The sequence below is a fragment of the Notamacropus eugenii genome, chromosome 1 (assembly GCF_028372415.1).
Source record: "Notamacropus eugenii isolate mMacEug1 chromosome 1, mMacEug1.pri_v2, whole genome shotgun sequence".
Classification (NCBI taxonomy): Eukaryota; Metazoa; Chordata; class Mammalia; order Diprotodontia; family Macropodidae; genus Notamacropus; species Notamacropus eugenii.
The window spans coordinates 5,751,222-5,893,346 of NC_092872.1; the positions used below are offsets into that span (position 1 = coordinate 5,751,222).

At 45.3% G+C, this 142,125-nt stretch overlaps 4 protein-coding genes and 1 long non-coding RNA gene across 15 annotated transcripts in view; 4 read left to right on the top strand and 1 right to left on the bottom strand.

The window, feature by feature from the left end:
* Positions 1-12,554: 12,554 nt before the first annotated feature.
* Positions 12,555-47,225, top strand: MST1R (macrophage stimulating 1 receptor). 4 transcript variants are annotated; one of them, XR_011976453.1, is made up of 21 exons: positions 12,555-14,109; positions 14,455-15,749; positions 22,392-22,580; positions 23,130-23,255; positions 23,441-23,611; positions 24,308-24,468; positions 27,384-27,543; positions 27,678-27,814; positions 32,575-32,739; positions 33,040-33,133; positions 33,383-33,595; positions 34,158-34,304; positions 34,843-35,005; positions 41,638-41,739; positions 41,827-42,024; positions 42,424-42,532; positions 42,764-42,945; positions 43,424-43,533; positions 44,052-44,217; positions 45,272-45,408; positions 46,080-47,225. XR_011976453.1 is itself a non-coding variant. In XM_072650695.1 (21 exons), the coding sequence occupies exons 1-21, from the start codon at positions 13,503-13,505 to the stop codon at positions 46,408-46,410; spliced, it is 4,935 nt and encodes a 1,644-aa protein (XP_072506796.1). In that variant the 5' UTR covers positions 13,195-13,502; the 3' UTR covers positions 46,411-47,225. The 4 variants fall into 4 exon arrangements, 3 of the variants coding, with proteins under 3 accessions (XP_072506797.1, XP_072506796.1, XP_072506798.1); XM_072650695.1 differs by having other exon boundaries at positions 13,195-14,109; positions 42,452-42,532; XM_072650697.1 differs by having other exon boundaries at positions 14,018-14,109; positions 14,460-15,749; positions 42,452-42,532.
* Positions 44,167-87,637, bottom strand: LOC140532295 (uncharacterized). The gene is made up of 3 exons (XR_011976454.1): positions 87,520-87,637; positions 84,393-84,578; positions 44,167-44,319 (listed from the first exon to the last, which is right to left on the bottom strand). It is a non-coding gene; the product is annotated as an uncharacterized lncRNA (long non-coding RNA).
* A 148-nt stretch (positions 87,638-87,785) lies between these two features.
* On the top strand, positions 87,786-91,453 carry LOC140532302 (uncharacterized). 3 transcript variants are annotated; one of them, XM_072650703.1, is made up of 2 exons: positions 87,786-90,957; positions 91,207-91,453. In XM_072650703.1, exon 1 carries the CDS (start codon positions 88,101-88,103, stop codon positions 90,420-90,422), a length of 2,322 nt encoding a protein of 773 aa, XP_072506804.1. In that variant the 5' UTR covers positions 87,786-88,100; the 3' UTR covers positions 90,423-90,957; positions 91,207-91,453. The 3 variants fall into 3 exon arrangements, with proteins under 3 accessions (XP_072506804.1, XP_072506807.1, XP_072506811.1); XM_072650706.1 differs by having other exon boundaries at positions 87,786-90,508; XM_072650710.1 differs by having other exon boundaries at positions 87,786-90,012.
* Positions 91,454-115,369: 23,916 nt separating this feature from the next.
* CAMKV (CaM kinase like vesicle associated) lies at positions 115,370-121,851 on the top strand. Its single transcript, XM_072637676.1, has 10 exons — positions 115,370-115,532; positions 116,138-116,269; positions 116,829-116,903; positions 117,517-117,655; positions 118,421-118,541; positions 118,875-118,950; positions 119,063-119,199; positions 119,473-119,551; positions 120,885-120,972; positions 121,285-121,851. The coding sequence occupies exons 1-10, from the start codon at positions 115,438-115,440 to the stop codon at positions 121,849-121,851; spliced, it is 1,509 nt and encodes a 502-aa protein (XP_072493777.1). The 5' UTR covers positions 115,370-115,437.
* A 4,585-nt stretch (positions 121,852-126,436) lies between these two features.
* The window catches only part of TRAIP (TRAF interacting protein), a 47,157-nt gene continuing 31,468 nt past the window's right edge, over positions 126,437-142,125 (top strand). For 3 of the 6 annotated variants that reach the window (XM_072650722.1, XM_072650717.1, XM_072650732.1), the window contains exons 1-6: positions 126,444-126,726; positions 132,968-133,025; positions 133,851-133,934; positions 136,109-136,148; positions 136,992-137,119; positions 139,976-140,070. In XM_072650722.1, the coding sequence (XP_072506823.1) occupies positions 126,629-126,726; positions 132,968-133,025; positions 133,851-133,934; positions 136,109-136,148; positions 136,992-137,119; positions 139,976-140,070 (503 nt within the window). In that variant the 5' untranslated portion in view covers positions 126,444-126,628. Of the gene's footprint in view, positions 126,727-126,843; positions 127,023-127,188; positions 127,267-132,967; positions 133,026-133,850; positions 133,935-136,108; positions 136,149-136,991; positions 137,120-139,975; positions 140,071-142,125 lie in introns of those variants that run through there. The other 3 variants (XM_072650740.1, XM_072650747.1, XM_072650753.1) reach the window with 3 other exon arrangements.

The following is a 142,125-nucleotide window of genomic DNA, read 5'->3' on the forward strand; positions in this document are numbered from 1 at the left end:
GGTTAAGTGACTTTCCTAGGGCCACACAGCTAATAAATATCTGAGGATAAATTTGAACTCAGGTCTTCCTGGCTCCAAGCCTCACCAACGAACCTTTCTCCACTATGCCCCCTGATGGTCTCTCCAGGCCTAGCAGGGCTGCCACTTTCTTAGTTCTGGTAACCCTACCCCTAACCCCAAATGTGTCAAAAGGCAGCCTAAGATTGCATTAGTTTTTTTTTTACTGCTATTTCAAATGAATGACCATCAGTTGATAAGCAAGCCTTTACTAAGTCCCTAGGATCAATAGATCATAGATTTAAATCTAGAGGAGACCTCAGTGCTGCCTAGTGCCATTTTACATATGAACAAATTCAGGCCTATTATGTGTCACCCCCCTATGATAGGCAAGAGGATCCACAAGCAGTCTCTGTGCACAAGGAACTTATATTCTATTTGAGGAAACAACATGTTGGCCATACCTGCCTCATCTTGGACTTGTGAGGCTGAATTTTGAGCCTCAGCTGTAATGCCATTTATTCATTCATCTCCCATCTTTCCTGGGATGACTTCCCCTCCAGCTTTTAGGTGCAGGGCCAGGCTTCCTCTCCTCTATCACAGACTCTAAGAAGGAGTGATCATTCCCCACCAAGGTTACCTTCATTTGTGCCCCAGCCACTACTTTCTCCTCTTTAGTGAGCATAACACAGGGAATAGAATTCCTTCTGCTGGTTTCTCCATTTTTGAAGGATGGGATTATCACCAAGGCAAGTCAAGAAGTTATTGGCCCTTCTGCTTTTCTGACAGAGAAAGAGAGAGGGAGGATGGGATAGGAGAGGGGAACAGAAAGAGAGAGAAAGGAAGAGGAAGGGAGAGAAAAGAGAGAGGAGAAGGAGACAGAGGAAGATGGAAAAGAGAGAAGAGAAAGGGAGGAAGAAAGAAGAGAGAATGAGAAGGAAAGAGAAGAGAGAGGGAGGAAGAGAAAAAGAGCTTCAGCAGAGGTCTGGATCCTTGTGTGTGTTCGTCCTTTGTTGCTGAAGAAGACCATGACATCAGAGAAATATGATTTGCACTTGACTTTGTTTGGAGGGAGGGAGGGCTGTGCAGGTCACCAGCCTCACTTCTCCTCCAAAGCCATCTGAATCCACTCACCAGATATTCATCAGGATGACTGGAGATGACCCAGGATGAGGCAGTTGGGGTTAAGTGAGTTGCCCAAGGTCACACAGCTACTGAGTGTCAAGTGTCTGAGGTGAGATTTGAACTCAGGTCCTCCTGACTCCTGCACTGGTGCTCTATCCACTGTACCACCTAGCTGTACCTTCTGGATCATTAGTTTTCCCCTCTTATCAGTACATGAAGCCTCTGCTCTAGGCTTGTGATCTGATCTTTCCCCAAACTCCTTCTCTGTTTCCTTTCTTTACAGAGGATCTATTGTATTCTCAGATATAAAATCACCTTTGTTTTTTCCTCCTTTGACCTTTGACCAAATATCATATATATTACTGGACTTGTTCCACTTGACCCCAGAGAGCAGAACTAAGAATAATGAGTAAAAGTTACAGAGAATCAGACTTTTGTGGAATAGGATGAAGAATTTCCTAATAATTAAAGCTGTCCAACATGGAATGGGCTACCTTAGGAGAAAAGAAGTCACCTATCCATCAGAGGTTACAGAATCCAAGAACCTCAGAACTGTGAAGAACCTTAAAAGTTGGTTTGTCTAGTCCCTGTCTGAAGTACACGCTGTCCTCAGCCAATAGTCATCAAGCCTCTATTCAGTGGCAGAAGGGAGGATGGATTGGAGTTGTTCTGTTTGTCTTCATTCTCAACAGGACCGTGACATCAAGATGATGACATGACTTGCAATTGACTTTGATTTGAGTGAGGGAGGACTGTGCAAGGTCATTGGCCTCACCTTCTTCTCCTGAGCCATCTGGATCCAGTGGCCTGATATTCATCAGGATGGCTGGAGATGGCCCAGGATGCAATGGGAGACCCTGGCCCTTTCAGGCTAAGGTCTTTGAGTGAGATATATCCATTCAATGAATAGGCTTCTTTAAGTAGTTGCTCAAGGGATGGCCTCTTTAATAAAAAAAAAAAAAATCAAACTAGGAGGAGAAGAACCTCCGAGTTCCTGGGTAAAAGAGAAACAATTGCTACTTAGTATTTTAAAAATTTATTGAGGTCTCCCTACTTTGTTTATATGGCATGATATGTCTATCATGGCAGCTGTGTGGCGCAGTGGAGAGAGTGCCAGATCTGAAGTCAAAAAGACCTGAGTTTAAATCTGACATCCCATACTAGATGGGTGACCCTGAGCAAGTCACTTAGCTCTGCTTGCCTCAGTTTTGTTGTCTGTAAAATGATCTGGAGAAGGAAATGGCAAACCACTCCAGTATCTTTGCCAAGAAAATTCTAAGTCGGGTCATAAAGAATCTGACATAACTGAAAACATGAAAATCTCAATCAACAATTTTTAGGAATTAAAATATCTTAGTTGTATTATAAAAATAGTTCTGACTTGGTAGACTCCTCAAAATGATCATACTTTGAGAACCTATGGGTCTAAGATGTTGGGATAGGGGGAAAGGCCTTCTGAACACAGGCTGGTGACCAGATCTCATGATGTGGTCAGACACCCAACCGTAGAAATTTACTTTCCACCAATTTTACCACACTGCCTGAGTGATTAGTGAATCATCTCTTTATGTTGGTGAAGGGGGATAGGGCATTTTAATAAGAATTTTAATGGAAGGGTGGCCAAGATTGAGCATCTACAACAAAAAAGAACTGGGGATTGGGGGGGTAGGGGAGAGAAAAAAGGAAGTGGAGACACTGGTTTTCTTTTTTGCAATGGCCAAGAATGACCACAAGAGGGCAGCATAGGCCAGATGGCTCCATGGGGTCTCTGGATGGGTGGGGAGTCAAGAAGTCACAGAATATTCATTCATCATAATTGGAAAGGACCTCAGAGGCCACCTACTCCAACCTGTACCTGAACAAGGATCTCCTCTAGACCCTACCTGACAGGTTTTTGGTTTTTGGTTTTCACAACAATAATCTGTCCTGGTTACCAAGCGTTCTTCCTGAGCAGGACTTGCCCTTATTCTCCATCTCCCATCCAATGGGAGTGGCCTCTTCCTTCTCCAAATAGATATTCCTCAAGCCTAAATCTCTCAAACTCCTGCTCAAGAAACCTCAGTGGCTCCCTATTGCTTCTAAGATAAAATTCAAAGCCTCCCTTAATCACAACCAGCCATTTCATTTGCTTGCCTTTGCACAGGCTGGAGCAAATTGCTCCTTATCTTCCTTACCTCTTAAAATTCATGGCTTCCTTCAAAACCCAGCTTAATGGTCACTTTCCACATTGGACCTTTCCTGAATCACCCCAGTTGCTAATGCCCTCTCTCCATCCTCTCCACAAATTACTCACCATTTGATGTTTGGGTTTTTTTAGCTATTTGGTTTTCACTTATATGTAGGTATGTGTTCTTTCTTCCCAAAAGAATGTAAGGTTCTTGAATGTAAGAACTGTTTAGATTTCTCTTTGTATCACAGTGCCTAGAACTTAGTAGGTGCTTTAAAATGTCAACTGAATGAATCTAGCCTTTCTTTGAAGACCTCAAGTGATGGAAACTCATAACTTCTAGGGGAAAGAAGCTAACTTTTAGCTGTTTGGAAGTTTTCCCTTACACAAAGCCCAAATCTGCCTCTGCAGCTTCTATCTACAGATCCAAGTGGTGACTCCTGGCGCCAAGTAGAATAAGACTAATCCCTCTTCTATGAGACAGCCCTCCCAATGCTTAGAATCATAGATTCAGAGCTGGAAAGAATATTAAAGTTCAAACACACCAACTCACTGATTTTACAGATGGGGAAGGTTGTGTTCATCCTTCATTTTCGAAGAAGACCATGACGTCAGAGAAATGGTGACATAACTTGCACTTGACTTTGTTTTGAGTGAGGGAGGGCTGTGCAAGGTCAGCACCCTCACTTTCTCCTCCTCACAGATAGGAAAACCAAGGCCTTGAAAGTTTAAATGATCTTTCCGAGGTCCCACAAGGTGAGAGTGATTGAAGCAGGATTAGAACTCAGGTCCTCAGATTCTATCTCCTGTGCTTTGTCTACTTCATCAGGAAGCCTTGGCTTGAAAGCAACTAATCCACCCCCTCTGAACCCTAGTTGTTTCTGTGCATCTTCCTATGACATGGACTCAAGCCCCTTTGCCATCCTGTTGCTCTCCTCCAGATGCTGAACTGGTGCTTCCCAAAATTTGGTGCACAGAGCTGAATGCACTACTCTAGTTGTGGTTTGGTTAGGATGAAGTAATAATAGTTAACGTTTATATAACATTCATCATATGCCAGGCACTTTAAAATTATTATCTCGTTTGATCTTTACAACAACCCTGAGAGGAAGGTACTATTATTATTCTCATTTTACAGATAGGAAACTGAGGCCAAGAGAGGTTAAAGTGGCTTTCCCAGGGTCATACAGCTAGTAAATATCACAGGCACTTGAACTCAGGTCTTCTTGACTCCTGGCCCAGCACTTTACCCACTGTACCCACTGTGCTACTGCGCCTCCTAGCTGCCTACAGCAGGACCATCACCTCCCAAGATCAAATTCACTTTTAAAAATTCAATTCAATAATTTTTTTAAAAAGTATCTACTATATGCAAAGCATTGTTCTGGGCTCAAAAGAAAGCAAACAAACAAAAACCAATCTCTGCCATTAAGGAGCTCTCTTTTTTTTTCATTTTAATTTATCATTTATTTTCAACATTCTTTTTCTTTTTAAATGTTGAGTTCCAAATTCTCTCCTTCCCTCCCACACCCTCCCACACCCACTGAGAAGGCAAACAATGTGATATCAATTATACATGTGAAATTATGCAAAACATATGTCCACATTAGCCATATTTTTTTAAAAAGGAAAAAAAAACACAAGGAAACTATACTTCAATTTGTACTCAAAGTTCGTCAGTTCTCTCTCTTGAGGAGGATAGTATTTTTTCATCAGCAGTTCTTTGAAACTGTCTTAGATCGTGATATTGATCAGAGTAGCCAAGTGTTTCCCAGATAATCATCATTACAACATTGCTGTTACCATGCACAATTATCTCCAGGTTCTTCTTACTTCACTTTGCATCAGTTCATATAGGTGTTGTCATGTCTGAAACCACTCCCCTCATAATTTCCCCCAGCTAAATAGTATTCCATCACAATCACATGCTACAACTTGTTCAGTCATTCCCAAATTGATAAACATCCCTCCAATTTCCAATAATATCCCAACCCAAAAAGAGCTGCCATAAATATTTTTGTACATTTAGATCCTTTTCTTTTTCCTTTCATCTTTTTTGGGATACAGACCTAGTAGTGGTATTGCTGGGTCAAAGGGTATACACAGTTTTATAGCCCTTTGGGCATAGTTTCATCCAGAATGATTTGACCAGTTCACTAGTCTACCATCAGTTCATTAGTGTACCTATTTTTCCCTCATCCCCTCGAAGATCTGTCATTTCTGATAGGTGTGAAGTGGTACCTCAGAGTTATTTTAATGTAAATTTCTCTAATTAATAGTAATTTAGAGCATTTTTTTCCTATGACTATAGATGGCTTCTATTCTTTTGAAAACTCCCTGTTCATACCCTTTGACTATTTATCAGTTGGGGCACAGTTCTTATTTTTATAAATTTGACTCCATTGTATACTAAGTATATACTTTAGAAACAAGGCCTTTATCAGAGAAACTTGTAAAAATTTTAATATTACTTCATTGTCTATGGTAACTTTCAGCAAAATGTAATTTCTCTGATGATCCCTTCTAGTTAAGTCTATTTTTGCTTTTACTTTATCTGAGATCATGATCGCTACCTCTGCCTTTTTTACTTTAGATGAAGCATAATAGATTCTGCTCCTGTCTTTATTTGAACTATGCGTGTGTCTTTCTGTTTTAAGTATGTTTAAGTATGTTATAAGTATAAAAAAAAATTGTTAGATTCTGATTTCTAATCCATTCTTCTGTCTGATTCCATTTTATGAGTGAGTTCATACCATTCACATTCACAGTGATGATTACTAACTATGTATTTCCTTCCATCCCATTTTCATCTGCTTCTTCTCTCTCTTTTTATCCTATCCCTCCTCAAAAGTCTGTTTTGTTTCTAAATACTGCCACTCTTAATCTGTCCTCCCTTTTATCACCACCCTCACCCCTTATCCCTTTCACCTCTTATTTCCCTATTGGGGAACTAACAACTGAGGTTGTTTCTGTCTGTCTGTCTGTCTATCTATCTATCTATCTATCTATCTATCTATCTATCTATCTATCTATCTATCTATTTATCTCTCTATCTGTCTACCTATCTTATTCTTCCTTCTTTAAACCAGTTCTGATGATAGTGAGGATCAAGCATTGCCTGGCAGTCTTATTTTCCCCAACACTGTAAAAGCTCTTCTTTGCATGCCTCTTTATATGAGAAAATTTTCCCTCTTGTACCTCTCCCTTCCACCTTCTCCCAGTGTATCCTTTTCTCATCCTTTCATTTTTTTAGAGATCATTCCAACATAATCAACTCATACCTATGCCCTGTGTTTGTATAAGCTCCTTTTAACTGCCCTTGTAAGGATAAACTTCTTAGGAGTTATATGTATCATCTTCCCATGTAGGAATGTAAACAATTTAACTTTATTGAGTTTCTTATGATTTCTCTTTCACTTTTACCTTTTCATGCTCCCTTGAATCTTCTGTTTGAATGTCAAAATTTATATTCAGCTCTGGTCTTTTCATCAGGAATGTTTGAAAGTCCTCTATTTCACTAAATATCTATTTTTCCCGATTATACTCAGAATCAGACTTTTGTTGGGTAGGTGATTCCTAGCTGTAATCCTAGATCCTTTGTCTTCTGGAATATCATGTTACAAGTCCTTTGTTTCTTTAATGCAGAAATTGCTAAATCTTGTGTGATCCTGATTGTGACTATGGAATATATGAATAGTTTCTTTCTGGATGCTTGAAATATTTTCTCTTTGACCTGGGAGCTCTGGAATTTGGTTATAATATTTCTAGGAGTTTTCATTTTGGGATCTCTTTCAGGAGGTGACTGATGGATTCTTTCAATTTCTGTTTTACCTTCTGCATTTAAGATAATAGCAGGGCAGTTTACCTTGATAATTTCTTGAAATATATCTAGGCTCTTTCTTGATCATGACTTTCAGGTTCAGGACTTTCAGAGTTCAATGTAATTATTATTAAATAATTATTTGATTATTAAATTATCTCTTCTCAATGTATTTTCCAGGTCAGTTGTTTTTTCAATGGGATATTTCACATTTTCTTCTATTTTTCCATTCTTTTGACTTTGTTTTATTGTTTCTTCATGGAGTCATCAGTGATTTTTAAGGACTGATTTTTCTTCAGTGAGATTTTGTACCTCCTTTTCCATTTGGCCAATTCTGCCTTTTTTTTGAAAGGAGTTATTCTTTTCAGTAAATTTTTGTGCCTCTTATCATTTGGCTAAATTTTGTTTTTATTGGTGCTATTTTCTTCAGTATTTTTTGTGCCTCTTTTACCAAGTTATTCATTCTCTTTTCATAATTTTCTTATATCACTCTCATTTCTTTTCCCAATTTTTCCTCTGCCACTCCTAGCTCTTTCTTGAACTATTCCAGGAATTCTTGTTGACCTTGTGTCCAGTTAGCATTTTTCTTTGAGGCTTTTTTGGTAGCTGTTTTTGCATTATAGTCTTTTTCCAAGTTTGTGTCTTGGTTTTCTCTACCACAGTAATAGCTTTTCATGGTAAAAAAATTTTTTTTGTTGTTTGTTCATTTTTTTTCTAGAATATTTCTTGACTAAACTTTATGTTAGAGTTGGGCTTTGCTCATCTTTGGTTGCATAGGCACTATACCAAGCTTCTGGCTTTTTTTTTGTGCTGCTGTTTACAGAACTAGTTATGGGGGGGAGGGGGAAGTTTTTGGTACTTCCAAGGTGGTGTATTCCTGGGAAAGATGTGGTCACTGCTCTCCTGGTCTTCTATCTGGTCTTTGCCAGGAAGGGCTCCTGGTTGCTTAGCAGCCACAAGTTCTAACATTCCTCTTTCCTTTGGAACTGTGACCAGGGCCCTTGTGACTGACTACCAGCACTCCTCTGCATTCTGAAACTGGGACCCAGAACTATGTATGGGCAATAGAGTTGCCAATCCTAGCTATTCCCAGTGCCAGCACAGGATCCCCTATAATCTTTTTCTGACCACTTACTGTCTCTGGGCTGAGAGCTCCCTAAGCTGCTGCAGCAGCTGCTGCTGTTGATACTGTGCAGCTGGGCTTTGGACAGGTGTCACACTGTTGTGACAGACTTCTCCTGCCACCTTTTTAAGTTTTCTTAGACTGGAAAAATGTCTCACCTTGGCCTTTTGTTGGCTCTGCCTCTCCAAAATTTTATTTGAGGTGTTATTTTAAAAGCTGTTTGGAGGGAAATGATGAGAGAGTTCAGCTAGGTGACTGCTCCTAGTCTAAGCTCACTTTCTGCTGAGGACAGATGTAAATAGTTACATAAAAACACAACAATTTGAGGAGAGGTCATCCTTCCTTGATCCCATCCACTTGGGGCCTGGGGATAATAGTAACAGCAATCTCACAGGGCTGTTGTTTTGCGGGTCAAATGAAATAATGTATACAAAATGTTATGTTGGTCTTAAAGAGGCACAGAAGTGCCAGCTAGCAGGTATTGTTATTAGCTAGGCCTCCTGGCTTTTTGTCATCTGCCAGTCTAATGAGCTGGATGAGCAGGTTAGGCATCAACCTCTTTATCCAAGATCTTGCAGGCAATGGCTCTGGATCAGGATAGTTTTTAAGCTCCCCAGGGACAGTCCCCAGTAAACTCCCTGGACACCCTTAGGGCAGACATAGACGGCCCCTTCTCACCTGCAGAAGGTGAAACTGATATAGTGAGTTTGGTCAGGGATATAGCCTATGGGTTTGAGATTGACTTTAAGGGAATCCCTGGTCTGAGAGTGGAGACATTGGTCCTACCTTTAGAGAATCTTTAAAAGGGGTAGAAGTTGTAACGGGATGAGAGACATAGTCCTATCCTCTGGGAGCCCTTGTTATAAGGAAAGGATACACAATTCCAATAGCAAATAATATAAACTCCTAAATACATACTATTCAAAAGTCTTGGTACAGTTTTAAGCTATTAAAGCAGATTTAGTAATAGCTAAAAACTGCACCAAGACTTTTGGGACTCTGTATAAATACATATAAAATATTTACTTGGGCGGCTGGGAGAGTTTAAATGCCTCAGTACTGAGGAAATGGAATGCGTAATTCTGGGGAGCAAGGCCATGAGGAAGGCAGCATTCTGTGGTATTTAGGAGGGAGGAGTAATTTAAGGAGGAAAACTGAACAGGATTAATTCCCTCACCCCACTCCCATCCTACACAGTCTGAGCTGTGCTCTGTCCCTGGAATTGGAAGCCATCTTCCTCCGAGATTCCCCCCAAGTCCCCAGTTCTATTCATCAAGAAATGTCACCCATTCTACAGAAAGGACAATTGAGTCTCAGGCAGAATAATGAAAATGGCCGGAACACCCAAGACCCAATGACGCACATGCGTGTACACCATCTTGTAAGGTACGTTTTAGGGGAACCCTCCCCTGTGGACTCTTTAGAGGAAGGAGAGGAGACAAGCAATGGGGGCTGATCTTCTGGAGGCTGTCTGGGCACAGGCTGTTGCAGGGATGCGTGTGCATGCAGCAATCTGTAGTCCTGCCTGAGAGAACTCATTCCGGGCCATAAGGAGGCCCTGATTCCAGAGCCCTGGAGAAGGCAACCAGCTGGGCCATCTACTGTCTCTAGTCCTCTTTAAACACGAAGGCTGTCAAGAGGTCCTTTGCTTCATAATGGAAGTGGGACTGAATGGGGCGGGGTGCGGGGGGGAGAGCTGACAGATTTGTTAGAATTGGAATAGACCCCGTTGAGATTGTCTATATCATTCTGAACACCATGCCCCTCCCGTGTACAGATAAGAGAACAGGAATCTCGGAGAGGGACGGGAACTTGTCCAATGTCACACAGCTAATCCTGGGTAGATTCCAGGAACAGGACTCTTTCTACTATGCAACATGACTCTTTCCAGAAGATATTAGCAATTCTGACTTCCATCCTCCCCCACTCACCCCTAAAACCAAACAGAACTGGTTTTCCTTCAGTCTTCTCCCTAGGAATTCTCCCTAGAAAATGTCATTCTCAGAAAGAGGGAAATCAGTAGAAATCATAGAATATCTAGAAGGGCTTTTATCAAGTATCAGATTCAGGCTTCTTAACCTGGGGATCAGGAACTTGGGTTTTTTGTTTTGTTTTTTTAGTGAGGCAACTGGGCTTAAGGGACTTACCCAGGGTCATACAGCTAGTAAGTGTCAAGTGTCTGAGGCTGGATTTGAACTCAGGTCCTCCTGACTCCAGGACCAGTGCTCTACCCACTGCACTACAGAGCTGCCTCAGGAACTTGTTTTAAAAAAATATTTTGACAACTCTTTCCAACGTAGTTCCTTTATAATCCTATATTTGTTTCATAAAGCAATGTATTGTGCTCTGAGAAGGGGGCTCTAGATTTCATCAGACTGCCAAAGAGTGGGTGGCACAAAAGTTAACCACCCCTGAAGTAAATCCCCCTCCCTCCTCTTTTCTCATGAAGAAACTGGGAGCAAGAGAGGTTCCTTGAGAGCAGGGTCTGATGTAGGCTTGTTTTGGTTTGTCTTTGCATTTCTCTGTATCCTCACTGCTTGGCACACAGTAGGCCTTTAATAAATGCTGACTAACTTAGCCGATATCACATAGGTAGGGGCAGGGTTCAGATTCCAATGTAGGTCTTCAGACTCCAGGCTCTCCAGGCCTCATCCCTCCCTCTTTGCCCCCACCCATTCTCTCATCCCCTTCCCCTCTTCCTTACCTTCTCCTTGTACCAACTTACATCTATTTTATAGACAGACAAATTAGGTCAGGGGGAAGCCCAGATCAACTTATAAAGGAGGTTATTCCTAAGTGTTCTTGATCCTGCAGGACATCCTCTTGGGGGGAAGGGACTGAGAGTCCCAGATGCTGCCCTTGTGTTAGCTTTCATCCACCACCACCACCCCCCTCCAAGTCCTGGGTCTTTGGATTCCTTTCATTCCCAAGATTTGGCAACAGGAATTGAGGAGCACAGGCTCTTCACATTTCAGAAATGGGTAAACTGAGGCAAGAAGTCAGGGTTGAGACTCAGATGTTAGAACCTTGCTTCTAAGTCCCCCCAGACACCCTGCTGACTCCACATGAATGATGGGAGAGGTGGAGCTGGGGGAAATTCCCAGAATGAATAATTAATTTGTGTGATCCAAGGGGTGTGTGTGTGTGTGTGTGTGTGTGTGTGTGTGTGTGTGTGTGTGTGTGTGTGTAAAACAATGTAATGTGAGGATCCAAAAGAAAAGCAGGTTTGAATCCAGACCTGAATAGTCACTAGCTAAATAATCTTAGGAGCTCAGTTAATATCCCAGAGCCTGTTTCCCCATTTATAAAACGTAGGTAATATCTATGGTATCTACCTCACTTTATAGTTAGGAAAATGTTTTGGGAATGTTAAAGCACACTAAAAATGCCAGCTCCTAATATTAGATATGTGCACTCACGTATACACATGAACATTCATGTGTATAGCATGTCAATCTGTCTATGTGTCTTTGTATCCACCTCTGTTTGCACATGTGATTATGTGTTCATACACATGTGTATGTGGGTGAGGCGTGTGCCTAAGAAGAAGCAAATTCTCCTTCAGGGAACCCATGTGACATGACGGCACGCAGTGTCAGCTTCCCAGCACCCTCAGGGCTGCTGGCTTTGGTAGTGGTAGAGGACACGTGAGCCATGAGGAGGGGGGGAGGAAATGATATGAGCTGACTCTCCCCCCCACCCCAACCAGGAAGGCGGCCAAATGAGGGGGGCGTTCAGCTGCGGAAATTGAAAAATCTGTATCCCCTGGGCCAAGCCTGCCAACTGCTCTTGCTGATACAGATGCAAAGATAGAAAAAGACAAGGAGATAGGGAGAGAGAACAGCCAGAGACACACAGAGATTGGAGAGAGAAGCACACAGAGACAATCCCAGTCTGGACAGCAGAAGACTGGCCAGGACTAGAACCCAGGTGTCTGGACTCCCAGCCCAGAGTACTTGGTCCCTCCTCCACCTCCTTCCTCTCTCCTCCATCTTCCCTCTGTCTCCTAACCGACCCACCTCTCACCTCCCTCCTCCCTCTTCCTTCCTCCCAACTTCTACCACCACTTACCCAATTTCAGGCCCAACCTGCTCTGCTGCCCCTGTCTCAAGCAGGTTGACAAGAAGTGATGCCAGGGTTTCTAAGGCTTCCTCAGCATTTTTCCCACCACGGGGTCAGATGGGCGTGTACCTTCTGTTGGTGCATCAAGCTTTCTTTCTTTCTCTTTTTTTTTGTTTGTTTGCTTTTACCTGTCTGTTTTTTCTGTGTTTCTGTCAGGCCCCTCATGACCTCGTTGGGCCAGGATTCTGCTTCTACAGACCTGTCTCTAAGGTTTTAAGGTCAGGATGACTGAGGGGGGACTTGCAGGTGCCCTCTGTCTTGCCCTCTCCATCTGGGTCGTCTCTACCCACATACATACACATACACATCCTGGGCGCCCTGACGCCAGCTGTTCATTCTTCACTGCTAAGATTCACTCATTCTCTGCCCCTGTAAGGTCCATTCTTCATAGACAATGTGACCCTTCCTCCAGGCCATGTGGCCCGCCTTCCGAATGGTGGGGCAGAGGATGGGGTGCAATCTTTGTACCTGGGGCCCATTCTCTTCACTCTGACTCCATTTTCCACATATGTGAGCCCTTGAAGAATTGTTTGAGGATGCTCAGGGCTATTCTTGAGGGGAGGTCAAGTACCAGTCTGGCAGTATATAGAGATGGAGGACACTAGAGACAGAGTTAAAAGACCAGTGATTAAATCCTGACTCTCCACTTAGTACAGGGGTGTCAAACTCAAATAAAAATGGGACCATTGAACGATACATAAGGAGCTCTGCGACTGCATGTTGACTTAGAAAACCACAGTGTGTACATACACACATACTACAGCACGTTAAAATCAGATGAGAAGTACATTTTAATCTGGAATGTCGTGGCCTAGACCCGCAGCATGTTTGTCAAGTCTGACTTAATAGAATGGGACAAATTGTGTAACTTCTATGAGCCTCAGTTTCCTCTTATGTAAAATGAAAGGGCTTGGAAGAGATGAGGCTGAAGTTCCCTTCCATCTGTGAGCCTCTGCTTCCTGAGGTCCCTTTCAGCTGTAAAGTGTGGCCCTAGACCCCAACAGCCTGGGGATACATACAGAGGGCACTCACTGCCCCTTTTGGGGGGCAGTAGTCTCAATATCTCCCCCCCTCTCGCTTTCACTACTCCTTTCTTCCTGGCGATTTAGTCTTGGGTTCTGACTTCTCTGAGGAATGTGAGGAAAGGAATGGTACAGCTCTCTGACAATCCCCTGACGAGTCTAAGAATTAGGGCTGGAAGGGAGCTGAGAGGTCCCAGTTTTACAAATGAAGAAACCAGGGCACGAAGGAGCTGCCCAAAGTCGCAGAATGAGCAGGTGGGGACGGGATTTGAACCCATGCCTCTTGAGTCTGGATCCAGGGCTCGCAGCTCTATTGGACTGCCGTCAGCGGTGTGTGCGACTCTGCCTCTCCATCCCCTGGACGCAGTTCCCAGTACCCACAGCAAGCTCTGGAGACTGGAGCCCGGTCGCGGACGCCCACCCCTCCCCCACCGTCTATCTGGGACTGGCAGAGGACAAGGGAAGGACTTGGACCCTCCTATCCCCTGCGGCCTGGCTCCGGCGGGGGAGCGGGGCGGAGTCCGGGGAGCCCAGCCCCTGCCGCTGCCCCTCCTTCTGGACTCCGCCCCCTCCTGCCCTCCCAGGCCCCGCCCTCAGGGCCAATGTTGCCCCACTCTGCCTGAGTTGGGGAGGCCACAGGTGAGTCATCTGAGCGAGCCAGGCTGCGGGACACTAGGCTCAAGCAGCTCCTTCCTGCCTCTGACTGGCTGCCCCAGCCCCTGCCCCATCACAGGTACGGTTCCCAGGGGCCCTTTCCTTGGGAAATGGGGGGAGGGGGGACAGAGGGAGGGGAGGGTGAGTGTGCCGGCACTCAAGGCCAGACCAACTTTGGGGAAGAGTGTTAGGGGCCCTCCCGGCCAGCGGGAGCTGAGCCGCAGCCCTCCACTCCCGTTTCCCACCCCCTCCCGGAGACCCTGCACTGTGGGGCCCTTTCCTAACGAAGAATCTGCCATAATCCGTGTCCTGAACATTCACGACTTGACAGGAGGGGGAAGGGGGGAAAGCTGGGTCACCCTGCCCTGGAGATCTCTTTCCAGGGGGGCTGGTTCTCTTTGCTTATCCTTCCTCTTCTCCCTAGCTCAGGAAGAATGCTGCCGGCCACGCCTGCTCCTTGGCCCAGCTGATAGTGCCCCCCTCCTCCCCGCCATGGGGTCCTTCTCATTCTGCCTACTGTTGCTCCTCCTGGCAGAGGGGCTACCTTCCCTAGGGAAGGCCTGGCAGTGTCCCCGCATGCCGTATGCTGCCTCCCGGAACTTCAGCGTCCAGTATGTGGTGCCCAGTTTTGAGGCTGCTGCCCCCATCCAAAGAGTGGTAGCCTATGACGAGGGTGAGGTCATCTTTGTGGCCACTAGGAACCACCTGCACCTGCTGAATGCCAAGCTGGAGCTGCTCCAAGGCCTGGTTACAGGCCCTGCCGGCCTCCCCAGCTGCCACTCCTGCACAGCATGTGGGGGGTCAGAACCCTCACTACCTGGGGCAGACACAGACAACGCCGTATTGGTCCTTGATCCTGTCCTGCCCTGGCTCTACAGCTGTGGCTCCTCTCTGATGGGCCGCTGTTTTGTTCATGAGCTGGAGGTTGATGGTGGGACAGTCCACTTGGGCCCTACCACCTGCCTCTGGTCCCCCTCAGGCAATAGTCCTCATGATTGCCCGGACTGCGTAGCCAGCCCCCTAGGCACCCAGGTGACTGTGGTTGGGCAAGGCCAGTCTTCTTACTTCTACGTGGCCTCCACCCTGAACCAGACGGTGGCCTCCCACTATAGTCCCCGCTCTGTGTCCATCCGCAGACTCAAATCAAACTTGCAGGGCTTTGCACCCAGTTTCCCTGCTCTGTCTGTGCTGCCCGAGTACCTGGCCACCCATCCCATAGAGTACGTCTACACCTTCCGCTCTGGCAGCTATGTCTATTTCCTGACGGTTCAGCCAGAGTCCTTAAAAGTTCCCAGCACTTTCCATACTCGATTGGTGCGACTTAGTGCGAGTGAGACGGACCTGGGGGAGTATCGAGAGCTGGTCCTCGACTGTCGCTTTTCCTCCAAGAGGCGACGCCGGAGAAGAAGACAGGCGGCCAACACCGTGGAGGAAACCTACAATGTACTTCAGGCAGCCCATGTGGCCCGAGTGGGACCATCGCTGGCAGTGGATCTAGGTGTCGTCCAGGGTGAGAAAGTGCTGTTTGGGGCCTTTGCGGTGAGCCAGGAGGGGAGCCGAGTCCCCCGCCACAAATCGGCAGTCTGCGCCTTTCCCATAACCAAACTGGATGATTTCATTGATACTGGCATGGAGAGATGCTGTGCGTCCCAGGCCAACCAGAAGCGTGTGGAGAGGGGAGTGGAGTTCTTTCAGCCCCAGAGCTACTGCCCAGATCCGGTGAGAAGGGAAAGGTAGAAGAACCAGGGCAGGAGGAGGGGAAGGGAAGGGGGTGGCAAAAGGGAGGAAAGCCCACTGGTCTGAAGCGCACAAGGGTCAGAATCCTGGCAGGGTTCTTTCCACTGTTGAGAAAATTAGAGGGAGCCAGGGCAAAGTTGGAGGAGAGACTCCTTAGCCTTTTACTCCTCCCCCAGGAATTGGCATCAGAAAGCCTAGATTCAGATCCTTGCCCTGCCATGTATTATGACACAACCCCAAGCAAATCCTCTCTGGGCCACAGTTGCCTCATCTGAAAAGGGAGGTGGTTTTTAACCTCTGGTTCCAATTTCAGCGAGTTTGTGAACTTGGATGGGGAAAAATACATCTTTATTTTTACCAACTTCTCAGTGAAATTGAACATCTCCGTCAATCATGAAGGAAGGCAGGAAGTCCCAGGGTATTAGGATTAACCAGATTACTGAAGGTCTGTGGCATAAAAATGGTTATCTAAACTTTGAGATCTAGAGCCATGGCAAAGAAATGGGGAGGTCAGCCTACCGGATCCTGGGTGGGGGGAAGGGGGAGAGGGCTGGTGAGATCAGGAATCCTAGCTGATCTGTTTGGGAGGAGAGAAGAAACAGGCCTCAACTCTAGGAGACTTCTTCCAAATTTGGCCCTAGCCCTAGCCCCACCCTCTGCTGTGGCCCCATACCCCTGATTTATTCGGTAGTTTCCAAGGTTACACCAAAGGGTGATTACACCATAGCATGAGCTCTGACTCCTCCTCTTACCCGCCCCCCCCCCCCCCCCACCCTAGCAAGCAGGAAGGCTGCAAATAACCCTTTTGTGGGGATCCTTTCCACACCCACCTCCAGGACTCTAGCTATCTTCTATCTCCCCAAGAGAGTGACCTTTTATTTTCTTCCCTGTTTGGGGAGCCTGGGCTAAGTCCTCTCTAGGAGACGCACCTCCCAAGCCTAGCCTGTAGAATAATTGATTTTCTTGCTGAAAGGGATCTTAGAGATCGTTGAGTCTAGGGGTTCTTAACTTGGGTCCCATGAAGCCCCAAGGGAATCTGTGGAGAGATTTCAGGGGATCTGTGATCTTGGACAGGAAAAAAAATTCCTTTCTTTTTTTTTGCTAATGTTTAACTGAAATTTAGCATTTCTTTCAATTGTGAGTTCAAAGAACCATATTATGCCGAGAAGGGGGCCATAGACCTCAGCAGACTGCCACAAGGGCAAGAAGTAAAAAAGGCTAAGAACCTCTACTCTAACGGAATCCCTTCACTTTACAGAGAGGTGTAAAGGTGAGCCAGAAGGTACAAATGATTTGCTCAAGGTGACACAGACATGGGATTGGCGCCTAGGCCCTCTGCCTCCCCATCTGGCAGCATTCCAGTACCACATACTGTCTCCTGCTAGATCTGTGCCCTGTACCCTGAAGCAGGGAGATGGTCTCAGGGCTTAGTGTGAGGTAGGAGTTTTGGTGCCATAAGCAGCCCCCACGATGGGGCCAGGGGTCTTGGCTTTGAGGATAGAATGCCTCTGCCTCAAACAAACCCTCGGCAAGACTTGGTGCTGCCATGGGCTAGGAACCTAGTCTAGGCCTTTCCTAGGAAGGTGGGTTCATGGCCAAGTGTCCAGGGCTTAGGTCCATGTCTCCCCTTCCCAAAGGACAGACTCAAAGGATTAGGAGTTGAGAGGGTCTGGGTTTGGGGATGGGGGTCAAGGGTCCTTTCTAGGTTGAATTTGGGAAGTTTCAGAGTCCTCTGCATGTGCTGAGGCCAGGATGAGGGAGTTTCTAAATATCTTGGGGTTGGGAGCTATGGCAGCAAGATCCATTGGGACACGGCCAGGCAGGTGAGATGGGTGGAGTGTTTACTTGTGTGTGAAGAAACACCAGCACCTCCTTTCTAGGCACATGCTGCCAAGCTCCATGCCACTCTAGCATTGGTTGTACTCCAGCTTGTCTTGCCCTTTCTTGCAGGACCCCAAATTCCTCATCATTCCTCCTCCTTCTCCTCTTCATGGCGAAGTGTTGAACTAGGTCTGAGCACCCTTTCAGGTCTATATCTATGATCCTGAAAAGTCACTCAGGTGGTGATGGGGAAGAATTTGAATCCAGGTCTTCTAACTTCAAATCTGCCTTTCTCTTTCTCTGAGAAACTAAACTCCTAAACGTCTAGGTTCCTGAGAGGGCCCAGCCCTCAGATTCAAACACTATGCACTGACCTCCCCCTTGAAAACCTCACCCCACTCCCATTCTATACCTCTAGTCCTAGAGGAGCTAGCCTAAAACATGATAAATTTTAGCTTTTTTCTCTGGTCCTATAGCTGTGGAAACTGCCCCTTGTGGCCAGGTTAAGTGATTCACCTTAGGGGTCAGAAGAAGCCATTAGTCTCTGAGTTTAGACTTTAGCTTCTAGGATTCACTAGATCAGAGGTTTTCAGCATTGCGGATCCCTTTGGCAGTCTGCTGAAGCGTATGGGGTTCTCAGAATCAGGTTTTTTAATCATTGGAGAAAATGCTAAATTTCAGTTAGAAGTTACTGAAAATAAAGGTATATTTTTTTTCTTTTTCTTTCTTTCTTTTTTTTTTTTTTGCATCCAAATTCACAGATGCCTTGAAATCTCTCCATAGTCTCCCGGTTAAGAACCTCTGGCTTAGATTCTAGAGAATTTAAAAACATCAAGAAACCTGCCCTGAGGTTCTGGCTCCCACTCTCCCAGTGATCACCTGTGGAACTAGCACCTAAAGTTCTCTGGGTTCCATTGTCCACACGACCTTCCTTTCAGTTCCAAACTTTGTACTTTCCAAAGCACTTTCAGAGGCGTTGGCTCTTTGGATTCTCAAGACAGCCCTGGAAGGGAGGCGGTGCAGAGATTAATATCCCCATCTTCTCAGATGTAAAAACGAAAGGCAGCAACTCAAATTTTATTTTAATAGCAGAGGATAATAAACACAAGAGGACTTTGATGGGTTCTATTTGAAATAAGCTATGAATCTTCAAAAGGGATGAGGGGACGCTTTTGTGTTTGGTTCATAAAAGAAAGCTCCGATGAAGTTTTGTTTTTCTAACCTAACATTTTACAAAAGGAGAAAAAGGAGACTGGAAGAGGGAAGTCATTTGGTCAAAGTCAAATAGCTAATAAGTGATAGAGCCACGTCTTCTTTCTGATTTTCTAGAGTTCTTTCCCCTGAACCATGCTGCCTCTACATATTTAGTCTAATTCCCGTTTGACATAGGAAGCAACCAGCACTCAGAGAAGTTAAGCGATTTTACCAGGGCCACTCAAGAAGTTACTAGTTGAGACAGAATTAGAACCCAGAGCTCCTAATTCTTATTTCTTTCAAAGTTCTTTCCATGGAACTTTGTTGCTTTGACATTCCAATGCTGAGTTTACCAGTGGAGAAACTGATGAAGTAGGAATGTTACCTGTCTCTTTGAGGGGGAGGGACAAGGTCAACCAAGCCCTTCCTTTAATTCTGCCCCCTCAGTCTGGGAGCTGGAGAGTGAGTCACTTAGCCCATCCCTATTCCCAAACCGTACTGGTAGTCGGTGATACTAGAAGGGTGTGTCCTTTTTTTTTTTTTTTTTTTGGTTTTTAAATTAATGATATGACTCATTCCAAGTGAAGAAACAGACCCCCAGGCAGTAAGGGACTGGGCATATCCAGCTCCATTGTGGGAGAGGCTCCTTCCTCAGCCCCACACGATCTCTTACAGACCAGTCCCCAGAGGGTTCCACAGTCTCCATTTCTGGATTTAACCACTGCTTTTCCCAGTGTTCCCCTGGCTTTAGGGCAGACACCCCCGTTCTTTGGATCATGGATTTAAATCTAGCATGGAAAGACCTTAGAAGGCTGTTCAAGCCCCTCATTTTACAGTTGGAGAAATAGAGGCTTTTCCTGACTTGCCCATGGTGACACAGTAAATGGAAGAACCATCTACTGATTCCCAATTGCTTAGTGTTTAGACCAGGGTGTGGCCAAGTTATAGATTTGACCCTGGTTGACTTTATGGCCAGGACACAGACAGACCCCTGCCTGGCTCCTAGGCAAAATAGATCAGGAGCTGGGGCAGAGAATCTTTCTTAGCTCTGATCTTCATAGCCCCTGTCTGGAGCAGAACCACCAGAGACCACAGACCCAGGACTGATCATGAAATCAGCTGGAAGAGACCTCAGAGACCATTTAGTCATTTACAGAAGAGGAAACTGAGACCCAGGGAGGTCTCTGACTTCAAAGCCTGTGTACTTTCTACTGTACCACACTGCCCTCCCTCCACCCAAAGGGATGTTACCATTTTGGGAAACAGGGTCCATTTTTTACCAATGTTCTATTTAATTATAATTCTGAATGGGCCCAGCCAGTGCTTGAGGTGGGTCCCACCCATGTTTTCATCCTGGCTAAGCTAGTATGTGCCAGTGCAGTGGGGGAGGTTGGGAGGCTGGGATGATAGGGATGTGGCAGGCAGGAGACACCTGTGTTGGCTGGTAGCCTCCACCCCAGCTGCCTCCTCAGCTTCACAGATCTGTCTACCCCATTCCCTGCCATCTCAGCCTCTCCCCAAGATTCCTTTGGGGCCTAGAGAGGCAGGAGGAAGGAAGAAAACCAACCCAGGGAATCCGGGACCAGGCCCCATCTTTCCAGGCAAAGGGAAAGGCAAAGGCTCTCCCTCCTTTTTGTCGGTCTGGGGACAATAGTGCCAGGCTCCAGGATCCTTGCTCACCTGCTTGCCCTGCCTCCTTGAGACTCAGCTGGTAGGGGTAGAGAGGCGGGTGTGGTGGGATGCCTGGGAGTGTGTTCAGGCTTGTGTCAGTCCTGTGCTTCTTTAGTCCTGGATTTGGAGACCTGCCTCCATAGTTCCTGTTTGTGTACCATGGGCAAGTCTTTTAAACAGGGCTTGTTTCTTGGTCTGTGAAAGGAAGGGGGTTGGACAAAATAATCTCTTGGTTCGCTTCCAATTCTGAATGTTGTCCAGGGGCTGAAAGAGCCTTGGCTGGCTTATCAGTAGACCTGTGTTCTGGTCTGGGCTCTGCCTCTAATTCCCTGACATTGTCCTCTCTGGGTTTCCATTTCCTATTTTATAAAATGTGGGTGCCCGCTAGGTTGGCTTCATCGTTTGTGAGGATCCCACATGATAACAGCTGTGGAGGGGTTTTGTACAGATGAAAGGCGCTGATGTTCCCTTATCCGGCTCAGTGTTGCTTTGTCTGTGTTTTGGGGGGGCTTATAGTCATAGTTTACAGGGACCTCTAAGGGTTGGGAGGACTGATGATCGTTCTGTGGACTCCAGAGAAAGGAGCCCTTGGGGTGAGGCAGGGCCTGAGCTGGCACTGGCTGCCTCAGCGTCTGGAAAGTGAGACCAGTCATGGCCAGAGCCTTACCTGTCTCTGAGTCATGCTGGGAACATTTTGTAGGGATTTCCTCGAGTGGTAACCTACTCCCCTTCCCTTTTTATACCTCCTGCCTTCTTCCTCCATCCCCCGCTCACCAGGAGGGTCTCAGGGCCCTTCAGGATAAGAACTGGTTGGATATATTCTGGGGCAAGAGCAGCAGATTTGGAAACAAAGGATCCAGGTGCGAATTCTGCTCCTTAGCTAGTTGGATGACTGTGAGCCATTCACTTCCCTTTCTGCTCCTCACTTTCTTCATTTGTAAAAAGAAAGAGGGTGTGCCCGATCATCTCTCATCTCTTCTCACTCTAAATCCAGAGATCCTCTGCATTCCTAATGTGCCTCTTTGGACAGTTGGCTCTTTTCCCTTGAGGGTGGGTCTATCCCAGAGTGCCTAAGTCTAAAGACATCGTGTGAGTGGATCTTCCTAGGAGAAGAAGGGGTTGGGCAGTCTGAACTTGGGGCCTCATTTCACAAGCATAGACATGATCCAGCTGTACCCACATGGAGTACACTTCAACCTTCCCCGTTCCCTGATGCAGCTGCTCAGTCAGGCCTTGGATTGAGCAAAGTCTGTGGCAATATTGGAAACAGGAAGTGTGTGCACGCATAGTGTGTGTGTGTGTGTGTGTGTGTGTGTGTGTGTGTGTGTGTGTGTGTGTGTGTGTGTGTGTGTGTGTGTGTATAAGGAGGCAGGAAGGATCTTGACAGAAAAAGGAGGAGGAGGAAGATGAGGCTTCTGCAATGAGCATTTCTTTCAGGGCCCAACCAGCTTTGTTGGGCTTATGGGTCTTTGCTGAGGAGGGGAGGGGGAAATAAGAGTTGGAAGGTCAGAGCATATTGGGGGACAACCTAGAACAGGCTTTGGTCTCAGGAAAGACCTCGGTTTGAATAGGGGTTCTAATACTGACCAGCTGTGTAACTTCAGACAACTGAAATTCTCTGACACTTAATTTCAGCATCTCTGAAATCGAGATAATAATAAGTGTACTGCCAGCTGAACATGGAGGCTAAAGTAGGATAAGAAGGATAGCACAGAGAGTGTCTTCAGTTTACTTGGGGTACCCAAAGGTGACTTAAATAAAATAAAGTTTGATAGAACGTGGAGAGCCTCAAATACCAGGAGCAAAAGTTTATACTTTGTTTGGTAGACAATGAAGCCACTTCTGAAGCCATTTGGAAACTTGAAAGAGCTATAGACACATGAGTTTTCATTTTTCTTGACGACCCTCTCTGTTGGCATCTCTTGATCCTCTCTGCAGCCTAAAACAACACCTCTGGGCTCCAATGTCAGCTGCTGGAATTACCCCACAATGATCCCCACCAACCACCCCCGAGTGGACCTCCTCAATGGGCATCTGGACGGTATTCTCCTTACAGCCATCCATGTTATCCATCAGGGCAATGCTACTGTGGCACACATGGGTACTGCTGATGGGCGCATCCTACAGGTGAGGATGAGAGCATGACCACCAAAGTATCTGGTGGGGGATGGGACAAAAAACTCAAGCCACTGTCTCTCTTCTAGCAAAGAGGAAGCAGGTGAGGGGGAAAGAGTTCTAGACTGGGAGGCAAGAAAGCTGGGTAGAAATTGCAGTTCTACCAACTTACTGCACGTGTGTGTGTGTGTGTGTGTGTGTGTGTGTGTGAGAGAGAGAGTGAGAGAGAGAGAGAGAGAGAGAGAGAGAGAGAGAGAGAGAGAGAAAGATAGGGAGAGAGAGAGAGACAGAGACAGAGAGAGAGAGTGAGAGAGAGAGAGAGCTTGACCTTGAGTAAGTCACTAAACATGTCTGGGTCTCAAGTTTCTCATCTGTAAAATGGGGATAATAATAGTGACCAGTTCACAGGGTTGTTGTAAGGGTCCAGTGAGATTTTATGTGCCAAGCATCATGCAGTCTTTTCAAGGCTATGTAGATGTTCAGTGTGATAATCATAAAGTGCTTTGTAAATCATAAAGTGCTCTAGCAATGTCCATTATTTGTGTTCATTTTTGGCCCCAGGTGAAGTTGTTCAGGTCACTCAACTACCTACTCTACGTGTCCAACTTTTCCTTGGGCTCCTCCCAGCCTGTGCATCGAGATGTCAGCCGCCTTGGGGACCACCTGTTTTTCAGTTCTGGGAATAAAGTAAAGTCTGGATCTCCTTGGGAGGCAGATGTGTGTCATTCCATGTCTCTGTCTCTCTCACCCCCGTCTCTGTCTCTCTCGCTGTCTCTGTCTCTGTCTCTCACTGTCTCTCCATCTCTCTCCCTGTCTCTGTCTCTGTCTTTCTCTTCCTTGACTATGATTGATGCCCCTACCTCTGCCCACAGGTCTTCAAGGTGCCAATCCAGGGCCCTGGTTGCCGCCACTTCCTGACCTGTAATAGATGCCTGAGAGCTGAGCGCTTCATGGGCTGTGGTTGGTGTGGGGATGTTTGTGGCTGGCAAGAGGAGTGTCCAGGTACTTGGCAGCAGGCATCTTGCCCACCCCATATTACTGAGGTATGTTCCTCTCCTGCCTCTGCACCTCTATTCCCACTTCTTCTTCTTGGACCGACTTAGTAAGAAATATTAAAATCAAGTCACTCAGCCCTGACCAAAATCTGCCTCCAGTTGCCCAATATACCCAGGGAACTCACAGTTTCAGAGCAGAGATGGAGGAACAGTCCCAGGCCATGCCCACAGGGATCTCATAATTTGGCTGAGGAGACCTACTATGCACAGGAAGCTCCAAGATAACTGCACAAGGGAGGCTCTAATGTGGGGGTCCTAACTTTTGTGTGTTGTGGACCCCATGAGCTGAATCTGGTGAAGTCTATGAACTCAGAATCACGTTGTTAAAAGGTATAAAATAAATTACACAGTTTTTCAAGAAAATCCATTATATTGGAATATTTATGAAAATAGCAAAAAAATAAAAAGTAGCAATAAAAAAGCAAAAAAAAAAAAAAAATAACCCCAGATTAAAATTTGCTGCTCATTGAGTTACATGAGGCAGAGGAGGAAGTGAAAACTATAGGCCAGGGCAGCCAGAAAAGGATCAAACGAGACCTGATTGGTTTTCCTGGAAGGTCTTCAGTCCTTGGGATGAACGCTTTCCCATTCCTTCATTAGGATCTAGAAACCCAGGGGGAAAGGGGATTTATTCCTCCCAACACATGCACATACATACATGTGCTGGGACTATGTCTGTTACAGTTCCACCCCAAATCTGGACCCACGAGGGGAAGCACGAAGCTGACATTATGCGGCTCTAACTTCCACAGCCACTTCCAGAATCTGGACTCAGAGGGTCCCCAGAAAGTCACTGTGGGCCAGAGCTCCTGCAAGGTGCTGCCCAGGGCTACCTCCTACCTGAGGTATGTGCACATGACCCTTCACTCCTGGCCTACTAGGGATCCTGTAGGCACCTCACCTTACTCTCTATTTCTGCCCCTTTGTACCCAGCACATCACCCAGGTGGGAACCAGGGGATTCAGGTTCTTGTCCCAATACTGTCTCTTGTTTGACCTTGGGTACATCACATAGCTTCTCTAGGCCTTAGTGTCCCCATCTGTAAAATTGGAATAAGAATTCCAATCCTCCCTCTCTCTCAGTTGTTTATGAGGACCCAAGGAAGGATGAGAGGGTGCTCTAGAGCTACACCAGTGGGAAGGATAATATGTAATAAGAATTCAGAATTCAACAAGCATTTACTGATCCTCTGCTATGTTCAAGGCCATGCACTGTGGGCATTGTGGGGGGAAACAGGTAAATAAGGCTGAATTAGTAGTCTTTTCCTTCTGCTTAAACCTACACCTCATCTCAGCATTCCTGTTTCTGTTCCTGGCACCACTATACATCCAGTCATCCAAGGCTCTGAAGCCATCTTGGATTCTTCTCTTCCCCACCCCATCCACATCCAGTCAGCCAACAAGTCCTGTTTCTCAGCTCTGTTCATCCTCCTTTCAGCAGCTCTGCCTTGGCTCAGGCTGTCCTTATTTATCCCATGGGTCTCCCTGCCTGTATTCTGTCCCCTCTCTGATCTGTCCTTCCTTCATCATCATCTTTATATGCACAAGTCTCAGCATGTCAGCATGTCACTCTGCTGAGTGACTCTTTCTTTCAATAGCTCCCTACTGTCTGCTGGATGTAACGCAGACTCCTTACCTTGGTATCAATGAGCCTCTCTACCATAGCTTCAGCCTCCCTTTTTCAACCTTATTGTATTCTATGGTACAGACAAATTGGACTACTGGCTATTCCCCAGTCTTAGAGTGTCCTCGTCCTCGCCTCTCTGCATTTGTTCCATGCCTAAAACACTCTCCTCATTTCAATCTGTTGAGAGCCTTCTCTTTCTTTTTTAAAAAAAATTATTTTATTTTATTATTAGCTTATTTATTTTTAGTTTTCAACATTCATTTCTCTAAGTTTTAAATTTTCTCCCCCTCCCTCCCCAAGCTGGCATGCAATCTGATATGGGCACAAAAGAATCACAATGAATGGGAGAAACCATGAGAAAGAAAACAAAACAAAGCAGAAAGGAAAATAATCTGCTTCACTTTGCATTCCAGCTCCATAGTCTTTTCTCTGGATGTGGATGGCATTTTTCATCATGAATTGCTTTAGGTCCTTACATGGCTGAGGACCTTTCTCTTTCTTAAAGGTCTAGCTCAAGTCTCGCCCTGAACATACCCTTCCCTGATTCACCCCCTCCTCTAGCTAGAAGTGATCAATCCCTCCCTAATCTGTTGTCCTTCTCTATATTACCTCACCTCTGCACTTTCGTCTTCAATTGTATTGTAGTTGTTTGCAGATTTGTCTTATGTGCTCCCTGGGGTCAGGTACTCTTTTATTTTTGTATCTCTAGTACAGGGCTTTACCCTTAGCAGGCATCTAATAAAAATTTGCTGAGTTGGTTAAAACCCACTCTTTGCCTTCTGGGAGTGACAGTCAAATAGACACATAAAAGAGCCATACAAAGCACTAAGAGAGATAGAGGTACAGTGTTAGAGCTAGCAGGAGCACAAGGGATGGGGGTGAAGAAGGGAACTCCCCACTGAGGGAGGTGACATTGGAACTGGGTCTTGAGGATGGATATTATTTCCATAAACAGAAAGAGGTCCAGGGGAAGGGGGAACCAAACATTTATTTTTGTGGTTGATCGTGTCCAGTTGTTTGTGATCACATTTGGGTGTGGTTGGGCAAGGGTACTGAAATGGCTTGCTATTTCTTTCTCCTTTTACTCATTTTACAGATGAGGAAGCTGAGGCAAACAGGGTTAAGTGACTTGCCCAGGGTCACACAGCTAGTGTCTGAGGCCAGATTTGAATTCGGAGAAGATGAGTCTTCCTGACTTCAGGCCCAGCACTCTACCCACTTCACCCCCTAGCTGCCCATGGATTTATCAAGTGCCTACATGTGTCAGGTGTTATGCTAAGTACTTTACACTTATTATCTCACTTGATAGGGTAGAGGTTTGGAGATCCCAGGCATGGGCAAAGTTAAAGTATGTTTGGTTAAGTAGTTCATGCAGACTGGGATAGGAGGTGATATGATGGGTAGAATTAGGACATAAGGTTAAAAAGGTAGATTGAGTCTGGATTTTGGAGAGCCTTGAATGCCAGGCTAAGAATTGAATCCATCTCCCAGCTTAGTGCATTTTTACTAGCGTTCTCTCATGCCTGGAATGCTCTCCCTCCTCATCTCTGGTGCCTAGCTTCTTTTAGATCGTACTTACAATTTCACCTTCTGCAAGAAGCTTTTCCTGATCCTCTTTAATGTTAGTTGCTAATCCTAAATGCCTCCGATTCTAATCCTAACCCTAAATGTGTTCATTATCTGCGATTTGTCCTGCATGTGTCTTGTTTGTATATAATTATTTACATGCTGTATGTATTCCCTGTTAGATTATGAGTTCCTTGAAAGCAGGGACTATTTTTTGCCTTTGTATTCCTAGTTTTTCTTAGTGTTTTATTCTTAGTTTTTCTGTAAAGTGCCCAGAAGATGGTTGGTTGGTTGGTTGGTTGTTGTCCTCCGTTCTTGAAGAAGACCAAAATGACACCACCATGATAAAGTTAAGTTTCAGTGTGTCTGACTGTGGCTGATCAGACCAATATGAGCTTGAAATGCTCTACCAGAACATAGTAGGCGCCTATTAAATGCTTGTTGACTTGTTGGCTAGAGAGTGTCATGGATGGATAAGATGCATGTTGAGAGAGTTTGAAATGGGGTAGAGGGAAGGTTTCAAACATAAGACTTCACCTGCCCTGATGTTTCCCCTGAACCTCCCAAGCTCCAAGAAGGACTACGTGGAACAGCTAGAGTGTTTGCTAGAGGCATCAAGTTCCCAGGCTCCTGGTCCTGCCAATGTCACCCTCACCGTCTCTGGGATAGCTTCCAAATTTCAGTTTCAACTGAATGGTTCTTCTGTCCTGAGTGGCTTCTCCTTTGTAGTAAGTCACTTTTGTTACTGTCAGGGATGAAAATGGGGAGGTAACAGGGGTGCGCTGGGAGACTGACCCTAAGTATTGGGCATTGAATGACTGATTGGGTATTCTCTGGGCTTTTTTCCTTTGTGTCTGAGTAGCAACCAGTGGTGACCTCCATTGTGCCCTTGTTTGGCCCATGGGCTGGTGGCACTCAGCTCACCATCAAAGGACAAAATCTAAACGTGGGGTCCAGTCGTCTGGTGCTGATTAACGGAACTGAGTGCCGCTTTGGACTGTGAGTACTGCATGGGCACTGAGTGATGGTGCTTGGGAATGGTTGGAGGGTACTTGTTGCTGTAATGTATTCTTTTTCTTTGGAGCAAGCAGTCAATCAGTAAGCATTTATTAAGCACCTCCTGTTTGCCAGTTATTGTACTTAAGTGCTGGGGACACAAAGACAAAAATGAACCATTCCTTGATCTAAGGAGCTTGAATTCTGTCTGAAGACTGAGTGAGATAATATGTACATACACATGCATTTACAAATTTACATACAAAGTGGCATTTACGTTGAACCTTGAATGGAATCTAAGACACCAAGGATAGGAGAGAGTAAATTCCAGGCTTGGGGAAAGAGCCTGTGAAAAGGCAAAGAAAAAGAAGATCAAATAGTATGTTGGAGGAAAAGTAAGAAAGCCAGTTGGACAGCACCTAGAGTGTGTGAAGGGAAGTCATCTGTAATAAGGCTGGAAAGACAGTTTGGGGTCAGGTTGTGAAACGCTTCAAATGCCATACAGAGCAGTTGCCTTTGCTTCTAGAGGTACTAGGGAGTACCAGAGCTGCTTGGGCAAGGAAGTGACATGGTAGTCAGACCTTTGTTTTAGCAATATCACTTTAGAAGCTGTATGGATTGGAGAGTTAAGAGCCTGTAGGTAAGGCTTCAGAGGCAGTAAAGATCTCAGCTGGGATTGTGGCTGTGGGGAGAAAGGGGTGATAATAACGACAGCCTCCGTTTATATAGTGCTTACTGTGCAAGGCACCATGTTAGGCACTTTGCAATTATGACCTCATCCTATTCTCACAACAACCCTAGGAGACAGGTTCTATTATTATCACCATTTTACAGATGAGGAAACTGAGGAGAAAGGTGACTAAGTGATTTGCCCAGGGTCACACAGCTAGGCAAATCTGAGGTCATATTTGAACTCAGGGCTCCCTGACTCCAAGCCTAGTGCTCCATCCTCTCCAATAGCTAGCTGGACGAAAGAGATGTTTTGGAGGACAAAACCTGATTTGATTTGTGGGATGAGGGAGAGGGAAGAGCTGAGGATGACCCTGAGGCTGCTAATGTGAAGGACTCTATGGTCGTATCCTAGGCAGAAATAGAGAAGTTCAGATGAGGGGTGAACTTGAAGAGAAAGATGAGTTCTGGCTTAGAAATATTGAGTTGGAACTGTCTACAAGACATCTAGTTTCAAATATGGAATAGGTTGTTGCTGCAAGACTGGCGCTCAAGAGAAAGACTGGGGCTGGATATATAGACCTTGGAATCATCTACATTGACATGGCACCAAGAGAAAGTGTAGAAAGGGAAAAGAACAGGGCCTAGGACAAAGCCTCAGGATATCTGCCACAGTCAGGACGTGGCATATGAACAATGGACCAGCAAAGAGGTTGAGAAGAAACAAACAGGTGGGAAGAGAACTGGGAGATCATAGTGTCATTAAAACCTTGAGAGGAGGGAGTATCCAGGAGGAGATGGTGGTCCTCTGTACCAAATACTGCAGAGTGGTTGGAAAGGATGACAAAAGACTACCAGAGAGCAACTAAGAGATCACTGGCAACTTTGAGGAGGGCAGTTTCAGTTGGGTGATGTAGCCAGAAGCCAGAATGCAAAAGGTTGATAAGTGAGTGAGAAGAGAGGAAATAGAGGCAATGAGTGTTGATCATTCTTTCTAGGAATTTGACTATGAAATGAAGGAGACATATAAGATGATAGTAGGGGATGGTAGGGTCAAAGGAGACTATGGGAGAACTTGTCAGTATCAAGGGATGAGCCAGTATAAAGGGAAAGATTGAAGATTGAAGGATTTCAGTCTGTCTAAGGAGACGGAAGGGGGTGGGATCAAGGGCCTAAGACAGGGGTGGGGAACCTGCACCCTTGAGGCCACAAGTGGTCTTTTAGGTCCTTGGGTCCAGCCCTTTGGCTTAGTCCAAATTTTACAGAACAAATCCTTTTATTAAGGGGATTTGTTGTGTGAAGTTTGTATTCAAAGGGTTACGTGTGACCTTGAGGCTGCAGGTTCCCCACCCATGAAAGAGAAAAGGTTGGTACCCTGAGCATTGTTGCTTCATCAGAGACTAAAATAAAGAAGCTAAATAAAGGAGATGACATCCAAAGGTCTTGAGATGTAGAGAAGATGGGTGGGGACGGGAGAAGAAGGACCTCTTAGTGAATGGCCTCTTATTTTCTCAGTAAAGTGAGATTAGGTCTGCTAAGAGGGTGGTAAAAAGTAGGTAGTAGGGCTTGAGGAGAGGAGAAGTTTGGTTTCAGCTACTGTGGATAGTGAGATAGAAAACTGGTTAAGGCGAAGTAAAAGAATTGCCCTGCACTAGTGAGGGCCCAGCTGAGCTTCGATAACATAAATCAATAGTGGAAGCAATCAAGCTCTGGTGGTTGACAGCTATTGAGAGCCCTAGTGACCATAACAAAGAATATGTGATTCAGTCCTATTGAGAGAGGCCCAGTACCACCCTGAACACTCTCTGCTCTGGTCAGATCACATCTGGAGTATCATGTTCAGTTCTAGATCCTATAGAGCCTATCTGGAATAATGAGGGTCAATGGCATTGAAGGATCTGTTGAGTGAACTTGAGATGTTTAGCTTGGAATAGGAGCTAGCATTAGTTTTGGGGTATATGGAGTCTTCAAGAGGAATAGCCCCTCTGTTATGAGGGATTGCTGAGCCTTTTTCAGGGTTGCTCATCCACCTTTACTGTTCACCTGTCACCCAACTCTCATCTGTGGCTTCAAGAAGTTGTAGTACAAGCAGTGGTCACACCCTGGTAAAAGCATCTCAGCAGATGGGCTAAACCAGGTTGAGGGTAACTGACAGGCCTCAAACCCATCAATGAATTAGGGGGATATCTACCCCAAACATGTGAAGACTTTCTCCCAGTGAAATGGGTAGATGAGAACAATTTATTCCAACAGCTATGAAGGTGACTAGAGCAGGTACTGTGAATAGCTTAGAGCTTGGTCAGGCATCAAAGACACCAAAGTTAACCAGTGTATCCAGGGCCATCACCAGTTGTCCTGACTTTTGTCCTGCCCCTGGACTTTGATGACTCAGGGAGAATGAGGCTGACAATTTTGTGCAACTCTGCTTCACTTAAATCCAATTTAAGCCCAAGTCACTTATGACTTCACTGGTCCTCTTTGAAAATGAAGGACAAACAACATTTATATAGCATTTTAAAATTTGTTAAACATTTTGCTGATGTTGTCTCATTTTCTCCTCACAATTGCACTGTGAAGTTTCTGCTACTATTATCCATGCTTTAAAGATAGGGAAACTTAGGCTGAGAATTATTAAAAGTCACTTGTCCAGGGCCACATGGCTAATGAGAGTTGAAGCCATATTCTAACTCATCTTTCTCATTTCAAGTCCAGTGCTCTCTCCATTATACCACCTAGTATCTATCTACCTATCTAACTATCCATCCATCTATCTATCTATCTATCTATCTATCTATCTATCTATCTATCTATCTATCTATCCTTTAGGATTAAATTAGTTTCCAATAAATTTTTAATCTACACTTCCAAAGCCCTTTATTGAATGTCATTTTTATTGCATTACAGTCTAAAAAGGGTGCATTTAATATTTCTGCTTTTCTACATTTGTTTGTGAGGTTTTCATGTCCTAATATATGGATAATTTTTGTGATGGTGCCATGTACAGCTGGGTAAAAGGTATATTCCTTTCTATTTCCATTTAGTTTTCTCCAGAGGTCTTTCATATCTAACTTTTCTAAAATTCTATTCATCCTCAACTTCTTTCTGATTTATTTTATGATTAGATTTATCTAGTTCTGATATATGTATATAGACATAGATATATAGATAATCTATATCTATGGGATAGATATAGATAGATAACCTATATCTGTCTATGTGATATAGATAGATAATCTATATCTATTTGATAGACAGAGGTACATAATCTATATGTGATATAGATTATATAGCTCTGTCTATATGACTTGTGGAAAATGTAAACTGCTACAGACAAGTATTTGAAGGTCTATCATATAGTAATAATAATAATAGCCAACATTTATACAGAGATAATTATGTACCAGATACTGTGCTAAGTGCTTTACAATAGTTATCTCTTTGATCTTTATAACAACCCTGGGAGGCAGGTGATATTATTATCCCCATTTTACAGATGAGGAAACAGAGGTGAAATGACTGGCCCAGAGTCAAATAGTTTATAAATCTCTGAGGCTGGATTTGAACTCAGGTCTTCTGACTCCAGGCCCAGTACTTTACCAACTGTAACACCTAGCTGCAGGCTTAGAGTTCTGGTTGACTGCAGGGGGCAGAATTAGGAGCAGTAAGTATAGGGAGGCAGAGTTTGTTTCAGTGTAAAGAAAAACTTGCTAACAATGAAAGCTGTCCACTTAAGGTAGCTAGTTTCCCCTCCCTGTTAGTTTTTGAGCATAGGCTGGATGACCACTTGTTGGGAATGTTGTAGAAGCTCCTGTTCAGTTACGGATTGGACTGGATTCACTCAGGTCCCCTGCAGCTTAGGAATGCTGTGGGTCTTGTCAGGCAAATGGGAGAGTCAGACAAGATAAGGTGGTGGTGATGGTAGCTGAGTAGAGACTTCAAGAGAGATCCAGCCTGGAGCAGGAAAAGGTCCTCAAGGAGAATGAGAAGGGAAGAAGGAGCTGGGTCAGGACAGGCAACCCGACTGCAACTCCCCCTCCTCCACTTCCCTTCCCCCCCAGGTCTTGAAACGTTTCCTTTCTTTCATGTCCCTCCAGAATGGATGAACCTCAGAGGCTTCTCTGTAGCACACCACCAGGAGGGGCCCAGGGCAATGTCTCCATCAGCTTGTACATCGGAGGTTCTGAGATCCCTACCCCTTGGTTCTTCCAGTATCGGAACAATCCTCGAATCTTTAGCATCTCCCCCAATTGCAGCTATCCGTGAGTCCCCATTTTTCCCTTTGTCTCCTCTACCTTTCCTGTCGCCCCTCCTTCCTCAAATGAACATCTGGGTATCCAGTCCCCAAAGGGATATTGGAACTGATCCATAACTCCTGAGTCTAAGCTTCCCTGTGGGACCTGTCTTCCCAGGGCCTTACAATCCTTTGGGTAGGCCCTAGTTCTCCCCTTGACTTGGGTATTCATGGGGTACAGTTGTTCCCCGGGGCTCCTACTCTTTAAAGTATCCATGTGGGCAGTGGGAGATCGAAAACTAATGTCTCCTTTCCTGACCTTCCCCAGTGGCTCTCGTATTACTATCCAGGGCCAGAATCTGGATGCCATTTGGCAGATGACTACCACTTTTGAGGATGGGCACACAGAAGCAAAGAACCTGGTGAGTGGGCCCCTACTTTCCTCTGAGATCTTTTCCTCTCCTTTTCCACTTTAGCATGTGTAAACCATGCTGGCCCTCAATCCCCATCCTAGGTACTGAGAAGAAATGTTACCAAAGCTATTCCCCAAAGGTGGTCAAATGGAGGGTGGGTGTCCCCCTGCATCTCCAAGGGTAGAGACCTCCTTCATATACTGGGTCTAGAGCTAAGTTTTTGATCAGCCCATGAGCCTCTATATTCTTGACCCTCAGGAATGCAACAATACGACAATTTCCACCAAACGTGTGTGCCTGGCTCCTGCCTATACTAATCTGCCAGACCCATGGAAGGCACAGGGCAATCTGAGCATCAGTGGGGATGGCTCCATCCTCTACTTCCACCCCAACTTCCCATTCTACTCCAAGCCCCAGGCCCTTTCTCAGGCAGGTCCTCTGAAGATTGAGCAGGACGCTGTGGAAGTAAAGGTTTGTATGGGGGCGGGGGAATTGAAGCAGTTGAAACTTGAGTTCCTGGACCCTTGAGTCTTCTTGTTGTGAGGGCCATGACATTAGGAAGAAGATGTCATGACTTGCAAGTGAATTGGATTTAAGTGAGGCAGGACTGTGCAAAATCACCAGCTTCACTTTCTCCTCCAGAGCCATCAGGGTCCAGTGACAAGATATAGATCAGGACTACTGGAGATGGCTCCAGATGCAGTGGGAGCCCTTGACCTTTTAAGTTAAGGTTTTTTCCAGGTCTCAGTTTGTCTGAGGCAATGCCCATTTAGTTATTAAGGCCAGGTGAAAAATGAGGCAAAGAATGGTCTCGTACCTAGACAAAAAAAAAAAAATCAATCTAGGAAGTAAATACCCTCAGGGAAAGCCCTGGTCTACTGGGAATGGGAAGTCATTGGCAGACAGGGAAGAAGGAACCAGAGGTGGCTTTGGGTATAGGCAAATGGTTATGGAGAAAAGGGGCCTGGTTGGAGAAGAGGTAGTGTAGAAAAAATATATTCTCATGTTCACAAGGGGATGGGATTCCCTACAGTTTTCTGGACTGAGCGCTGTGGCCTCCTGCATGGATGTGAACATAACTGTGGGTGGTCAGAGCTGTCAGGCCAACCTGAAGAATAACCCTGTGATCTGCTATATTCCTCCCAACCTGCCCATCCCCCATCGTGGAGTTCCCCTGCAGGTAGGGAGCTTTCTGGGCACTTGGGCTGAGGATGGGGACTCTGGGGTCTTAGCCACAGTCCCCTGGTCTCTCTCTGAACCTCAAATTTCTAGTCCAAGGGTAGAATTGGAGAGCTATTTTCTAGGAACATGGAGAGAGCAATTGAGGCCCGAGCCCTTGAATACTTGGCTCCTAAACCCTGGACTCACCTCTACCAGCTCGGGTCCTCTACAACTTGAGAGGGGATGATTTTGCTCAGTAGCCCCAACAATGAGATCACAGCAAGGCTTGGGCAACATCATCAGGACATAGGGAAGCGTCATGGAGGCTTAAGCTCCACCCACTATTCCTCCCCTCCACCCCCTTCCCCAATAATATAAGATGAAATCTCACCTAACAGATTCCAGGAAACCAGGTCTAGAATCCAAGCTACCAGTGGACTAGAAATGGTGGGATGGTAACGATGGCCCAAAATGGAACCTTTATAGATGGGAGACCACTGGGGAGTGGGAAGTGTTTACAGCCTGCAGAGTGTGAGCTGGGTCTGGTTGATCCCTAGGTCTGCATTAATGGGCACTGTTGGCGCATTGGTGACGTGGTACGAAGCTCCCAGTTCCCACAAGTCTTCATCATTGTGTTCTTAATAATCATCGTTGCACTGGTAGTCTGCTTCTTGTCCTTGCTGCTTTTCAAGTTGTGGAGGAAGAAGATGAAGAGGCAGGGTGAGTCTTTCTGTCCACTCATCTTCCCCTTCCCCTTCCTTCTATTCATCCTCCCCAGCAATCTGGAAGAATGAATAGGTCTTGAGTGGCATCATCCCTACTGGTGCTCATGGGCCCCCGATGGAATGATGGTTTGACCTGTCTGAGCTCCATACTTTTATGGCCCTGACATGAAAGCAAGTTGAGATTAGGTGGCAAAGGATAGAACTTAGAAGACTAGAAGTGAAAGAGGTACATGTTGCCTCAGTGTGAGTGAAGACATCCCAATAGTTAGAGGCAGCTAGGTGGTGGTGCACTGGATGGAGTGCTGCTCCTGGCCTCAGACACTTACTAGCTGTATGACGCTAGGCAAATCACTTAACCTCTGTTTGCCTCAGTTTCCTCATCTGTAAAATGGGGATTATAAAAGCACCTACCTTGCAGGGTTGTTGTGAGGATCAAATGAAATCATACTTGTAAAAACCACTTAGTACAGTGCCTGGAACATAGTAGGCATTTAATAAAGAGGAATAAGCTGTCGCAGGAGGTGATGAGTGGAGATCTCCAATGATTTGTTAGGCACATTGTTAAAGAGATTCCTGTTTAGGTGCAGGTTGGACCAGACACCTTTGAGGTGAGGTCCCTTTCAGCTCTTAGACTGAGTCTGAAGGAATATATCTCTAGTCTCATCCTGTTACACTCCCCACCTCCCTCTCTCTCCAGCCTAGACCTAAAAGTTCATCATTTGGGAGTCAGAAAAATTGTATTTTAGTCCTGTCTTTGCCACTGACTGCCGGTAAATTTGGACAAGTCACCTCCCCATCTAGGACTTAGTTTTCTCATCTCTAAAATGAGAAGGTTGAACTGTATGATCTCCAAAGTCTCTCCCAGCTCAGCCATTTTTTTTGGTCCCCTCCCAGGTCTGACATTCTATGTTCTGGGTTCTAAGGCCCCTCACAGGTCTGACGTTCTATGTTCTGGGTTCTAAGGCCCCTCCCAGGTCTGACATTCTATGTTCTGGGTTCTAAGGCCCCTCCCAGGTCTGACATTCTATGTTCTGGGTTCTAAGGCCCCTCCCAGGTCTGACATTCTATGTTCTGCGTTCTAAGGCCCCTCCCAGGTCTGACATTCTATGTTCTGGGTTCTAAGGCCCCTCCCAGGTCTGACATTCTATGTTCTGGGTTCTAAGGCCCCTCCCAGGTCTGACATTCTATGTTCTGGGTTCTAAGGCCCCTCCCAGGTCTGACGTTCTATGTTCTGAGTTCTAAGGCCCTTTCCAAGTCTGATAATCTGTCTTCTGTGTTCTAAGATCCCAGTCTGCTCTGGGGTCCTGTTATTCTAAGTCTATGCCCTTGGGACCAGAATCTAACAATGGAAAATTATAATTCATGGTAGCACCCATTATGCTTTGCATGATGATTCAGAAAACTTGCATGTCTATTATCAATCAATCATAAAATTATTAAGTATCTGCTGAGTGCAGAGTGAATCTCTCCCCACTTGAATCCATCCTCCACACAGCTGCCAAAGTGATTTTCTTAAAATGCAGGTCTGACTATGTCACCCTCCTCCCACCCCCCCAGTCCCCCACCCTGCCACTCAACAAATTCCAATGGCTCCCTATTATCACTAGAATAAAACATAATAAGCTCCTTTGTTTGGCATTTAGAAATCTTTACCACCTGGCCCCTTCTTTCATTTCCAGTTTTCTCACCCCTCTAGTCACTCGTGCTGAGGTCCATCTAAATGGTAACTGTTTAAAATGCGCTCTTTTACCCAGGAACCTTGAGGGTCTTCCCTTTCCAGTTTGATTTTTTTTAAAGGGGCCATCCCTTGAGTAACTACTTAAAGAAACCTATTCATTGAATGGTGTGTCTCCCTCAAAGTGAGAACGTGATAAGACCTTAGCCTGAAAGAGCCAGGATCGCCCATTGCATCCTGGGCCATCTCCAGTCGTCCTGATGAATATCAGGCCACTGGACCCAGATGGCTCAGGAGAAGAGAGTGAGGCTGGTGACCTTGCACGGTCCTCCCTCACTCAAATCAAAGCCAAGTGCAAGTCATGTCATCCTCTTGATGTCATGGTCCTCTTTGAGAATGAAGGACAAAACACAACCATCCATACTGACTTACTAGATTTTTTCCTCTCATGACACTCATCTCTACACCTCTGCATTGCCTGAGCCTCGTCCCTGGAATGTTCTCCCTCCTCACCTCCAATTCTTAGAATTCCTGGCTTCTTTCAAGACTCAGCCCAAAGGCCTCACTATCCCCAGCTGCTAGGGCCTCCCCCTCTTAGCTACCTTCCACCTACTTTGTGTATGTCTTGTGTGTGACTATTGTCTTTCCGTTAAAACGTAAGCTCATTGGGGATTGCTTTTGGCTTTTTCTTCGAATCCCTAGTGCTTAGCACAGTATTATAGTAAGTATTTAATAAATACTTGTTGGTTGACTAGTTGGAGGAAAACGATATTTAGGTGAGATGTGGTTTATGTCCTGATGGAATTTACAAGTCTAGATAGGGGACAAGAAAGACATATACACACAGAACTTTGACACATGAGATTTCATGTGAGCTCCTCCCTCCCCTGTTTCCAGGGCAATCCTGGGGCATATACATAAGGAGGGATCATCATTGGATATGAGAATGAACACCTGTCCCAATGGAGAACGGTAGTTAAATAGCTAGGGTACAGCATCTGGAAATCTCCATTATCCATGCCTCCTGTGTAGAACCTTAAAGGATGATAAAAGACACTTCTAGCAAAAAACACCAAGGACTAGAGCAAGAGTGGGTCCTGAACCCAGCACCTCTGGTGGTGGGTGTGGAGAAGCTCAATTTTAGAGACTTCCTTTTCCAATGCTGGGAGAGTAGAAGGATTATTTGAGGAAGAAGATCCAGCTAGAGTATTTTCACTGTATGAATGGGATTTAATATGTGCACAGGGGACCCTGTTTACCATCTACCTCCTTAACTCTCCTTTTGGAGGGCAGTTCTGGAAAATCTCTTTAGAGATGAAGGACACTCAGGAATCACTCCGAAGAATGGCCTCATCCCTCCCTAAGCTGGTGGTACAGAAAATTTGACCATGTCAAAGGATATGAACAGGTAGTTTTCAGAGGAAGAAATTAAAGCTGTCTATAGTTATATGAAAAAATGCTCCAAATCACTACTGATTAGAGAGATGCAAATCAAAACAACTCTGAGGTACCACATCACACCTATCAGATTGGCTAACATGACAAAAAAGGAAAATGATAAATGTTAGAGAAGATGAGGGAGAGTTGGAACACTAATTCATTGTTGGTAGAGCTGTGAGCTGATCCAACCATGCTGGAGAGCAATTTGGAACTATGTCCAAAGGGCTTCAAAAATGTACATACCCTTTTATCCAGCAATATTGCTTCTAGGACTGTATCCCAAAGAGATTATAAAAATGGGAAAGGGTCCCACATGTACAAAAATATTTATAGCAGTTCTCTTTGTGGTGGCCAAAAACTGGAAATCAAGGGAATGCCCATCCATTGGGGAATGGCTGAACAAGTTGTAGTACATGAATGTAATGGAATACTATTGTGCTATAAGAAATGATGAACAAGAGGACTTCAGAGAGGCCTGGAAGGACTTATATGAACTGATGCTGAGTGAAAGGAGCAGAACCAGGAGAACTCTGTACACAGTAACAACCACAGTGTGTGAGGAATTTTTCTGGTAGACTTAGCCCTTCATGGCAATGCAAGGACCTAAAAAATTCCCAATGGACTCTTGAGGCAAATGCCTTCCACATCCAGAGAGAGAACTATGGAATTGGATCGCAGATGAAGCAGACCATTTTCTCTTGTGTTATGTTTTGTTTTGTTCCATGGTTTCTTCCATTCATTTTAATTCTTCTATGCAATATGACTAAGGTGAAAATGTGTTTAATAAGAATGTATGTGCAGAAGCTTATGTATGATTGCATGCCATCTTGCGGAGGGAGGGGGAAAGGAGGGAGAGGGAGGTGAAAAAAATCGAAGATATATGAAAGTGATTGTAGAAAACTGAAAACAAATAAAATAATTTAAATTTTAAAAAGAGAGGAAAAAGAAGAAAATTTGATGATGGCCAAATAACCAAAAGGAGGGAGAGGGGATCCAGCCCAGATTGTCTGGCACATTTTAGAAATTGCTGACAAAGACTTGGTAACTTGACGTATGTACCCTTCAGGCCTCTTATGTTACACACTAATGCCAGCCTGGGGGGGGAGTTTTGTACCAGAAGATCAATGACCATTGGAAGCCAATTGCATTTGCCAATAGAGGGCTCATAAACAAGGAGAGCTGTTCTCCCAACCACAAATTGGTGGGATTGGCCTTGAAGAGAGCTGTCTCTAAAATGTTTTGGGACGATGTGTACAGAGCTAATTTCAGAGAAGAACAGAAAACAACTTGTTGACCTAATTCTGACAAGTGTTCATTTGGATGCCACCAACCAGCTGTGGCCCCAGCCATCTCTGAGTTCTGTGTGCATTATTTGACTTGAAGAAACAATGTGAATGTAGATGCCCCATCCCATGAATCCCTGTGTATCAGAAACGACAATTATCTGGATGGTGGAGGCTGATGTTGATCTGTGATGAGAGGAAACAGGGCACCCAAACAGACAGAAGCAGGGCAAAGAACCAGAGACTTCCTCTGGAGAGTGTACTTCTGGTGGAAGTAAAGCTTATAGCTTTTGACCAGACCTTCTCACTCAATATAAAATAAATGACTGCTGGTAAACCCAGCTAGAAGAAAATGGATTTTTGAGTAATGGTAACCTTCAGGAATCAGAGCTAGCACCTGTGAAGGTACATGCTCGTTATAGAAGTGCTAGCTGTTGGAACTCTACCATGAGGTTACACATCAAATGATAAGTGATCCTACATAAGATGTTGTATGACACTGGAAAAATCACTTCGCCTCCCTTGGCCTCAATTTCCTCAACTCATGGAATTGTACCAGAAGGCCTCCAAGGCCCCTTCTAGCTAAAATCTGTGATAGAAGACAATTAACCCTATCTAAGTCTGCCAGTGCATGGCTATGAAAGTCCCCCTTGGTGATTTTGGACACTCCAAGCCAAGAGGATCTCTGAATCTGGCACAAAATGGTTCTGTGGACTCCAAAAGGTAGTAGAAATATACAAGGAGTATGAAGCCTGTGTATGTGGAACATTGGAAGGAAAGTGTGACTAGGATGTGAGCTACTTACCTGGAGAATATAAGTAAGCATAGGCTTGTGAAGCCAGAACTGGTTGCTCATCGCTGGAAGGAGCCCAAGACAACATTCAGCACAGTTCATTTCAATGGTAGATGTGTCCTAGCAGTGATGGGCTGATCCTTTGGTGGATTCAGACATAGCTACCCAACCAACTGCCAGTGTGGCTTCCATTGTGGCCAAAGTGGGATGGGGAAAATCTATCTCATTGTGTGCCTTCTCTGCCATAATATATTTCCATCAGGCTTGAGATTCTGAGATTATGTTACTTAAAGATATCCTTAGCCTGGAAGAAATGAAGAAATCTAGAATTATGTTATGGCATCCAGCCCTCAGGGGTTCCTTAACCTGAGCATTTTAATTGTACCCTGCTAAATCTACTATGGCCACTGAGGCATCAGAGCACCCAGCATGTGACTTTTCTAATGCATGTCTGCAGTGCCACCAGGAAAGGTGCCAAAGGCTTTATTCCATACACCTGGATGTGTAGGGGAGAGCCAACTGCTGGGATCTGTACTTTGGAGCCTCTGAGGATGGGAAAGGTAGAGACACTAATGACTCGTGAGTCACTTGATTGAGTGACCATCTGACAGAGACAGGCCTATTGTCTAGCTATGGCCTCAGCCAGAAGAGGAACAATATGGCCTGCGTTTACTGGCAAGGGATTAGATTCTGGCTATAAAATCTTTTTAGTGTCCCAGGAAAACACAAAATAGCAGAGTAGTCGAGCCACCCATAAAAAGTGGACTTAGGTAGTTTGCTGGTCTATAAAATCTCCCCAGAGAATGGCTAGGGCCCTTTGAAGATGATACAGCTCAACCTCCAGTGGCCTCGGCTCCCTGTTGGCCAATAAAGAGAGAGGATATAGGAGATCATCTAAGTTCAGCTTTCCTTTACAGAGGAAGGAACTGAGGCCTAAAGAAGCGCAGGTGCTAATTAACAGAGCTAGGGTTTGAACCCCATCTTTTGGCTCCACCATTGTCACACTGCCTCCTGATTGCTTATGAGTTCTTGGGATTTGACTCATATGTTCCTGATGAACAACTAAGTAGTTCCTTCCTCTTCCCCTCTTTAGAGAAAGAGAAAAAAGAACAGCCCTCGTTATCATTTTGTGCTTATCTATTGGAGAAAAAAAATACCCCAATCAATGCAGCCTTCAGTTCATCTTTAAAAGACTGCCCCTTCCCCTCACTGGCAGGGAAGGTGGGTAATCTGGTTTTTTGCAGATGGGTAGACTGAGGCCCAGAGAGACATGACTTGCTTAAAGTTGTACATGGAGTCTCTGATTTAGCCAGGACTAAGATCTAAGTCTCCTGCCTCCCAGGGACCCCTCTTGGGTGGAAAGCCCTGCACCCCTGGTTGGGGGTAGGGATGCATTGTGGTTAGTACAGCCCTGAGTGAGGTTGTTGCTCTCACAGAAATCTCTCTACACATAGACCCATCGGGGTCTCGGGACAGGAATCATCGAGCTATCTCCCTTCCCCTCCTCCAATCAGGCTCTGATTACAGGAGCAGCCTTGGTAAGGAAGTGCTAACAAGGGATGGCTTGGGAGGGGGCCTGCTCCCTCAGCCCCTCATTATTTCCCTTCCCCTTTTCTTCTCTGCAGCCCTCAGCCCCACAGTAAGACCTGACCATATTCAGGGTGCATCATCCACAGGCAACAGCAGTGCTTCTGGGGTTCCCCTCCTTAGGGTAAAGTCTGTCTGTGTAGGGGAACTGAGTTCAGAGCTCCTGGCTGAAGTAAAAGATGTCCTCATCCCTCCTGAGCAAATCATCACACATAATGACCAAGTCATTGGCAAAGGTATGGACTGGCAAGGATAGGGTCTGGTCAGGGTAGGGATAGGGGACTGAAACAAGAGAATGGGATGGGATGGGATGGGGTAGGATAAGGTTCACCACTTTCCCCCAGGATCTCCTTAAGAATGGTGACCAAGTCAACAGCAGCGGTGAGGGCTGGCAAAGCCCATCTTGTGGGTGGAAGGCAGTTTAAGGGCTCAAGATTGGGGGAATGGGAATTTTGGATTCTTTGGGTGAGTGTGGCAGGTGAACTTAGGGCAGGGGGGATAGGATTGGGCCTCAGGGCCTAGGGGAATGGGATGGGGCAAAAGCCAGATCTATTCTGGTACTGGGTGCATCAGGGATATTATCCCTGACATCTTTGAGAAGCCTTTCTCTTTCTCTTTGTCTATCCCATCCTCAGTGGGAGTCCTTCTCTTCTCCATCCCCAGGCCACTTTGGAATCGTCTACCATGGGGAATATATGAGCACTTCCCAGGATCGAATTCACTGTGCCATTAAATCACTGAATCGTGAGTATGCTCAGTGTGTGTGGTGTGTGAGTGTGTGAGTGTGTGTGTGTGTCCAATTGGGTGGTGTTTGGGTCTGTGAGGGAATAGAGCAGAATTGTGATTCCCCCAAGATGCCTAGCAGATGTTTAGTGAATGTGTGTTTTGTGGGGGCCTGGTTCTCTCCAACCTCCCTTAGGGGAGAACCTCCCTGACCAGGGCCCCAGCCGGACTGAGAGCTTGAGTTTTCTGCAGGTATCACAGAGATAGAGGAAGTAGAAGAGTTCCTGAGGGAGGGCCTGCTCATGCGTAGCTTCTGTCACCCTCATGTCTTGTCCCTCATTGGCATCCTGCTGCCCCCCGAGGGGCTCCCCCTAGTAGTGCTGCCCTACATGAAACATGGGGACCTTCGACACTTCATCCGTTCCCCCAAAAGGGTAAGTGACATGTAGACCACCATCAGCCTTCCTTCTAAAATGATTTCTTTAGTTCCTCCCAGTCAGACCTAGATGCTGTGACCTCTAAGGTTATAGGCTTCAGTTTCCATCTACTGGAGGCCACGAGGGGCATGGTCCCCCAGCCAGAGCCCACATTCTCTTCTTCCAAGGCCCTAGGAAAAAACTTACAGCTCTGCCCTAAGGCCCCTTTCTGACCTGATACAGGACCCACAGCCTTCCCTATTTGCTCAAGGTCTCCAACCCATGCCACAGGCCTTTTGGGTCCTCCCCCACCCAACCTCCCCACGCCCAGCCCTTCAAGGGTCTTTTTCTCCCTAAATTTCCCCATACAGTCATCCTACTTGCCAGGCCATCTCTAGGAGGCAGCGCAAAGGGCAATTCTCTCTGAGTATTCCTAGGAGAACCTGTACCTAACAGTACACCCTTCTACCCAATGACTGCTGCGATGTCTTTTCAGAACCCCACAGTGAAGGATCTCATTGGCTTCGGGTTGCAGGTGGCCCGAGGCATGGCCTACCTGGCTGAGAAGAAATTTGTTCACAGGGACCTTGCAGCTCGGAATTGCATGTGAGGAGCCAGGTTGGGGAAGTACCAAGAGAGGGAAAGGGACAACCAAGCTGAGACAGGGAGAATCCAGGCAGGACTTGAGTCAGGGAGTCTTAATGAGGTGCCAAGGAAAGGCTGCTGGATTCTAAGGACACCAACCCCCATCCCTATAACTTAATGTGAGATCTAGCAAAATCTCCTCTTTGACTCCCATATACAGAACCAGGAGCATGGTGGGACTAAACAAGGTCCCTTTTAATATCCAGGAAGATTTGCTGATATAGGGGATCGAAGCTTTGGCTTGAAATTAGCAGAACTGGCTCTTCTATATATTCACTGTGTGACCTTGGTCAAGTCACATCTCTTCTCTGAATCTCAATTCTTCTAACTGTAAAATGGAGGAGTTGAATTAAGTTATGTCTCAAGCTCTGTGGTTCCATTTCAAGGGCTGACCCAAGAAAGCCATGATGGAGGAGGGAGAAAGGGCAGCACCATCCCTACACTAAAACACTAGAGGCCCCTGTCCTTTATCTCGCCAGGCTGGATGAGACGTTTACAGTAAAGGTGGCTGACTTTGGCCTCGCCCGGGACATCCTAGACAAGGAGTACTACAGTGTCAGGAAGCATCGTCATGCCCGGCTACCAGTCAAATGGATGGCCCTGGAGAGTTTGCAGACATACAAGTTCACTACCAAATCAGATGTGGTAAGAAGCAGGGTAAACTGTGCCTCCTCTCAGCCTGGTCCAAATCCTACCTGTTTGACTTTGAGCAAGCAGCCCTTTCCCTTCCTTCCTCAACTTCTTCACCTGTAAAAGGAAGGATTTAGAATAGTTAGGCTAACCCTTTCGGCTCTCCATCTGTGGTCTGCCCAGATTCATCTACCTCAAACAAGGAAACATACCGCTGAGACTCATTTCTCTCTACTAATTACCGGCAGTGTGATCTTGGTCAAATTACTAGACCCCTCTGGACTTCATCATCTCTTTTATGAAATGACTAGGTGATCTCTGAGGTACTTTCTAGCTTGAATTCCTTTGCTTTATTTTGGCACCGACTATCACCAGATAGTGGCTAAGCTAAAAATGGTGATGGTCACGTCTGTAGCCTCAGCAGACGCTGCCTTTGCGTCCTTAAGAGTGCTTTCTTTCCAGCAGCCTTGTGAGCTCCAGATGGGAGGTACAAGTGAGTACCCTGATTTTATAGCTGAAGCTGAGCTAAGTACATTTATGTTCAAGGTCACACAGTTAATCAGTGACAGAGTCAGGGTAATAATACTTGGTCATTCGGTGCTTGGCAAACACCACAGTGCTCTAGAATGAGTCATTATTGTTGCGAATATGAATATTATACAGTAGCCACAGACAGTTCTCAAGGTGATTCACCTCCTCCCTTCTTCCTCCCCCATGGGCACATATAATCAGGGATTGATTCTAGAACCCACAAAGTCCCTGATACGGCTATCACTCCTAGGCCTTGGTTTCTGCTCTGTCAGGTAGGGGGTGTTTCACTGTAAGGGGTCTGGGTAGAGGAGCAAAAGCACAGGTTTCAGTAGGATTTGGGGGATGGAATCTGAGGATCCAGGTGAAAGAGAGGAAGAAATGGAAAGGTCGTGTAAAGGTTATAAGGCCTGCCCTAAGCCTGGGGGACCAGGGGGATCCTGTGGGGAATGGGGAGGGCCTTTCTCAGCCTACAGCGTCAGAGAAGAGCTGAAGTGACTATCCAGTGACTCTCCTAATACTCTGCTCTCTTCATCCTCAGTGGTCCTTTGGGGTCTTACTTTGGGAGCTGCTGACTCGAGGGGCATCCCCGTATCCCAACATCGATCCCTTTGACATTGCGCATTTCCTGGCACAGGGCCGACGTCTACCCCAGCCTGAGTACTGCCCTGATGCCCTGTGAGTACCAGGAGGGTACTAGGGTTGTGGGGCACAGTTCACTCAAGGGAAGAGGGGAGGGGGCTGATGCTATCAGACTGGGAGTCAGGATACTCCGGTCTCTAGGTTTCAGTCTCCTTTGTAAAATGAGAGGGTTGGACTAGAAAAAGTCCCTTTTGATGCCCTCATCTTGAGATTCCCTCAAGATGAATCTAAGGCTCTTCTTTGTGTCAGAGAGTTATATATCAGAACCAGAAGGGTCTGTAGGGACCACCTTAGTCACCTCATTTTATGGAGGAGGAAATGAGGCTGAGAAGAAGTCCTTGCTCAAGGTCATACAGAATGATTGATAGAATCAGGATTCAAAATGAGGCTTCATGTGATAGAATGGGAAGATAGACCCCTAGCCTGGGAGAGGAGACACTTGGAATTTCGACCTGGCTCTACACTAACTTAATATGACCTTGAGTGAGTCTTTCCCCATCTTGTAGCCTCTGTTTTCCCCTTTGTAAAATGAAGGGGGTGGGACTGGTTGATCCATAAGAACCCCACCAAGGTGTTCAGTAAGTCTTACTTGAGTTGGAGCCTGGGCTCTGGGAGTTGTCAAGATGAGGTATAGGGCTTTGATCGGGGTATATGACCATTGTGTGGGCCATTGTCCTTCCTCCTCTGAGGGTATCTGTCCCTGTCAGGTATCAAGTGATGCTCCAATGCTGGGATCCTGTCCCCACAAAGCGGCCAACCTTTGGGGTGCTGGTGAGAGAGGTGGAGTGTATCTCAGCCTCCCTACGGGGGGAGCACTATGTCAACCTACACAGTGGCTATGTGAACCTGGAATGTGGCCCTGTACTGCCCCCCTGCCCTAGCTCTGAAGATGAACTGGACCAGAGTGAGGAGGAAGAGGAGAAGCCTGAGGACTCAGGGAAGAAGGCTGAGGCAAAGGAGGCCCACAAGCAAAGCGGGGGTCCCCGGCCACTCTCGGCACCTTCCCTCACTTTTCACACACTGGAGAGCTCTTCATGACAACCGCTGTTGTGAATGATGCCATCTGTGTCAGGACAAGGACCTCCCCACAGAGAGGGGACAGCCTGGATCTGGGTGCTTGGGAACCTAGAGTGGGCAGCTCAGGGAAACTGAGTGAAGGGAGAGCAGGGCCCACAGACAGAGTGCCTGGCCTGGCCAGTGGCTGGCTCTCTGACGCAGGGCTTCCTGGCTCTTGGTGCTCAGGGTGAAATTCAAACAAAACATTTCAAGGACCTCGTGGCCCTGACCTGGCTCCTGGTTGTTGAGGGACAGGGAAGGCCATCCACCCCCTCCTTCCCTCTGAGGAAAGCATGGGGATGTGACCCTTTTCAAACAGTGTGAAAAATGAGGTGCAAAATGAGGTGAAAAACCAGCTCCAACACAGACAGAGGCCTAGGGGTACAGCACAGGCCCCATATCTCCCTTCCTGTCTCTGATGGGAGGAGGGGGCATGAATGGGAAGCGGAAAGTGGTCCCTTGGTTGTAACCACCACCTCATTTCTTTTGAGACCCCTATATATGTCTGGCCAGTCTGGAGAAGGGCTGGCCCTAAAGGATGCTTGAGGGTCCTCAAATAACTCTTGCTGCGGCCTGAATTTCCACCATTATAATTTTATTCATTTGAAATTAAGCAGTGCCCTCCCTTGGCCTTCCTCTGAAAATACAGAGTGTTCTGAGTCCCACCTTCTGTAAGAGTAATCCTTCCCCAGTCCTCCTTAATCTGAGTGTTCTCGCAATGAGACCATCCCCGATTTATCCTGTCTCCATCTTGTTTGTATATGTTTGTCTGCGTCATTAAATTATGAGCTCCTTAAGAGCGGTGGCCAGTTTTAGTTTCTTCCTTGTTGGTTTGTTTGGCTTTTTTGTCTTTCTTTGCATCAACTGCATCCTCCTATTCACTTGGCTGCGTCTTGGAATGAAGCAGGTCAGAAGCTGCCTTCCCCCCATCGAGAGGGATGTGGGCAACAGGAAGGGATGGGAGCTTGGGAGGAGGCCGGGGGGTCAGAAGTCTTTGGCTCTGCCACCTGTGTGGCCTTGAACAAACTCCTCCTCTGAATCTCATTTTCCTCCTCTGGGAACTCAGGACGTGGATTAGAGAATTTTTTAAGTTACCACTTCCACCTCAGACGTGCCCCTCCCATTCTGACATTTTGGGATTCTGGATCTTGGGCCCATAAGGGCTGACTTAGGCTGACTATTGGCCCTCCTCCCTGGGCTAAAGCTGAGAGTCAGCCTGCGGCTCCCCAGCCTAGATGCCATCCCCCAGTTCTGTCCACACAGAGGCTCAGCTGAGTTGGGGGAGGATGGGAGACTGAGAATCTGCTGGGAGGGGGGCCTGGGAAAGGAAGGAGGAGGGTGAGGGTGAGCCATCCTTTGTAACCAAGGCATTCAGACTTCTATTTAGACTTCTATTTATACCAGCCTCAAGGCCATCAGCACAGCAGGCCAGTCGGGGACTGGGGGCCCATGAATGGCTGCTTTCCCCAGAAGGGGCTGCTGGGGGAATGGGGGAGGGAGGTTCTCAGGCTGGCTGGTGAGGCAGAGAAGGCTGAAACTGGAAAATGTAAAAAGCATGGAGCTCTCCTCTTCTTTCCTTCAATCTGCTCATTCCATTGCCAGACCAGACCTATTTCAGAAAGTTCACTATTTACTTATAAAACATCTCCTGCTGGGCTGGAGTCCCTGGCTGTTTTTCAGAGGCTGTCTGGGCAAAGGCCATGTCCTAGGACCAGCTGTGTCTTCCTCCCATCTCCATACCCCATACTTTGTCGACTTTCTGGACTTTGGGTTTCCTCCATGTTCACCTGCTTTGATTGGCAGTAAGTAAGAAACTCAGGAGAAAGAAAACTTCAGGTTAGTCCCTTCCCGTCTCAGGGCAACCTCAGTTTCCCCATCTATAAAATGAAAACATTGGGCTAGTTGATCTCTAAGGTCCTTCTCAGCTGGAAAATTCCAATTCTATTATCCTAGTTGATCAGGGGTCATTACCCAGTCACGGGCTTTAGGAAGACCCCCAGATTCCTTGTCAATAGGGCATCGGGTCTGAACTCCAGCAGGAGGAATGAAGTTCATTGAACCATCGACACCCCCTGAGATCACTACCATTTTGAGAAACAGTTGGTAGGATCAGGGTTTAGTCTGTAACCAGAGTCAAGAACTAGACTGCTCTCAGCAGTGAACAAACTCTTCACTGACAGAGATTCGGGTCTCCACCTGGCTTAACAGCTGGTGAGGCTGATGAATCAAAGAGGGAGAAAGTCGGAGGCAGCTGTCCAAGTGATCTTCCTCAATCCAACCACAGATCTAACTAGGTTACTCCCCTACTTAATAAACTCCAGTAGCTCCTATTACTTCCAAGATCAACTATAAAATCCTCCATCTTGCCAAGCTCTTCCTAACCTGGCCCCTTCCCACCTTTCCAGTCTTCTTTCACCTAACTCCTCTCCAGTGGCCAAACAGTGACACTGGCCTCTGTCACTGTTCCTTGAATTCAACACTCCTTCCCTGGAGTGTGAATATTTTCTCTGGCTGCTCCCCAGGCCTGAAACTCTCTCGCTCCTCATCTCTGCTTCCTGCCACCCTTGGCTTTCTTCAAGTCTTATCTTCTGTACCAATAATCCTTTCCCAGTCCTCCTTAATGTCAGTGTCTTCACTCTGAAGCTATCCCCAACTTATCCTGTCACAATCTTGTTTGTATATATTTGCTTGCGTGTTGTTCCCTCCATTAGACCAGGAGCAGCTGGCTCATTGGGAGCAGGGACTGCTTGGCCTTTTTTTGCCTCTTTTTGTATCCCTGGAGACTCCACTGCACCACACCCTCCATCCTGGCTCCAGGAGCCAAATGGCTTCTTGCCCACTTTTGATCATGAGGGACTTTGGCTTAGACCATCTGCCTTTCCCGATCCTTGCCGAAAGAGAATTCTTTTTTTCATTCCTGGATCCTCCAGAGATAGAAGGAAGGAGGCAGACTGAGACACAGGATCATAGGCTGGGGTGTTTGGGACCCAAGCTTGGGCTCCAGTACTGGGACTCTGACTCAAGCTTTGTCTGGTTCCCCAGCTAGTAAATGTCTGAGGCTGGATTTCCTCTCTCCTGGCCCAATGTTTCATCCATTGCACCAATTAGCTACTTAGAGGTAATCCCTGGGAAGCAATTTTAAAACCTTTAAATCCGCATATAAATAATCAAAGGTAGCTAGTGGATAGAATACAAGGCCTGGATTCAGGAAGACTCATCTTCCTGAGTTCAAATCTGGCCTCTGACACCTGCTAGCTGGGTGACATGGGCAAGTCACTTATCCTTGTTTGTCTCAGTTTCCTCATCTGTAAAATGAGCTGGAGATGCAAGTGGCAAGCCACTCCAGCATCTTTGCCAAGAAAACCCCAAATGGGGTCACAAAAAATTGTACCTAACAAACAAATTATCAATTATTATTATTAATAATCTTCAAAGTAACTTTTCACTAGCTACGTGTACTCAGGAGCACAGTTCAGGAGCATAGGTACATAAGTTGGTTGGGAAAGGAGGCCATGGGGCCATTGATGCATGACTCTACAAAGGCTGAAGGTCACCTGCTGCTCTAGGCCATGGGGAGCTGCTGCTTCTCCACCCTGGGTGAGAACAATGAAAAGAGAATGAGGCCTGGTCTCCATCTCTCTCCAAGCCCTCCAGCTATCATTTTTAATGGCTATCCTTCTGACAATGCAGTTTCCTCTTAAACTATAAATTTGAGCTTAGCTCTGACCTAGATCTAACTTTGATGCTGCCCTTGATATCAGGCTGTTAATTCCTCATTAAGATTTTCCAGAACTTCTTTGTATGCCTGGTTCTGTGCTCTGCACTGTGCTGGGCAGGGAGAGATACCCAGAAGAGATAGGTCCTTCTAGTTGGCAAGATGGTACTCAAACATGTGGGAAGGGCATGGGTCTCACTTAGAGCCAGTGCTGGTTCTGCCCCTCATGAGCACCATATTCTCAGGTTAGTCCCATCTCCTCTCTGGGCTCCTGGTATCAGATCTATAAAATGAAAGTTAGACTAGGTCATCTGTAAGTTCGCTTTGACTCTAAACCATATGATTCCAAGATTATTGAGGAATTATTATCTTTCAGAGAAGAAATTCCCACAAGACTCTGGACAGAGAAACACCTGTTTTTAGCAGCTGGGGTAGGAGCAGGATGAACAGAATTTGTATAACCTGATCAACGGTCATTGACTTCAACCATCTCTCTGCAGGGCTTTTGGCTCAGTCCAAAGGCTTCCTCTTCCTTCCCTTTTATATGTACCCTTCCTTACTCAATCATTTTATCTCATAACCAAAGAAATAAAGGACCAGGATCTTGTGATTTGCCCAAATTGGGCTTCAGACCTTTTGGGAGGGAGGGTGAAATCATCAGGGATCCTGCCTGGATTTCTTCTCCATTATACTTCTGGGTGGAGCCTGCAGGAAAAGTATAATTGTAATGATAAAGGGCTTTAAGCCTTTTCTCCCCAGTCCATTTTTCTATCAGAGTTGTGCGCAGGCAAGGCTGACCCCATTTTCTAGGAAAAGAGAGTAGGTAAAAGACTTGTCCAGGGTCACACTGTGAGTTAGAACTCAGGTCGGGAGGTTGGGGCTTCAATAATGGACTGTTTTAGGAAGGATTTCTACAAACCAGAGTCTCTCCAGAGAAGAGAGAACAGGATGTTGTGAGAGGACTGGAGAACGGCATATTGTACAAGGATCAGTTGAAGGTTGTTTAGTCTGAAGGAGGGAAAACTGAGTTGGAGGCATGATCTTTGTCTTCCAAGCTTCCATGGGGAGAGAGATTGGGTGTGTTTTGTTTAACCTAAGAAAGCTGCCTCAAAACCAGTGGGAGTTGGCTTCCATTGGAGGGTGGATGACCACTGTTAGGATACTATTAAGGGCCTTCCTGTTCAAGTATAGGTTAGATGGTCTTTGAGGTTTCTTCTAACTAAGTCTGGGATTCCTGACTTCCAGGCCCTGCTCTCACAGATAGTTTTCTCTTTGGAGGAGAGGGAATTGGGAGTATTACTAAGACCCAGGGAAGGATATTTGGAAGGAGTGTGTGAAGAGAGAGCAAGGGAGAAATGTCATGCACCCAGCCTGGCTTTCAGATTCTAACTCAACAAAAAGACCCAAAATGGAGGGAAATAGTTACATTTTGGATGTGTTGGATTTGAGTTGTCTGTTTCTCTAGCAGCTGTCAGTAGACGCCTTCATTTGGATTGCACTCCTATTCCCTGAGTATCCGATCAAAGGGTCCCTGTCCTCTCCCTAAGCTTCCATCTGCCTCATACAGCCCCATCTCTGGCAGATGAGCCCTATCTAGGCCAGAGGCACTAAATCAAGTTCAGGGGGTCAAAGTTAAAAACAGAAATAGAGGAGGAGCAAACCCAGGCCCTGCATTCAGCAGGATAGAGTCTAGGAGAGACAGAGGAGGAGCAGACCTCGGCCTTGCCCTCCCTCTGTGAGTTTACAGTCTAAGGAAGACAAAGGAAGGGTTGCCTTCAGTTTGGAACAGTTGCCTCTGTCTAACTGGGATAAGCTTAAAGGTTAGTCTCTTCAAGGATCTTTCCCCTTTCCTGTCGTGTTTCCCCAGGTATGTCCTTTGGTTTAAACTCAAAAACTGGGGAGAGAGGGGAGAGGAGATAGGGGAGGGTATGTCTGGCAGGGGTATTCAGAGAAAGAGGTTGGCATCAGGTTCTTAAGTTGGCTGGTCCAGTGAGACAAGAGGAAGCCCTTTGCCTCTCCTTTCAGCTGTCATTGAATAGTTATGGCAGCAGGATGCCTAGAGGGATTCCAGGACACATGCACATGCACATGCATGCGCACACACACTCACCCTTACACCTGAACTGCCTATGCATTTTTCACTGAGGCTGGCTCATAGTCTCCCCTAAATCAGTCTCCTCTTTCTAGGAAACTGGATAGACTCCAGGGCTCAGTAAGCTTTCAGGCAAGCTGTGGGGTGAGGAGGAGATCCAGTGACCAGATATTCATCAGGATGACTGGAGATGGCCCAGGATGCAATGGGAGACCCTTGCCCTCTTAAGCTAAGATCTTTTCAAGTTCTCACTTTGAGTGAACTTGTCCTTCCTTCCTTCCTTCCCTCCTTCCTTCTTTCCTTTCTTCCCTCCCTCCCTTCCTTCTTTCCTTCCTCTCAGTTCACTCTGAAGCTCATATATTCGACCACAATAGGTCCCTGGCCTAGCTCCACTTAATGGCTATATTTTGGGCTCTCCTGGCTTTGAGTCAATTTAGAGTGAATGTCAATGGTAATTGTTTCTCTTTGAAACAGCAACCTTGAGGGTCTTCCCCTCCCAGCTTGATTTTTTTGTTTTGTTTTGTTTTGAATTAAAGGGGCCAACCCTTAATTCACTTTTTAAAGAGGTAGAGGCCTATTCCCTGAATGGGTACTACCTCACTTTAAGTGAATGTCTGAAAAAGCCTTAGCCTAAAAGGACCAGGATGTCCCATTACATCCTGGGCTGTCTCCAGTCGTCCTGATGAATATCAAGTCACTGGACCCAGATGGCTCAGGAGGAGAAAGTGAGGCTGGTGACCTTGCACAGCCCTCCCTCACTCAAATCAAAATCAACTGCAAGTCATGTGATCCTCTTCCTGATGTCATGGTCCTCTTGGAAAACAAGATAAATACAACCTGTGAGTATAATGCCTGGAACATAGTAGGGCATTTCAAAAATGATGATTCATTAATTGACTGAAAGATAAAAACCAGAGGAATCCTGGCCCTCAAAAAGCTTGTATCCTAGAGGGGAAGCAACACCTATACACATAAGTAAATACAAAATAATGAGGAGGGGTAGTCTACAGTAAAAGCTTAGAGGAACTAAAGATCTTACCTAGAAAAGATGGCTCCTGCCTTAAACTGTGAAGAAAGAGAGAATCATGAGAGGCATTCTAGGCATGGGGGACCGCCTAGGCAAAGACATGGAGACAGGAGATAGAATGGTTCATACCTGTAATGGCAAGCAGTTCGGTTTGGCCAGAGTGCAAGAAGGAGAGTAATGTTAATAAGTCTGGAAAGGTAGGTTTGAGCCAGATTGTGGTTTTAAATACCAGAGGAGTCAGTCTTCATTTTATCCTTGAGACAACATGAAAAAACTGTGAGAGTTTTGAACAAGGAATGACATGATTGGACCTCTAACTTAGGAATATTAATTTGGCATTGTGCTGACTGTGGATAAGAGGAGGGTGAGGCTTGGGTTAGTGAGGGGATAGTGGGCACAGGGAGCCACATGGGGCTTTAGTGATGAGGATAGTGACTCAGTAGGGGGTTAAGGACTCAAAGGAAGAGTTTTTGGTCAGAGAGGGGTTGGTGGGCTGAGCGGGAGGCGATGGGGAATTAGTGAGGAGTACGGTCACTCAGCAAGGGAATTCAGAGAGCTCAGTGCAAAGAGATCAGTAAGAGGGATGGGCTTTCCATGAGGGAAAGGGGACTCAATGAAGGCAAGGGGAGATCAAAAGTTAGGGGAGGAGACGGGGTTTAGAGAAGCACAGGGTTCAAGTGAACCAACAGTAGGCTCAGGGGTGTGATGAGGGTTCCAGGAAGACTTGGAGAGCCAGTGAGGGAAGAGGGGAGCATGGTGAGGGGGATGGGGGACTGAAGGAAGCACCATGAATAAATCCCTCTGCTCAAGAAGGTGCATTTGGATCCCTTTTCTGGGCCATGCTGGTCCCTGCAGTCCTGGCAGCTCCCCCCAGGGGAAGGGACCCAATTAGGCCCTCCAAAAGGGTGGGGGTTTGCTGCACGTCACTGAGGGGGGGCTCCTGGGACCTGACTCCGCAGGGCTCCCACACCTGATGCTGATTGGCCTCCTTCCTCCTCTCCAGAGGCCAGCGCCTGTCAGGCGCCATCAGAAGCTATTTGGCTGCAATGCTGGTCCTGCCTTGGGTCTGGAGCATCTCCCCAGGAAAGAGAAGGAACTTTTTTGCAGAGATACCTTAGCTGGGGAATCAGCTGAACACCCCAGAGATGGATCAGGAAGGGAACTAGAAAAACTGAGGACCATCCAGCAAGAGGCTCCCTCTGAATCCCAGGAGGCCCAGGGCTGTCACCTTGGGCTTGGAGATGGTTCAGAAACTTCCTGTTTTTATGTGTCATCGTGCTAGAAGCAGCAAAAGCTATGAACAGGCCTCTGAGGTACTGTGAGCTCCCCTAGGGCCAGGAGAGGCTAGGATTACTAATGATAGTTCTCGCTTCTATAGTGTTTTAAGGTCCACAAATGCCGTTCTCACAGCAGGGAGGCAGCTTGAGCAAGAACTCTTATCTCCATTTTCCAGGTGTGGAAGCTGAGGCTCATATTTGTCCAAGGTCACACACAGCTAGTGAATTTTGGGGCTCATGATCAAGTAAAGCTTTTACGATCCCACATCCAGAACTCTGCCCTTCAGGGTCCCTCCTAGCCCCCTGAAGTACCTTAGAAGGGGCCGTAGAAGCCAGTAAATCCAACTTCCTCATTTTACGCAAGGAAACCGAGGCTTAAGAGAATAGTAACCCAGGGTCACATAACTAGTAAGTGTCTGAGGTGGGATTTGAACCCAGGTCTTCTTGATTCCAAGTCCAAAGCACTGTTCACTATATGTTCACTGTTCACTACTGCCTGCCTATCACGATCCTAATGCCTATCTTTCCAACCTAGCAGAGTCACTGTCAGGATGGACTGAGAAAATGGTTGGGAAAGCATGAGGGCAGAGGGACAATAAGGACAGGAAACCTCTACAGGCATCCTCTGCTTCCTGGTCAGCTGTGTGTGGCACCTCCATCAAATGTCAGGATGCTACCCATCTTGGGCCAACCTCCTTGCAAGAGACGTGGGCAGGAAGAAAAGAATGGTTTGGAGCCCAAAGACCTTTGATGCAGCACCCACTGTGGTTTAGAATAATACAGAACACAAACATGAACCCGAGCACTCCATCTCCCAGTCCCATACCCTCCCCTGCTTGGGTAGCTGCCCTGTACCGCAACTCAATTTGCAGCTCTGCCAACGAGGAATGGCTCTGCAGGGAACATTAGGGAAGGCAGGCATTCCAGAAAACATCGTTGTTATTTCTGAGTAAATAAAAGCTGATGTGCAGTAGCACACAAACAGATTAGGACATTCCCTTAACTCTTTCTTGGAAGGCTGAAATGGGGGCTGGGACAGTCTTTTCATCTGCAAAGTGGAGGTGTGGGATGCCATGGTCTCTAAGGTCCCTCTCAGCTCTAACATTCTGAGTTTTAAAGTCCCTCACTACACTAACAATATGTCTTCTCTTTTAAAATCCCTTTCAGCTCCAACATTCTGTTTTCTATGTTCTATTTTCTGAAGTCCCTCCCAGCTCTAAAGTATCTCCCAGCACTGACATTCTGTGACTACGTCATTCCTTTGAGGAGACTCACTTTGACTGGAGGTTGAGGGTAATGGCAGGATCGGAAAACATGATGTTGTGGAGAGAGCACTGGATTTCAGGGAAAGGAAATACAAATCCCAGCTACTTATTACCTATTTTAACTCAAGTTAATCTCTTTCTCTGCTTGAACCAGATGATGTCCAAGATTTTGTGCAACTCTCAATTCTATGACTCTGAAAGTTGGGGGTGTCCAGGGAAAAGTAGTCACCAGATGAGGAGAGAGCTTCCCACAGCTTAGCCAGAGGCTCTGGTCCTACTCACTACAATCCCAACGCAAGGGTACCTTTTGAGAAAGAGGGGATCACAGGGATGTAGTCGAGGAAAGCAGGGATGGGCTTCAGAAAGCCTCTGGGGACCATCTTCAAGCAAGGTCCTTGCCCAGTGCTTGTGAGAAGGAAAAAGATGATGCTTTGGGACCAGAAATCCCCACGTCCCATGTAACCTTCTCAGAACAACCTGTATATCCAAAGAAGGTGCCTCTGCTAGAGGAGACTGAAAATGAAGGGCCTAAAGGGTCAATAACATTTACTAAGTATCTACTGTGTACAGACTCCTATGCTGTGTCTCCTTTGGGTGGAATTGAGTGACTATGGATGCAGAATGTTGTCATACAGTCAGTGTGTCAGCTGGTTTTGCTTCTTCCCCCTCCCCGCCATATTGCAAGAGATGGTTCATTTCAGAGTAGGGTGGGGATCTCTGAAAATGAATAAGCTGGGAAAACAAGGCATCAATAAAATATACTAAAGTGTGCAAAAATACTAAAAATACACCAAATAAATAAAATATGCTAAAATATACTAAATAATAACTAACAAATGAATAATAAATGATAAATAAATTAAAAATGTACTAAACTATTCTAAAAAAATCTGGTTATGCCCTTCCCAGTCCCTCCAAAAAAGGATCTTAGATTGGCACCTGTGAGAGGCTACGTATATCCAAAAACAAATACGTGTAACAAAAACCAAAAAGCAATCCCTGCCCTCAAGAAGCTTGAAACGTCCAGATAGATACAGGATGCAACAGCTCTAACCAAAGTGCTCTAAGAAATTTGAGGAAGAAGCTAGCAGTTTGAAGCAGGCTTATCCGGGAAGGCTTCATGGAGGAGATGGCGCCTGAGCCTAAAGGACGAGGGTTTCACCAAGAAAAGAAGTAGACAGCTCCCGATGTGGAGAGCTTGTGCAGAAATGTGGAAGTGGGAGAGGACAAATGAATAGGCCTATTAACTGATAATGGGAACATGAAGCAACTAATGTGAGATAAGGCTGATTACGGAGGGCCTTGGATATATTGGAGTTTAAGATTTTAGGATTCAGAGCTGAAAGGGGCCTAGGAATTCATCTATTCTCTTTATTCTACAGATGAGGAAAAGTGAGGCCTTAGATCAGTTAGTTAATGGCTTTCCCAATGAACCCCACATGGGAAGGGGCGTATGGGGATTTGTCACTCAGTTGAGAAAAGTAGATGAGGGGGTTAGTTTTGCTGAATTGTGCGGGTTTTTTCCCCTCTAACGCCTTTATTTTTCCTTCTAAGGATGACTTTCTGTGCAAGGGAGGGCTATATTGGGAAATAAAAGTGATGTAAAAAAATCAACCCAGAAAAATAAAAAATTTTTAAATCAAAATAAAATATGGAGCCCAAAAGTAGGTACAGTTCTCCAGATATGATCTGTAGTCCAAACTGTAGTTCAACTCAGGTCTCCTGACTCCCAATTCAGTGCTCTTTTCTACCAAAATGAAACCCTATATTTCCAAACTTATTTTGTATTACTCCCTCTAGCATACGCTCTGTACTCTAGCCCCACTGCCTTACTTGCTTTTCCTTGTACACAGCCCTCAATCTCCCATTTCCATTCCTTTGTACAAGCTTTCTCCCAAGCCCAGGATGATATCCATCCTCAGCTCTGCCTCTTGGAATTCCTAATTTCATTCAAAGTCTGTCAGCTCAGATATCACCTTCTATATTAATCCTTTCCTTATTCCCTCAACTGTTAGCGCTTCCCATCACCACCCCTGACTTGGTGGGTTGCTGTTTTTTCCATATATTTTGTATTGATCTTGTACATTTATTTTCATACATGCTTTTTCCTCTGCCTTACGGCAGAGACCGCTTTCATTTTTGTCTTGTATTCCCAGAGCCCAGAACAGTGCCTGACATGTAGTAGGCACTTTGTAAATGCTTGTTAAATTGAATTGAAAGATAGATTAGATAAGCACAAGAGAATGGGAAGGCATTCTAGATGGGACAAATAGAGCTACTAAAAGTTCAGAGATAGGAGAAGATTGAGATGTTTGTATATAAGGAGGATAGTCTGTCTGGAGCAAAAAGTTCAGGTTGGAGAATGGTGGAAAGATAGTTTGGGGCCAGCTCTTGAAGGGCCCTGAATACGAGATTGATTTCAGTAATGGGGAGTCATGGATAGTTTTTTTCAGTAAGCAAAAATCATGGATGGATAGATGAATGGATCAGGACTGTGTATATATAAGGAATTAGAAGGAGAAAGACTGGGAACAGACTGGTGAGGTAATTACAACAGTCCAGGCAGGGAGTAATGAGGACATGGAATAGCTAGGTATTTAATCAAGCCCTGGGTAGCCACCATTCTATTCTCAGTACTCCACACCCACCTCCCCCAGCTCCTGTCTGCCATTCCAGACTGGAAGGCCCTGGAGGACATGAATCACTGTCTCTATGACTCATCAGTAGCTCTTCCCCAGACTAGAAGCTCCTTGAGGACAGGGCCTGGTATTCAGCATCTCTATTTTCTCAGGAGGCACCAGCAACATGGGCATGATTGCTCTGATGAAACTGAAGGTTCAAGGAGGCTGCCAAAAGGATATCATGTGGGGAAGGAGTGGTGGGAGGCCAGGGTCTGGAGAGGGAGAAGCACTGACAGCCAGCTCTGGGGAGGCTCAGATGATTCACACCCTACTTACCAAAGAAATAGTGTTCACTGGAGTCAGGTGCTAAGGGAGGGGAGGCACTGACTAGACTCTTTCTTTCCTCCTGGGGGTGAGTGAAAGAGAACAATGACCAGGGAGGAGATTCCTAAATTAACCTGAAGCACAGCTCTCAGGCCCCAAGTATGAGGCCCACCCTTGGGATAGGCATAGCTACAAACACTCTGGATTCCGGGATTAAGTCCCAGAATCCTCTCCTACAAAATTCCATCTTTTTATTACCAGGCAAACTAGTTTAGTTTCCATCTAAACTCTCAGAGTACCCTGGATGAAGCAGGTAGTGAAGCCTACCATGTGTTGGCTTTGCCTCTGGGGTGGGGTTTTCTTCACTAGGTTCTGGTTTAAATAAGGAGCAATGACCTCCATCTCTAGCCTTGTTTCCCTGGTTCTCTTCTACCCCCAGGACTTCCCCAATTCCATAATTCCTACCCTCATCAAAGCGGAGAACCTTCTCATGGAAGGAAGGCCAAGGATCACAGGAGTAGAACAATGGATGTCATCCAATTTAAATGACACTTCCCAGGGGAAGCTTAAACCATCCTCCCCACTCAGCTGGTCAAAATCTTCCCCCAGGGCCTGGTATTCACCATCTCTATTTTCTCAGGAGTCAGTCCTTGCTGGGCATGAAAGAAGATGTACCAGCAACATGGGCAGCATTGCTTTGATGAAACTGAGGGTTCGGGGAAGCTGCATAAAGGACCCCATGTGGGGAAGGCATGTTCACACAGTGCTAAGAGAGCACTTTGCCCCTCTCCAATGAACTCACTTTTTGCACATTGCAGATATGTACGCCTTTTGTTTCCCTACTAGCAAGGGGTTCCATGACTGAAGACACCATGTCTTATAAGGAAGGTCAGTGTAGTGGAAATCAAGCTGGACTGGAGAACCTAGACTCAAGTCTGAGTTATTCTGCTCAGTAAAATGTACACTTAAGAGGTGTCTCTCCCAATAGAAGATAAGCTCTGCAGGGCAGGGACTCTCTTTTTGTCTTTGTGTCTTCACTGTCTAGAACATAGAAGATGATATTGTATAATTACATATTATAAATATAATTATATCAAGTGTACTATAAAATAATTATATATTGTTGTGTGACCTTGTGCAAGTCTCTTCACTTTTCTAGGGCTGTTACAGCCTCTGTAAAAAAAAAAAAAAAAAGAAAGGGGGGGTGGCTGTTCTAGGTGATCTCTGGAATCACTTTCCTCTCTAAATCTATTGTCTAAGCTTTGTACCTCAGTTAATTCCTACTCCCCCCTCCTACACACACTCCTCAAAGTGAGGAGGGAAACTTTCTGGAAAGAATAGGGAGAGCTCAGATTTTATAGTTCTCAAGTCCCTTTCCCAGGGCCAGTGACCCCTTCATCCCTTAGCCTTTGGCTCAGGGAAACAGTTAGCTCTCTGTCTCACCCCCAGAATCCAGAACTGGTCTCAGGGTGGTGTCTACACAGGGCCACTCAATGATTCTTTATCCAGAAGTCAGTCTTGAAAAGGAACTGTATTTAAATATCTCTTGAACTAGAGAGGCGTTGGTGGAGGGGCCAGGAAGACAACTTGCATTTCACTCTGGAGAAATCCCTAAGAGTAGACTCCAAGAGCCTGAAGCAATTACTTATTCCCTTGGGACTTTTCAGTAGCATCTCTGGGTTCTGGAACTGTGGCCAAGATTATCAACAGTTCCCTACCTTGGACAGCTCCTCCAGGAGCCAACTGGAGATCCCTGAAGAATGAAGCATCTTTTGTTGCAAATGTTAGTCTTATACTGTATTCCTGAGGCATGGCCACATGGGTGCCTCCTGCCTTCCCTTTCAGATCAGTGATTCCCAGAGGGTATCTGTGTGTCCCCTTCAGACAAAGAACTCCTCCTTAAATTTCCCCCATGGACAGAGATTATATCTCCTCCTCCTGAGACTAGGGGGCATGTCTCCCCTTTCCAACATCCAATCCTTTGCCAAGACTCATTAATTCTTTCTCCATAACATGTCTCCGACATCTCCCATATTCCATGTACAATTATTTGTTGTCCTTCCTATTAGAATGTGACATCCTTGAAAGCTTGACTTTCTTTGAACCCCCTGATTTTGTGCAGTGGCACATAGTAAGCATTCAATACTTGTTGACTGACATTGCTCTTGGACACAACCTTGGGTACAAATTTAGGACAGCTCTGACCTTTGTAATTCTGCTCCCTCCCCCAACCATCCCACTGGCTGCTGGAGGATTAAGGGGGTAGGGAGAGAATGCTGCAAAACTGGCAGCCTCTGAAAGGTACCTGAGTAACATTTCCAGATGAGGAGCACTGCTTCATGCCCCCCATCCCTGGAGCTAATTCTGCCTATTGTCATTGAAATGGGGGGCATTAAGGGTTCCAGGCTCCATATTTTCCAGCTCTTCTTCAAGGCTTTTTCAGGAAACCTCTCCTGCTCATTCCTCTCACTCCCCCACAGGTGAGCTTAGCTCCCTGAGAGGGGCAGGGAGGATTGGGGGCTCCAAGTACCACACTCCTTTACTATTAGGGTGAGCTCCTTCAGCCCCCTATCCCTCAAGCCTCTTCCCAAACATTTGTCTTCCCCCTTCCCTTCAATCCCCCACAGGTGAGCTCATCTCCCTAGTTAAAGAAACCACTGACTGAATAGAAACTTGTTGAACTGAATTCTGCATCAGTGGAATTTTTGCAGAGCACCAAATATTTCCAGTGCTCTCGGAGAGCTGTGGTGAATCCCTTTAGGAAACTAAAAAAAGGAAGGATTCTTTGGAACAATTCCATTCTGATTTCTCATTTTGCATGTTTGGATTTTTCAGATCAGCTTTTCTTAAAATGAAGTCCCCTTGGGAGAGAACAGTCCTTGTTTGGGTTCTCAGTTTCTCCCTTTGGAAATCTGGAGAATACTCCCTTCTTTTCTGTAATGGGAAACATTTATGGTAAACATCATATTTTCTGCCCCTTAAAAGTTCAGCATTGGATCCTAGATTTAGAACTGGAAGCAAACTCATTTTAAAAATAAGGAAACTGAGACCCAGAAGGGTTAAACCATTTGTCCAAAGTAGCACAGATAGGATTAGAACAGACCTGGCTATGGTCCAGTGTTATTTCCACTACGTTGCCTCTTACTCCCCCCAGGGTTCCTAGCACAGCGGGGTGGGGGAAGTGAACCCTCCACAATGGGAGAGGGAGATGGAGGTCTAAGAAATTAAGAGAATGACCCAAGAAGAACATTTAGGACTCTGTGGAAACCAGGCATCTAGAATCTTGGTTTCTGAGGTGGGAGTTGGGGGGGGGGGTAGGTTGAGGAGAGGATGCAGGTGAGCAAAGGGGTCTGTCCAAGGACAAGACTGACCATCGACACCTCAGAGTTATATAACTGCTGAGTCAAGCACAGACCTGCTATTCATTAAGAGGCTATTTTTATTTGGGTAACACATTCCGGCAGAGGGGGATCTACCACACACCAGGAGGTTAAAAAAATCTGTTATTAAAATTTCCCTGCAGTTTTAAAGTTCAGATCCAGCTACTCTAAACACTAGTCAGTTCTTTGTTTTAATGATGTCATTCAATTTGTAATTAATTAACATTCCATCAGCCTATTTGTCAAAATTTAGCTGTGAAAAAAAATCATTTCACTACTGTAAGAATCCAGAAACCTGAGGAGATTCTTTCCCAGCTTCAAGTCTCTGGAAATCTGTAAAATGGACAGTCTTCTCACCCACCCCCAACTATGGAGGAGGAAACTGAGGCATGAGGAGAATTGATTAGGAATGGCAATGACTAAACTACTAAATGGCTAGAACACAGGAGATCTAGCTCCCACCCTGGTCTTGAAATTATTACTAGTTCAGGCTTTGCAGAGTGCCTTGCCCATAGTAGGTGCTTAATAAATGTCTGGTGACTTGATTGTCATTTGGAAGATGTAGTAAGCCCCTGGGCCTTTAAAATGAAGTGTTTACCTTGCAAAGGTAGAGGATTATTACCCTCATTTTATAGATGAGGAAAGCGAGGTTAAGATCAAAATTTTTGACTACTAATATGCTGGAAATGCAATTAAAATCGATGTCTACCCAGATTCCAAGTCTAATACTCTTTTTACTTCTTTTTACTTTTTATTTTAATTTAATTTTTTTTATTGACTACTGTGTCTTGAGTACCTAAAGTATTCTACTGATTGACCCCTCTGTTTCTTAGCCAGTACCAAGTGGTTTTAATGATTGCTGCTTTTCTTTTCATTAATTCCCTTAATATTCTGAACCTTTCTAACACTCTTTTTATGGCACCATTTCCTTCTTCATTTTTAATATCTCTCTACCTAAAATGAGACCTCCTCTTTTCCCTTCACAATATAACCCTATCGTTACTCTCCACTCTCCCCAACCCCCAACTTACTTACCTTGTCTAGGGAGACATGGTTTCCCACCATCCCCCACTGACTTTAGATTTATCCCTGGTTCAGTCACTTTGCTCGCTATTCCCTCTGCTGAAATACCATCTTCCTACTTTCCATAAATTCAAATATTACTCTTAGGTCCCAGCTGAAGTCTCAAAAATCTTCCCCCACTTTTCCAGCACACAGTTCTGCATCCTCAGAGAGTTCTCAGAGGGCAGGACCTGAGTCTGTCAGGGCCTTTGGTCTTCTATGGGCTGGGATGGGTGGGAGGTAGAGATCTAGAAAAGACTTATGTTTGGACCTTTTAAAAGCCTGGATTTGCTCCCCCCCCTCCCGCCCCCCGCTAATAAAACAAGGTAGGCATCTGATATCAAAAGAAATAATTTCCTTTCTTTGGACCTCTTTTTCCTCATCTATAGAATGAATGGGTTAGACTACTTTCTAAGGAACTTTCCAGTTCTAATAGTCTGTGTTCTAAGGTCCTTTCGTACTCTGAAATTCTTTGTTCTAAGGGGTTTTCTAGCTTTAAATCTTTTGATCCTTAAAATTCTTTCCTCGATTTTTGAGTTTTCTAAACCTCTCTTTCCCCCTCCCTAACACTCACATGAATGCCTCAGGCTGAGCTCTGAGACTCAGCTAGAACTGGGAGCTGGAGCCCCAGGGGTATTGAGAGTAGAGGGGGAAAGCAGAAGGGGAATTGAGGAGCTGTCATGGAGTGCCATTGTTAGCTAAATAAATTTGCCTGTCAGTCAAATGGAGATGATGAGCCATTCAGTTAATGGGGAACCATGCTGAGAACTAGGAAGGGAGCTGTGCTTAGAGACAGGGTTCCCTGGGGACAGTCTTATCCTTCTGCCTGGATACCCATACTTCACCACGGGACCTCACTGTCAGCCCAGGTGGGTTTGGGGAATATGAGGCTGAGCTCTTGGTCCTTGATCTTGCTGCTGCTGTTCAACTGTTTCCATCATATCCTGCTTTCATTTGGGCTTTTTTTTGGCAAAGATACGGAAATCGTTTGCCATTTCTTTCTCCAGATCATTTTACAGAAGAGGAAACTAAGGCAAATGGGGTTAAGTGACTTACTTGGGGTCACCTGGCTAATAAATGTCTGAAGCCAGATTTGAACTCAGGAAGATTGTTTAATTTTCTATCCACTTTGTCCACTTTGCCACCTAGCTGAGCCTTGATTGAAGTTCACCATTTCTAACACTTCTGCTTAGCATTGCAGATTTCCCATCTATGTACTCTTCTTCTCTACCTTTTCTGCCTAACACCCAACCTGAAGTTCAACCAGGTGGACTATGCTCCCCTCCTTCTTCTATGCTAACAGGAAAGGAATTTCCTTTTTTATTAAGAACCTATGTTCCAGGTACTGCACTAAATGCTTTACAAATATTATCTTATTTAATTCTCACAACCACTTTGGGAGGTAGGTGCTATTATTGTCTCCATATTATAGTTAAGGAAACTGAGGCAGAAACTTAGTTAAGTATCTGAGGCCAAATTTGAATTCAGGCCTTCCTGACTTCAGGCCCAATGTTCTATCTCTTGTACCACCTAACTGCTTCTGATGGGGTCATAAATCTAATAAATTTACTTATTTATTTGTTTATTATATAATTAATAAATTTAATAAATTCAAGCACACGAGAGCTGATTTGGGTGTCAGGAGATATGATCCCAATATTAGCTCTAACCTTTAGCTAGCTGTATGACCATAGACATGTTACTTAAGCTCAATGATCCCCAGTTTCCTCACATGTAAAATGGGATTAAGAATACATTATTGTTATTATTATTTTGCAGTGGGGAAAGTACCTCACAAAATACCTTAAACACTATAAAAGTTATTGTCATAATTTGGTCCTTCACAGATTAGGGATCCAGTTTAAAGACCTGGCGACATCATAGCACATCTAGGTCCCTTGCTCAGCTTCTTTTCCTTGTCTGGGGTCAGTTTGTCCCTCCATAAAGAAGGGAGCTTCTCAGTACACTTACCCTTGTATCGAGGCAGAATGGAGGTTAGAGTGTGTGAAGTGGCCAGGGCTACAATGGTGAAGAAGTTGACTTTGAGACTGTCAGCTCTGCTTCCTGAGCTGAACTAAAAATATCCCCTGCATTTGGGAAGCCAGATCCCTAGGGAGCAGCTGGGGGCTCCAGGGCCTAAGGCGAATTCACACTGGAAATGCCATACTTCACCCAATCTTGGGCAGGACACGAGTGAGAAGGAGACTTCATTGAGAACATGGGGAACTTTTAGAGAAAGCCCTGGACTGGCAGTCAGGAGACGTGGATTTATAGGAATCTAAGATATGAGTTAGCAGGGATCTCAGGGATCATCTACCAAAATCTCTTTTTATAATCCAACAAGCTTTTTCTATGTGTGGCACTGACCAAAGTACAGAATTGGTCCTCAAGAGGCTTACCTCTTGGTATCTTGGTACCTTACTTGGATATGACATGTAAACAGACAAATATATAGATGATAATTTGAGGAGGAATGAGATGCTATTAAAAGTCAAGGAGACGAGGAAAGGCTCTTTCTCCTAGAAGATGGTACTTGAGCAGAACCTTGAGTAAAGCTATGAATTTTGAGAATCAGCATCCAGAAGTGACATGACGAATGGACTGTGTAAACGTGCAGAAGCAGAAGATGGTGCCAATTTCAGGGAACTGTCAATTTCAGGTCTATTTATTAAGAAACCACTTTGGCTAGAATATAGAAGCCTAATAATATGCTATAAACCTAAGAAGATCAATTGGAGTCAAACTTGGAAGGGTTTTCCATTGGAGGGAGGAGAAACTGGAAGTCAGAAGTCAGTCCAGTTAGGAGGTATTTGGAACAGGAGGTAAAGAGAGGCTGGAGGAGGATATTTTAGGAGAAGTGGATGGATGTGAAAGATTGTGGAAGTAGAATTAACCAGACTTGGCAACTGATCGGATATTACAGGTGAGTGGGATGAGGGAGAGGGATGCGGATCCAGATGCAGATATCGAGCAGTAGAAAGATTAGGTGACTTTCCAAAGACCATGCAGGTAGTGAGCAGCAAAATAGGAGCCCAAACCTAGGCTCTCTGTCTCCAAATCCACCCTATCAAACTGCCTTCAAGTCCTGACTTTGCCACTAACTCTATATAATCTAGAGGAAGTTCCTATCTCTTATTGGATCTTCTTTACTCTTTGTAAAATGAGGGACCTTGAAATCAAAAATAATTAAAGAACTGCAAACAAAAGCAACTCTGAGGCTCCATCTCACACCCAACAAATTGTCAAAGTGACAAAAAAGGGAAATGGCAAATGCTGGAGGGACTGTGGGAAAACTGATGCAGTTATTCCTTCTACATCACGACTTTCCCCACTGATGTTTCACTGTATCATGGGTTAGCATAGGAAATTAAATGGGAATTTTTTCATAGCTTTGCAGAAGCTGCAGACAACACACAAAGCCCAGCAGACAACATAGAGCCTATGACCAAATACTTAACCCAAATTTTACAATCAGGTACTATAAAAACCCCATAAAAGATAAAGAAAAACTCAGACTTCTTCTCTAGTGTGGAAGACCAGAAAATTTTATAGGACTTTTCCAGATTGCAGGGGCACTGTACCCTTAAGCTCCAAGGTACAGAAGGGATAACTGTATATTAATGCATTGTTGGTGTGTGTGTGTGTGTGTGTGTTCATCCTTCGTTGCCATCAGAGAAATGCCATCAGAGAAATGATGACATGACTTGCACTTGACTTTGTTTTGAGTGAGGGAGGGAGGGCTGTGCAGGTCACCAGTCTCACTTCTCCTCCAGAGTCATCTCAATCCAGTCACCAGATATTCATCAGGATGACTGGAGATAACCCAGAATGAGGCAATTGGGGTTAAGTGACTTGCCCAAGGTCACACAGCTAGTGAGTGTCAAGTGTCTGAGGTGAGATTTGAACTCAAGTCCTCCTGACTTCTGCACTGATGCTCTATCCTCTGCACCACCTAGCTGCCCCTCATTGCTGGTGGAACTGTAAACTTGTCTGGCCAATCTGGAAAGCAATTTAGAACAAGGTCTAAAAAGCATATCCTTTGACCCAGTGATATTTCTACTAGGTCTATACCCCAAAGGTATATAAAAGAGGGGAAAGACCAGCTAGCTGTATTTGTGGTGGCAAAGAATTAGAAACTGAAGAAAGTTCCCAAGTTCTGGTATATGAATTTAAGGGAATACTATTGTGCTATAAGGAATGATGAAGGGCATAGTATCAGAGAAACCTAAGATTTAGATGAGCTGATGCAGAGGAAAGTGAGCAGAACTAGGAAACAATTTATAAAATAATATGGTCAAGATAAATAACTTTAAAAGACTTAGGAACTCTGATCAGCATTATGGCCAGCCATGATTCCAGAGGACTCATGATGGTAAAACATGCCATCCACCACCAGGTAGAGAGCTGAAGGACTCAGAGTGCAGACTGAACTATTTTTTTTTGCACACGGTCACTGCAGGAATTTGTTTTGCTTGACTACACGTTTGAAACATGGGTTTTTCTTGCTTTCTCGGCTGAAGAGCAGAAAGTGGGAGGGAGAGATGGTGGATCCTTATTTGAAAAAAAAAAAGAATTTTAAAAAATAAGTGTTCCCTAAAAGCTCTAGCATTCTATGACTTCATTGTTCCCTTTCTCTTGTCTCTCCTAAAACTCCAGGAACAGATCTGAGCATGTAAAATGGTGATCAGGGTAGATAAGAGAAAATGAATGGGAGGACAAGGATGTTGATTTAAAATGACTTCTCTGTGAAGTAGAAACCAACTGGGATAGACTTAGATTGAGAGTATCCTCTGATATGTCCCCAATAGCCTGCTACTAGCAACTTTAGGACATTTATTCTCTTACAGATAGTGAGCACTATCATTCCTTGAATACACATTCATTACTGTTTGCAGAGCTGGATGCTAGGTGTTCCAGAGACACAAAGATAGTCCCTATTCTCAAGAACTGTAGATAATAGGATTCAGACCTAGAAGAGATTTTAAAGATTATTTAATCTTCCCTGTTCATTTAACACAGGAAGAAACTGAGGTCCAAGGAGATTAAGGAATTTCAAGTCAATCAAACAATAAACATTTGTTAAGGGCGTACCATGTGCCAGGCACTGTGCTAAGCTCTGGGAATACAAAAGAGGCAAAAGACAGTATTTGACCTCAAGGAATTTACAATCTAGTGGGAGAGAAAACATGCAAACAAATATAAACCAACAAACTATATACAGGATAAATAGGAAATAATTAACAGAGATAAGACACCAAAATTTAGAGGAGTTGAGAAAGGCTTCCTGTAAAAAAAAAAAAAATGAGATTTTAGTTGGGAGTTAAAGGAAGCCAGGAAAGTTACTAGGTAGAGCCGAGGGGGGTGGGGGGGAGCATTCTAGGCACTGGGGAGCTGAGAGATGGTGTCTTATCGACGGAGTAGCCAGGAGACCAGCGTCACTAGATCGAATAGTAGTACATCTTGGGCAGTAAGGTCTAAGACTGGAAAGTTAAGAAGGGTTTAGGTTGTGAAGGGCTTTGAATGACAAATAGAAGCTTTTGTATTTTATTCTGCAGATAATAGGGAGTCATTAGAGTTTATTGAGTTGACATGACCTGAGCTTTAGGAAAAACACTTTAGTGACTGAATTGAGGAAGAATTGGAATGGGGAGAGATTCTCTGAGGCAGGAAAACCCACCAGGAGGCTAGTGCAATAATCCAGGCATGAGGTGTTAAGGGCCTGTACTAAAGTGATGGCAGTGTCAAAGGAGAGAAGAGTTCAAGAGATGCTGAAATCGGCAGGTATTGGCAATGGGCTGGCTACGTGGTGGAGGAGGGAAATGAGAGATAAAGAGGAATCTAAGAGGACTCCTAGGCTGTGATTCCGAGAGGACGGTATTGCCCTCTACAGTAAGAGAGAAAGTAGGAAAGAGGAGGGGAGTTTAGTAGGAAAGATTATGAGTTCTGTTTTGGATATGTTGAGTTTAAGATGTTTACTGGATATCCATTTCCATATGTCTTAAAGGCAATTGGAGATGTTGCGATTAGAGGTCAGACCAGGAGAAGTAGATTTGAGAATTATTAGCAGAAGGATGGTAATTAAATCTATAAGAGTTAATGAGGTCATCAAATGAAGTAGTATAGAGGGAGAAGAGAATAGGGCCCAGGACAGAACTCTGTGGGACATCTGTGATTAGTAGGAGATCATGATTCAAGAGGAGAATCCATTGAGGGAGACTAAGATGGTGTACAAGTCCGATAGGTAGGAAGAGAACCAGGAGAGACTGTCAAGGAGGAAAGGGTGTCAAAGCCTACAAAGAGGTCAGGGAGAAGTCAAGCAGAAAGAGCATTAAGGAAAGACCATTGGATTTGCCAACTAAGAGACCACTGGTAACTCTGGAGCTAGTTTGGTAGAATGATACAGTTAAAACTCAGATTACAAGGAGTTAAGAAGAGAGAGAAGAGAAAATGAAGAAATTTATTGTAGATGGAAATTTCAAGGAGTTTAGTTACAAAGGGCAGATGAGACATAGGATGATAATTAGCGGGGACAGAATGATGAAATGAGGATTTTTTTCAGGATGGGGGAAACAGGGGCACATTTATGTTGTTGTTTAGTCATTTCAGTCGTATTCGATTCATCGTGACTTTCTCTGGGGTTTTCTTGGCAGAGACCAGCTGGAGTGATTTGCCATTTTCTTCTCCAGCTCATTTTGCAAATGAGGAAACTGAAGCAAATAGAGGTAAGTGACTTGCCCAGGGTCACCCAGCTACCAAACATCTGAGGTTAGATTTGAACTGAGGAGGATGAATCTTCTTGTCTTCAGTACTGTATCCACTGTACCACCTACCTACTTGGGCATGTTTGTAGGCCCTAAGAAAGGTTCCAGTAAAGAGGGAGAGACTGAAAATAAGTGCAAGAGTGAGGATGATAGGGGACGATGTGGTGAAGGAGAGGAGATAAAATGGGATCACTTGAGCAGGAAGAGGGGTTAGCCTTTGTAAGGAGTGAGGCTAACTTATTATGGGAGACAGGGGTAAAGGAAGAGATAGTGATAGAAAGGCATCTGAGTGACAGGCGATAAGGAAGGGAGAGATCGCCTCAATTATTTTTCTGTAAAATATGAGGTGAAGGTCTCAGCTGAGAAAGTGGGGGAGGGAGAGTCATGGGAGGTTTGAGGAGAGGTGAAAAAGCTTTGAAGAGTGGGATAGCAGTTGATAAGGGAGGTCTAGTAGGATTGCTTTGCAGCAGTGAGGGCCCAGTGGAAAATCTAGGATTCAAATTCAGCTCTTCTGCCTCCAGACCCAATTGAGAATGGTAGCATCAAGTCCTCATGGTAACAGGTGACCTGCTAGCGAATAAAAGAAGACAGAAGGAAATAAGCATTTATTAAGCTCCTATTGAATGCTAGGCACTGTGCTAAGCACTTTAAAAATTCTCCCAACAACCCTGGGAGGCAAGTACTATTGTTATCCCCAATTTATAGTTGAGCAAACTGAGTCAGAGATTAAATGGCTTGTCTAAGGTCACATGGCTAGGAATTGTCTGAGGCTGGATTTGAACTCTGATCTTCCCGATTACAGGTCCACCTAGTCACCTCTGAAAGGCAAGGGGAATAAGTTTTCAAACCAAGAAGGGCAAGGAAAGAGTTAGTACAGAGGAACTGTTCCATTCATTCCCCAACCTACCAGCTAGGGTGTTCTGTGAGAGATGCCATGTGACTCTTAACTTTCCCAAGTGTGTTATTTATTTTAGGCAGTCTGTTTCATGGTCCTTGGGAACATTAAAACACTGTGATACTCTCCCCAGGGAGAGTAGGGGAGAAGAGGAGCCAGGAGACTTCATCTTGTAGGATGTAGCGGTGGACAAGAAGCCAGCCAGCCAAACCCTACTTGGACCCAAAGGGAGAAAAGAGCAGGTGACCAAGGGGGTTCAGGAATGAAAAGCGTCTTCTTTGGGGGTTGGCACCATCAATAGACCCCAGGCTGAACCTAGCAAAACGCTCAAGGATGGTCCAGGCAGCTCCAGGAGAGCTGGGATGCTATGGGATCCAATCACAGCAGGGCCTGGAGTTTGAGGGGAGACTAGAAAAGGTACAAGCTCTGCTAGGAATAGGTAGGGGGAGGGATGAACTTGCCTGGAAATCCATTTCTCTCTCTTCCTCTTCAGAGGAAAGGACCTAATCTGAATAGAAAGGGAATTCACACTCAAGTACACAAAATTCCTGCCAAAGGGAGCTTAGACCTGGAAAGGGGAGGGGATGGAGGAAAGGGTGGGAGATGAGGGATGGAGTTGGGAAATAGAAGCAGCTATTGTTTTCTGGAGATGGGGGAAGGGAGGCAAAGGGAGGGCTCTGCCACTGTTGGGGACTGGGGCGGGGAGGAACTGAGGAGACCTGAGGGATCCCTGGGAGAGGAAGTCACTGAGCCAGATGCAGCTAAAAACAGTGTGGTGTGGCATGTTATGGTGAAATGAGCTAGGGATCCGAAGACCTAGTTTAGACTCCTGCCTCTTAGCTACATAACTATGGGCATTCTTCACCTCTTTCTGGGTCATAGTTTCCCCATCTGTAAACTGAGGGCTTGGACTAGGTGGTCTTTGAGATCATTTTCACCCTTGATTCGGTATCTCTAGGATTATCCTAACCTTGGGGCCTTGTTCTCCCTGCAGCTGAGTGTGCCAAGACATAGGCTGTCTGTCCTCTCTGCCTGCTTTCCCCTCCCCTTCATCTCTCAGTCACCCAGAAGCTGGGTTTGGCTGAGGAAGTTGGTTTGCTCTGTGTGTGTGTGTGTGTGTGTGTGTGTGTGTGTTTGTGTGTGTGTTTGTGTGTGCGTGCGTGTGTGTGTGTGTGTGTGTGTGTTGGGGGGGGGGGTGAGGAAAAAAACAACTCTGAAGTTACCATGGGAACGGGCAGGGCTTGCGCAGTCCTGGATCCTTAACTCCCTTGAATCATAAATAGAAATGCAATTCGGGCTCATTGGGGAGAGAATGTAAACAAAGATGATTGGAGGGAAGGTCCCTAGGCTAGGGTCCCTCCACCCCTCTTCTCCAGAGACAAGTAGTTGGTGGGAGGGAAGGTAGTCTGTCTATCCATGAGCCTTCTAAGCCCACCCTGGCTCCAGGCAGGAGCTGCCTCCATGGATTCTCTGCACCAGAAGCCAGATCCTGGGGGACTCTGGGTCAACCTGGAAATTCAAATCTGATCCCTATTGGTGGTAGCTCTAATCCCACCCTGAGTCTCCCTACTTTCCTATTCCTATCTAGAAAGGGGGTTTTTGTTTTTTTCAAAAAAATGACATTTACTCCTTTGGCAGTCTACTGAAGCCTGTGGACCCTTTCTCAGAATAATATTTTTAAATGATCAGAGAAAATACTAAATTTCAGTTAAAGGTTAGTGAAAATCAAGCTGTAATTTTGTATTTCTTGTCCAAGGTCACAGATCCCCTGAAACTGATCCAGGGTAAGAGCCTCTCTTGTAGAAGGTAAAGCAAGAATGTTCTTGGCCGCTGTAATAAATCTGATGTAATGCTAGGGAAGATGGGGACAGGGTGGGCGAAGGAGCAGAATACAAGTTTAAAGCATCGAATTTACCCTAAGCAAACTATGCCCAGACCTTGGCTCCAGTGGGTCATAGGGAAAACTGAAAAAGAGACTGAGGTAGACAGAGAGGAATCAGAGCCAGACTGATTTGAGAGGGCAGACAGTCTAGGAGCAGAGTGGATCATAGTAAGGGGTCAGAAATGCTCTCTGAGAGCTCAGGGTCTGAAGAGGTAGAAGAGGATCACACCCGTTCTTTGTCATTAGAGAATTCTCAGTCTTTTGCAGAGACAGAGGAAGAGCAGACCTGTTCTTTGCCCTCAGGGAACTCCCAGTCTGAGAAGGCAGGGGAGGTTTAGGAGAAAAAGTTTAGAATTGGGAAGATTCTGAATACAGGCTCCAATAAAATAGACCATGCTTGATTTGAATTGATGACTTTCCAAACTGTGGGTTTCTGATGTGTCCCCTGAAATGAGGAAGGATTGAGCAGGCTCTATGGTTTGCTTTGGGACTATGGGTATGTGTGTATAAATGTCCACATCAAACCTGCAACAGAGATAAATGCTTAGCCTGTTTCCTGCCTTTTGCTTCTACTCAAGTTACCTTTCTCTCAGGCCCTCAGGGCTAATCTCACAGCTTCTTTCCTCCTCATTTCCTGCCCCTGACATGAGTTGTCAGTCCTTAAAAGGATGCCCCAAACAACAAGGAAACAGATGGGGTAAAATAACTGTAAGAAGAAATTGTACCAAGTCTCAGGTCAGTCTACCAAGTCCTCCCTGGTGGGTGCTGCAGTGTCAATCACTGGAACTTGATCTCCTCTCACTAGTTCCCTCATTTCAATTTAATTCTATTAAATGGTATAGCAGCAACAGGGACCACAGCCAGGCTTTCCAAGCCCAGCCAATTGTTCATGTAAGACGAAGGCAATGGCAAGTTTAGGGAACGTCAGCCAGGATGATGTAGAGTGGGGTCTCTGAGTGCTCCTGCACTGCTCACTAGAGTAGTTATAAGGGTCTGACAGGAAACCTGAAACCATGGCCCATTGGGCTCTAGTGATGCCACTGACTGGGTCAGTACCCCAGGCCAGCCCAACTTGAAACTGTCTTGATGGTCACTTTGACACCAAGAAGAACAGAGTGTGTGGTACTTTTTTGTGTTCTAGTTCCACCTCAGGAGAAGGCAAAGTACATTGAAACAAATCAGAAATACTTATAACCCACCTGCAGGAAATGTTTCAGGACAGATAGCACTGGCCACTAAAACAGGCAAACCACAGGTGGGCAGGAAACGAATTGAAGATGTGAATGCTTTTAGGGTATTAGGAGCCATTATTACATCATAACAAACTTGGAGACAATCTTACAAGTTATAGACAATGACTTTGTGCCGCTTTTAATCAACAATACCCTTAACTCGGAGTCACACAACAACATATTACAGATCTATGCAGACCAAGTAGAAGAAATAACTTCATTCCTCAGCCTGAATTAGATGAAATGAGTGAATATTGATTTGTTACTTAAATTCAAAGAAGGAAAATTTAAAGCATCTGAAGTCATTAAAAACCTACCCTTAACATAAAGTACCAAAATTTTTCCCAGTAGTGAAATGAATGACCAAAATAATGCCCATGTCTCCAATAATTTTGAAAAGGGGATAGACATACTAAGATTTAAATTTTGAAAAGCTCCTTTTAAAGTTTAATAGTGTAAAGTCACCTAATAGCTCAGACATGCTAAAACAGAGTTCTTTTTGATAATCCATTATCCACCATAAACATAATGCATTTTCCCACAATATTTGACAGAGTGTAAAAACATTTCAGGACCTACACACAAGAACATATACTACAGTAAGAATTATAGGAAGAAAGGGCAGAGTTATACAGGAATATTCCTAAATCTAGGAGTCAAACAAAACACAATGACAATTTAATGATTCTTAAACAGTCCACCTAAAAGCACCGTAACATCTATACTACCTTTTTTGATCATTGAGAAGCCTTTGACTCAGTTCTACACTCATGGCTTAGTCATCAACTGCAAATATATAAAAAGTGCAGGGATGGCAAGAATCCTAGAGTGTTTGATATTCATAAGGAAAATTGCTCTCTATTTAAAATGTACCAAACTAATATAGTAATGTTAAGAACAACTCATATAAAATGTGATAAAATATTCCATGGAGACAATTTGAGCCAACCAGGGCTCTACATAATCTTTAATCCATTATTAATTATCCCTCTTGACTAGGAATGATTATTGATTTCAAGAGGAAGAAGGATGTGTACCAAAATATCTTTTTAATCGCTTGAGACGTGAATGACTTCACCAAAAAGCATATTAAATGGCTTCATCTCATGAAAGCTCTTTCCAATGATATAAAAATATCATTTCCACTGGATAAGTGCAAAATTTTCATTTACACCAAGGAATGATGGAAACTGAAGGCTTTGAATTTGAATTCAGAGGCCAAATTGAACCAATGGATGAAATACCATGGTCTACAAACACCATGATCTTCAAGCTAGACATATCAAGTATGAGCCATCAAGTATAAGTATAAGGAGAAAGCTGAGGCTATATATGTTAAGAAACTGAGAGGCATTTTGAAAGCAACGTTTAATGGGAAATGTACATTTAATGCAATTAGCCTGCATAAAACCAGTCAACAAATGCTTTTGGCACAGTAAAATGGAAGGAGATCGTTTTAAAGGATGTTAAAAAAAAACCCGCTCCGCACAATGTTAATGAAACACAAGGCTAATCATCCTAAGTGACAGTGCCTGACACACAGTAAGTGCTTAATAAATGTTTGTTGACTGATTAATACTTGAAAAAGGAGAAAGATGATTGAAGAATGTTCTCAGAACACGGAATAAAATAGGCTAAAAATGTACAAAAATACTTTGGGGACACACAAACCCTAATTCACAAAGCATTAGTAAAGTCTGGCAACAGGTACATGTGTATATGCATACACATACACACATATAGTACAGACATTTAATTTACAAATACATATATGTATGTATACATGCATGCCTATAAAACATGTGGCTATAACCATAAATCCAGTGGCCTATACATATACATGAATGCATGCATAAATAAACATGTTTATCATATATACATACATACACACACCCCACTGAATTTTTTTTAACATAACCACAAATGTTTTATCTCTAGTTAGTGCCTATGAAATATCTAAGATCCAAAAGTCAAATGAAATGGTACTTCATGGATGACATCCATATGAATGCAAACTTATTGAAACAGAGCTTATAATCGTTGTTCATTTATTTCAGTTGTGTCTGACTTCATGACCCCATTTGGGGTTTTCTTGACAAAGATAGTGGCTTGCTGGTTCCTTCTCCAGCTCATTTTATAGATGAGGAAACTGAGGCCAACAGGGTTAAGTGAACTGCCCAGGATCACCCAGCTAGTAAGTGGTTGAGGCCAGGTTTGAACTCAAGGAGTATGAGGCCAGGCCCAGCATTCTATCCACCAGCACCACCCAACTGCCCCAGAAGCATGAAATAAATGATTCAGTCATGCAGATTTATTTATAGAAATGGAGAAGTTTATGCTAATAATTTAGGATCATTTGTCACTGCCATCAGAAATGACAGAAAGGTTATCCATAAGGAAATCAGATTCATTGATTATAATATAGATCTTGCAATAAAATGAGTGAAATCATACGTCACTGCGGGTTGCAAAAATAGAGCGCCCAAAGGATACCTAAAAAGTAATCACTTGATCTAATGACTAGGACTATACAACAAAAGTTTGATATCCTATATACACTAACAGATGACAAATCCCTGTACCACAAACATAGATCTCAGGAAATCTTTGAGAATTCAGGAAATAAGCAATACTAGAATTTACAAACTGAGCTGTTGACTACAACTGCCTGGACATAACATTGACTGGATCACTGAACTTTGAGTAAGGGAGGTGGGTTCAAATCTTTCTTAGACACTTTTAAGATAGTGACTCTGGGCAAATCACGTAACTTTACCAGGATTCAGCTGCCTCTTTTATGACCTTTATGGTCCCTTCCAGTTCTAAATCTATGATCCTATGAAAATTTATAATCTCTATATTACAGTACATGGAAGGAAAGGCTTTCAAAATATAGAGACCTAGCAGAAGAAGTTAAAATCACATGGGAAGAGGACAAGGTCTATCATGTGGTCTGCTACTGGATTTTTCTCAGATACTTTCAGTGAATCTACAGAAGATGAGCTTACATTCCAATATTCTTATTTAGTTACAATAAAGTCATCTATCTACTTATGCCATCGCCTACAAAAGATTAAATATAAAAGCATATTAACAATGTAGCAACTGATTCTAAGACCATTTATATCCATATCTAATTTCTTAAAATATGAGAAGAGGAATAAAGTAACAGTTACAGTAATACTAATGATTATTCTCCATATTTCATTACATGATCTATATTAAATCAATGAGTTTGGATTTCTTAACAATTGTTATTGTTATCGAACTATTACCTTGTCTTCTTATAATCATCATTGTCTTTACAAATACCTTCATTTTTTCTAGGTAAGACAGATTGAACATAAAATTATCAAGGAAAAATCTTGTATATTTCAAGAGACTTGTTGGCATCCTGCAGTCAAATAGAAGCAACACATTTAGGGCAATTAACAACTTCCCAATAATGTATGCTTTTGAAACAGTAAATTGCACTACAGATTTAGAAAGTATCCATGCAATACTAATGAAACAAAGGGCCTGTCACCCTAAGGAAACTATAGAAAGCATAATATTTTATCTTCAAGAGGAAGAGGATGATTCTCAGATTACATAATAAACAGGTAAAAGCTTGTGGAATTTGTCACTTCACAGTGATCAATAATAGTTAAGGTTGAAAATAGGGACATGTCACTGGACCTGCCAAATATGCCTTATCTACGTTGGTTTACTTCCAGACAGAACCTGCAAAACCTCTTCATTTCCAAAGCAGATCAATGACATGACGAGGTGATGTCTTGACTTGCTTGTGAATTGGATTTAAGTGAGGCAGAGTTGGATTTAAGTGAGGCAGAGTTGGATTTAAGTGAGGCAGAGTTGGATTTAAGTGAGGCAGAGTTGGATTTAAATGAGGCAGAGTTGGATTTAAATGAGGCAGAGTTGGATTTAAGTGAGGCAGAGTTGGATTTAAATGAGGCAGAGTTGGATTTAAGTGAGGCAGAGTTGGATTTAAGTGAGGCAGAGTTGGATTTAAGTGAGACAGAGTTGCATAAAGTCATCAGCCTCATTCTCTCCTCTAGAGTCGTCAAAGTGGTAAGAGAAAATTCAGAATGACTGGCAAGGGCCTAGGATACAGTGGATGACTTTGGACTCTTCAATATCTGACCAAGTTTTAAGTGCTCTACAACACCTGCTTCAGCTGCCTTCATGGCCATTGGAACAAATTGTTGTCATCATCCATTCTCCCAGGGGAAGTCCTCACATGTTTGGTGTTCACATTTGCCTAACTCACCCACAGGCTTGAGACCTATCAGTTTAGCCCATCTGCTAAGATGATTTTACCGTTTTTACATTTGCTACAGCTTCTTGGACACAAAACCTCTAAGATCAAAGACTGGAGCCGAAAGGTTGGTCGTTGGTGATACTGATGTGAACTCAAACAACAAAATGTCAACAAAGAACTGAAAAAAAGGCCAAGTCATGTATATTTATTTACAGAAACAGAGGGATTTATTATATATAGCCTTTGGGCTGTACCCAAAGGTAGCTATATTATATATATAGCTAGGTAGGCTATATTATATATAGCCTTTGGGCTGTACCACCCTCCCCAGGCAGCACTCATAGGTTCGGTTTCCTGGGGTTAAATACCCCAGGTTCCAAATACCCTATTTCTGTCCTCCTGGCTCTCAACCTCTCACCAACGTATTTCACTTTGGATACTCAGAGGACCCATTTGGCTCAAAACAAAGGCATTTTATGAATGACAAAGTCAGAAAAGTAGCAACAAAACACCTCCCCCATAAACCCATGGTGTGATGTCCTACAAATACACAGTGTTAGTGGGAAAAGTGGATGCCCAAGGAGCTCACAAGTGGAGAGGCACATATGTTGGAATACGTGTGGCCTAGGAAACTTATAGCTCTGGTGTTCCTCTTCTTCCCTCTTTTCAGGGGGTCTTCCAGTTGCTCTTTGCAGAGGATGTGGCATATTTGCTGAGTGAATCACTAGAGGCCTCCCCTTAGGTGGGGCACATGGCATCAATACTGGACCATAATCAGACTTTGGCTTTGGGTTCAGCTAAAATCCTGGCCCAAGATGCCTGCTAAGTTCTCTTAAAGAACTAGAATCCATACCATCATAGGGCCAGTAGGCTCCGGGACCTGTCATCTCCCGAGGAGGATTGCAGCTCCAATTGTTGGACTCTCAACTCATCTTGCCAACTTGTAATATATAGTGCATGCATAAAACCAATTTACCATTAGGTATGCTTATTAGGGCGTGACAGACTCCTGCTCATCGATGTATCTAATGAAACCGTATTGATTTCTCCATAATACGAACATCAGACTCTCTGGTAACAAACCACCAACCTGATTCCTAAAGGCTCTAGGAAGCATTTCTTAAACTGGTTCTTAGACTTCCCAACCAGAGAAAATATGGTAAGGCTCTGTTAATCAAAGCTGCTCTCATGCTCATATTTCCAAGTTCAGGGAAAGCAGGAGTTTGTTGCAGCCATGACATGGGGGAATAGGTTGATGTCTGAGGCCTCCTGTGGGTGGGTTTTTATGTTCTAGCTAAGAGCATTTACAAATTACATCCAAGTGATGATTGGTGACCGTTACTCAGCTTAGGATAAATGGAAACTCTCAATAAAAGCTAATGTCATTAGCAGGTGTTTACATGTCATTTACAAGATTTGGGAGGGACACATGCCATCAGGAATTATTTGCCATTTTGATGGACATATATCACTGCCGAACTATGCAGCTTATCCTGATGGAGAAAAATAGCTTATGTAATAAGTGCTTAGTCACAAAATAGAGCTGCTCGTTCTGTTCTTCCCGTTACACAACTACATTCTACATGACTCCACAGCTGGATTCTCTCCATTAGATGTGGCCATATACCTCTGCTTCAACATACCATTGCCAGTGGGGGGGGGAAAGAGAGGAAAAAAACCCACTTGCCTTGTTGGGCCCTCCCAGAGGCACAAGGCGAAAAGGCAAGAACAAATTCTCAGAAGCCAAGTTCTTTCTCCATAGCTCGAATTCTTTTTGTCAACTCTGCCGGGACCAGGTGTCTCATTCTTACACCCTCACACCAAAGCAGAGTGGAGGTGGAGAAAGCCCATGGACAAGTCCATTGTCTCTTTCAATCCTGAGCCAAATTTTCTGATCCTTTCATACGCAAATGACCCCTCAAAATCTCCCCTTCACAGGCTTCAAATAACCCACTCAAAGCCTGAAAGTGACACATCCTTACACCTGTCCCTTACCCCCTCAAAGTCTGAAAACTTCTATGATTTTCAAAGTGCCATTCAAGGTTTAAGAGGCCCCTTTGCATCCAACAGCTCTGACAGATGAATCTGTAGTATCCTACCCATTTCACAGATTCATGAGCTTTTACAGAGCTTATACAAATATATAGGATTTTAGATTAGGAAGGGACCTTAAAGCTCATTTAGTTCAACCTTCCCCTTTTACACATAAGGAAGCTGAGACCCAGAGATGGGAAAGGATTTACCTAAGCTCACACAGACAGTGAATCACAGAGTCAGAACTCGAACACGGGTCTCATGACTCTTAAGTCCAACGTGCCTCCCACTACACAAAAACTATGCATTATGATATTCAAGTTGACTCAGTCCAACTAACTCAATGACCTATGGACTAGGCCTTTGTTGGGGTTGAACTGTTACAGAGATAATAACAAGAACATTATATAGCATTATAGGGCTTTCAAAGCAGTTTACAAATACTACCTAGTTAATCCTCACAATGACCCTTGGAGATAGGAAAATGAGACAGCCATGAAGTGACTTGTCTAGGGTCACCCAGCTTGTAATTGTCTGGGATTGGATTTGAACTCAGCTTTTCTTGACTTCAGGTCCAGCATTCAATCCACTCTCACATCTTTTTTCTTATTCTGAAAGTCTGGTCCAGCCTTCGGTTCTTTTTTCTGCCCTAGGAGGTGACTCTTGGATCCTCCCCCAACATCCATTCTGACCCTTGACCCTAAAGAATAATGCCACTGAAATACAATCTTTCACAGGAAGTCTTCTCTAAACTCTCTTAATTCCAATGCTTTCCCCTTTTTGAATTATTTCCTATTTATCCTGCCTATAACTTGCTTTATATATAGATGTTTTCAGTCTCCCGCATTAGATCCTAAGCTCCTTAAGGGCAGGCACTGTCTTTTGCTCTTTTTGTATCCCCAGTTCTTAGTACAGTGTCTAACATTCAGTACGCACTTAATGTTTATTGCTTAGAATAATGCAAAGGGAAGGGTTAGACAAAGGCTCACAAAAGTCAGTGCTTCAAATGACTATGTGGTGGGAGATGGTGCACTGATAATTCTTCACAAAGAAAGAATTCTTTTAGAGTAGAGGTGGGGTCAGGAAATCTGGGGCCAAATTTTTGCTCCAACACTTGTTATCACGGGACTGTGGGCAAATTATTTCCCTTCTCTTAGGTTCTTCACCTATACAATGGTGATAATGATATTTGTACTCCTTCCCTCACAAGATGTTAAAAGTATCTCAGTCTGACTCCAGGTTCTCTGACTTGAAAACCAGTGTTTATAGTGGACTAAATAATGGGGCTCTAATTTGGGCTAGACATACAGGCCCTTCTTTTAGGGGGATCACATTGGTGGTACAGACTGAGGAGAGTAGGAATGTAGTGGGCGCCATTAGGCAGGGGTGGAGGGAGCCTGAGGAGTCACCTGAACCAGCTTCAATCCCTCCATCTTTCCATGCCTGTAGATGTCTGACCTTCTTTTCTGCTTAAAGGATGCTCTTTCATACACTAACAGGACTGCTAGAATCTGTTTGCATACAAAGCTTCTAGCCTGGGACAGACATAGCCCCGGGCCCTCCCTTGGAGATCACACCAGGACATACAGTGAGACTGAAATGGGGGAGATGGCAAGCAGGAAGTTTTTCTAGTGGAAAATTCATTTCCTCCTAGCCCTAAGATGTATAGGTTACTATACCTCTGCAAGGATCAGAAGGACTCCATTGTTGGAGGCTTACTGGCTGGAAAAGTGGGTAGCAAACCCTCACCAAGGACCTGAGAACCTCAGACGACTGGCCACACCATTTTGTGTTCCATTGCTTGTGAGCTAGATGAAGACACGGGGGTTGGTGAGTAAGAGACAGTGGCCAAAGAAGGATGGGAGGAAGACTGGCCAGCAGAAATTTGATAGGCACATGGCTGGTGGACAAAGAATTGGCAGACCAAGGTCTGGTGGGTCTGGCAGACAGGTTTTTTCAGGAAGGGACCAGTGGTCAGGGAACTGGTAGTCAGGTAGCAGATGGGGCTGCTGGTAAGGAAATAGCAGGCAGTGGGTATAGGAGTAAGGGGCCAGTGGACAGGGAGCTGCTCAGGAAGGAGACCTAGACACAGGAGGAAGGAGACCTAGAGACAGGGGGAAGGCAGATAGAGGAATGGCAAGGAAATAGGTTGGTGAGAAAACAAGGGTTTGTCTGGGAGATGGACTCACAATGCAAATGGAAGCATGTGACTGGGTACAAGTCAGGCAGACAGGTGGCAGATAGGATCGACTGCTCAAGGAAGAACTGGGCATCGAGTCTTATCTTAGTTCCTCTGGGCTGGGCCTTTAAAATGGCTTAAATAGATATGACACAGAGTCCTGAACTGTCCCAGTTCTTTACTTAAAGAAAAATCCAGCAAGAAGCTGGAGAGATAGGAAGGGCCAAGCTAAAGAGGAGGCTGAATCAGGGATTAGTTAAATTGCACCAATTATGGAGATGCCAATTCAGCATCCTTCTGCCACTGGTCTTAGTCCCCTGGCATCCCTTAGCAGTACACCCTGATTGTTGGGATGAAGAGTGCCTATTTTTAGCCTTCATGTAAATACCACTTTGGAGATGAACTGGACTTGGCCTTGGGGAAAAAAAAACCTGACAACTAAAACAACAGCCCTTTTTCCAGGATAGAAATACCGAGGCCCATGGAGAAGAGCAGGGCCCTGGAAAACGAGGGAAAAGGTCAGAGGATTTAAAGCTGGAATGGGCTTTAAAGATCGTCGAGTTCTACCTTTCATGTTACAAATGGGGAAACTGAGGTGCTTGTAAAGGTCACAAAAGGAGAATAAGTAGCCTAAAAAGTGAGATGCAAAATCTGGTTCTCTGATTCCAATTCCAGTCCTCACTGCACTAGGCCATAAGATAGAGCAACCGCCACGGCACTAATGATACCTATTTTTTTAGGATTTCGAGATTTACAACACTCTCTTCACAACAGCTCTGGGAAAAGGCAATGAAATTTTTAGCCCTTTTTGAAAATGAGGAAACTAAAGTTTCCACAACATACTTGGTCATGCAATTAAGAAGTATCAGAGTCAAGATGTGAACTTAGAAGGGACCCTATCTCCCATTCATCTGCTTTTGAAAGCTCAGTATGACATGATCCCATGTAGTTCTTGACCCATCTCTGATTCATAAACTGATTATATTGGCCCTCGCCCCCCATCTCAAGGTGAGAGATTTACCTGAACAGCCTTTGTTGTCATGATTCAGTTGTTTCAGTCATGTCTGACTCCCTGTGACCTCATCTGGGGTTTTCTTGGGAAGATACTGGAGTGGTTGGCCATTTCCTTCTCTAGCTCATTTCACAGATGAAGAAACTGAGGCAAAGAGGGTTAAGTGACTTGCTCAGGTTCTTATAGTTAGTAAATGTCTGAGATGGGATTTGAACTTAGGTCTTCCTGACTCCAGGCTCAGCATTCTATCCACTGCACCACCTAGGTGCCCTACTTTAACTTGAACAGCTGGGGATACTTATTGAGGATGTAGGATTGCAATGCCAGTTAAATCTGCCACTAGGTCAACCACCATCAAAGCTCTTACAGAATATGACTTTCTTCCTTGTGTCTTGCCCTGCCCACCCTGTACTGAGCATCCATTTTTACCATGAAGAAGGTAAGTGACTGGGCCCATCACTATCATATTATCTAGATCTTCCATCTTTCATACTCTCCCCATGCAGCTATAATCACTGAACACTGCAGTGGACTCTTAAAAATGCATACTCCTTCATCACCACACTCCTAATTTTGAGGGGTAAATCGCTGACCTTCCAGAGGCTGTGTTTTTGATAAATCAGCGTTACCCCAACAAGACGTAAGGCTCTCCATCCCATTGATTTCTCTCAGTCCGCATGAGAGCATTCAACTAACAAAACACCAAATATGTGATAGGTTTTGGTTAACCTGACAAAAATAAACAACAATGAATTTGTACCCAAGCCCACAAATCGTTATGATGGCTTCCCTCTCTGGCTCCCCACATCCCTTTCAGTGAGTTTTTGTCTCTCAGGGACATTTATAACTTTCTAAACTTATAGGATAGTGCTAAGTAGGTGTCCCCTCCCACCCTTATTTCCCAGAAGTCAAAACCACCCAGGACCAATGAGAGTGTTGCTTTACCTTTCCATGTATAGCCCTCATAACTCACAAGGCCCAGGTTGACTGCTGTACATTGTGGCTCCAATCCATCCCTTGCTTCTCTATTTTAGTTCTTCCTTGATACAGAAACTTGGTCCAGGAACTCTTCCACTAAGTCCTCCTCACCTGACATTGGCAGCTGGCGGTACAGTGGTTAGATTGTTAGACCTGGAGCCAAGAAGACCAGAGTTCAAATTCAGACTCAAGTACTTATTAGCTGCGTGACCCTGGGCAAGCCAATTACCTTCTACATACCTCAGTTTCTTAAATTATAAAATGGGGATAATAATAGCACCTGGCTCTCAGGGTGGTGAGGATCCAATGAGATAATATTTATAAAGTATTTGGGGCAGTGCCTAGCACATAGTAGGCACTTAATGCTTGTTTCCTCCTCCCTTTCCTCTTCCTCAGTTCTCCTGGTTCCTTAGGTATGCTTGTCTTTCTCCAGAAGGCTCAGTCTGAATCTGCAAGTAGCCTTTCTTCTCTCCCTGTATGACTCCAATTCTCCAGTATTTCTAGGTCCTAAACCATATTTGAAGACAAAGTTCCAAGATTACCTCATTCAAGTGTATGAAGTAGTCATAAATCAGCAAACAACTCCTTTTCAGCTTAGGACAATGCAAGTTTACACCTTGTCAAAGAGTTAACCTTATGAGGAGAGGATCTCAGCCTTGGAGAAGAAGCTGGTAGAGAGAATCAGAATTCTTTTTTCCTGCTCTTCAATTCAGCAAATATTTATGGCTGTCCCTGTTACATGAGGAAGGGGGGCACTCTAGAAAGAATTCAGGCAAAGGGATCCTTATTCAACATATTCTCTTGGCCCCACGTCACCTTTATGGGGTGAGTACTGGTACTCGGGTTTGAAGCCTGGATTCAGGGCCAGCTCCCAGGCTCTGTGAATGACCAAGTCATTTATTTTCCTCCTTACTTTTACAACCTCTCTCACAGGGTCATTGTGAAGAAATACAATAAAAGAGAGGCCATTATCGTTTTTTTCTTGGGATGCTGGATGTTGGAGAAGGGACAGACAGAAAGATGCTTTGGGAGCCTTGCCATTAGGATCTCACTAGATCCGAGAGTCATATATGTTACACCTTACTCCTTCCTTGTCCTTCCTTCCTTTTCCCTGGGGTATACTGAAGCAGGGAATATGAACTGTTCACCTTCCTCCCAGTCCCACCCTAGGGGCTGGACCATTGCCAGGAGCTACTAGAAGTTCCATTCCCATCCACTCCCTCCTCTGCCACTTTGAGGTCTTTCGTCTCTCAAGAAAGTATCCCTGGGCTCTGCTGCATGTGTATCTCAGGAAAGAAAATGTTAGGGTCTCCGGTACTTACAGCTGGATACCTGGCCTCTAGGAACTGCTGCCCTCATTCACCTTAAGGCTTGATGTGAAATATTGTCAGGGTAGTGTTGAGTAGGGCAGACATGAAGAGAGGGAGCCTGAGTTTTTAGATGAAGAAATCAAAGCTGCCTATAGTCATATAAAAATACTATAAATCACTATTAATTAGAGAAATGCGAATGAAAATAACTCTGAAGTACCTATCAGATTGGCTAAAATGACAGAAAAGGAAAATGACAAATGGAGGAATGTGGAAAAAATTGGGACACTAATGCATTGTTGGTGGAGTTGTGAACTGATCTAACCATTATGGAGAGCAATTTGAAACTATGCCTAAAGGACTTTAAACTATGCATACCCTTTGATTCAGCAATACTAGTACTAGATCTATACCCAAAGAGATTTTTTTAAAAAAAGGAAAAGAACCCATTTGTATACAAATATGTATAGCATCCCTTCTTGTGGTGGCAAAGAATTGGAAAGTGAGATGTCCATCCACTGGGAAATAGTTGAACAAGTTAGGGTACAGCATCGTGATAGAATACTATTACGGCAAGCAGTATAATTTCAATAAAAACCTGGAAAGACTTAAATGAACGGATGCAAGCTAAAGTGAGCCAACCAGGAGAACATTGTAGACAGTAACAGCAATATTGTAAGGTTAATCAACTGTGAATGACTTAGCTATTCTTAGCAATACAATGATCTAAGACAATTCCCAAGGACTTGTGATGAAAAGTGCTATCCACCTCCAGAGAAAGGACTGAATGCAGATCAAAGCATACTATTTTTCACTTTATTTTTTTCATGGGTTTTTTTTGGTCTGTCTTTTCTTTCACAACATAACTAATACAGAAATATGTTTTTCATGATTGTACATGTATAATGTATATCAAATTGCTTACCTCTTCAGGGAAGGGAAAGGGAAGGGAGAGAGGCAGAGAATTTGGAACTCAAAATTTAAAAAAAATCCAAATATTAACAATTGTTTTTATATGTAATTAGAGAAAAATTAAATTACATGGAATTGGGGAAAAGTCAAAATATTATTCAAAAAATAAGATAAGAGAGCCTGAAAGAGTTATGGAACGTATCAAGAAAGCATTCCCTTTCACCAGGAAGTAGAGTTCCCCGAACCCCTAATCATCTGGAGAGTAGCTTCCAGTACCCAGCTGAGATTGCCACAGCCCCAGGCACTGATGCTTATAAGTTATAGGTGGGCAAGCCCCATTCTGGAGTCCATACAGAGTGCCAAAGCCTACTCCCCTGGTCCCTGGTGGCAGCCTAGGAGTAGCTACTGGGACCAGATGTATGGGGCAATGACCCAAACTGAACCCAAACTCAATAGGTGCAGGGTGGGAGCTGAAGCTACCCCAGAGAGCACTAAAAAATATCTACATATCCTAGTTATTAAGCTGAGGTCAATGGGAAGGGTCAATGGACCCACGAGAATGAGGGTCTGATGATGTAAGCAGGGAAGTCAGGACCAGTTTTACACCTGGACATCCATTCAAGAGGCCTCAACAAAGAGCTCCCCCTAGCCACTTCCATTCTTAGGAAACTGCTGCCACTGCTATGCCCATTCTAATCAAGGGTGAAACCTGCTGGGATCAAAACCAGCTGAATTACATGAAAGCAGTTGTTCCTAAGAGTGTGAAGGGTGAAAAGATCAAGGAACTAGCCAAAGTCTACAGACAACTCTGGCCATAAAAGACAGTTTGCTATTGTTGGAGACAATAAGCAGTTCAATTCTGCCACACTCACTCATGGGGTATCCATTCAAGACTGGGAGCCTAAGGTTAAGCATTGCTAATCTGAGCACAAATCAAATTTTCTTCCACTGGTTAAGGAGCAATCAAAATGAAAAGTTAGTAGCTGGTTCCAGTTGGTTGCCACAGGCAATACCTGGAGAGGCAGGCCATTTTGATGGTGAATGTGACAATGGTACCCACACCAATGTCATTGGTATCCATGGTAGTGCCTATGACAGCACCTCCAGTGGTGTCCACATCATTGCCCATGACAGTGTCCAAAACAGGATGCCCATCCCTAAAGATCCCCCAGACCACATTAGGGAGAGAGTGATTACCATACATTCTGGTCCCAACTATAACTTTTTCTCCAGTGGAGCCAAAATCATCAAGAAATCCAACCTCAAAAATCCAAGCTCCACTTACTCCCCAAATCTGAACCTAAAAGTTATTTTTGCCATCATCCCTGCTAAGGCTGGGCTAGACAACAGAACAGAACTTTGCATGCTATCTACTAATGAAGAATTCAAATAGGGATCCAACCCTGAGTACCAGGTTATCTACATCAGAGACAAAAAAGTCTCCAATTGCCCTATGGCCACGTACAGCATGGATGGCCAAGAACTCGGCACTAGGCAGCCCCCTCATACCCTGGGCTCCTGCCAGCCAGACAAAGAGAGCATGATAGTAGACATATGCACTTGTCAAACCAAATTTGGGGTTGTGTGTGAAGGAACTAAATTTCATGGGGAGGCTCACTGCAAGGAGGACCTCAGGAGCCTTACTCTAGGAACACGGCCCATCTATGTCATGGACAATGTGGTCTGCCCCCGATCTCCAACCACCCTGACCATTGACTCCCAGCAGGTTGAACTTCCCAGCCAAGTCCAACCTTGGGCCACTAGCCCTGGTCCCTCCCAGATATCTAAGATCACAGACAGGGAAATCACAAAGTCAGTGACAAGGAACAGCGATGCAAATCTGGAAGAGAGGGGCAGGTCTGTGCCCACAAAAATTGGACTGCTTAGTGGTCACATACCCCTGGAGCCACCGTACTTTGTTGGACAAAATATTCTAACCTACCAGAAGGAAGCCTACTGGCCCCAGGCAACATCAGACAAGGGTAATCCTACACCCTCATTCTGGACCCCACAAACTTACTCCTCATCAGACACCTCCACAAGGTCAGTGACTATGGAGCACAAGGGCGCCATAGTCAAAAACCAATCCGAGGAATCAACCTCCTATGGCTCAGCCAGAGAGGATGGGTTCACTGTCCATTCCTACGAGAGCAGTATGATAGGGGGTGTTACTAACATAGCTGAAGTCCCCAGAAAAAACAACACTGAGTCCTGCCAATGTGCTTCCCTCTTCCACAAAGAATTAGCTACAACTACAGTGACCAGCAATATGGATTTTACCCAACGCTTGATGCAAAACCAAGGTCCATCTGGACCTCTATCCAGCCATGTAGGTATGCTGAGGATGCCCCTCTCACCAGAAATCCATATCTGTGCAGAAAAGGATGGGATGAGTCAGGGTATGGAAAGCCAGAACACTAACACCAAGACTTCACAGGATATAGCCAGCAGTGCCAGCTACAGAAAATCCTTGGATAAGACCCTGTCCGTTGGCACCTACTGCTGCCCTAGTGTCACTTATAAGACACTGCCCATGGCTCTGGTGGACAAGGGATCTAATTATGCCAAATATGCCCTCAGTGAGTCAAGTGAAAACCGTTCAACGACCAATCACTCTGAGTTATTCCAAGGATCTTGTTCTGAGCTGGGCTCAAATGCTGATTTCCAAGAACGAGCCCCTGCCCAAATGACCTCCTACCACACCACAGACCTCTACAAAAGCCTGGCTGCCGTGGTGATAGACACAGGAACAGGCTATAGCAAGTGTGGCCTGGCGGGTGAGGATCGTACCCGTGCTGTAGTGCCTACTCGGGTGGGAATACACCGAAACCCCAAATGGGATAAAACACCCTACTACATCACAGAGGACATAGAGGCAGCTTGTTCTATGCTGATCCGTGGTGTGGTTACCGACTGGGATGCCCTAGAAGTCCTCTGGAACCACATCTTCTACAGCAAATTGTGTGTGGCACCTGAGGAACTGGCTGTACTGGTGGCTGATTCACCAGTCTCTCCCTGTACCAATCGTGAGAAGGTTGTTGAGCTCTTGTTTGAATGTTTTGGGGTGCCTGCCATGCAAACTGTTCATCAGGCATTACTCACCCTCTATGCCTATGGTCGTACCACAGGACTGGTCATGGGTAGTGGGCATGGCACTTCCTATGTGGCTCCTATCATCACAGGTGAATTGGCACCACTGAACATCTACCGTCTGGACGTGGCTGGGAAAGACCTCTCTGAATACCTCTCCCAGCTGCTTTTGGCTGGTGGGCAGCCACCACCCAAGGCTGATGTGCTGACCCATATGAAGGAGACCTGCTGTTATGTGACCCTTGACATGGTCTCTGAACTCTGCCAAATAGAGGGCAAGTATAGACTTGACTTTGTCCTCCCAGACAAGCATGTTCTCTCCCTTGGGGCTGAACGGTTCCGCTGCCCTGAGGTCTTGTTTAAGCCTGACATCCTGGGTCTTGATCAGCCCAGTCTACCCCAGCTGGCCCAGATTAGCATTAGCCAGCTGGAGCCACACTTGCAGGAACAACTGTTGGCTAATGTGGTTCTGGAAGGTGGGACCACTCTGCTGAATGGCTTCTCTGAGAGGGTCCAGCAGGATCTGGGGCCCACAGCCACAGTCTTATCCTTGCCTCATCGTGCCATGGCTGCCTGGCTAGGTGGCTCCATCATGGCCTCCCTTGATTCCTTCCAGACTCTGTGGCTGAGCCGTGGGGAATACCAGGAAGAGGGCCCATGGGCCATCTATAAGTACCACCTGTGATGGTCATGAGAGTATAAAGTTACTCTGGGAGTCAGAGAGGGCTCTGGCTCTCTGATATCTGTTGAGGTCACAGGATTCCAGTTGAGGTAGGGGGTGTCACTTCAAGAGACATAATATCATGTCCTTGCTACTAAATGCTCCAACCTTGCTGAATGGGGGATCTTCTCTGCCTTTCCCTATCTTGCCTGGTGACACAGTCAATCTTTCCACCTCTACTCCACCCTCTCCATCTAGAGTCAAAGATCCTTCAGTCCCTACCAGATGTGAGAGGAGAAGAAAGCCTCCCACCAACAAGCCTGATGTCTGGCCTAGCCTAGGCAGGCTGAATTTCCCCTACAGCTCCTGATTTGAGATCACAAAGATGGTGGTGCCCCAAGGAATGTAAATCTGTCTTCTTCCCCTCTAAAGGACAAGTGTCCAGGACCTTCAGGGCCCAAGGAGATGCTTCTTCTCTGGGATTTGCCCCGGTTGCCCAGGCGACCAGCACAATTACCCTTGATTGCCAGCTGGTTGCCATGGAGATTTCAAACACAAAGTAATAACCCACACAGCATGCCAAATGACTCATAGCTAGGGGGTGGGGACAGAGGGAGAGGATCCTTCCTTTCTGATGGCATGTAGGATTGTGGTTGGGGGTGGAAGGGGGAGAGTGGAGGTGGGCCTTTCACCCCTCCAGATTCAGAGAACATAAATGCACTTATATGAATACCCAAGAGCCCCAACCCAGAATCAAGCCAGCCAGCCAAGGCACTAGGCCCTAACCTCTGACCCTTTTCTCCTGCAGAACCTCCAACATAGGTCCATTCAGCACCATGGAAGACTCTACTGATGAGGAAGCTATAAATCAGAAAGGATCCTTCCTTGTTAAGGGATGCCCAGCAGGGATAAGAGGGAAACATGGGGCGCAAGGGTGTGAATGTGACTTCTCCTATGGGCAGCACACCTTAAGGACATTGTCCCAGTGTGGAGGAGAGGGAAATAAAAAATCAAGAGATGGAGACAAATAAATAGCAAAGGAAGGAACCAGAAAATAGGGCAAATGGCATAAAATGAGAACAAATACCAGGGAATGGGGGGTGGGGTTTTAAATGCAAGGTAATCACAGCAAATACCAAGAAGGAGGCCAAATATGAGGAAGAAGGCTGCAAATGCAAAACAGCTGCGGAAGGATGCCGAAAATCAAAATATTAGACTAGGAGCAAGGAGCGTAGAGTAGGGGTAAATGTTGGGACACTGGGAGAAAATAAGAGTAAATAGGGGTAACACAGAATTGGGTAAATACGAGGGGCGGGGAAAATAATGGATGTAAAAAAGCAAGAAATTGGGGCAAATGTCAGAGTGGAAGCAAATATAGGGGAATTGAGGGTAAAATGCCAGAGCATGGAATCAGGAAGACCTGGGTTCCAATCCAGCCTCACACATTTACTCTCTGTGTAACCCTGGGAAAGTCACTTAGCCTTTGTACCTCCCTTCTCTCATCTGTAATGCCGGATCCAATGACTTCTAAGATCTATTCCAGTTCTGAATTTATGGTTCTACGAATGGGAAAGCACATGTCACTGAGCAAAGGGGGTAAATGGTAAAGGTCAAAGATTGAGGTGGCCAAGAGCAGGACAGAAGTGTTTCTGTCTTATGCTCCCAAAACCCCAGGCCAAGCAATGGGAGATTTCAAAGGTTCTTTTGTGAGTAGGTAGTTTACCCCAGCCTTAATTTCAGACATAGGGTCAGACTTGCAACTTTTTCCTCAGACTAGGCACAGATACACCTCACATGCAGAATCAACTGTTCCTCACCCTACCAGAAACCCTGCCTTCAGCTTTGGAGGAACCCTGGGGAAGGAGAAGGACATCCACCCTCCTCCCATTGCTTGCAGGACATGAAATCTCTTTACTAGGAGACAAGCAGAGATTGAGCTGAGTATGCAAAATACCTTGGCCTCTAGAGAATCGGACAGAGCTGGGACAATGAATCTGTAATCTGGGCAAGGTTTGCCCTGTGCATGATTGCCCTTCCCCCAACCTGCCACCATCAGAAAGCTCTGAGCCTACATGATTAACACATAACTGTACCTAGTGCAAAATAAATACATGCCTTGGAGAGAGAAATTTTCAGGCATTTAAAACATATGCTTTTACTAAAAGTCACATTTAAAAATGCTCTTCATCACATGCACATTCTCCTTTGTGCTGTGTTCTGGGTGTCTGTCTACCTTGCTTATATACCTAGAAGCCAGTCCTCTGGAGAAGTCAGGAGGCCTGGGTTCAAGTCCAGGCCTAACTCATTGCACAACCCTGGGCAAATCCATTCCTCTCTCTCTTTAAGGGTTCAGTTCCCCTGTGTAAAATTTCGAGGCCTGACTACATAATCTTCTATTTCTTTTCCATATCTGATATTCTATGGTTCTATGAAATCTAGAAGCGTATTGGCATTATGGTCATTGCCCTCCATGCATCTCCAGTTCAGCCATACTGGCTGATTTGGCGTTTTCAGACAGGATTCTCCACCTCCCATCTCTGTGTTTTTGCACGTGGTTGTCCCCCATGCCTGAAGTTCCTTCCCTCTTCCTCTCACCTTCCCCCTCTTAGAATCCGTGACTTCCTTCAAGACTCAGCTAAAGATGTTGCCTTCTGTTGGGGGCCTTCTTCAGTTTCCCTACCCCCCTCTCTTGATGGCCTCCCCTTCAATTTATTTTCCATCGACTTTGCATGTAGTTTGTACTTATTTACGTGTTGTCCATATAGATCTGGTCATTGTCAACATTATAGTGGAATTGTCCTGAAGGGCAGGAGTGGCTTTTGCTTCTTCTTCAGTTTAGCAGGGTGTCTGGTGGGTAGTAAGAGCTTACTTAACAAGCACCTATTGATGGCTGATTGATTCATTAAGGTAAATGTGACTAAACAGTCGGCCTTTTCCTGAGAAGTTCTTCTTGGGGAGGGAAACAGACAGAACACAAGTTCACTGTATGATTGAGAGGAGAAAATAAAAGGGGGAATATGTGAAACGGATTGGCAGAAAGGCCCATCTGAGAACTCTGAGAATAAACTTCTCAGTTTTAATATGGAAAATAAGATCTATTCTAACTGCAAGTCAGTAAATAGAGATGGAGGGAGCAATATGAATTACCTGGTTTGTAACAGGTAGTTAATAAATACTTGCTGAATGAAGTTAGGAATGATCAAATGCGGGGTCCTCAGTGTTAGGAAGATGGACTATGGCTTCTGCCCTAAGAGGGGAGTAACCAGGGCCTGAAGCCCTGAACACCCAGTCTAGGGGCTGGCTGCCTTGGAGGTGATAAGAAAGCTATTTCCTTATGGGTTAAAGAAGATTCTTGACAAACAATTATAGAGGATTGCTGGGAGCCAGGGTTGATGCCTTTTTAATGCCAGGCAATGAAGGATAGGTCATAGGATTATTTAGAACTGGAAGGAACCAGAGAAATAATTTAATCCTACCCCTCCTTTAGAGATGAGGAGACTGAGGCTCAGGCATGCAAGCTGATTTGCACAAGGTCACACAGACAGTAAGTAGAGGAGCCAAGATTCAATCCCAGGGCTTTTACCTATCCATGCCCAGACAAGAGTGAGGGAGTAGTTTTCTCACATTCTCTTATTTGATAGGGAAGGTTCCAGCTCTGGAGTGATAGGTGCCCAAGTCATAAAAACTAAAAATGGAGCCAGAGTGAAACTTCAGCCTTCTTCCTGCACCATTATAACCAGAATTTCTTGTTCTTTAGTGGTTAAAATCTGGAGAGGCCCTTGTTTTCATATCCCTTCAGTTCAGGGCTACTTGGGTGGTAGTTATGGCAACATTGACTTGCAGTCTTCATCCCCTAAGCCCTTCTTTCCTCTCTGTCCAATTCAGCAAGGGGGCTTCCAAACATGAGGTATCTTAGTTCCCTTAAGCCGTGGCTGCTCAGACCCACTATGGATCATCTGTTCTCTCCCACAGTCTTCAGAAAGGCCTAAAACAGCTTTATTCACCTGGTTCTTGCGTAGCCTTGGCCCCTACCCAGGCTATAAGAGGGACATTCCTGACAGGGGAGCTGCTCCAATGACCCTAGGTACTTTAGCATGTCAGTCAGACACTGCCCTTTCCCCCCTCCTGCACGAACTGGAAATAAACCTACAGTCCCTGGAGATTTTTCCTCATTTATGATATGGATGGCTGTTTCTCAGAAATGGGAAGAGGACAGTCCTGGGGATTTGTGTGTGCAGTCATGCACTCACAAAAGTGCACACTCAATTGGATGCCCAGGGAATTAGAGAGAAGCAGGCACATGTACAAACACTCGTGCCATCACAGGCATGACTGCACATAGATATATCATCATGGTCAAGAGTTAACATCCACTGAGTGCCTACTGTGTGCAGATTATCTCCATATACTTACATCCATCTATATTCCTGAGAAAAAACCCCAATATCTTCAAGGCTTCCCCCTACTGGTACCTAGGGAGCTAAATAAGGGCAGCCTCTACAGAAACTCCAGTTAAATCTGAGCCCCCCCCCCCCAATCCTAGCTTTTTTCCTCTCTCTCTCTCTCTCTTTCCTATGGATGAGAGCAGGGTGGTTGGGAAAGAATATATCACACTTAGCACAAGAAACCAATGACATTTCCCAAAGAATGTAGTCTATGTGTATTCATCGTGAAGACAGCCATTCCTAGTCATATACACACAAGTCACCACACTATTGGTATTAGAAGGAACATGGTACAGTAGCCAGAAAGCTGGCCTTGAAGCCATTCAAATTTCTGCTCAGACATTTAACTAGCTGTGTGACCGTGGGTAAGTCACTAAATCTCTTAGAGTCTCATTTTACTCATCTGTAAAAAGGAGACAATAATATTTCTGCTACCTGCCTCACAGGGTTGTTATAAGGACTAACCATCCAGTTCAATAAAGATTTATTTGCCAGGAACAGTGGAAGAAGCTGAAGGTACAAAGACAAAAACAAAATTGTGCTGATCTCAAGGAATTTCCATTCAACTGAAGCACATAAACGTAGAAGTAAATGCAAAATATATAGAAAGTAATTTTGGGGGGGGGAGGGAAATAGTAACAACTGAAGGATTCAGAAAGACTTCATAAAAGATAGGACTTTACCTGAACCTTGAAGAGATCTAGGAATTCCAATAGTAAGAAGTGGGGGAGGGAAGAGTATTCCATGATGGAGAATAACCTGTACAAAGGCAGAGATATCATCGGGATAGAATCAGCACAACATGGCAGCTAACTGGATCTGAGGGGTGAGCAAGAGTGAAGGTTTACAGATGACTCCTGTATTGTGAAGCTGGGTGATTGGGTATATGAACGTATGTTGCTACTGGTGGGTCATCTGTGGCTACCAGGCAGAGCAAACTAGAAACCAAAAGAACTTTCTTAGTGACATTTAATAAATGTGGAGTTAGTTCTCAATTACCTGCATGTGGATTATCTGAATAACAGACTCCACTCTGGGCACTTGCAAACTCATAGAGGGGAAAGACATATATGCAAATAACTTTTATATGATGTAGAATAAGTACAAAAGAAAGATAAAGTCAAATTGATGAGAACTTTAAGGATGGATGCCACTGGACCACCTTCCCCTGCCATAGGTCTCAGTGAAACCAGAAAAGACAGGCCCTTTGCAATATTAGTTAGAATCAGATGGGATGGGGAAGATAATCTGCTTCCTTTCAAATTATTTAAAGTATTCTGAAGCCAAAAGAAGTACTTTGGGGGATTATCTGATGCTGTGGATTATCAGCATCCTGAACCCTCTCCTCTTTAGTGGAAAACTGAGATCTGGTTGTATTTGTCCAGTGTGTATCTGAGTCTTTATTAGAATAGCTCATAAGCCCCCCAAAATGGGGATGGTGCCCAGAATGGACCATTCACAGAGAGGCCAACAGCCTCTGATTCTGGACCATGTGATCAAAGTGGTGACCAGTAAAGCTCCCTTAGACACAGAATAGGGTGAAGGAGTCAGGGAGGTATTCAGAGCTTATAGCAACACCTTCTCTCTCCCTAACATTATAACTCAGTTATGCTCAGATCTGCCTGGAGATAACGAGGTGGTTTAGATAACTTACATAAGTGCCTTTAAACAGCAGGCTTCAGAGTCCCTTCACACCAGAGAAGTGGCCTTTTGTATTCCCATCTCTGTGATTTTTCTCCTTCCTAGAATGCCCTATCCTCTCCTTTCTAAATTCTATCTGTGCTTCAGGGCCCAGCTCAGATCACAGACTCCTCAACAAAGCCTTCCTAGACCACTCCAGTCCACAGAGATTTCTTTCTTTTATGAAATTTTACAATTCTCATTTTCTATGTGACTTATGAGTCACTGGGAATACAAGGTTTAACATTACCTTAATTTTGTCCTGTGTTTCTACCCTGAAAGGCACAGACATCCTTCTATTTACCTGAATTCCCTGTAGTTTGGAACCTAGATCAAAATAGATGTTCAGTAAAGTCTTGGTGATTGATTAATCACTAGAAATACAAGTTATTCCAAAAGTCTTAAAGCAGTTTTAACTTCTTAGAGCCTAAATCTCTTAAAACAAAAAACCTTAAAGCTTAAAATTGTACTAAGATTTTTGGGACACACCATATATCACTTTACGCTATTTTAAAGTATTTGTTTTAAACTTGGAAAATTAATGCTGTACCAGGGAGCCAGATTCCTGTGTGCTGTGGTCACATCATCCGAACAGGGCCAAAGGCAAGAGACCTAAGAAAAAACATGAAGCAGTGAAAAGTGGCACCTGAGTGCCTATGGAGCTGTCCAAATGCTGAACCGAGGGCTGGAGGTTGCCAGGATACAATTCAATTCAGCAGCCCTTCTAGACAAGAGTTCTGTGAGGTCGTTAAAGTGCGATAAGGCGGTTTTCAAGATATCTTTTTATCCAGTTTACACAACGCTTGCCCTCATCTCAGTCCTTCCTAACTACTGTCTCTTAATGCTATCCAGTGGGGACTGAAGGGAGATGGGGAGGGACGATTAGTATAACCAGCTCTCCCACAGAGCCCCTAAATATCAAACTCACATGCTCTCGTATTGATGCATACACAGTGTATGTGGACACAATATTGTGTATGTTTCCACATACACAATATGTGTTTCCACATACACAACAGTCTTATGCTCAGATATACATACAAACGCCCACCAATTCAAGGAGCATCTATGGAGATTCATACACATTTGCATCCCCAATACACGCTGATGTGCGTCAGCGCAGACACACTAACATGAATTACATGCATGTTTTTTGTCTTTGTCTATGCACACTCTCAGCCCAGTCTCGGCCCCAGGGCTTCCTCTCCTCGTTCCAAATTCCCAAGTCCCTCCTCATCCCTGGAATCTCCAGGGCAAGACATCTTCAGTGTCCCCATCAATGACTCGGGACTGAAAACCAGGAAAAAGGGCTAAAGTAGTCTGAGCCCCTAAGCATAGCATCCTGGCTGGCTGAATTGCCTTGGGCAAAACCTTTCCTTTCTCAGCCTTAGTTTCCTCTTCTGTAAAATGGGTACGGGGAGGCTTAGCCCTGCTTGCTCCCTGCTCCGTGGCAGGCTTTAGAATTCTTCCCTGCATCCCGAGTGAAGGATGGCCTGGAGGGTTTCGGTGAGTCAAAAGTTGGGGAGAGGGGTCCTTTCCTGGTCCAGGTCTCGGACAGTTCCAGAACCTCTCCAGAGAACTAGGGTCGGGGAAGGGGCTAGGAATACCAGGGCATTTTGATTCCTCCCCACCCCCACCCAGCGCCCAGACTCATGGCTCCTCCTCCACGGGGGAGGGCCCGAATAGGATAAAGCTCCACCCCCTCCGACCCGCCCCCGGCCCCCGGTGCAAATCTTGCGCTGGGGAGCGGCGGGCGATGCTGGAGGCGCGCGGAGCTGGGGAGCGGCTGGACTCGGTGCCGCATCTCCCCCGCCCGGAGTGGATTCTGTCCTGCCGCCAACTGCGGCATCTCTGGACCCTCCGGAGCCCGTTGAGCCTCGAGTCGGCAGCTTCCTCCTCGTGACGGGACAGGCGCTGCAGGTGGGTCCCTGAGACCAGTGGCGGGGTTAAGAGCATCCGCGGCTTAGCTCTGGGGGAGCCATGAGGCCCCCTGGAGTGGTGGGTGGAGGGGTTGATTTCGTTTAGGTTCGAGGTTTGGGGGCACAGCCAGCAGAGTGTGGTGTGTGTGTGTGTGTGTGTGTGTGTGTGTGTGTGTGTGTGTGTGTGTGTGTGTGTCTTGGGCGGGGGGGGGGGGGGGCTGGGGTCTGTGGCTTTCCGGGGCCCTTGCAGTGGGAAGAACCGAGTCCCTCTGGGGAGGGGGGCAGCGAAGACTAGCTGTCAGAGCGGAGCTGAGCAGCCTGTCAGGCTGAACACGCGGGCTCCCCACGGGATGGGGGAGGGGTGCTTCGGGCCCAGAGAGGGTCTGGAAGCAAAAGTTCTCTGGAGCAGCTACCCAGAACGACTTGTGCTCCGCCATATCCCCTCACCCCATGGCCCCTCCTTACACCCTCGTCTCTGGACATACAGGACCCAAAGCCCTGGGTGCAGAAAGGCTAGCTCAGCTGGGGGCCAGATCTGTTGTCGACTGACCCGCTTATACTACCAAATCAAAATTCAATTAAATATGCTTTTGTAGAGTAGCACCCATTGTGTGCTGGGCACTCCGGTGTCCGGGAGGGTCTGTTTGGCTCAATACCTTCCCCTTGTTCGGCTCCCCAAGTTCCATCCCCCCAACCCCTTCCTGTATCCCCAGAGGGATCCCTCAATCCTCCTCTCTCTCTCTCTCTCTCTCTCTCTCTCTCTCTCTCTCTCTCTCTCTCTCTCTCTCTCTCTCTCTCTCTCTCTCTCCTCAGACCAGGCACTAATTTCCATGACAACCGGGAGTTCTTTATTGGTGACAAAACGCCCAGGGGGCTGGAAGAGAAGATTTTGGGTGGGGGCTGGGAGAGAAGGAGTTAACCCATTTTGAAACCAGGCTAAGGATCTTCATCCCCACTCTTGGGCCTAGACCTTCGTGTCTGGATTGTTCTAGCCGCAGCCTAAGGTCTCCGTTAGGGCAGGGGTGCTCACGTGTAGGCCAGGTGCCCATGAGTGCGGGTGTCCATGGGTTCGGGTCGGTAATGGGGGGAGAGGGGCGTGGGTGCAGGCACATGTGCACGAGTGAGATGGGGGAGGGGCTAGCAGGCACATGTTTCTGGCCAGGGGGAGGGGAGGTTAGGGCTCATTAGTCTGTGCATTTGTGCACTGTACATATATGTGCATGTAGGAGCTCCATTTATGAGGCAATTTTCCCAGAATGGAGCCTGAGGATGGGGGGAAGGAACAGAGATAACTGACCTATCAGGCTGGAGAAGAATCCTCAGGGTCTTGGGGTACTGGGCTTGTTATGTGGAGAGCTGTACATTGTGTGTATGTATGGGTGGAGAGGGAAAATAGGAGAAGGGGAGTCTGCTTTTGTGCCTTTGGCAGCATGCCCACCTGTGAACTTCCAATGAGGCCCCTCCCCAATGTCTCCCACTTTCTGTTCTGGGGAACCTCATTTCTAGAAACATTCCCCCACCAGCCACTAGAACCCCTGACAACCCGTCATTCTATACCACCTTTGTCTCCACTACCCCACTACCGCTCTGCCCAAGGAATTGTGTGTTCCCCTGCCTCTTGAACAAACTCCCCCTCTGATGATTAGGAACCCCTGTCCCTCCCAGAAGAGCAGCTTCCTCTTTCTATCCCCCTCCCTTCCAGCCTGGTAACAGTGGCATTACACTTTCACTGGATCACAGATACATATTTGATCTCTCCTGAGAACTAGGAATGAGGGACAAAGGTTGGAGGAAGGACCGAGGTCTGAGCCTCTCTGTGTGTCCCAACTCCTGCAGAAGCTCAGTTTGTTCTATATTGGAATCTGAGGAAGCCAGGATAGGATGGGGTGGGGCCTGCCAGTGATAGCATGGGACACCTTTCCACTCCGCAATTCTACTGGGATTGGATGGTCCTCTGGACAATAACCACGGGTGATTGGGGAGCACTGAGGAACAGAACATGGCTATAGTCCTTCTGGCAGTCTCGGGTGGGGGTGGGAGAACCGCATTGTTTCCTGAAATACAATCTCATACTGGAAGTTAGTTCTTGGGGCTGTGCTCTCTTCCCCTATGAAATTAATTAATTTCACACTCACCGTTCTGGGTGTTCAGCAGTGGGGTGCTGTCTGGGGTGAGATGGGGAGGAGAACTGGGGGAGGTGGGAGATGGTCCTGATTTCTGGGGGCTGTGTGTGCAGGGGGTGGGGTTTGGTGGCTGCTTTAGAGAGATCACTGTGTTGGAGGTGTCTATTGCCTCTTGGTGATGCTACCCTCTTGCAATTTCCTTCTGTCTGTCTTTCATCTCCTTCCTGGAACCCCAATTCTTCCTCCTCCTCCACTTCTCACTGGCATAAAAGGAGAAAATCTTTTCTCTTTGAGGGCCATACGAACAGAACAGGGAAGAAACTGAGGCACGGGGAAGGGAATGAGATCATGCAACTGACATTTCTATACTTTGAGACATTGAAGAGACTCATCTATTTTCCTTCTTTGGTTATACCTCCTAACAGACCCCAGGAGGGGAGGGCCTGCTAGTTAAAGATGGAGACTGAAGCAGCCCCAGTGACCTTAAGCATAATTTCCCCCAGCTCTCAGTTCTTCAACCACACCTCCTGCTCCATAGTTCTTGCTTTGTGGGGGAGGCTTAGTTCAAAAGACCTTGGACCTGGTTGATTCCAGGGAAAGTGTTCAGGGCAGGTTCGGTATGGGAAGGGCAGGGGATGTGCAGAGAAAGTGGTGGGTCTAGTGTGGGGCTGTGAGATCTAGACTCTCAAGCTCCTCTATTCCCTCCCCGAACTTCCGACATGTTGAAGCTGACGACAAATCCTAGCTATTTTTCCTTTTGAATGCCTGTGATGGCAGGCAGGAAAGAGAGTGGAACTAGAGTGGGGTCTGAGGGAGGTACCACAGTATCTCCTAGGTGAATTGAGACTGACCTGCCCCTGTTTTTCCAAATCATGGCCCTGATGCAATATTAAGGGCCAAGTTGCTTTTCCATCCTTCAGGAGACGTTGTAGTACCAGGGGCTGAAACAATTTAAAAGCAACCGGCTGCTCTTCCTGCTCCCAGATGTGTCTAGCCTGATTTGGAGGTTTGGCTGGGACCTCATTCCTAGCTCAAGGGGATGAGAACCTAGGACCTTTTCCTCCTACACTTTCATCTCTGCTCCTTTTCAGATTTGGGAGCATGAGGATGGGGAGCAACCAACACTAGAGAGAAACAGGAAGGCACCAGGAACAGCTTCTTGCCCTTTTTGAGGGCTGGAAACTACCCACTTTAGGGGTTCCCTAAAGTACTCTGAGATCACAGATCTGATAGCCTTCCTACCAAAAAATACCTGGTGCATTCACAGGCTCTCCCTCTCTCCCTCCTCCCCTCTGCCATCACTCTGCAGCTCTCTTATCCATTTTCTCATCCTCTTTCTCTCCAGCTCTTTTGGCTACTCTCCCTTTACTACTTTTTCTCTTTCTGTATCACCAGTACTGGTGGCTGTGTTTTCTTCCCTATCCCCCACAAAGTTCTTTGATTTAATCACTGTGTCTTCCCTTTGCTTTCGTACACCTGTTCTCAGTCTCCCCATCTCTATGCCTCCCCTTTGTTTCTCTTTACTTTCAATCTCTACCTTTCTCCATTCTCCCACCTCCCAGCCTCCCTCAGAATAGCAGAATCTAAAAGTTAGAAGGGAATATTATCTCACCCCTGGCTCTACCTCTCTTCCTCCCTCTACCTTCTCACTCCTTAGCCTCCTTCTAGAGAGGCTCGGCTGTGATGTGAGAAAGAAACCTTACCCAGCCCTGATAGAGTTAGCTACCCTACCTAATGACAAGTACATCCTAGGCAAGAGGGAGCTGGCTCTCATGCCCATTAACTCCCTTTTCCCCACTTCCTCCCCTTCTTTTAAAACTTCCATTGCCATAGAAACACCTGCTCATGTTTCCCCAATGGGTGTTCATCCCCTTTCTCTTCCCTGCTTTCCAGCAGATTTCCCCACCATAACTGATTGAAAAATGTGTGTTGTGATGAGGGGTGGAGTGGGGTGGGAGCACCCTAACTTCCCTGGATGGATGAAACTGCTTAGGTGGCTAAAGGAGCAAGGATCAAGATCTTAGTACCATGAAGAGTCAAACCTCTAGTCTTAGATTCAACTTTCTCCTTACATCCTTATAGGGGGGAGCTATAGAGCTACTGGAGAGAGCAGGATATGAGGCTTAGTTCCCCCCTCAAAAAAAGCTCCCCAGCTCCAGTCTCTGGGGAAATTGAATGGTTGGGAGGATGGAGTCAGAATCATGAGAAGAGCTGGATCAACCAAAGCAAATGATGATGAGACCATAGAACTCAGAATGGAAAGAAACTTTAGAAATCATCAAATACAACAGTTTAATTTTACAGAAGAGGAAACTGAGATCCAGAGAGGTTAAGTGACTTGGCTAAAGTCATGAGGCAGTAAATAGCAGAGGAAGCACTGGATTCTGGGTCTTTTGACACCAAAGTCAACAATCTTTCCATTACATCATGATACCTACAAGATGGATCAGGAGCCTTGCTTTTACCCCTTCTCTCTTCTCCTGGGAGGAAGCTAGAGGGGCCTGAACTTTGGATGCCAAACCCTAGTTACTATAATCATCTGGAGAGGAAACTGAACAGATCCCACTGACTTGAAGTGCCCTGGACTGTGGTGCTCAGGGGCAGTCAAATCAGGTCAGTTTTCCCCTCCTGGAGGCAAGGAAGACCCTATGTTGCCTGAAGAAAAGAGCAGAGGAAAGGGAGAGCTGTCTGTTGTGTGAAGGTCCTAGAACAATAGGGGCTGGGTGAATTCTCTGTGGAGACAGGCTAGGGGTTCCTGGGTCCCTAGAGGTTCAGGGTAGGTGGGGGAGGCTACAGGCAGAGATGATATTCACAGCTGCCACTAAATCAGGAGGTGTTGGTAACAGCAACCACAGTGAGAAGGGAGCAGGGGGCCCTCCCTTCTTCCTTCTTTCCCTCTCTACCTCCCTCCCTGTGACCCAGTGGGAGGGGGAGCCAGTTGGTTGTATCTAGATAATGCCAGCTCATGCAGGGACTGACCCCTAGGCAGCTCCAAAGTAAGAAAGAATGAAATGGTTTTAGAAAAAAAAAAAAACAGAAAAAGGGAGAGGAAGAAAGAAAAGGACCTTTTGCTAGTCAGTGGCCAAAGAGGAACGGTAGATCATAGGATTTCGAAAGGAAAGCTATCTTAGAGATTATCTCATTTGACCCCTCCCCCTTTTTACATGGAAGAGCCCAGACCCAGAGAGACTTGCCCTCAATAACAATGAGAAGAGCTGGGACTGGCATCATGGGGAGAGATGAGGGCAGAAATAGCCTAGCCCACAGAGATGTGCCCTCCAGAGTTAGCCAGACCAGGACTGAGAATTTAGAGGCTCAAGTGCCCTCCCTTGGGTGAAGTTTCCCTGGAGCACAGTCACAGGTGAGTCACTCACTTCCACCCCAGGACCAGTATCTGATTCAGAGAAGCATCTTTGGGCCTCCTGGACAAGAGTTACTCCCCTGTCCCTTGGGCCTTAGCATCCTTCTTAAATAATCCAGAGCTTTAGAGGGTTTGGTCAATCTCATGCCCTTGACCTTAACAACATCTCAGGCTGAGTTAGAGGTGGTTCATTCCCCACCTCCCCCACCACCACCACATTAAGGGAAGGCCAGAGTGCATTGGGGAGGGAGTATGTCTTAGGGCAGAAAAAATAAACTCAGCCTATTTCAAGTTAAGGTAAGGAAGCTCCCCGGGGAGGGGCAGTCTTTGGGGAGGGTCATAGGATATGAGTATATTATGTGCTAAAAAAAACCTTAGTCCACCTCCTCATTTTAGAGATGAGGAAATTGAGCCACAGAAAGGTTAAGTGATTTCTGTACCGTCAAAGCCTCAAATTAAGATAGGCTTGAATGAATTCGGGTTTAGGGATCATCCATCAAGTGAGGATTGGAATAGGGGAGAGTCTTAGGTTAAATGCTCTTCCCTCTCCCTTCGAGCTTTTCATTCTATTTTTTTCCATTTCCTTTTTTTTAAACAAAACAAACCCTCAGGGCAGTAACACACCATTAAAATATACCATTAAAATATGGAAAACACCCCTCAGCAACAGGCAGGATGTATCCCAGGGAAACAGAAGCAGGCATCAGTGACAGACTGGCTCCCCCTCGTCGTTTCTTCTCTGCCTCCTCTCTTCCCTTCTTTGGCTTTCTTAATGGAGAAACTGAGGCCAGGTACATAAAAATGCACCTGTGTACCTGTGTCGAATATGTATCTGTTTGTCATACAGATCTTCCCTTTGTGGATGCCCTATCACTTCATAGTGTGAGATGTAGAGAGAGGTCCGGTCTTGGGAGGGTTCTGCCTTTCACAGTGAGAAAACTATGCATGGCATGCAAAAGTCCACCCATGTGCCTACAGGAAATGCATGTTGTTTGGCTGTATGTATGTCTTCCTCGTGTTGATATTCAACCACACAGTAGTAGGAGATAGGAGACAGAGGGGTCTGGTTTTAGGAGTATTCAGGGGCTTTCAATATAGAGACCTCTAAATTCACCCTATAGCCCAGAGGGAGGTCTAGAAGCAGCCCCTAACTCTGCAAATCGGAGGGGGGAGGCCACGATGCTCCTGTTCAATGTGCGGATGGTGGCCTTGAGTTCCATGTGCTGCCCCTCCTCCCCAACTGTGATGATAGCAGGGGCACCGAGTTTTGTGGTGAATATGGATTTTCCCTGGTCAGCGGGAGGTGAACCTCACAAATCCCAGGGAAGAGGGAACTGGAACGGGTAGTGAGATAGAATGTAGACCAGATCAGGGACCAGGTTCCAGAGGTGAGAATGGGTTAGAAAGCAGTTGAGAGAAGCAGGGAGGGAGGTTCAGTGAGTGCTCAGTATCTCAACAAGGCTTCAGTGCAATTGGGGAGCAGATGGTGAGAGTGGGCGAAGAGTGGGGAGGGGGAGGGGGGCATGAAGAGGGCCTTATTGTTACCCTGGGAAGAACCAAAATGCTCCCTGTTGTCTGGCTCACTGTTTTGTTCCAGTGTCTGAGACTGGCCAGGCTGCAGCAGGAGGGATTTGGTTAGAATGAAACAGGTTTACCATAGTCAGGGCCCTTTCTGTTCAATGTGGATCCTTTCCTGGGGAACAAAAGACCTTCAAAGAAGCAAAAACCTCTGGCTGAGGGTGAGGTAGGCTCTGTCCTGCCTAAATGCAGGGACTGGATGGATGACCTTCTACACACTTGTCCTGAGGAGATACAGATGGCAGAGCCTCCTGGGGACTGCTTCAGGGAAAGGCCTCTATCTCCTCATAGTCATCAAGATGGGCTTTCCAGGAAGATGAAGGAGAGGAAGAGATTTTGTGTAGGGAGTCCATCTGCATCAGTAGGTGTCATAGGTAGATGATCATGAAGGATCAAGCTTCTTGTGGGTATCACACTCTTCCGAGACAGTTTGGGCATAGTAGCTAAGGTGCTGGATCTGGTCAGGAAGACCTGGGTTCAGTTTCTGCCCCTGACATTTCCTGACTGTGGACAAAATCACTTAACCTTTCTTAACCCGAGAAACTTTCCTAAGATTTATCTCCTGAGTTTGAGAAGGTTTCAGTCTGTGTTGGTGGAAAAAAAATTCCCACGTTGAAGAAATGGGCAAATTAACAAAATCCTAGATACTTGACTACCATCTGGAACATCCTAGAACAAGAATATCTAGAGTATATGGCACCTTAGAGATTGTCTGATTCAACTTCCTCCACCCCATTCTGTAGATGAGAAAACTGAGCCCAAGAGACAAATTATCCAAGATTATATAATAGGAAGTAAAAATTAGAACTTGAACCCAGACCTTCTGGCTCCAAAAATCAGCATTCTTTTCCATTCACCACCCTACCAGGCTCCTTCCCTGCCAGCCATTCTCCTGTCCCCATGGTTTCATTCCACAGAACCCATCAAAAATGCTTGTGTACAGGTACTGCAGGCTAAAGGGGGGATAGGACTGAGTCAGACCTGGTCCCTCCCTCCCAGGAACTTCCAATCCTTTAGGAATAAGACAGACACAAACCAATACAAGGCAAAAGAATGCAATGCCATTAGAGAAATGGAGAAGTCCATGGAGGACTTAGAGCAAGGGTTCTTAACGTCTTCTTCTGTGCCATGGACACAACCTACAGAATCCTTTTCAGAATAATGGGCTTTTTTGTTTGTTTGTTTTTTAAGACTTGGTCTCCTTTTTGCTCAAGGAGGGTGTTCAAATCTGGTCTCAGACATTCACTAGCTATGTGACCCTGGGCAAGTCACTTAACCCCATTTGCCTCAGTTTCCTCATCTGTAAAATGCGCTGAGAAGGAGATGGCAAACCACTCTGGCATCTTGCCAAGAAAAATCTAAAATGGGGTCACAGAGAGTCAGGCATGACTGAAATGACTGCACAGTAACTATTGTGCCGAGGCTGGGAGTGAAACAGCCTCTCACCAGTCCAATTCTACTAGAGATGAGTGTGGAAGCTTAGACCGGCTCTGTTTCCATCCTAGACTGGTGTGCCCCCTCCTTAGGCAGGTTGGCAGCTCCCTATTACTGGGAGGTCACCATTTTGGCACCAAATTTAGTGCAGACATCCCATTCAGCTTTAGCCATGCAGCAGCTCGAGTGACCTACTAGCCCCAGTAGCAGGGATTGCAAGTGGGCTCACCACCCCCAGCCAGAATAATGGGCTTTTTTAATGCATAAAATAAAATACACAGGATTACAAAGGAAACCCATTATACAAACAGTAATTATATGTTTTTAAATAAGTTCATGGATCCCTGGAGAGGTGGGAAAGCTCTGTCCTGGATGTGTGGTAGGAAATCAGATGGGCTTCACGTAGAGGCAGTATTTAAGTTGGTCCTGGAAGGAAATACAGATATTTTTTAGGTGTAGGTTAGAGGGAGGCCATTCTAGTCAGAGGGAATGCAGGAGCCTGATGCACAGGGCAGAGGCACCCCTCTGGGGGAGGGAAATGTGGGAGCAGAAGAAACAGAGGAAGATAATGGGATCCACTGAAGTCCAGGGAGATCATGGCCTCCATCCCAGCTGCTTTTGCAGATACAAATAGAGCCTTGTGATCCCAAGGCAACTGGGACCCTGGAACCCAGAGAGAATGGAGCAGAGGGCCTACATTCAAGAAAGCTCCCAGTGGCTGTCTTGAATGATCTAAAGTGTGATTATAGTCAGTTTTCAACTCTGTGCTAATAAAGAGAAGCCAATCAATCAGCAAGCATTTATTTAATACCTACTGTTTGCACTGTGCTAGATGCAAAGACAGAAATGAGACTGTTCCTACAGAGCTTACCTTCTGTGGATGGAGATGGTGTGTGTGTGTGTGTGTGTGTGTGTGTGTGTGTGTGTGTGTGTGTGTGTGTGTGTGTGTAAGCACATATGAAATAACACAAGATAATTAGAGAAGGAGGCTGTAGCGTCTGGGGAGAACAGGAAAGGCTACTCCAGAAAAAGGTGTATAAGCTGAATGTTAAAGGAAGGGAGAGATTCTAAGGAGCAAAGATGAGCATGGGGCAGTATTTCAAGTGTGAGAGAGAGCTAGTGCTCTGGAGGGGCAGGAGATGGGAGGCTATGTATGAGGGTCTCCAAGAAAGTTAGTTTGGTTGGACCAAATATTGTGTGAAAGAAAACGATGTATAAAAAACTTGGAAAGGTGGGTTGGAATCAGGTTGTGAAGTGGAAAAAACCTCAGACAAGAAGGTTTCTAAAACAGTGGATAGTCTCCAAATCTTTTAATGACTGACTGTGGCTTAGCACAAAGTAGGTGCTCAGTCAGTATTAGCTTGGTGGAATGGTATTATGTGATTGGTTTAGCCTTGTTTTATTACAATGCCTTTGCTAAAGTCTTCCTCTGCTGCCTTATGGCATGCAGAGTAGCCTTCGGCACTGGAAAGCTACACTGGACTTCCAGATGGATGGAGCTAACAAGCAGAAAAGGCTGCCAGGAAGGCTTGGGTGATGGCATTCTACATCTGTTTGTTCAAGGACTAGCCTAGCTATGCTCATCACCAGAGGGCTGTCCAACAAGTGAGGAATTGTTTTGGTCACTGTAACCCAGCAAAGATTGCCTCCTAACAATTGTCTTTAGGCACTGATCTGTCCCTGCCTGTGGAGGGAATATCAAGATAGAGAGCTGGTACAATGAATTTATACTTCCCCAGCCCCATGTTATTTAATTGTTTCAGTCATGTCTAACTCTTGGTGACCTCATTTGAGGTTTTCTTGGCAAAGATACTGGAGTGGTTTGCCATTTCCTTCTCCAGTTCACTTTACAGTTGAGAAAACTGAGGCAAATAGGGTAAAGTGACTTGCCCAGGGTCACATAAAAATTAAGTGTCTGTGGCTAGATTTGAACTCAGGAAGATGAATCTTCCTGACTCCAAGTCTGGCACTCCATCCACTTTGCCACCTAACTGCCCCAAGTAGCATGTAGGACTGGAAATCAGATCTCTGGGGCATCAGGCATGTCATCCCTTTTGGGGAAACCAGGGTTCAGCTTGAAATTTCCCCTCCCACATCCATATCCACATGTTCTTTAAACTATTTCTCTTTTTAATTTAAACAAATTTATTGGTATCTTTTTTTAATCATCTTTCCTCCCAAATACATTTTTCTACCCTCCTTTTTCCAGCAAGTCATCCCTGTAACAAGGAATTAAAAAGAAAGAGAAGTAAGAGCTGCTCAATGAAATTAACCAATGCATCAACTCCAGAGTCCTCCAACTCTATAAAGAAAGGAGGGTGGCATTTTTTCTAGATCTATTTCTAGAGCTCTGGACCCAAACATACTATAGACTTATTTATGGGCTTGTTCCAAGTGAAGCCTGTGGCAGAGTTTCAAAAAATTACAAGTCCCTATAGATAAGCCACTAATGGATGGATATGGGGAAGAAAACAAGAAGCTGAGAAAGGGGTTTTAAGGAGATCAGGGAGGACTCTCAGTGATGTAGCCCATTCAAACTTCTCAAGTGCGTTTCTCAAAACAACCCTCGGAGGTAGACAGCAGGAATAGTGGCCTAATTTTACAAAGGAGGAAACAGAGACTTTAAGGCACTAGATCACGGTCACACAATTACTAAGTTCCAGAAGCGCTGTTTAAAGCCAGGGCTTGGGACTCCAGACCTAACCCACTGACGACTGTGCCATACGCCCCCTCACGAGACTATGGTTCTTAAGTTATGTCATAATCTAGGGTCAGATGCCTGACAGAGGTCTTGATATCCTGTTTCTGTAGCAGTAATCACAAATATCACATCTGATCAACCAGAATGGAGAAGAATAGTTACTATACCATCTAAAACCCTAAAATGTACATAAATTGCCATTTCAGGGACTGGAGCAAGGAGGGCAGATCTTGCATTTCATTGCTATGAGGAACTCCCAGATGGGAAACTATCTCTACCAAAGCAGATTGGCAACCATTCTTGTGGTCTTAGAAAGTTATCTTTCTAAGAAAGCTTCTGTGACTTTCCCAGGGTTACATGGTCAGGCTGTGATAGAGGTTGGACTTAAACCCAGTCTTTTCTGACTCTGAGGCAGATTCTCCACTGTTGGACAGGATTTGATGACTTAGAGACTTAGAGGAGAGTGACCAGGAGATTATATCCTTTGAGGACCCATGGAAGCAAATGGGAGTGATTGGCTTGTGGAAGAGAAGGCATAGTAAGGGACATCAGAGCTGTCTTCAAGTATCTGAAGGGTCAGTGTGTAGAAGAGGAGTTTAGTTTTATTTTGCTTGGTCCTAGAGGACAGAACAATGAGGAATGGGGGGATAATGACATATATTGGCTAAGTATAAGAACAAACTCCTAATCTTAGCTCCATGCCTCTGCTCACGTCAACAGTAATAATAGCATTTATATATTACTGTAAGGTTTGCAAAATACCTTCAATATGTTATCTTATTTGAGCTTCACAAGAACCCTAGGAGCTAGAGGCTATTATCCCCATTTTACAGATGGGGAAACTGACACGTGGAAAAATTAAATTACTTGCTCAAGGTCACACAGTTAGGTACTAGAAGGAGGATCTGAACTCAGGTCTTTCTAATTCCAAGTCCAGTGCTCTCCATAGCCCTTTCCCTTCTGCCCAAATCCTATTCCTGCTTCAAGGCTCGACCCAAATGCCAGCCCCTTCCCCCATCAAGTTTTCCTTGATCTCTCTTTCCCCACTTTGAATTGCCATAGCACTTGTTTGTATCACTCACAGGGCTTGTAGTAGAATATATGTTTCTTAAGGGATGGGACTTTTTATCTATCCATTTATCACATTATCTAGTTATGTAGTTATGTATTTATTGATGGTGTATATGTGTGTCTCCAGATCAGTGCCTTACTCATAGCAGACATTCTAAAAATGCTTTTTAGACTAGGAGGGTGGTAAATAAAAACAATTCGAAGTATCTCAAAGTGGAATATTGGGCAGGAGGTGTGGGGAGAAGAGGAGAAAATAGAGGGCACCTAGTCAAACCTGTCCGTGACCCAGAGTCACCTCCTCGACACAAGGGTCATGGGCAGGTCTCTTTGACTGAGGTCTCTTTGACTCTGAAATTCTAGACTCTAAATTTTAAGCCCAGATCTCTATACATCAGAATTATTCTGGCCTGGTAGGTGCCCCAACTTGTATTATAGTGGCAAAATGGTCCCCTGGTTTAGAATGAAATCTATCATGGTTTTTTCTTCCTGAGACAGAAAATGGAGCACCATCTGAATTCACTTTTCTTCCTGGACCCTTGAGAAACCCAGTCCATTGTTGGTTTGCTGCTTTTTATTTGCTGAACACTCTCCTCTCTGTCAATCCCACTGGCTGTAGCCCTGAGGCACTGTTCAACCCATTCCACAATAAAGCTTCCGAGGGGACCTTCATAACCCTTTCATATCCGTTGTTATTAATTATTGTTATTAATTACTATTTCCATTTTTAAAATGAGGAAACAGGCTCAGGTGGGTAGAAGCATTTATTAAGTGCTTACTGTTCGCAAGGTTTTGTACTAGGCTGTTGTTGGGTTTTTGTCCTTCATTCTCAAAGAGAACCATGACATCAGGAAGGTGACACCATAACTTACAAATGAATCGGATTGAAGTGAGGAAGGGCTGTGCAAAGACACCAGCCTCACATTAGGCACCAGTAACAAAACGATGAAAATGACACAGGTCTCATCCTCCTGTGCAGGGCATGATTAAATGGAGCACTAAGTAGCATGTGACAGAGCCAAAAGGAAACTCTTCACAAAGCACTCAGAGAATACCAGAGAGTGAGATGGTTAATAAATGACCAAAGTCCAGGTCTGTGCTTTTGGTTATATCTCAATATGGTGTGCTCTGTGCCCGGGAAGGCACATTGGAGATTAAGAATCAGTCAGGAGACAGCTAGGTGGTGCAGTGAGTAGAGCACTGGCCCTGGAGTCAGGAGGACCTGAGTTCAAATCTGGCCTCAGACACTTGACACTTACAAGCTGTATGACCTTGGACAAGTCATTTAACCCTGATTGCTTTGCCTCCCCACACCAAAAAATTAAAAAAAAAGAAAAGAAATCAGCCATTCAAACTGAAAAATGAGAAGGGAATAAGTATTTATTAAGCACCTACTATGTGCCAGCTACTGATTACTCTTACAAATATCATCTCACTGTAATGTTATTATCTCCATTTTATAGTTGAGTAAAGTGAAGCAGACAGGTATCCTGGGTCACACAGCTGGTAAATGTCTGAGGCTGGATTTGAACTCAGGTCTGTACTGATTCCAGGTCTGGCACTCTATCCACTTTATCAGCTGCTTCTGATGAATGAAACAATCCTTACCCTGAAGGAACTTGCATTTTCATGGAGGTGACAAGTACATATATAATTATATGTGGAATAAACATAGAGAGAATAAAGACAAATAAATAGAAGTTAGGTACAGTTTGGTTTGAGAAAGAATAACTGGGAGGATAAGAAGGGAGCACTGAAGCTGTATGTGAAGGAAGAGGAGAATTGTATCAGGTGGAAGTGGGGAGGGAGTGCATTCCAGGTGTGAAGAATGGCCAGTGCCAAAGCTGAAAGGCATGGGATGTAAGGCTGTGTGTGAGAAACAGAGAGAGAGAGAGATCAATCTGGCCACATAGTGGGTGGGGCAGGGGGGAAGAAGGGGAATGTCCAACGAGATTGGAAAGCTAGGTTGAGACCAGCTCATGGAGGTCTTTAAAAACCAAACAGAAGAATCCGATCTTGAACCTAAAGGTAATAGGGAGCCATCAGAGTTGACTGAGTAGGAGAATGACATAGTCAGACCTGCCCTTAAGGAGAACCACTTACTAAGTGGTATGGAGGATTAACAGGAAGAGGGGAGAGACTTGAAGCTAGGAAACCTGTTATATGTAGGAGTAAGGATTTGGGTTTCAAGGGTATCTGGCGGCTCTAGGAATAGAGATGTCAAGGTGGGGAAGACAAATTACAGAGGCTCTAAGCTTCCTTAACTCCTCTCCTCCCCTCCAGACAGAGGGGCCGTCTGACAAGCTATGGGGAAGAGTCTCTAGACCTTTTCTACTCTCCTGATGATGGATCAAGAGAGCTAAGATGCTCCCTCTTAGCCCCATTCAGAGTCAACTGGGCCTGTCCCCAGGAGATGGGGGCATACAAAGACTCAGGACCTTGCTTCTTCCTTTCTCTTGGGCAAGAGTACTAAGGAGACATTCCTTTAGTAACGGACAATTCATTGCTTACCTCAGAGTTGCTAGACATAGATTGAGACATCCTAGCAAGTCAGATGTGGAAGTGGGGAGAGAGAATAACTCCCACTTTAATGGAAGGAGAATGAGGCTTGTGTTGCTGACTCCCCTACCTACTTCTGATAGTCCTTCACTATTGCAAAGGTGATCAATATACTAATTGTGCTGAGGAAACTGCCCAGAGAGCCGTAGAATCTGTGTTCCATTGGGAACAGATTCTCCCCACGGGCCCTTTTACAGCAGTGCTAGAGGGAGTAATAGGAGCCTGAGCTCCCAGACATAATCCCTGGGCCCAATCCTGAGGGGGTGGCTAGACTTGAATGGGGCAAGGGTTTTGCCCCATTCCACCCAAATTAAAATTGGGGCAAGGTCTTCTAAGCTCTCTGTTGCAAAAATGTACTTCTAGCTTACTTGACTATTGCCATGTGTAAATTCATTTGTTCAACAAACTCTTCATTAAGTATTGACTATGTACATGTTCTCAAGGTAGGTCTTGGGCAGAGACACAGATATATTTTAGAGCTTATAGCTTAATAGGGAAGGTAAGACATGTAAACATAAATTAATACAACTTATCATGTGATAAGTATAAAGTATTATTCAATCAGATGATCTCAGTCATTTATTGGACGTATGTCTTATGTGAGGGGCAGTCATGTGCTGTGGATAGTTAGCTGGCCTTGGGGTCGGAAAGGCCTGGGTTCAAGCTCTACCTATTACACAGAATGACTGTGAAATTGTGGGCAAGTCACTTAACCTCTCAATGGCCCTGGCAGCTCTTGCAGAAAAGATACCCGTCTGTATTGGACAATGAAAGTCTTCACTGCAGTTTCCCTCTGTCAATGAAACTGTAGGTCAGGTAAAAAACATGTATTATGTATTTATATCCCATGCAACAATTCAAATATTTATCAAAGGCATGTTGTGTACAGAGACTGGGGAGAAATACAGACTTTAGAGAAGACTGTCTATGAAATGAACCTGGCATTTGCTCTCAGAGTGTAACCAGAGGACAGGTCTGACACACCGCAGGGCACTCTGTACAGAACCATGCACAAAGAGCTGTTTGAAAAGGTGACCTTGTCTTATTCAATAGATTTGTTCCTGAAAAAGTTGCATATAAATAAAATTTATGTAAATCAAATCCTATTTTAAACACTCCTTTAAAAAAGCCTGGGAGTGGCATCGTAGAAGCAGCTCTGACATCAGAGGACTGAGTTTGAATGTTGGCTCTGCTACCCGCCAGCGCCTCTCTGGGGCTCCGATTCCTCCCTTGTAAATGAGGGCATTGGACTAGATGATCTAAGGTCCCTTCCAGGCCTAAAGTCTGTGATCTAAATCCAGACGGAAACAAATCCTGCAAATTGAAGGCCCTGTGAAACAAACCCTTTCTAGAAGAGAAAAATCAAGCCCCAATTTCCTTTGTAAATCTAGATGAAAAATCTGCAGGCTGCTTAACTCAGGGCCCAAGGGGGCAGGTTTCTGGATGGCATTTGAGGCTCAGCTGATTTAGGCCTGGGTGGGCAGTGTGGTCAGAGGTGGGAAGGAATGGGCCCCAGCTAAGCAGGTGCTGGGCTGCAGGCAGGGTTCGGGGAAGGAGTCGAACTAGTCTCTGAGTCAAAAATACATTCAAGTCAGACTTCTGGGTTGGGAGTTACCAACTCCTATTTCTGGGTTCTGCCCAGCCTCAACCTGGCAGAGATAACACACTTCTCAGAATTAGCATGTTGCTCAGAGAAAAAGCATGCTATGGTCAGAAGTAGCCTTGGAGTCAGGAGCTGTGGGTTCAAATCCACACTCAGATGTGTATACACTTTGTCTTGTCCCTTGACTTTTCTGAGTATCTGGGTCCTCAGTTATAAAATGGAGATAATGATATTTACAAGACTTGCCTTATGGGACTGTTTTTTTGAGGAGACAACTCTGCAGAGCTTAAAATGCTTTGGAAATGGAGATTATAGTTATTATTAGAGAGCAAATGGAGGAACAGGCCTGACCCAGAGAGGGGAGAAGGAGGAGAAGAAGCAAGCAGAGTTCTGGGTTTGGGAGACATGGCGTTTTTGTCTGGACAACCATGAACTGGCAAAATGGAATTGGTGAAGGGATCTGTGGGATCACCCCTGCTTGAGCCTAAGGGAAGGTGCACTATGGGTAGGGAGGACCCCATTCTCAGGAAAACTATGCTTCTGTCCTTCCTGCAGACCGGGCCTGGCAATGCCGTTTGGCTGTGTGACTCTGGGAGAAAAGAAGGATTATAACCAGCCATCTGAGGTGACAGACAGATATGACTTGGGGCAGGTCATCAAAACGTGAGTGTTGGGCCCTGGAGAAAGGGAGCAGGGCATCTGGGAGGGGTAGGGTACCAGTAGGGAAAGAGGAGAAGTAGAAAAGAGGGATGTCATCTTGGTGGGGAGAGAGAGAGAGAGAGAGAGAGAGAGAGAGAGAGAGAGAGAGAGAGAGAGAGAAGGAGAGAGAGAGAGAGAAGGAGGGAGGGCGAGAGAGAGACAGAGAGAAAGAGAGAGAAGGAGAGAGAGAGGAGAGAGAGAGAGAGAAGGAGGGAGGGCGAGAGAGAGACAGAGAGAAAGAGAGAGAGAGAGAGAGAGAGAGAAGGAGGGAGGGCGAGAAAGAGACAGAGACAGAGAGAGAGAAAGACACAAAGAGAAAGAGAGAGAAGGAGAGCGAGATTGATTTGAAATCAGAGGGTCTGAGCTCTAACTCCTGCTCATGTGTATGACCTGGGACAAGTCACGCCATCCCTCTAGGCATCTTTTTCCTCACCTGGATAATGACATGGGTTGGACTAGATCTCTACGATCCTTCCAGTTCTAAAATCATTCGATCATATAATCGTGGGGAAGGGGGCGGGAGTGGGGGTGGGGGATGTACCCAGGCTAAAGAGGGCCCTGGGCTGCAGGGAAGAGTTCTGCGAGATTTTTCGGGCCAAGGACAAGGCGACAGGAAAGCTGCACACCTGTAAGAAGTTCCTAAAGCGAGACGGGCGGAAGGTGCGCAAAGCGGCCAAGAATGAGATCGTCATCCTGAAAATGTGAGTGCTCGGCACTGACCTCTCAGCCCGGCCCTGCAGGTCAGACACCCGGGGGTGGGGGTGGGGGTGGGGGTGAGGGTGGGGGTGCGGCTGGAGGTGCGGCTGGGGGTGAAAAAGAAGAAGAGGAAGGCAAGGGAAGGGAGAAAAAAACGGAGAAAGAACAGAGGCAAGGAGAAGAAAAGACATTGTGAGTGAGAAGGCATGAGAATGGAGGTGGTGTGTGGGCAGGAAGGAGAGCTTTTCCCTGGCTCCAGAGGGTCCTCAAGCCCAGGTCTGTGACCCCTTCACTCGCTCTGGATGGCTGGTCACTGCCCCTGGCACCTGGTGGTTTTTGGACCCTAGCCTCTCCTGTGCCTGCCTCCCCATCTCCCCTTCAGAAAGAAGAGCCCCAGACTAGCTCCCACCCCCAAAATCCATTGGAGAAAAACAGTTCAGGGCCTTTCCTGCCTCCTTCCTGTTGTGGAGAGATCTTATGTCCATATATGGATTGGATTGTGGCTTTGGAGGCCCTTTCCAAATCTGAGATTCTACAATTCCTCACTCCCATCTCTGGCCTTAGGGTGAAGCACCCCAACATCCTGCAGCTGGTGGACGTGTTTGTGACCCGCAAAGAATACTTCATTTTCTTGGAGCTGTGAGTAGGGAAGGAGGTAGAGTCTGGGGTTCCCAATTATCCACCCAACCTTAGCTTAGCCCTGAAATCTTCCTGTGCTCCATCCTTCCACAGCTAATGTCCTCCCCCCACCTCCTGCCCAAAGGCTGAGTTTCAGTGGTATGAGAGCTCCCTGGAAGACAAAGTAAAAAGCTATCCCTAGATTGGCAGTGCCCTAGAGAGAACCTCATCCTTCTGAATTCTTTACCATTTATACTCTGCCAGCTCCCCAAGAGGAGTTCCAAGATCCTGCCTTTCTCCTGGAGAATGGTTGGCAGGCTTTCTTTTCTGGCATCTGTGCCCCTTTCTCCAGCTCTCTCTAGGCTCCAACACATGTGGGAACTTCTCCAGGTTAGCCAGCCTCCAAGCTCATTAAGATCTATAGAATCTTGGGTCAAACTGGGAGCAGCCTAGCTAGGGAACACATATTCTAGCTCTGGCATCAAAGAAACGCCTCTAGCCACACACCCAAATACACAAAGTGTCCTCCCAGAGTCTCCAGTCCATCCCTGTCCCTTGGTCTACTATGTCCAACTGAGGAGGTATCTCAGGAAATATATGTGGGGGAAAGGGCTTAAGTTTCCTTGTCCCACAGGGCCACAGGGAGGGAAGTGTTTGACTGGATCTTAGACCAGGGATACTACTCAGAACGAGACACAAGCAACGTGGTGCGGCAAGTCCTGGAGGCTGTGGCCTACCTGCACTCCCTGAAGATTGTGCATCGAAACCTCAAGGTGTAGCCCTGGCCCAGGGTGGAGAAAGGGACTGGATGGGATGAGTGGCTCGGGGCTGGGGAGGGGAGTTGTAGGCAGTTCTCCCTTATCCAGGTTTCCAACATCTTCTCTATAAAATATCCAGGGAAATTTGTAATCTCTGGTTGACTCTCCCTTATACTGAGCCCTGCCATCAAGTAGTGGGTACCTGGGGGGACGTATGTGATTTAGCCTGAGCTGAAGTAATCAGGAAAGCTAATTACTGGGAGTGGTATGCATTTAGATAACAAATAAAAAGGATATTCAGAAAAATTAGTGAAACATGTTTGGGAATTATCCCTTAGTTTGGATTATGGAGGTTCCTCTCCATTTACATAAATAATTGAGAGCTGGCTCTATAAGGAAGTGGGATTGGGGATTTGAAGGCCCTAGAATAAAGGTTCTAGATCTGAAAGACCCCTAGATTTGGAGTCTGGGCACCTCAGTCCCAGCTCTGATCTTTCCTTCTTTTGTGACCTTCCATATCATACCCTCTCTGTACCTCAGTTTCCAACTCTGTAAAATGATGATGGGAGGGAGGAACTAGATAATTTCTAAATCTACCATTCTACTAAATTCAGGGCAGGAGGAAGGGAGGAAGGGAACTGTAGCTGGGGTGGAAGACAATGTCTCTGGCAAAGAGCATAGTGTTCCAGTGGTGCAGGAAGGGGTGGGTCTTGGGGGCACTAGGTAATTTCTCAAGAGGATCTCACAGGATCTTCTCCCACTTTTGTGTTCTGGTTGTAGTTGGAAAATCTGGTATACTACAACCGGCTGAAGAATTCCAAGATTGTCATCAGCGACTTCCATCTGGCCAAACTAGAGAACGGACTCATCAAGGAACCCTGCGGGACCCCAGAGTACCTGGGCAAGGAGTGGGAATTTTGGGATGGGGTAGGGAATATACAGAAGGGGGGAATAGGACAGGGTCCATGGAAGGAAGCCTGGGCTGAGATCCTATCCCCAAGGGCTACTTGGCTGCCCACGAAAGACAGGTCCCCACCACCACCCTCTTAACCCTCAGAAATACCCCCTGCCCTTTCCATATCTGGATATTCTTTGGGATATTTCCTCCAAAATCCAGATGGGCAGAGAGGGGTATAGTAGAGGATGGCATCAGCAGAACCCAGTGGGTAGGGGAAGAGGGGAAACTCAGAAGGGGTTAGTTAGGGCATGACACTGATGGATTCCATGGTTTCAGCCCCTGAGGTGGTCGGCCGACAGAGGTATGGACGGCCTGTGGATTGCTGGGCAATTGGAGTCATCATGTATATTCTGTGAGTGGGAAGAGAGAGAGGAGAGGGAGGTGAAGGGAAGAGGGAAGGAAAAAGAGTTCTGGCCTTCTGGTAGGCTATACTTAGGGATTCCTCTCCCCACTCTGGACTGTAGGCTGTCAGGAAACCCCCCCTTTTATGAGGAGGTGGAAGAAGATGAATATGAAAACCATGACAAAAACTTGTTTCGCAAGATCCTTGCTGGAGACTATGAGTTTGACTCCCCATACTGGGATGACATCTCACAGGCAGGTGAGAAGGCCACATGGGCCCAAACTCTTGCGGCCTCCTCCTTCATGCTCCATTTTTTGTCCCATTTTCTCCCACAATGCCTAACCCCCCAGCCTTATCTCTTGGAACCTCTCAGGTTGCCACTCACTGTAAGGACTCAGACCCACTCTATCCTAGACAGTCTCCAGGATCCCTCTGTTTCTTTCTAATGGGTTGTCATACTCAACTCACCCTTTCCCACTCCCATTTTTCAACTGGGACACTAATCTTCCTGTCCACATTGGGTCCCAATAGCCAAAGATCTGGTGACCCGGTTGATGGAAGTGGAACAGGACCAGAGAATCACCGCTGAAGAGGCTATTTCCCATGAATGGTGAGTGGTCCTCCCACTCTTCTTTGCTATGTTCTTCTCAGGAATAGGATTTGGGCTCATGTCCCACAGGACTGTGGGAAGAATAGTGCTTGAGTGGGTCTTGGATGAAGATACTCCCCAGAGCCTGAAATGAACAGAGAGCAACATACCCTCCCAGCACTAGAACATTAGGCATTAAGACCTCAGGGTACAGCCTTGGCCCAGGATGGCGGAAGACCTTGGAGGGGATGAAGGTCAGGGTTAGGGGGACCACAGCTTTGGGGAGGAGAAGACATTTAGTATGGGGTATACCTTGAAGAGGGCAGTGTAGAGTTATTTCTGAACCCTACATGTTGGGAGCAGTTTGGAATTAGGAGACTGGTGAGCCTGAGGGCAGTCCCTAATTAGAGGCAGGAGCCTCCTGGATTTCCTCTTAATGCCAGTTCAGGCCATTTTGATTTGCTTTACTCTTTGCTATAACTCCCCTGACTCCCAAACGCCAGGTCAAGGCCTGGAGTCTGCTCATTCTTCCTTGACTCTGAGTTGACTTATTTCCCCGAGTTCAGAAATCTGTTACACCGAACCCCTAATTGCTTGTCCTTCTGTGTCCCCCTGCTACTACTGCTGTCTCATGGTTCCCCTTCCTTGCATTTGGTCTCTTTCTTTTCTATTCCTTATTTCCACACACTCCAGACCATAAGAGTATGTTTTCTAGGGGTTATTGACAAGGAAAAAGGGTATATACAAATTCAGAAATAATATGATAGGATAGGGCAATTAAGGGAAGTTATATAAGAAATCTCCCCAGTTCCAGACCAGGTGACCCTAAATTCCTGACGTAAGCTCTCCCACGGCTAGCTTGGTCATTGGGAGCCATTCCTCTGGGGGCTGAGATGACAGCAGTAACATCGTGGCTTCTTGAGAGAATTGCATCCTATCTCTAGAGACACTCCAGAGGAAAATTTGGGGTTCACCCACCTGTATGTGATGGACCAATCATACTGATCCACTCTATAATAATCTCAGTTTCACTTAGGAAGCTTCCTGAAGACAGGTCAGTCTTTTCTGCTATAATATGATATGACATGACATAATATAGTATATTGTATTATAATACAATATAGATCCCTTAACTAATTATCCATCTAACTGAGCTTCTGTCCCATCAAAGAATTTCACTTCCCTAGGGATGCTTTCTCATCTCTAAAAATGAGGAGTCAGAATATCTTCCAAAAATCAAATTGTATGCCTCTAAATCCTCAGTAGGGATTTTCCCAACCAAGATGCTGACAGTTCAGGAGCTGGGGGTGGGCACCGAAGGAATCTGAACATTCACCTCTTTATCCTCTTCCAGGATTTCAGGAAATGCTGCTTCAGATAAAAACATCAAGGATGGAGTCTGTGCCCAGATTGAGAAGAATTTTGCCAGGGCCAAGTGGAAGGTATTGGCCAGGGCAACCTCTTTTTCCCTCTGTACAGCTGCTTTCTTTATCTCCCCTTGCCTCAGATATTTCTGACCCTGTTCCTTCTGGATTCTCTTCTTCCCCAAGGATTGATCCTCTGAGTCACCCCTACCTTGGAGAAAGTTACCCTTTGTGTAACCCAGAAGTGATTGCATGAATAGGACAGAGGGCCCAGAAAAGGCCCTTGGGTCAGTGGTTGTTGGTCAGTGGTTGTTATTGCAGGTGTAATGGGTTCCTGTGGCTAGGGTTTGCCATACCTTCTCTCCACCTGAGTTCTTTTCCTCTTTCCAGAAAGCAGTCCGAGTTACCACACTCATGAAACGGCTCCGGGCTCCAGAGCAATCCAATGCAGCTGCTGCCCAGGCTGCTCCAGCCACGGACACTGCCAACCCGGCGGCAGTTGGGGGAGCCACATCTGCAGCTCCAGGGGGCACTGCTGCTGCTCCTGAGGGCAGTGCTGCTCCAGCTGCAGAGGGCACTGCCAAGCCTGCCGCTAAAAGTGGTGACACATCTGCCACTGATGGCAGCGCCACCCCCGCCACAGATGGCAGCGTCACCCCGGCCACAGATGGCAGCGTCACTCCAGCCACCGATGGCAGCGTCACTCCAGCCACCGATGGCAGTGTCACCCCGGCCACTGACAGGAGCGCCACCCCAGCAAGTGGAGGGAGGGCCACACCTGCTACCGAAGAGCGCACTACACCAGTCCCCCAAAGCAGCAATGTGTCTGCTGCCAAGGCAGCTGTGTCCCCTGAGCTGGCCCCGGCCCAACCAGACAGCACAGCTTCTCCATCCACGTGTAAAGGAGAAGAGGCTGCCAGCCCCGCCCAGGAGGCGAGGAGCGAGGAGACCGGCTGAGCCGGGCAGGGGAATGGGTGGGGGGGAGGGGGAAGGAGAGGGTGGGCATGGGGGAGGGTCTCACTGTACATAGAGTCACTGGCATGACAACCCCTGTTTCTTGGAAGGGCCACAGCCTAGCCATGCCATGCGGCAGCCTGTGGTCAGGGGGTATGGCCTGGCCCCCTCCCCTGTGGGGTGGATCCCTAGGGGCTGCAAGAGAGCTGTCTCTTCCTCTGTATGTGTGAGTAGGTGGGGGAGGCCCTGGCTGGCCCCAGCCCCTGCATGGACTTTTGTGGCTTTTTTTGTCTTTTGCTGGCTTCTCCTATTTCTGTTCCTTGCTGGACACTGCTCTAGGGACTCTGCCCCCCAGTCTCTTCCCCTCTTCCCTCGTGATTCCCCTAGGCCCCACAGGTCCTGTCCACTCCCAGGTCATAGCCTTTGGTGGAGAGGCTTCCCCTGAGAGCTGGTCATGTGGTGAGGCTGTGGGGTGAGGGATCAAGGTGACCCCCCTCAGCCTCTCTGCTGAATGTATGGGTCCCTCTTTGCATATGGACAGAAAGGTTAGGGGCAGAAGATGACAGAATTACAAGGTACTAATGAACACAGAGTATCAGATGAGTGACCTCAGAAAGTAGAAAAAGGATGGGTGTGATTTAGAAAATGTGGAACAGCAGAGTGCTTCCAGATGCAAAGAAAAGCTGTCCTGAATGCACTTCCCCCCCGGCCTTCCTGGAAATCTTTGCCAGGAACCTCATCCTTGCTTCTTAGTCTTACCCTCCCAGATTCCTGGTAGCTTTGGAGCAGTCCTGAAAAATGCCCCAGTGGGCCAAGGGACAGAGTAATACCGAATCGGACAGTTAAATTGGGTAGAGAAGCACTAGCGTTGGCTTGAGCTGAGGACTGACCCCTCTTCATGGGAATGAGCAGAAAGGGTGAAGGGGGAAGGAGGAATGGGTAGAAAGGATGAGACCAGAAGGATGGGCCAGGCGATAGAGTCTGTGTACTATGGTCAGCCTGAGCCATGCAAGGGAGCAGGGGCTGAAGTTCAGTCAGTCCAAAGTCCCACTTGTTCCAGCCCAGTCCTCCTTTCCTTTCAGGCTGTCAACCCGTTACCAAAACCTGGTAGTGCCCTCAGTATATCGATTTCCTGCTGTCTCTATATTTGGGGGATATCTGCCTCTTCACGAGGTGATTTCTCTATCAGCCATTTCACCAGTGACATGGAGATAGAAAAACTCAGTGTTCTTCAGTCCCGTCCCGTCCCCCACTCAGGCCTGGAGGGTGGTCTAGAACACAACACCTTGCTATCCTTGCAGGGGTCCTGGAGAAATCCCAAGTTTCTTTTTCTGAAAGGTGAGAATGTGGGCTATGTGGCCCCTCACTCTAGGGAGCTGACAGACAAGGGAAGGAACTTGGCAGGTACCCCTTGGAAGAACCTGCTGCTAAGGGCAGAGGTGGCCATGCAAGCCCCCTGTCCCTATGTCCCTACCCCAGGCTGTGCCAGGCTTCTTGCCCCCTGCCTGAGGGTTTCTGCAATGGTTGTGCCCCGGCTCCCCCTGCATGCCCATGGGTTTGATGTGGCGCTCAGAGGCCAGCAGGGCTAGACTGCGCGTCTTGCTGTAATTGGCAAATAAATGTTACCCTGCCAAAGTCTCCTGCCCACCTGCCTCACTCTGTCCCACTGCGCCGCCCCCGACTGGGGCCTGGCCCCTGGGCTCCATTCCAGCCTTCTGGGGAGATAAAACTAAACCATATTGGGGCACCCTGGCAGGCAATGGGGTAAGCTTATCTCATTGTACTTAATCAATCGGGGAAAGAAGGCAACAGTGGCCTGGGTCCCTAGTAACTCCATCCATTGGCCTGACATGATGGGAATTTGGTGGGTCTGTGGTTGTGGAGACCATCCAACACCAAAGCTCATATTTGAAAAATCCTCCTCCCTCCTTTCCCAAAAGTTTCTGGGCATTATAATGAGATCCAACTTAGTGCAAGAAGTGACAGGCTCATGGGGCAAGGTGATACGGTTAACCAGGCTTGTCCTTACATCATTTGATAGATGATAGGGTCAGGCCAAAGGACTGGTTGAGGGAGGCTCAGACAGGTTTTTGACATCGTAACTGGTTCTTGCTCCCGGTTCCTATGTGGGGCCAGCACTCTTGCCTCCCGTCCCAACTCCACAGTCAGTTAGTCAGAAAGTATTTATTAAGCGTTTGCTGTGGGCCAGATGCCATTCTAAGTCCCAGTGATCCAAAGAAAGGCAAATTCAGTACCGACAGTTTTCAAGGAACTCACCTTCTAATTGGGGAGACCACATGTAAATAAGCAGGTATATACAAGATCTTTGCAGAGTAGGAAAAAGGTAGTCTCAGAAGGGAAGGCCTCCTGTAGAAGATGGGGCTTGTGCTGAGTCTTCTGAAGCTAAAAGGGAAGGTGAGGGTGGATTTTATTTCAGCATGGGAGAATAGCCACGCAAAGGCACCGAGAAAGGGATAGGTGAATTTAAGGATGAGCGAGTAGTCTACCCACACTGCTAAACGTGGACTGTGCCAAACTTCTGGATTAAGACACACTTGGACAGGAGTGTGAACAGGGAAGGGAGTAGGTCGTGGAGTTCATAGAAGTGCTCAACTGGGCCATGTTTCTATGCTGCAGCCATATTCATCATCCACCTATGACCTGTGCCTGGAGACATTCCACTCAACCCAGGCAGAGCCCAGGTAAAGAGCCAGGAGATTCTTTCTCAAACAGGATCCCTGAGCTCATTTGTCTGCCTAGGATTGTGAGGGCCCCTTACATCCAGGGTCATGGATTGTAAAAACTGGAAAAAGGATATTGTTGGGTTTAGGCTTAATCTCCGGTTAGTTGCCCTTCTTTAAAGCTGATTTATGTTTCCCAGGTGCTTAAAACCTCCAGAGGGAAATTACCACAGTATAACTGAAGCTAGAACATTACCCTGCATGACCTGGAAGGTAATTGCCCTGATTTGGGCATCATTTTCTTGATTAGTAAAATGAGGAAGCTGGATTACATGATTAAGGTCTTTCCAGGTTCTAAAACCTAAGACCCTTTGAATCATCAGGGATGTATATTGAAGCTTTAGCATTTATATAAGCAAATTCTTTGTGTCATGGGACAAGCACTTCCTAGAAGCCATTTCTTCTCACTTCCCCTTTTCTTCTTGGAATTGTCACGTATACCCAAACCTAACATATTGACCAGATGGTTTAGGCGAGTGGAGACAACATGGCTCTGTACCACTGACATGGCCTAGTTGTGTACCTCTTCCTCACCAGACTGGAGAAGGAAGGGCATGGTATTCCCACTAACTGGGATCCATGTCTGCTCCAGAAGTCTTAAATCAAAGAGCGATGCTCTGGGCACATTGCCTTCTGCTGGCAAGGGTTTAGGTAGGTTTTTCTAGGTATGGAGGTGCCTGGACTCAAGCCTTGAATACCTTGGAGGAAGGAGATCAGTTCCACAGCTTAGTTGGTTCTTAGAGTTACTGTGAATAAGTTGAATACATAAAGGTGGATTCCTTTGGGGATATATAGACTGCATTCACACTTTTGGGCCTGAACCAGTCCGTATTGCCCTACCTAAGGCTGAGGCAGGACATGGGACAGTAAGGGGAGAATTTGCTCAGGACAGGAGAAAGCGTTACTGGAAACATAGGGCAAAGAGCTTGAGCTCCCGGGACATTGGTCCTATGACTTGGGACTTCCCATCCTCCTTGGTCCATTATTAAGCCCCTACTATGTAGGCAGGCAGCTAGGTGGTGGCATGGAGTCAGGAAGACTCCTCTTCCTGAGTTCAAATCTGTCCTCAGACATTTCCTAGCTTATGCTGCCGGAGTGACACAATACGTAAACAGGCAGGTTAAAAGTAACATGGGCTTGGAATCATGAACTCTTCCTAAATTCAAATCTGGCCTCAGACAGTCAGACCTTTACTAGCTGTGCCACCCTTGGGCAGCTCACTTCATGCTGTTTCCAAAGTGCGCTGGAGGAGGAAAGGGCAAACACTCCACTATCTTTGCCATGAAAACAGCAGACGGGTCATGAAGAGTCAGCTGAAACGACCGGATTAGTGTCAGGCACTGGGGGCACCAAGGCAAAAACCAGTTCCTGCTCTCAAGGAGCACATGGTACAAAGGGGAAAACCTACTTAAAAACAAGGGGAAAAGCTGTGGGGAAACCCTGAGTCCCAGGCCCTCAGGCTGAGATGGGTCAGGTCGTGGCTCCTAAGGGTTCAGGATACAGAAGCCCCTCAGGTGGAAGGGGAGCAGAAGGTGGAGCCCAGGAGGAAGCCCAGAGCTCCCTAAGCCACCCCAGCATTTCGTGGATCTCTCAAAGGAGAGGGGACTAGCCCAGGTTTTTCTGCCCCCAAGCCCACCCAGAGCTCTTTCCCCTTCCCCCTCTCCTCCCCAAGGATGTGGAGCCACTTGGAGAGCATCTCCTTCCTTTTACAGATAGAGAAACTGAGGCCCAGGGAGGGAGGATTTGCCCCAGAGAGGGCATGAGGAGGGAGGAGACGGGCTGGCCCCGCCCCCTCCATCGCGCGGGCCTCGCGCCGCGCTCATTCGCATCTCGCGCCTCGCTCTTCTTGCGTCACTTCCGGCTCTCTTCCGGAAGCAACACTAAGGGAGCCAAATTTGAAGGGAGACTGGAAGCTTCTGTGGCGACTGCTCGGGCTCAGCTTTGGAGACCGCGGGCCCCAGGGCCCCTCCGCTGCCCTCCTCCCCGCCCGCCCCGGGGCCCGCAGACGGGCGGCCCGCGCCCAGGCTCCGGAGGCCGGGATGCCGATCCGCGCGCTCTGCACCATCTGCTCGGACTTCTTCGACCACTCGCGAGATGTGGCGGCCATCCAGTGCGGGCACACCTTCCACCTGGCGTGGTGAGTGCGGGCGGGGCCCGGGCCGCGGGGGGGGGGGGGGGCGGGGGGGAGGGGCGGATCTCCCGACCCCACCTCGCGCCCGGGTGAAGGGGGGGCCTCGGCCGCCGTAACGCAGGGAGGGAGCGCGGGCTAGACCCCGGGCGCCCCTCTGGGCCCGCTCGTACCCGCGGGGGGGCCCCCAGTGTAAGGGGGGGCTTAGGAAGGCCTGCGGCCCCGGGCCTTCCCCATGCACCTGACGCCGGCGTGGCCTCGCCCCCAGCCCTGGTGAGAGCCGGGCCGGGCCCCGAGGGCCTCGGGTGAGAGCGCTGCTGCCCCCGCCCGCTGCCCTTAACGTGAAAGCCGGAATCCTCGTTTTTCCACAGTGGTTTCCTCCAGCTGGCCGCGGGTGTGAGGGGTAATACTTGGGGTGGGTTATTCGGGTCAATCCTGCCGCCGGCTGTGACAGCGTCTACGCCGCTGCCGTCCGGTGGCGTTACCCGCCCAGCTGCGCGGCAGTGTGCCTGGGCACGGGCGGCGGGGAGCAGGAGGCGTTGTGTTAAGGTTTGCGCTTTATTTCCCAGTGACGTGTAGAATAATTGTAACATTGTAAACACTTTTAACTTGTAACATGTTAAATAATTGTAACATTGTAAACACTTTTAACTTTTTACATGGTGCATTTACATGCAACATGTTAAATAATTGTAACATTGTAAACACTTAACTTTTTACAGGGCGCATTTACATGTAACATGTTAAATAATTGCGACATTTTAAACATTTAACTTTTACATGGTGCATTTACATGTAACATGTTAAATAATTGGAACATTTTAAAACCCTTAACTTTTTACATGGTACACTTACATGTAACATGTTATTGTGACATTTAAACACATTTAACTTTTACATGTTACATTTACATGTAACATGTTAAATAATTATATCATTTTAATCACTTTTAACTTTTGCATGTTACATGTACATGCAACATGTTAAATAATTGTAACATTTTAAACACTTTTACATGTAATGTGTAAAATAATTTTAACGTTTTAACTTTTTACATGTTACATTTACATGTAACATGTTAAACAATTCAAACATTTAAAAAAATCGTTTTGGAACATTTTGAGTTCTACACTCTCTCCCTGCCTCTTGCCCCTCCTTCCTTGACAAGGCCAGCAATTTGATATCCAGTTTTCCAGAACATGTTTCCATACTAGCCCTGTTCAGGCAGCAGGATTCTTAAGCAGGCAGTGTGAGGCACAAACATGAGACCAGGCTGGTAAGAATGGATCTGAGAAGGGTCAGGAACGCGTGGCCCAAAGGAAGGGGACCTTAACTGTTGATTTCTGAGAAGTGACAGCACTTAGTGAGAGAGTCGGCTTCCTTAGGACAATAGCAGCCCAGGAAACAGAGAAGCTGGCCCCCAATGGCAGCTAGCCTGTGTGTTCTCCACCGTTTTGTACATGTGGAGAGCTAAGCTTCCGGGTCTGTGATGTCATGGACTATAAATAACAGAAATACAAATACTGTTTGTCATTTTGCCTGTTTCAAGCCTTTCCCTTGAACAGATCCTTCCAAGAGAACCTAGCTTGTCTCTGTCCTGTCTACCTCCTGTGTAGACCATTCCATACTTTATTAGCTGTCATTCTTTACATTACATACTCTTCAGCTGAGAATTTTTTAGCTTATCTTATGCACAGTAATCTTTGTCACCCAAATTAAAACTAATGTAAAGTTATAGTGATAAAAATGCCTAATTTAGACAGCACTTTCTGGTTTATGAAGTTTTCCCTCAATGGCCCCATGAGGTAGAGAGTATAAATATAATGTGTTTTGCAAATGAGGAAACTGATATCCCATGAGATTAAGTGATTTGTCTGTAGTTACACAGTTGCTGTCAGTCCTGGGATTTGAACCTACAACCCACAAACTCCAAAACCAGTACTCTTTTCACCGTACTTTACATGTTTGTTCAGCTGAGTAGCTAAGGTTTACATGTTGTGAACCAGTACTGGAAACTATTGCAATTTGGGGGAGGGAGGTAATGATAGGGGAATTAAAATTTCTGGTTAGCCAAAGGTTGTTCCTTTCTTTGTGATTGTAGATAGCCTGCAGAAACCTTTACCCAGAGCTTTTGTTGGGCTCACACTGAGTACAGACTTTTACTGAATGGTGTAGTCCTGGGGCACAAAGAGAAATTGGACTGTGGGAGAAGTAAGGCTGTGAAATTAAAACATATCCATTTTATCAGCAAAATCATTTCTTTGTACTTTCCAGCTGCTTAATATGAAGTGAGAATGACAGGTCTGGTGTTTCTCACATCTTCTGAGCTGCAAAGTGTTTGGAGCAGACACTACCTCATTCGTCCTTGCAGTTTTTTTGTATGGGAGGGAGATGACAAGTATAGTTCTTCCCATTTTTCAGATTGTAGAAATTAGGGAGACTAAAAAATTGAAAGGGAAAAACTGGTAGAGCTCAGATCAGAGTCCAGGTCTTCATCTATCTGTTGGGGTGCACCTTGTCTCCATGTTCCTAACTGACTCAGATGATTAGCTTTGACTGAGGTTAGTGTTGAGTGCAAGGGGAGAGTGTAAGACTGGATTTTGATTTAGTTGGAGCACAGAATGTTGTAGGCTTAGAACTGAGCCAGAAGCTGCATTAGACTTTGTAACAGGTGGCTCGATTACTCCTCGTTGTCTATTAAGTGAAACCTCCTCTCCTCAGCTTGGTTTTCAAGGCTTCCCACAACTTGATCCTAGCCAGCCTCCTGAGCTTAATTCTAATACTAATCACTTGTGATGCAGTCACACCAGAAAACTCAAATACCTTTTGCTACCCCTGTGACTTGGCTCACGTTGTTCCCTATGCTTTGAATGTGCTACATAGTAGTAGGCTCAAAGCATAATTCATCCAGTTAATAAGCATTTATCAAATGCCTCTTGTGTGCCAGGCATTGTGCCCTGTAGGCATTAGGCATACAAATGTAAAGGTGAGAAAGTTCCTATCCTCAGACAGCATCTGTCCGAGGCATCCCCTTTCCTCATGGGGCTTACATTCAGCTAGGGTTTCAGGAAAGGTCTCTTGAAAGGAGTAGCATTTGAATTGAGCTTTGAGGGGAGCTTTCCAGATAAGGAGATCAGCTTGTGCTGAGGAGCCAAGGCAGGAGATTGAATGTCTCAAGCAAAGTCAGTTTGACTGGTGTATAGAATGAGAGAGAGAGAGAGAACTGTGCTAGTGCCACCTAGAAAATTGGCTAAAGTCAACTTGTGAAGGAGTTTAAATGCCAAACAGAGGAGCTTGTATTTTAATATAAAGATTCAAAGCATAAAGAGTCTTTAATATAAAGACAGACATTGAAACTTCAGGTCTCATTCCTAAAATACACATCTGACCATGTCGTGCTGAAGGAGTAACATGGTCAGATATGTCAGGAATATCAGTTTGGCAGCTGGTGGAAGATGAGTTAGAGAGGGAAGAGACTAAATATGGGGAGACCAATTAGGATTTTTTTTAATTGTCTGAGCAAGATGTGATGAGGGACTAGGTTACTTTTGCTGAAAGCAGATGTGAAAGGACAGATAGAGACAGATATATAGCCAAATTGGGAGGTGGGTTCAAGATATGATTTGCAATTGATTGGATGTAGGGAGGTGAGAGTGAAGAGTTTAAGATGACTTGGTTGTGAACCTTGTTGACTGGAGAGATGATAGTGCCCTCTGAAGAAATAGGGAATTTAGGGGGCAAGATGATGAATTCTGTTTTAGACATGTTGAGTTTTAAATACTTATGGGACATCTAGGTTGAGATGGAGATGTGAGCCTGAAGCTTAGGAAAATGATGAGGTCTAGATCTATAGACTTGGGAGTCATCTGCATGGAAATTATAGTTAAATCATTGGGAGCTGATGAGATGACCTAATGAGAGATAAAGAGAAAGTCCAGGATGGAGCCCTGAGTTGGAATACTCATGCAGAAGAAGCAGCATGTAGAGGATGGTGCGTAAAAAACGCCTGAGAAAGAGCATTGATAAGAGAAGTATCGTATCAGAAGAAAATATCCAGAAGGAGGGGTTGGTTAATAGTGGCAGAGGAGTGAGAGGTGAAGAAAAATGAGGACGTAACAAAACAAATCATTTGTGACCTAACAGAGATCCCTTTCTATTGGGTGGTAGGAACAGGAGATATATTGTAAGGGTTTGGAAGTAATAACAGCAACAGTGATGACAGCTGCTAGCACTTATGTAGTGCTTGAAGGTTTGCAAAGTACTTTAAAAATATCTTGTTTTATCCTGATAACAACCCTGGGAGGTAGGTTGCTGTTATTATCTCCATTTTACTGATGAGGAAACTGAGGCAGAGATGAATGACTTGGGTAAGTGTCTGAGCCAGGATTTGGACTCAACTCCTGCATTCTACCCATTGTGCCACCTAATTTCTTTAGCAAGAGAGTGGGAGGTAAGAGAATGGAAACAGTGGAAGTTGAGACATAGGATTATTATTGGAAGGTCAAGTGAAGGTTTTTTAAGGCTGGGGGAGGTTAGTATTTGAAGGACAAGCTGCTGATAAGAAGAGATTGTAAATGAGAAGAGATGCAGTGATCACAGTCACAGGCTGCCAGAAGGAGAGAGGAAGGGAGGGGATTAAGGGCGTAAGTAGAGAACAGCATTGTCAAAAAGGATGATTTTTGTTTTGGTGGATGAATAAATCTCCACTTGTTGAAATCCTTCCCGTTTTTCCAGGCCTACCTTAAGTACCATCTCTTCATGAAGCCCTTCACTCCCCCCAAACCAGAAGCAGTTTTCCCTTATTCAGTTCTTCTGTAATATCCTATGTGCTTATTGTATCCTAATTAAGGGAATGGCTTTTTGTAATTACATCACAGGCAGCATGGTACAGTGGCTGGAGCGCCGGACTTGGTCAGACAAAGCTTTGAATCCTGCCTCAGAAACCTAGTAATTGTGTGATCATGGGCAAGTTCTTCGAACTTTTCAGAACCTTAGTTTTTCTCTTTGTAAAGTGGAAATAATATTTGTTTTCATTACCTGGCAAACGTTTAAAGAAATTTTAGTATTTTATTTCTTCCCAATTATACGTAAAAACAATTTTTAACGTTTATTTTTTACAATTTTGAATTCCTAATTCTCTCTTATCCCCCTCCCCCATCATTGAGAAGGCAAGCAATTCGATAAAGGTTATACATGTGCAGTTGTGTAAAACATATTTCCATATTCATCATATTGTGAAAGAAAACACAAACAAAAAGAAAATTTTTTAAAAACAGTATGATTAGATCTTGAATCCTCTCAGATGCCATCAGTTCTTTGTCTGGAGGTAGATAGCATTTTTCATCATAGGTCCTTCAGAATCGTCTTCTATCTTTGTATTGCTGGAAATAGCTAAGTCATTCGTAGTTGATCATTGTACGATATTGCTGTTACTGCGTACAATGTTCCCCTGGTTCTGCTTATTTCACTTTGCATCAGTTCATGTAGGTCTTTCTAGGTTTTTCTGAAAATATCCCCTTCATTATTTCTAACAACACAATAGGATTCCATGATCTAAACCACAACTTGTTTAGCCATACCCCAATTGGTGGTCATCCCCTCAATTTCCAATTCTTTACCATTACAAAAAGAGCTGCTATAAGTATTTTTGTACGCATAGATCCTTTTCTTTGTTTGGTTTTTTAATCTTTAGTCAAAGGATATGCACAGTTTTGTAGCCCTTTGAGCATAGTTCGAAATTGCTCTCCATAACAGTTGGATCAGTTCACCACTCCACTAACAACAGTGCCTTGCAGACTTGTGACTATAGTACTTTGCGATCTTAAAGTATTATACAAATTGAGGCCTTATTTGTAATTTTATTCTGTCATTCCTATTAAACTGTAAGTACCATGTGGGGAGAAAATCATAATATAGTTTGAAAAGCACCAGATCCGGAGTCGAGTACACCCTAGCTGTAATACATCCTATTTGCCGTGAACAAATCACTTAACAACTCTGGGTCTTTTTTTCTCTCCTCTGTAAAGGGAGAGGATTTGACTAGATGATCCCAAAGGTCCCTGCTGGTTTAGGAATATAGGAGTTTATTTATCTATCTATCCTGTCTTGAATCCTCTCAGTGTAGGCGTTTATACTCAGTAAATACTCAGTCTGTGTTTCATGAACTTCCCAAAGCAGTTGGTCCAGGTCTCTGAACTTTTTGCTAACTGATATCTAAAAGTGTCCATTTTGCCATTTCTCTCTTTTTCAGCCTCTTTAAATGGTTTGACACTGCTCCAACTCGTACATGTCCACAATGTCGGATCCAGGTAAACTACTCTTTCTGAAGGTAGCGTCCATGGTAGGAGATTGCATTTCCTTATTGGAGTGATGAAATGAGAAGAGCTCTTGGGAAAATATCAAGCTTGCCTCTCGCCAGCTTCTTTTGGGCATCCTCATCCTGTGTAAAGTTTGGAGGAGGTGCCATCTCAACAAGATGACACCAGGGGTATCTTCAAGCGGCAGATGCTGGATGACCACTTGGGTTTGTTATGGTGAAGGTTCCTTTTGGTTATAGGTCAAACTAGATGGCTGCTGAAACCCTTTCTAACTCACAATTTTGTATTTTGATGAGATCCCTTTATTCATCACGATCAGTGAGTGGCCAGTCTCTTTTTCTGTTGTGTCAGGAGATGCCGTGTGAAAACTGGTCTTCATCCTTTCCCTTTTTTCCTTAAGGTTCAGTGCCTTTGGCTGCTTTGTTTTCATTGAATTCGCCATGGAATAGTGGGATTTTTATCATTGGGAGCGGTCATTCAGTTAAACATTGTCATAACTTTAGAGAACACAGAATTGTTGCCATCTGGGTTTGCTGAGGGTGTGGGGGGCGCTTGAAAGCTTTCCATTTTAGCTGGAGTGCACCTGATGTTCTGAGAGAACCCTGACCCTAATTCCTTCCTTTAGAGAAGGGGCAAAGTGCCATTTCTGGTGTAATCTAAGTGTTCTGAGTGTGGAAAGAGAAAGGGATTTGCTTCATAAGAAACAGGCAGCATTCAGATCTTGATGTTTCATCCCTACTCTTTTCCCTTTATACCTGCTTTTTGGTCTGTACACTGATGATGTGTCTATTTTTCCTATTCTGTTTTCCCATTTAGGTTGGCAAAAAATCCATAATCAATAAGTTGTTCTTTGACTTTGCTCCAGAAGAGGAAACAGGCTTGGATGCAGAGACTTTAAAGGTATGCAGGAGCAAATAAAGATTCACGGTTTTGTGTGCAATCATCTTTTCCTGTTCTTTTTTATATATTGAAATGTTCATGTTTGATATTTACCAAATAAACAGTTAATTTTTTTTTTTAATTTAAGGTATACAGGGCCGTTATGCAGGGGAAATGTCCTTCAACTTTATCATTCAGTAGAATCCCCGTGCTATTGTGTGTCTTCCCATGAAGAAAGGCCAGGGTTTCCACGTTATTGAAAAAGAGAGGGCAGTAATAATAACTGGGCTCTTGCCATTGATGTTGGAAGCAAAGGAGAGTAACAGGGAGTCAGAAATGTGGGCTCAGAGTGATTTAGAACTGTGAAGGCCCTTCTGGCAAGTCCTTTTATAAATAAGGAAAAGAAGGCCACCAAAGATTAAATGGCAAAGTTGGGATTTGAACCCAGTGCCCCCATTTGCTGCTTAGTTTATGCCTTACCTCATTCTTGTTGTTTTTATGTGAGAGCCAGTATGACATAATGAAAAGAGCACTGGATTTAGAGTCAGTCTGCTCTTATCTGCAGTCCCCAGGAAATTCCTGCATAATTCCCAGCTTGAAAAACACTAACGTAGCGTCCCCATTCCCTGGCAACTTAATACTGCAGTGGCGTTTAGCACTGAAAGCCACATTGCTATATTACTAAACCTTTGGACTTGGACATTTCTTAACCAGGAAGCTCAGAGCCCTTCTTGGGTGTGTTTTCAGTTTGCTTGTGAACTGACTTAATTCTACCAGCCTCATTTTGTAGCTAGGGAAATTGAGCACAGAATATACTCTAGAAATAACTGAGCTCCTTTACTCTTGAAGTTCGCAGTGGCTAGACATTTGGCTTTGAGTTATCATGTAGTCTTCCACGCTGGCTCACTCACACAGCTGAGGGGCTCCGTTTGGATTCTTTCTGTTAGCTTTTTGGGTGTGAGGTAGCTAGAATCATAGGGCTCCCCAAATAAAGCTGTGTTAGGACTGACAAGTAACTGCTGGGTTTTAAGGGTTAATTTTGCTAGGTGTTGAATTGTTCCACCTTCCTGCTGGTAGCTTAGTGACACATTTGCTTCCTTTGAGCCTTGAGTTAGCTGGAGTTCAAATAATGGGACTCTTGTACCCTCTTCTGCTTCAGACTAGCGTGCTCAGCCAGTACCATCCCTTCCATTGTCATGGCAACAGCTGCGTTTTTAAATGGTATAGCCTCTGTAATGACAGCAACAATGACATTTTCTAATACTTCCTGCTTAAAAAATAGAAATTGAGGTTAGGGGAGGAGGGCGGTGTCTTTGAGGCTAAAAGAATGATTTTAAGTAAGTAAGTGCTTAGTAAGACTTGTACCAAAATATGAAAGGGATTTGAGTGACCTTGGGTTTTTATTTGATTCATTTGGCTGGTGTTTTTCCCTAGTTAACTGCTGTAGAGTGTCCTTCATTCCTCAAACATCTACTCTACCCAAACTCACCTTTGTCTGACCAGTAAGTATTTGAAAGACTAAAGCTAAAAAGAAAATTCCAGGTAGATTCCAGGAAGCAGGGCTGTTTATCCATCTCAGGGTTATAGAATTCAAAATGGACTTAAAGGAGGATGTAAGCTAGCTAGTTTGTCTCTTTTTTTAGAATGCATATTCTGAACTTTAGTTTCAGCATCTTCTACCACAGTCCCCCTCTAATACCTCCTTATGATGTGGATTTGCTAGAAGAACACAAGCTTTGACAGAACCTACCAAACTGGAAAGGCTTTCGGTATGGGCCTAGCAGTGAATTATTACCCAAGAACCAGCCTATCTAGATTTATAGAGATGTCTTGACAGGTTTGCCACAATGTGATGAATTTTTTTTTAGGCACAGCAAATAATGAAGATGATCTACTAAGACATGGAAATTTTATATGTAGTCTGTATAAGGCAAGGGAATATCTGCACTAATGGAATCTTTTTTAGGTATTAAAATAAATTTTTGTATGAAAATTGTTCTGGGGACTGGAGCTAGAATGCATTCTTGTGTTACCAATGGAGACTTAGCTATGTCCCTTACGTCCCTAGTACTTTGGGTTTTCTGTGTATCAAATAGGAAACCTTTCTTAAATTCGGACAGCACCACTTAATTAGAAATAGTATGGAAAGTATTTTTGATGCCTTTAGACTTCTGACCATGTTTATTTCCTTGCAGAATGAACTGGATAAGACTAAAGCCCAGCTGTGCTTGAAAGGTGAGTTAGAAAAAGTTAATGCCCTCTCCCTTCAGACGGCTGAGAAATTTGCCAAAGAAGCACACAAATTCTGCTTGGAAATAGAGGGGAGCCCCCACATCTAGGAATTGATTCCAAGCTGATTCTCTCCTCATGTGGCTGAGTGAGTGTATCCAGCCTTCCCCGTTCTTAAGATAGAGACAAAGGGCATGATTGAGACCATCACAGTGTGCCTGTGTAACTCTTCAGCCACTGACTTTTGTTGCCTCCTAGTCATTAACTGATTTGTATAGAACTGATCAGAATGTAAAGGAGAGGGATTCAGTCCCATGTGGCTGTGAAAAGGGGGGATCCCTGGAACATGAAGCAAAACCCCAGGGATTTTGGAAGATGGGTCCTGGGGTCAGCTTATCTACAGAGTATGCATTATAAAGAACAGAATTAGTTTTGTCGTTGAGCCTGAGTGTCAGGATCCCTGGCCTGGAATATGCTAAGAGGAAAGATGGAATAGTTTGGAAAGAATTTGGAACCTTCCTCTAGTTTCTTATGTGGCTAATGGTGCTTAGTAGGGAGAACTGCACTTCTCATTTGAAGTAGTCTCTAGAGTGGAAGCTAGGGCTCCTGACCTCTCTGGAGCAAAATAGTGTGAGCGCCCTCACTGGCTTTTGAGTTTGCCCCTTAATCCCCTCACCACCCCCTCCACCACCCCCACCCCCACACAAACACACACACACTCACACACACACACACTCTCACACTCACAGATGCGCCTACACTCATTCTTCATCTTGCACATAGTTAAAGGTACAAGCAGGACAGCAGGGTTAGGGTCTGTATTGTGCTGATCTGAGTGTCTCCCTCCAGTGAAAGAGAAGAAAGATTGCCAGTCCATCATCGACTCTTTGCGAGAAGTACTAGATGTGCGCAATGTTACCATAGAGTCACTGCAAAAGGCCCTGGGCGAGTCAGAAATGCTGTGTGCAACTTTCAAGGTGAGTCCTTTGGGGATCTGTGGGTTTCAAATGTATAGTTCTCATTCCTCTGCAGAGAGTAATTCTCTATGTCACTGACAATGCTTTTTGGTGGGAAAGCTCATAAGACTAGAAATTCCCCATTCTTGAGGTTCTCTACTATCTCTGCTTTGGTTTCCCCATGTGTAAATTAATAATTATCACCTTAAATTTTTTTTTATAATTGTATTTCAATATAATTAATTCCCTTTACAATCCTACACATTTCATTTTATGCATTTAAAAAGATTATTCTGAGAAGGGGTCCCATAGGTTTCACTTCACTGCCCAAGGAGTTTGTGACACAAGAGGTTGAGAACTCCTGCTCTAGGACTTGAAAAAGAGAATATGTAGCCCACTTGGAGCAATCTACCTTGTTAGATGGATAAATCAAATTATAAAATGACCCAGAGTGCAACTAACCTGGAGCCCTTTGGGACCTCTATAGGCCCACGAAGGCTGCTGTGGCAGCCAAGTTTACATGTTGACTTTGAGAAGTTCACAGCAGCCCAGAGAAGCCTTTTGACTTCCTTCCAGCCATAGGCACTTGCAAGACAGGAACTGACAGGCCAGGGGGAGCTGAGCCCTTTGTGCCTGAGACAGGCCAAGGCAGCTGATGAGACAGGCCTCAGGAAGCCTCCCATTAGCGCTTCAGCCTTCGGCCGAGCTGCTCTCTGGAGCCAGATCAAACGGCATCCCGGGGAAGAGCAGGGGACTTTGAAGTTGAATATGCTCAACTGACCGGGAAGATCAAAGCAAGCGGCCCCCAAACCCAAATGAATATTGTATCAGCATGGGCCTGTTGGCCTCTTTCCCTCCTCAGCCCCCCCTGCCCTCCCCAAGGGGGAGTGAAGCGATTGATCTGAACTGGAGATTGATATTCTAGCTGCAAAAGAAGCAGCAGCCCCATGTGATATGCTGTCTGAAAGGCAGCTGTCGTTCTGCAGGAGGTCAGACTGCAGGGTTTTCGTTGTTTCCTCAGTCCTGTTGTATGAAGCTGGGTGCAGAAGGGAAGGAAGATTTAGGAGCTGGACCAGGCATCAAGATGGGGATGAGTGTGGGGAGAAGTGAATATCTTGAAAGGGAGAAATCTGTCGATTATATTTCTAGAAATTCCTCAGGTGAGGGCCTGATTTTCACAGCACAGTACTGGTAACCAGCACACCTATGGGAGGGGGGATAAGTAGAGCTGCCTCAAGTCTGGGCAAGAGCCAAACTAAATTTGCCTTAAGATGATGAGCACAGACTAATGGTGGATGACAGAGGCCCCTTTTCATCATCGTTGTCTTTCTGTAAAAAGTCCTGCTCTAATGCTTCCTCATGGGGTGGAGGTGACCCTGGATTCTCAAGGGCTGTCCCAGGCAAAAGTACAAACTTAAGTGCTTGAAAGGCTTTGAGTAAGATTCTGGCAGCAGATGACATCTGCTTCCTAAGGACAAAGTACAGAGAGCTCATCGCCAGTGACCGTCCACTTGAGGATTAATTCTTTGGCCATGACAGCCCATAAACAGGACTGTGTAGCCTCATTCTCTTTTCACATTGGAAGAAAAGGGGATACAAAGAATCACAGAGGTTTAAATGATTTATAAACATTAACTTTTGTTGTCTTGGTACTCTAAATGTGAGATCCTTGTCCAGTGACCGAGTAGACATAATACTGGAGGAAGCGGCCTATATCAGTGTTGACATTCTTGCGGTAAATCAGACAAGAGGACAAAAGAGGTTACAGTTGAATGAAAGAGTTAACCACAGATTTTCCTTAGAGAGGCAAATAAAAGATTTGATGGATTTGGTTTTATTACATATCCAGTGGTAACAAGAAATATTATTTCATGGGACGTTTGCTAATTGCTGCTTGTTTGCCAAAGTATTGTAGAAGACAAGAAAGTAGAGAAATTCTCTTTGAAATTGAAGAGCTCAGTAAGCCCTTTTAAATTAAATCGATATGTTGTGTAATTCCCCAGATGCTGGGTCTCCTCCTGCGTTACTCTCATATCCGTAAACTCTTAGGTGCCTTTATTTTTAAATTTCCTTTTGATTATGACAAGTGACATTTTGATTTACAAGGAACAAAAAAGAGTATACATGAACCTGCACTTGTATTACATACAGCTTGGATTTTTTAAGTGAACACTAAATTGAATGTGATAATTACAAAACTTCTCTTCTTGTCCGTGTTCCCTTTTGAACTTTCTGGCTCTGTTATTGTGTGGTGTTTTGTTTTTGTTTTTTTAGCATTTTATTGATGCTTTTTTCCTTCATTTGTTTTCTTCAAAATTCAAGTACCATCTTCATGAAACTTCTCCTGATTCCCCCAGCTGCTGGAGCAATTCCCTCCAAAAAGTACCCTGTGTTTATCTTGCATAGCACTTGTACGTATCGTCTAAGCTCCTTGGGGACAGGGACTATTTCACTTTTTGTCCTTGTATTCCCAGCACTTTGCATAGAGCGTGGCATACATAGTAAGAGTTTAATACATGCTTATTGATTGATTTCTTACAGCTTGGTTACAGACAAATTTCTGCCAATCTGTAGGTTATAATCATCCACGCTTGGTTCATTATTTGTCTCTCATCTGTAAAACAGCCTAGGGAGATTCTGTTCTTCTTTTCAGACAGGGAAAACAGATACTAGGAGAAGTAACTTGACCCACTGTCAGTCAGCTAGTCTAGTGCAGAATCAGAGTTGAACTTGAAATGAGTGGCTTCTAGGTGCCTTCCTCATGTTAGACAGCATGCCGGACTTGTTTTCTGAGGCCTGTGACTTGTAGAAAAAACCCATCCTGTGAGTGGTAATCTTTCGGAACCTACTTAAGCAACGATTTGTTTTTCCTCCCAGAAACAGATTAAGTACTTGGAGCAGCAGCAGGATGAGACCAAGCGTATGAAGGAGGAGGCCTGCCACCTGAGAAACAAGATGAAAAGCATGGAACGGTGAGCTGGGGGCCCGAGGGCTACCTTGATGTAACAAAGGCCATGAGTGCAGCCCCTTCTCCTTCCAGCTCTTCTTCCTTTCCCATCTGTAAGGAAGAGAGCTAGGACATGTTTCCCACAAAAAGTGTCTCTTCTGTCATAGCTGTCAGCAATGGCAAGAGAGATGGTTCACATTTTTCTTTTTGGTTCTGTTTTTCATAGCTCTGAGAAGGGGAGAACAGGAGAAGAATAGACCTGTATAGTATGAGTATGAAGGACTTCATTGCAGGGCACTTTTTGACTTCGAAGGCCAGTGAGATTCTCTAGTATAAGAATTTAATTCTACAGTTCACATTGACTAAACATTTATTATATCCTGAGCACTATGCTAGCAGCTGGTGAGACCCAAAATGTAGATAAGATACAGTCAGTGCATTTCTGGAGCTTAAGAGTGGTAGGGAAATATGACCTATACACAAATAATTATGATATAAAATAATGCATGATGAGTACCTCAGATGGATTTAAATATAATATGAGGCTGGGGGCAAGGTCATTACTTCTGTGAGGGGATGGTAATAAGGAAAGGCTTCTTAGCGTCATATTAAGCCAGCTTTTAAAGGAAGGATGGGGAGAAAGAAGCATTCTAGCCATCACGATGGATGTGAATGAAGAGCAAAGGCACTGAAGGAGGAAACGAAATGGTCTGCTTGGGAGAACAAGCTGAACAGTATAGAAAAGGGAATAAAATATAATGTGGCTGGAACAGTTTAGGTTTCACATGTTAGCCTTCAGTGCCATGCTAAAGAGTTTAAATTTTGCTTGGGCAGCAGGAAGCCAATGAGTGGGTTGGCCAGAAGAATAACATGTCAGGTCTATGTACAAGGAAAATTAGTCTAGCCAGCAATGTAGAAGAAGGATTGGAGAGAGGAAGAGAAGAGAAGAAGACCCTTTTGGTGAGTCTTAAAATCTCGATATGGAGAACTGTGGACCTGGACTAGGGTGGTTGCTGTGGGAATAGTGAGGAGGAGATGGATACAAGGGAATATTGTAGAGATCAAATCAGCAATCCAAGATTTCTTATCCTGGGCTGAACTTGGGGATGTCTTTGTTTTTGAAATGTGTTTCTGGTAAGCAAGCTATTGAAGGGTTTCATTTTCTTATCCTTTCTGTCAATCTTTGTTTTATTGGATTAGATTCACATTTAAAGTTATGAGTTAGGTTTATGCTTTCCTCTGTCTCCTAAAATTGAGGGCTTTTTTTCTTTCAAATTATGGTTTTTCCTCTCTTCTGCTGTAAGCACAGTATTATGTACCTTCAATTATTTTACTTTTTTTAAGGCAGCCCTGTTCCCACTGGCTCCCGAATCCCCTTTTCTTGTTTGTTATGCAAACCCTTGAGGGTTTGTTTATTTGTTCCTTTTTCTCTCCTGCTTTTATCTAGTTATCTATTTCTTCCCCCTCTTTTTGCTTCTCAACTCAAGTAGATTCCTCACCTCTCTCCTCCCCTTCAGCTAGTGCTGTTCATTAATTTTTAAATTTCATTTTTTGAGTCCTTTCCAAAAAGACTTTCTCTCACTCTCATTATTCACCTTATCTTTCTGTTTACTTTAGATCCTCATTTTCCTCTGATTCATGACCCCTTTAATCATCTAGTCTCTCTCGTTTCTCAGTATTCTTTATACAATCAAAGCTTCTAAAGTATCCATTCTAGCCTCTGCTACTGCCTTGTAGTATTTACCCCATGGAATTCTCCTTTCTGTTGTGTCTCACTCTCCAAGTAATGCCAATTATTGCAGATATCATAGAGGACACACTGCCCCATAATAGGGCCCTTCTCAAACTCCCCATCCCCACCCTGCTGATTTTTCCCTCTCGTTGGCCTTTTTTTATTTTTCCTTCATTTGCCTGGAAATCTTCCTGTGTCCATGTGCTCCCACTCCTCTAGGTGACAGTTCCCCTCCCAGGGGTCCCACTCCCTATCCCCCTAGGACAAGTAGACTTTTCAAGCACCAGATACCTTAGGCCTGATCCAATGTAAGGTCCTTGTTTTCCTTCATTTCCCATATAGTATTTA

Bases quoted from the DNA above. Each gene is read 5' to 3' on its own strand.
- MST1R (XM_072650695.1), top strand. From the start codon at position 13,503: ATGGTACAGCTCTCTGACAATCCCCTGACGAGTCTAAGAATTAGGGCT. The intron at 33,134-33,382 runs GTGAGTGGGCCC...CTTGACCCTCAG, and splicing joins ACACAGAAGCAAAGAACCTG to GAATGCAACAATACGACAAT. The intron at 44,218-45,271 runs GTAAGAAGCAGG...CTTCATCCTCAG, and splicing joins TCACTACCAAATCAGATGTG to TGGTCCTTTGGGGTCTTACT.
- LOC140532302 (XM_072650703.1), top strand. From the start codon at position 88,101: ATGGCCACGTACAGCATGGATGGCCAAGAACTCGGCACTAGGCAGCCC.
- CAMKV (XM_072637676.1), top strand. From the start codon at position 115,438: ATGCCGTTTGGCTGTGTGACTCTGGGAGAAAAGAAGGATTATAACCAG. The intron at 116,270-116,828 runs GTGAGTGCTCGG...CTCTGGCCTTAG, and splicing joins GAGATCGTCATCCTGAAAAT to GGTGAAGCACCCCAACATCC. The intron at 120,973-121,284 runs GTATTGGCCAGG...TCCTCTTTCCAG, and splicing joins TTGCCAGGGCCAAGTGGAAG to AAAGCAGTCCGAGTTACCAC.